The sequence below is a fragment of the Chelonia mydas genome, chromosome 13, assembly GCF_015237465.2.
Source record: "Chelonia mydas isolate rCheMyd1 chromosome 13, rCheMyd1.pri.v2, whole genome shotgun sequence".
Classification (NCBI taxonomy): Eukaryota; Metazoa; Chordata; order Testudines; family Cheloniidae; genus Chelonia; species Chelonia mydas.
The window spans coordinates 20,795,064-20,916,715 of record NC_051253.2 but is presented as its reverse complement, the minus strand read 5'-3'; the positions used below and the strand labels follow the sequence as shown (position 1 = coordinate 20,916,715).

At 46.8% G+C, this 121,652-nt stretch overlaps 3 protein-coding genes and 1 long non-coding RNA gene across 11 annotated transcripts in view; 2 read left to right on the top strand and 2 right to left on the bottom strand.

The window, feature by feature from the left end:
- Positions 1-3,907: 3,907 nt before the first annotated feature.
- ZHX3 (zinc fingers and homeoboxes 3) lies at positions 3,908-68,717 on the bottom strand. 2 transcript variants are annotated; one of them, XM_037877227.2, is made up of 5 exons: positions 68,009-68,717; positions 38,540-38,633; positions 16,152-16,237; positions 8,856-11,797; positions 3,908-6,577 (listed from the first exon to the last, which is right to left on the bottom strand). In XM_037877227.2, exons 4-5 carry the CDS (start codon positions 11,650-11,652, stop codon positions 6,567-6,569), a joined length of 2,808 nt encoding a protein of 935 aa, XP_037733155.1. In that variant the 5' UTR covers positions 11,653-11,797; positions 16,152-16,237; positions 38,540-38,633; positions 68,009-68,717; the 3' UTR covers positions 3,908-6,566. The 2 variants fall into 2 exon arrangements, with proteins under 2 accessions (XP_037733155.1, XP_043383350.1); XM_043527415.1 differs by lacking the exon at positions 68,009-68,717 and adding an exon at positions 55,813-55,894.
- On the top strand, positions 40,481-48,539 carry LOC122462771. The gene is made up of 3 exons (XR_006285524.1): positions 40,481-40,541; positions 44,602-44,740; positions 46,437-48,539. It is a non-coding gene; the product is annotated as an uncharacterized LOC122462771 (long non-coding RNA).
- An 80-nt stretch (positions 68,718-68,797) lies between the features above and the next one.
- Positions 68,798-117,406, top strand: LPIN3 (lipin 3). 7 transcript variants are annotated; one of them, XM_043527418.1, is made up of 21 exons: positions 68,798-68,941; positions 69,069-69,180; positions 99,037-99,237; positions 99,916-100,011; positions 100,854-101,125; positions 101,525-101,632; positions 102,435-102,555; positions 104,643-105,123; positions 106,165-106,264; positions 107,014-107,195; positions 107,647-107,740; positions 108,523-108,592; positions 109,341-109,433; positions 110,328-110,374; positions 110,869-110,989; positions 111,683-111,831; positions 112,007-112,093; positions 114,443-114,595; positions 115,577-115,691; positions 115,796-115,899; positions 116,698-117,406. In XM_043527418.1, the coding sequence occupies exons 3-21, from the start codon at positions 99,046-99,048 to the stop codon at positions 116,840-116,842; spliced, it is 2,730 nt and encodes a 909-aa protein (XP_043383353.1). In that variant the 5' UTR covers positions 68,798-68,941; positions 69,069-69,180; positions 99,037-99,045; the 3' UTR covers positions 116,843-117,406. The 7 variants fall into 7 exon arrangements, with proteins under 7 accessions (XP_043383353.1, XP_037733159.1, XP_037733158.1 ...); XM_043527416.1 differs by lacking the exons at positions 68,798-68,941; positions 69,069-69,180 and adding exons at positions 84,835-84,856; positions 95,725-95,830; XM_043527417.1 differs by lacking the exons at positions 68,798-68,941; positions 69,069-69,180 and adding exons at positions 84,858-84,881; positions 95,725-95,830.
- A 1,409-nt stretch (positions 117,407-118,815) lies between these two features.
- Positions 118,816-121,652, bottom strand: part of EMILIN3 (elastin microfibril interfacer 3) — a 20,694-nt gene continuing 17,857 nt past the window's right edge. The window contains exon 4 of the mRNA XM_007057185.4: positions 118,816-121,652. This exon is cut by the window's right edge and continues 2,054 nt beyond it. The gene's annotated coding sequence lies outside the window, so the exon portion shown is untranslated.

The window sequence follows — 121,652 nt, the reverse complement described above, 5'->3', positions numbered from 1 at the left end:
TACTGAAGGCCACACAGACCCTGGTGTCTCAATGAAAGCTTGTTTTTTAAAAAGAGGAGAAGGGTTAGGAGATTGTGATGTACAAAGTCTGGCAAATCAAATGCATCTTCCACAGTAGCCATGATGCACAGCGCTGGCCCATACTACCTTAATGCCCTGTGTTTCAGGACCCGTTGCTTGTGGGAACAGAGTGGTGACTGGAAGGCAGTCAGACTGAATGCTGTTAGCTGGGGTGATTCTAACTGGTACATCAGTGTGAACTAAAATCCAGACACCCTTCTCCTGCCTTCAAGGCTGTCCCTGTCCATGTGCTCTCTGGAAGCTGATTTACATTCAGCCATCAAGTCTCTGGCTTTGGTGACACAATGGGGCAGCAGATCGAAAGTCATGGCTGCTTTTATATTTAAGTGGAGTTTTTATTGATTTAAATCTGGAAGTGCGCGTGTCAGATACAGAGGACTGAGGCGACCTTGCTTAGGGATGGTCTGGCACAGCCAAATCCCCGTGGACTTCAAAGGGTTGTCTGTGCTAGAGGCTTACCTTTGAGAAGCGTGCTTCCCCCTTCAGGACCCAGCTGCCATTCCACCAGGCACGCTCTCCGTTAGACTCCGCGTGCTGAAAGCTGGGCAGTACGTCTCACCGCGCCCAAACAACTGGCTTTGAAAAGAGAGTTGTAACGAAGAGCCGCTGTGCAGGAGCTCTTGGCAAAGCACAAGGTAACATGCCTGGCCATTTAATCCCACCGTTCCAACTGATACAGACACCACCACGCTGCTCCTGTTCATATTTTATGCTCTTTATTTAGGAACAACTGAAAAGGTCTCATTTCATTTCACCAAACTGTACAAGCAAGCTCCCCTCCCCCGCCCCCCCCCCACCCCCCTCCACATATACAAAAGTAAGGGAAACTTGTGGTTCACTTCTCAGAAGTGGCATTGTGGGAGCTCTCACCCTCAGAATAAGAGCATGTAAAGTCCATCGCAGGGGCAAGCGACCCTAGCACTAGTAATAACTATAGCCCACAGTCACAGACAGCTTCTGTTTTTCTCTTTAAAACCTTCACCAAAAGTTAAAAACCACCTTCTCACACAGGTGCCATGTTAACCATCCTAATTGTGGTCTTAAAAAAAATCCAAAATAACTTCCCCCTCCCCCATACAAAGACGACGACAGCCAAGCCTGTTCGCTGTCCCTAGCCACAAGGCCACCCTTATGAAAGGTCCCATTGCAGCTCCAATTCTAGTTTGCTTTGGATAAATCCACACAGAATCCCAGGTCACTCAGCATCAGGAGGATTTTAAACAAGACACCATCTGTGATTGTGTGGTCTGATGAGAAGCAGTGTGTTCCCAAAGCCTGACGTTTAGTGCCGTGCTACCTATGTGGGGTGAAAAATTCCTGACAAAATTCCTAACAAAAATAATCAGATGGGGGCTGAGCAAAAGTGCAACTTTATCAAGCAAATTTCTACCCAGCTCTCTTCACTGGCACCAGCGAACAGCATATGGGTAATACCATCCATCTACCAGGCCAGGACAGGTTTACTTAAGGCCAGCCTTCAAATGAGTGACCAAGTGGAGTGGTACGTTCTTTGCTGAAATGAGGGACAAGTGTAAGAGATCCCTGCTGCATCTCGAAGAGTTCTGTTAATTTGTTTTCCTGTTTGTTTTCAAGCTTTTGTGGCACTAGTCTGAAATTCCTGGCAGATCCCATTGCCAGTAATGGACACAGCAGGAACTACCCTGGCAAAGAGAGCGACTGAATCCCCTTTTCATGCTGGCAGCTTCAACTGATGCTTACGTGTTTGTTTTGTAATCAGCTGAGAAATTAAAATTGATGCTAAGTTCCATTCCGGAGGTTAGGTCAATAGGGTTGCCTGTCTTAGGGACTGGTTTCAAACCTTTAAAACACAGTTTCACTGTAAAGTAGGGAGAGAGGAGTTTAACGGTGTCACTGTAACTATGAGTACTACCATGCAAAGGCACAGTATTCTCATCTCTCACATGCTGATCTGTGCCAAGCTCTGAAAAACATCTTATCATCTGAACTACCCCCAGCCTCAAAATTTCATTTTCTGTTCAGGCTCTCTGATCAATGGCTCCAGCTTTATTTGGGGAAAAGGTTTTTAAAGTTTCCAATCATCAAGAATTGCTGCTCTATGTGGAAAAACGAAACTGCTATTCAGCCTTCCAGATCCTCCTCCTGAATTTATAGGTCAAGTGCTGACATCGACAGCAAATACAAGAGAATATGGTGTCTTGTCACTGTCCCGCTCACTGCAAGTCATGCCATCACATAAGGGTCGTTAAACTAGATACCCAACCTGACTATTTAGTTTCATACCACAGCTGCCATTGTGCCCTGCCTTTGCTGATTGATTCTCATGCTGTGAACCATTTGTCTTGGCAAAGGACACACAAAGGCCGCTGTAGAAGGGACAGACCATTCTGCTTTAAATAACTGAAACATCAGGTGCAAGTTCTCTGCAGATTGCTGCATTATAGCAAGGCTAAGCAAACATGGAGAGTCATAGGGCTGTGTCCATCCCGCTGTGCCATGTTTGGAACTCAGCTTAATTTAGGGGCCTGATTTTCAGAATTCCTGAGTGCCCACAGCTCTAGCTGACGTCCAATGGGAACTGTGAATACTCAGTATCTTTGAAAATTGGGCATTAGCTGTACAGCCTTCCCTCTCCAGCTATTTTATACCAGGGGCATCACTATGGTATCCCCTAATTTTACCCTTTGTTCCCCGTTTTCCATGATTTGGCTATCCCCAGCCTTTCCAGCCTGTATTAGCCCCCCAAAAAGCAATCCGATAGGGCACATTCTCTCCTGTTCCAGTCCTTGCCGTGCTGTGCAGCAAGTGGTCAGCAGGGGAGGGAAAGCAACTATGCTCTGTACCACCACCGACTGGTGCTAAGTCTGATTCAAACGCTTCACTTGAAGAGTTACAGGGGTGTAGCTTGCGGAGTATATTTCCAATTCATGATCACATACCAAAGTTGTTAACACAATCACCTGTTAGGCTGGATACCTGCAGGTAACTCAAATGCAGGCAGCTGCAAATGCCTTCTGTACATGAACCACTAACTAACCAAGCCACCATCCCAATGACTCCCTTGTGAAACTGGAACTAGGAACTAAGTTGAGGAACCAGGTATAATTAAATTTTATACTGTTTAAAAAAAAAAAAAAATCCAGGATGCTAGCCAAAAATCAGAGCTTTGTCTAGCAAATCACTGCTCGTACTAACTAGCAAGCTAATTCTATTCCTAGAATCAGGAAAACTTACGATTCTTTTTAAAAATGAGACCTGAATGGATATTAATCTGTATAGCAGGTTACTAAGCGCTTGAGTTTCTGGTTTTAAGCTAGCCTGCCTCCTATACAGAAGTCTAATATTCATAAGAAGGAAGCAACAACATAAGACTGAAGATAAAAGGATTTTTACAGCTTGTGCAACCATCAAGTCCGAGTGAACATAGGCTCACTTTTAGCTGAGGGAGTTGGAGAAATTAGTTTTTAAAGATGTCCTCTCCTAATAAGTAAATGCTAGCTCACCCCTCCATCTACCCAATTCTCTCCTTGTATCTAGTCTAAGTGACAACTATTGTTGGTTAGAGGATGATAATACTTAATACTGTCTAGGTGCAAAATTGTGACAGCATTTCCTGCAACACCAGGTGCAGAAGTGCGGCTGATGGGACTGTCAAACCACTTCACAGTGACCAAGAGCTGGTCCGCAATTGTTTCCGTTTCAGACGCATGCACACTTCTAATGTCCTGCACTAAACCCTACGTATTTTGGTATTAGCACCTACTTCATTTCAACCTATTTAACAGAGGTGTTAGATGAACCATGGATGACAATAGCTCTCCCTTCTTTGTAACAAACCCTTTTGGGAATACCAACTAAAAATGTGTTGATAATAAACACGTGGGAGATTAAAAAAAAAGGAACCAGGTTTCTTTTGGTGGCTGGTGCTGAAGCTTTATCCCAGACCCATTTTCTCATTACCACCTTCACCATGCCTGGAGAGGTGCAATTCCAGTCACCGGAATGCCTGCCTCGAGGGAAGTCAGGCTGCAGGGAAGCATATTTGAAAATTCCTCTAGCAAAAAGGGACTAAATAGCCTGATGTCTTTACACATCCACAAACGAGCATTTAGCAGCATTAACCCTTCAAGGCTGGGTTTTCTGGGTACACCATGGCCAAAATCCCTTCAGCTGACGAGACTTTTCCTTTTGTTTTCTGGGCTACTGTGGGACTAAAATCCAGTGGCAAAAAATTTCAGCCAGTGCCTGGAAAGAAAGATTTTAGAGACCCATTCACAGGGTGATGATTGAACATTTCCTTCAGGGGCCTGGAGATGGCTCTTTCTAAGTGTACGCCAACAAAGTCACCTTGAAGGGGCAAACTGTGTTTCCAACATATTTATATAGCACTCGGTAAAGTGTACCTTTTGAATGTACATCTTATGCAGTAAAGAATCAATTGCGCATTTGAACAGTACATGTGCATAGTTAAATACTCTTGCATGTATATAGACACTAGAGAGTAAATGACTTACCTGTATTTGTTCTCTTTAGTTAACGCTGTACATACAGCCATACTCTTGGGTCACCAGATTCCAGCAGTAGCATCAAGAGTATGCCTTAGTTCTAGATGTTTCTAGATCTTCTCCCTCCCCGTCCCCTGATGATTCAGGGTACACAAGATGACAGTTGCAGGGACTATGTAAACGGAGGCTCCAGCAGCCACTGTCGACTAGACATCTCAGCTCATCAGAGCAAGAATGTAGGGGCTCAGCCATGCAAATGTTGAGATCACACCATTGAGAGGCTGGTTATTGTTGCTGGTATGCCTCTAACAAAGGTTTAGCGAGACCTGTACAGTTGCAAGGTTGTCTTCTGCATAAGGAGAAATGCTACTCTATCAGCATGGTTCTCTTAACTGACACAGACTGAACTAACAGGCGTAGGTGTCCCACTAGAGTCCTTTCATTCCCAAAAGATGCTATGACTAAAGAGAGCTACTCATCTTAATTACTGAATAGTAAGGCCTTCTAAATAAGGGCCTGAGGAAAGGGGAACGCTATTCAAGAAGATGACTTAAGGTAGAAATAAAACGCTACCTTTGGAAGAGATGCTAGAAGAGATTTAAAAATACCAGCATCTCTTTAGAAACTTACACTGGATCAAGTCACTTAGAGCTTGAAACTCACCCATTTAATAAATATCTCCTACCACTGAGAATAAGGCCTTCCACGTTACGAAAACTTACACTAAAATCAAAAATAATAAAGAAGCTGCTTTAAAGCAGTAATGGCCCAAGACATTCTAGACATATACAGATTCAAAAGGTATATGATTAAGTGAGCACTTAATATACCAGATAACTAAATATTAGTTTGCAACATATTTATATTCTCGTTCACAGAAAGACAGGACTACAGTTGGAGAACTAAGGAAGGTGACCTGGACCAATAAGGATAGGTTAATAGAATTAGCACAGTGGGACAAGACTAATTCAACTAATGTAACAAGCAAGCTTCCTGTCTATGAAACTGGTTGCCTGCCTAATAGAGTCCTACTAGACAATGATGGCTTGAAGCATTAGCAGAAAGCCAAATTTTTGTCTGTATTTGTTCTCTGAAGAACAGTTTGTTCTCTATAAACAATGAAAGGGATTCTAGGGCAGGATGGAAACATTAAGTGCTAGTTCTCAGTAATTAACGTGAGGCTTGGAGAGTAATGGGCTGTGGTACATTCCATCTCCTATCGTAAAAGAAATACAATTACTCCAGCCAGTAGGGGGACAGATTACATCCAACTCTATCTCCTGACCTTTGCTGGATCCCGACCCCCACTGGATATTGGAGGGTGTACAATAGCTTATTCCATCCCCATCCCCAGGGAAAGAAACCTACAGCCACACCACTGAATTCATCCTATTCTTGATAACGAAGACGGGCATGTTGCTTCTCACATCTTCTCCTCTCTTGCTCTGACACACATACTTTCGCTCATGATGGTATCCACCACTCCCTGATCTAGGGACCCAAGAGTCAGGGACATATGCAATACTGCCAACCGTTAGAGAACAAACACATTACAAACAGCTGAAGATAAAAATGTATTGTGCCATGATAGTCCATTTCTATACGAAAAATACATCTATACAATCAATGTCCAAAATTAATTATGCTTGTCGAGGCGCCTGTCTGCATGTCAATAGTTGGTTCCATTATCTATATATGAATATGAAATCTGAAAGTTTATCCACTGGAAAGGAAACAACAGCATCCTACATCACAAGAGTGAGAAGATCTTACTGATGCCCTACTCTGGCCAACTGGTGTGTAAGATTCTAGATTAGGCTGCAGATGACACTGTGCAAAGAGCCCGATTCTCTTGCTCTCCCTTTCTGATGTGCTGTACTGAAAGGTCTCATTACGGCAGTGCTTTTACACCACTCCCTGCTACTGAGATTCGTCTCAGGCCTATGGATTTACAATCTTCTCAAATGTAATCGCAGACCCTTCAGAGCAGGCAGTTTAAGGTCAATCTGTTTCTGAAAGACACAACATACACAAGCGTCAGAATACACATCGCATGCTTACAAAATCGTCACGTAACGCTGGGGCCTCTTCTGCTGGAAGATCTTTCTTTGAGCATCAGCTGGTTGCATCATAAAATGAAGCTACAGAACAGGATCCTGCTGTGAGGAGGAAGGAACAGGGCTGGCGTGAAGGCTAGCAATTGCATGGGGGCAGGAAGGAAGCAGTAGCTACACCCAGGCAGCTGTGGCTCTTGGCAGGATGCCACCTCCTATGGCAGAAGTTTGTTGTAGCTAAGCGAGTCCTCCTCTGGATCACCCTGTTCTAGGGATCTAACAAGATGGAGGCTGGCCCTATAGGTGCTGGAACTGGGGGTGCTGCAGCACCCCTGGCTTGAAGTGGTTTCCATTATATACAGGGTTTACAGTTTGGTCTAATGGCTCTCAGCACCTAAGTTCCCTCTAAGCTGCGCAGCCGCCTATTAAGCCCCGCTCAGGGCTGCAGCGAGGAGAGGCGCCTCTGCCCATCGGCCCAAGCATGGACCTGCCCCGGACGTGCCGTGGCCAGGGGAGAGGCGCCCCTCCCTCAGCCCAGCCCACACCCCCTGGAGCTGCCGCAACCAGAGGGAGGCACCTCTCCCCCAGCCAGAGCTGCTGGGGTGAGTCCTCTCTTCGCACCGTGGCCCCTGGGCCGTCTGCACCCCAAACCCCTCCCCAGCCCCACCCCAGAGCCAGCACCCCCCGCACCCCAACCCTTTGCCCCAATCCTGAGCCCCCTCCCGCATCCAGAAGCCTCCAGACCCACCCCAGAGCCTGCACCCCTAGCCGGAGCCCTCACCCCCTGCACCCAGCCTGAGCCCCCTCCCACACTCTGAGCCCCTCGGCCCCACCCCACCACATGAATTGTGTTATGTGCACCAACATGAAGGTGATGTGTCTTCACTGCAGGGGAAAGTCGATCTAAGCTATGCAGTTTGAGTTATGTAACAGCGTAACTCAAGTCGACGTAGCTTAGATCTACTTGCTACAGGGTCCACGCTATGCAGTGTTGATGGGAGATGCTTTCCTGTCAACTCCCCTGACTCGTCTCTATCTGGAGGAGTAGAGGAGTCGACAGGAGAGCGATCGGCAGTCGATTCAGCGGGTCTTCCCAAGACCTGCTAAATTGACCGTCGATCCTCCGGTAAGTGTAGACAAGCCCTCATCAGCCTCTCAATCAGCACAAGAGCAGGGTCCCTTTAAAAACCCAACCCTCATCTAGAAATTGTGTTTAAAAAAAATTTGGAGGTGTGAAGCCACTAAAGATTGGAACTTAATTCTTTAAAGGCCTCTAAACTTAGCACAGTTGTGTGGCAGGCAGGAGCCTGGCTTCAACTTGATCTGCTGGGCCTTAGTCCTTTAGCGAGGTTTAGCACAGAAAACTATCCAGCTGCCGAGGCTCCTCAAGGAGATGGCTGGGGCTCTGCTGGGAGAGGAAGGAGAGTGCATCCTCACCCACTCTGCCAACTCTCCCAACCCCCGGATTACCTTTTCCAAGAATCCATGTTGGGCTCAGAAGCAACCCTGTTTTCCAGGAGGAGTCCTGGATGGGGTGTTAGGGTAGCCAATGCCATCTCAGCAGAGTGCCACTGGAAACCCCGCCCCCTAGTGCTCTTCCCTCAGGGCAGTGTCCGACTTTCACACGGGCGCGTCTCGCCGTGCTCTATATACTTTGTGCTTACAGTGTTTTCCATGCACCGATCTTAAGGCAATGTACAAAGGGTGTGTGTGGAGGCAGGATGGGATGGGCCCAAGGTCACACAGCTGAGAAATAAACAGAAGCCAGGCCTCCAGCCTCCGAGTCAGTCGCCCTATGTAAAATACACCATAGCAAGCAATCCTTTCCTGGCTGGAGGAGGATGGACTAGATTCCCTGCTTGGTTTTATCCCTGCCTAACTTCTGTGATAGGGTTTTATGTCCCAGCAGTGCTGGTGTCTGAACTCTGGGCACTAAATAAAACACAAGCATGACCAGAGGGGTAGCAAGGGTTGCACCCTTTGCCCCACTGCCCCCGACTTTCTTTTATGAATCAGTTTAACCATAACTATGCCCTGGCTTTTTTCACCCCCTCCAGATCAGTGCTGCCACCAAGTAAATCCGTAACAATAAATCTTGGGCATTAAACCCCACAAATGTCAACTGCTAGTCAGTCAATGTTCAGTGTCATTCTGACTTCTCTTCTTGATGCTGGAATGAGCCTATTTACAACAGGTAAGCTATTCAAAGCAGCCAAAACATCAATCAGTTTCTTACCAAGCTGAACTGCAGGTTGCTGGCTACATGAATCAAAGGGTTCTGAATGGCCTTCCTGGCCACTGGGCTCCCAAGATTCGCTATTCTCCGACACCTCCGAACAGGCATCACATGTCCCTTTTTGGCTTCCTGCTTGTTCGCCCGTGCTCGAGTATCGATCTTCGCTTCCCGTGTCAGACACAGCCCGGGTCTCCTCGTCTGCCTTTACAGCAAACCACACCCTAATCTGCTGTGCATTCAGCTGAGTTCTCTCGCACAAGCGCTGAAGGTCATCTTCATACAGCATCTTGTGCTTTTTGTAACAGTCCTCTAGGATCTCTTTGCTGGCTGGGTTGATCGCCGCTAAACCTGGAGGGAAGATACCCCGCCGGTAGTTCTCATACCATTTCAGCTGGCCATTTTTTAAACCGTACCGGCTATCCCCAAACCAGCGAATTATCTCAGCCCGGGGCAGGCCTGTCTGAGCGACTATGGTGTCGTATTCTTGATTTGTTGGTCGCTGTGTCTTTACAAACATTTGTTTAAGCAAATGCCGCTGTTGGGCTGTTTTTTTAAAGTTCAGTTTGGTTTTTGCGGGGGTAGGTGGCCTGCTAGAACAGTTGTCCCCTTGATCATTTGCACCTACCTCTGGCAATTCATTTTTGCCATTTGACTCAGTCACTCTAAGCTTCTTCAGATTGATTTTAATAGGACTAACTTTCCGTTCCAGTGAAGTTTGATTGCCACTTGGGGTATCTAATAAACCATTTTCACCTGAGACCCTCAGTTCATCTGAGGAGTCGTCTTCTTCTCCACAATTATTTTCAGCATTCTCCTCCTCTTGCTGGACCATTTCTTCTGCTTTTTTATTTTCCTCCAATACCCTTTTTTTCCTCCTCTCTGAAAACCAGCTATCAATTTCTCTCCTGGTCATTTTTGTTTCACTCCTCAAACGGTCCACTTCTTCCTCTGGAGGAAAAGCGTTTTGTGCAAAACTGCCTTCCAAAGCCTTGAGCTGCTCTGGTGCTCTCTCTTTGTATTTCGTTGGGGTGAAGTCGGGCGTTTGATGCCAGGACTGTCGCCTTGTTTGGTGATGAGCCACAGGCATCGCAGCTGTCATGGAGGTTAAGTCAATCTCCTTTGGTGACACAGTGAAGGTAATGTCCGGCATGGAGTCAATAATTATTGTATTATCTCCTGCAAACATGGCTCTACTGCCTTTCATATTCCTGAAATGATATCTCCTATCACTAAACCACTTTCGAACCTCCCTAGTAGTAAGGCCTGTAATTTTGGTCAGACGCTCAACTTCAGCATGGCCAGGGAACTGATTCCTGCAGAAGCTGCCTTTCAGTGCAGACAGCTGCTCGTGGGACTTCTTATTTTTGTAGATGCTGGGATCCATGAAAGCTTGTGACGATATGCTCGGGCATGCAGTCAGCAGAGACTGAGCTGTGTTGACCACCTTCACAGTTGATGCGCTGCTCGAACACACATTGTTGTGTTGCGTAACGGGTTGGAGCTTGGGAATAGATGTCACTGCTAAGGTCAGAGACGAGCTGCTTCCTTTTAATCCATTTGTCATTATTGGCTGAGTAACGAGTAACCCTCCTGTTCCTTCTGGTTGCCCGACCATGTGACCAGGTAGAGTTGCCTGAATGAGATGCTGGACGTTGCTGGCATTTGCAACAAGAGGTGTATTTAAAACTGTGATAGTGGGCTGCGGTACAGACTGAATAACCGTGTTGAACATTTTTTTCCGTGCATCTTCTATCTCCTCTGGAGACCAGCTGATGCCTTGTTTCAACCTCTGAGCTGTAAACCAGATCTTAAGTTGCTCTTCTGGGTACTTGGTCACGACAGTCAAATAGCAAAGCTCAGCTTTTGTAGGGTAGGGAAACTTATGGAAAGAGTTTTTCAGGAAGCTGTTGGAGTCCATGGCTGCATTGTACGTGGGAATGCTGCTCAGGGGAATCATCACTTTAGGAAGGGATTTGGACGTGGGTAGATCCTGGTGCAGCTGCGGCTGCTGCTGCAATGACACAAGTTGTGCAACACCTGCCTGCAAAACAGGCACGTTTCCCAATATGGAGCCATTGACTATGTGAGATGATTTTGCTGAGCTGGCCGTTGACTGGCTGGCTGGCAAAGACCCGTTGGTGAATGAATGGTCTCCATCTTTCATCGCCAATTCATTGCCCGGCTGATTTGATACATTCTCCTTCAGCATGTGAATTTTTTTGGCCTCGGGCTTACCTTTCATTATCTTCATAATGGGAGTTTTGGTGATGATGATTTCAGCTTGACCATCTACCCCCTCCTCACAGAAATCTCCTGGAAGGTCTTGGTTGCTGGTGGCATCAGAGATACTTTGTTCCACTGTCGTATGATTATCCTGCTTAGCCACATTCCAGAGGAAGCTAGTTTCACCACCGTGGCACTCTGCATTGTGATGCAAAAGCCCTTTGTGGCTTTGTGCCAGAAAACTGCACTCAACACATACAAAGGAGGGGTCTTTGCTGAAGTCTACGTGCTCAGAATCCATGTGTCCAAAGAAATGATTAACATCTTGAGATCCAAAATCGCAATACTTACACAAGTAAGTATCAGCATCCATCAGACTGCGATGCCCATTAGACAATGTTGCATTATTACTGCTATTGTTAATAACAGCGTCACCAGCTGCCGGAGGTTCAGGAGGCACGTGCTGTTGAGTTCCTTCATGATCATCTTCCACAGCATCTGATTCCATCTCCTGCAGTACAATTGTTTTTATCGGTATCATGCAAGGAGTTGTGGATTTTCTTTTGCTGGCCATCGCTGCAATCAATCCAGGTAATTAATGCTTTAAAAAATAAAGCACTGTTCTTTGCAAGTGTTCTGCACTCTAGATTCCAGCAAATCCATGCTGTCCAAAGGAATATTTTTCAAGTGTTGACAAATGTTTACATTTGCCATTGAACCTGAGGAAGAGACGAGAGAAGAGTTACTAAGCTTTGCATTAGACATAACAGATACGCTTCACATTCTGATTGTAATTGTTCTGGTACTTTAATTGCTTCACAAGATAAATCATTTCAATATTTAATTGAAAAAGTTTGGAAGCTGGCGATAGTGAGTTTGATTGTTTTGCTTTTTGTCCAAATGATTGTGCAGAAGGGAGAATTAGATATGTGAGCCATACACAGTCATAATATTGAGATACTGGGCCACAGATGGGTGACTTTTGGGCTTGGACATTGGGCTGTGTCTGGCTGTTTATTGTTTACTTGCCCACACAGTGTAATTCATGTGCCAGCTTCCATTATGGCCCAAATCACCACTATTTCTTCATACAGGCTCCTCTCCTGACTCTGCCCTGTCAACCTCTAGCAAGAACAGGAGCCCATGAAAGCAGGTAATTGTAAGCAGGGAACTACACCGTGCACTAAGTCCAGAGGGGGCCTTGCACGTGGAAATTTCAGATGCAGTGCTGAGCAGAGGGGTAGGGCTACAGTCAGAGTGTTGCACTTTGGCTGTCCTTGCAGTAGTTCACAAAATCTGTACAGAATTTGTTAGTGTCTTGTGTTGCTTTTTTTCTCTGGCATGGTCTTCACAGGGTCTGTTTAGTCTTCAGCTAGAGTTGCAAGGGAAGATGGCTCACCAAGAGAGCAACTGAAGTGGACACACTTATCTCTTAGATTCCCTCTCCCACGGCACCCATGAATGCCGCACTGTTGTAGCTTTAAAGGTTCAGACACCTCTATTTAAAGGCTTTTAGGTGTTCTTGGGGGAAGTGCAAGGCCTCCACAGCACATGGCCGTTTTCCTGGGTGCAGGCGATCAAGGAGAGGAAAGAGATGTCACCACAGCATTTTTATTTTTTTTTTTAAATCTTACTGTGTGTTGTCTTTTCTTCACAAGTTATAGTAATTCTAGATCAAGATAATATTCTGCTGAAGGCTAGGGCTGGACAGGTCTTTAGGCACAATCTTGTCTCTTACCTGGTGCAGTCTGCAATATGCACACTGGATGCTCCATGCCTGAGCTCACCTGCCAAGGGCAATAAAATGGTCTACGGTAGCTGGCATCATGGATAATTTGCTAAAATGGATCCAGATGAGAAGGGGGGTAGCAAATCTGAAACAGCCCATTTCTGCTCTAACCCCTCTCCAATCTGTTACCTACAGCACTTCTCTCATCAACAACACTTAAGTCACTTATTTGAATTTCAAAAGCTTCTACATGGATTATAATATCCATTCCTTTCAAGGGAAAATATAGATTTTTGCATACAAGAATAAAATAGTATTTTCCAGATTGCACAGTCACTTGGAAGTATATGGCCATCCATAGGCGCATGCCGGTGATGCTCGAACCCCGCTTTGCCCCAGGCCCCGTCCCCACTCCCCCAAGGTTCCACCTCTGCCCCTCCCTGTCCCCGCTCCACCCCGCCGCGCTTCTTCCTGCCCATTTCTGTCCCCTCCCCCGAGGGCACCGTGTCCTCGCTCCTCCCCCCTCTCTCCCAGCCTCCTCCACGCCATGAAACAGCTGATTGTGGTGGGTGGCAGGCGCTGACCTGTGAGGCCCACTGGCAGGCAGGAGGTGCTTGGGGGGTAGGGGGTAGGGAGGAGCTGATAGGGGGACTGCTGGTAGGTGCTCAGCACCCACCATTTATTGCCCAGGGGTGCTCCAGCCCTGGAGCACCCATGGAGTCAGTGCCCGACCCATAGTACCTACTACACAGAGATTTTGTGCCAGACTTTACCAAGATTTACAGTAACACAGAGATATTTATAAAAACACTAATTAAAGTGGATCTTGAAAACTGACTTATCCTATTAGAAGATCCAGGTAAGTAATTACTGTCAGTTATAAGCAATGTGAACTGGCAGTCTACCAGCTTTCTTATCAGATTTTCTGTGCTGATGTCATGCACAGAAACATGGGGATCAGGTGAATAATTTTCTTAGTGCTTATGCAAAACCTGCTTTTACTTTTCTTTTTCTTTTTTAATTGCTTCAGATATGGATGACGAAGGATTCTAATTTAAAGTTCAGATGATGAACTAGAATTTAACTTCCGCAAGTTCATCAAAAATAAGTAATCTCCACACCTTTGGAAAAATAAGCTAACTATATAACAGAGTCTGGATGTTCAGTCCTATCCTGAGCAACACTCATGCACAATTTAAAACACTCTGATAAGAAACTTGTGGGCTGGTTTGAGATTACAAAATAGTACTGAAATACCATTAGTGAGTATTAAACTTGGCCCCAAGTTTTTTGCTCTGCAAAAGCTGGAGGAAAAGCTGGAAGTCCAAAAGACATGATGGATGCTGTGATCTTGATTTTCTGTAGTGTGAATTTTATATTATCAATACCTGTTTCAATACCACCTTTTGGGGATGCCCTTTCCCTGTGGAAAGGAGCAGCAAGTGATTTATTAGCACTAGTGAGCAGAATACTTAAGTAAACAAGAGTTTTACTATTCAGCAAAGACTTGAATCCAATCACCACCTACTCCCAATCCTAATTTCTGATGCCTCATTATTTGACACGTGAGGGGTTGGGATGACCTTTCTAAATCAAGTCAATTAGGAATGTCAACAAAAACAGCCACAAAACTATAAAAAGATAACGTGTTGAGTCACAAAAACAACTGTGAAAATGAGCCTTCTTACTGCCCAGATCTGCTCTTTGTCTATCTACTCACTTTGCTGCATGAATTTTTCATTATTTCTTATTCCTCTTTGGCTCTGCGGGGCCAATTCAGCTGTGGGAGACAGATCTGGAGTCTCTGCAAGTTTGTGCGTCTTCAGCAGAATTATTAACAGAGTTCTAGTTACAGAATCTCTATTATTGGAGATTATGCAAGAGCCAGAAAGATCCCAGGTCATGTTTGCAGAGTTGGCAGATAGATAAAAATCACCTTTTTAATTATCAGCTGAGTAAATTTGATACAGAGCGATTGAAACAAACAAAGAATTTCATTGTGCCATTTTACAGCCACCTTTCAGAGCAGGTAATCATCACTGTTTTGCTAAAACTGAATTGCTTGACCCACCTGCAGAGGAATCAATAGCGCTGCTTGATGCTGGGTACTTAATTTATAAAGTGTCTGTACGTACGTCAGCATTTTACCCAAGCAATCGTTGCTAGGATCACAGCTGAGGACACAACTAGATTTTGGGTGTCATAACAGTCATGTTTTGGTTCAGACCAATATTAATATAAGACTACAGAGTGTAAATTTAGCTTGAAATTAAGGACGATGTTATTTTACTAGACAAATATAATCAAGTGTACTGTAAGTCGATTTCCTTTCCATAGAGCAATTTACATAAAATTCAATAAAGACAAGTGCCAAGCACTACACTTAGGATGGAAAAATCAAATGCACAACTACAAAATGGGGAATAACTGCCGAGGTGGTAGTGCTGCTGAAAAGGATCTGGGGGTTCTCGTGTATCATAATTTGAATATGAGTCAACATGGGATACAGCTGCAAAAAAGCCTAATATCATTCTGGGCTGTATTAACGGGAGTGTTGTATGGAAGACATGGGATGTAATTGGAGCGCTGTGTCCCATTCTGGGTGCCACACCACACTTTAAGAAAGACGTGGATAAACTGGAGAGAGTCCAGGAGAAGGCAATACAAGGTTTAGAAAACTTTCTTTTTTTGAGGAAAAGTTTTTAAAAACTGGACATGTTTAGTCTTGAGAAAAGAAGACTGAGGGGAGGGGGGACCTGATAAGTCTTAACATATGTTTATGGGCTGTTAGAAAGAGGATGGTGATCAATCTTTCTCCAATGTCCACTGAGGATGAGCAAGAAGTAATGAGCTTAATCTGTAGCAAAGATGATCTAGGTTCGATATTAAGAAAAACTTGCTAACTCTGATTGTTAAGCTCTGGAACAGGCTTCCAAGGACGGTTGTGGACTCCCCATCACTGGAGGTTTTTAAGAACGGGTTAGACAAACACCTGTTAGGGATAGTCTCCGTTTACTTGGTCCTGACTCAGCACAAGGGGCTGGACTAGTTGACCTCTGAAGGTCCCTTCCAGCCCTACATTTCTAGAATAACCACACTAGACTTAATTCAGATTCTCAGATGCAACTGTATTGACTACATCAAAATATTAAGAGCATGGTTGTGGTTGCTGTGCCTTTTTTAGAATCTGCTAATAATCTTGTGTGCATTTCCAGTGTCATAGGTAAATGGGGTATCCTACAGATTCTATCATTAGACTAGGCAAGCTTTATTTTTCAAATGTGTTGGTTAATGTAATAATGAATCAAGCACGGTTAAAAAATCAGTACAAACACAGAACTTACCTTTCTACCACTTTGGATGTTTCAGGCTGAGTCATGCATTCAAATGGGATCTTTGTTTCCCAGATACTACCCTGCAGCAGACTGGCCTGTTGATGGAAAGTAGCAATGAAACGTTAGCTGAATGAAGGACCAGCACCAGAGTTACGAAGGTAATGGAACAATGACTTCGACTTCCGTAAAGGTTGACAATTGATGACTAATCTACTCCTACGTAATACATACGTAAGTAAGGGAGCACAAGCCACTGCTTAACCTCCCAAGTACTTAAACACTTTTCCTTTGAACAGTTTTAATTAGTTTTCCTTTAAACACAATTCTCCAGGGTGAAACTGGCCCAGAACAGTCAAATTCACACCACATCAATTATTCTTGTACCAGAGCGAATGATACAGTAGGGTAATCACTGCTTGTCTGCATAGTGTGTGTGTACCAATTCAATTACAGTAGAACCTCAGAGTTACGAACACCTCGGGAATGGGGGTTGTTCATAACTCTGAACAAAACACGGTGGTGGTTCTTTCAAAAGTTTACAGCTGAACACTGACTTTATCCAGCTTTGGAACTTTACTATGCAGAAGAAAAATGCTGCTTTCCCTTTATTTTTTTAGTAGTTTACTTTTAACACAGAACTGTGCTGTATTTGTGTTTTGCGAGGGGGTTATCTCTGCTGCTGCCTGATTCGTACTTCCAGTTCCAAATGAGGAGTGTGGTTGACCGGTCAGTTTGTGACAATGGTGAATCGTAACTCTGAGGTTCCACTGGATCTCAATTTCACGAAAGCTCATGCTCAAATAAACTGGTTAGTCTCTAAGGTGCCACAAGTACTCCTTTTCTAATTTCAAAACTGACAGTTAAAAATTGGTACGACCCCTGCAGTATAAAGGTGCTTCTATTGGGAAAGTTTGCTACCTCTGTATAAGCACTTTTATATTGGTATAACTCCATCCACACTAGGGAACTGCCAGACTTTTCACTGTACTGGTTTCTAAATGCATATAGTGAAATTTCTATCAACATTGTGCGTAGATTGCGAATAGAGGAAAATCTACTCGGCAAGTTGTTCTTGGCTTTGCTTAATTTTTGGCCAGGTGGTTTCAGCCCCACGTTTTGGCGGCAGTGGGTTACACCAGCAATGTATCATCAGCTCACGCACAGGCAGACTTCACAAGATGAGCTGTTCAGTAGCCTCGTATCGTGGCAACGAACTGATGCTCAGGTTTGGTGCAGCAGGGCAGTGTGGTAGGAAGACGGCATTTTAAAATTCTCAACCCCTAGAATCTAAACAATAGCAATTATGTAAATATCTGTATTAACTTTAACGATCACTCGAGAAAACAATACTGCTGCTCTAAGCCTCACTGCTTTCTTCCATTCTCTCTGTCACACACAAACAACCCACTACATTGTCGTCTTATTATTTTGCTCGCTTTTTGCATGTTCGTGTCCTTGTTTACAAGGAAAATGACGTCTAAAGACCAATTATAAACTGTGTTTTACAACTTCGGAGAGCTTACTTTTATACAGATTAACAAAAGAAGGTTTAAAAGGTTTCAAAATATGCACTGGTGGGTCTGAACTTTCCGCTTTTCTCGGCTCAGCTGGATTTAACTGGTTTGGTTTTAAATGTTTCAGTGAATTAATGAGTTAGGCTGTTAATGCAAAACATTCATCCCACACAATGCCAAGTTCCTCAATTAGAAGATTAATTTGTGACCTTCTGCAAACCTTGCCCAGAAACGAAAAGTTAATGCACACCATAACTAAATGTGGGAGCTATTATCTTACTGCTGGAATCCAGAAGGTGGTAAGACAACCACCGCATTCCCACCACAGACCTCCCAACAGTCCCCGGTTTCACAGGACTGTCCTGCTTCAATCCCAAAACCTCTTGTCCCAGCTGAAGGGAACATTTCCCACAATCAAGGCCACCGGTGGGGTGCAGTTTCCCTAGGGCCGCCACTTGAAAGAGCCCTCCAAACTGAGTGGCATTGTGACTTGGTGCAAGGGTTGCACTGTCACTCAGGCTTGGCCCGGCTGCCCCTCTGTCTTCATCTACAGAGAGGCAGATGGGACAAACCGGTGTGGGGTCGCGTCCTGCTTTAGCCACTTGAAATGTTGAGAGCTGTGGAGTTAAGTGACAATATGTACTTAAAAAAAAAAATAAAAAAGATATACATACAGGTATCTTCTTTTTAGAGTACTGTGATTTGGACACAGAAACTTGCTCTGAAATTTGACATAACTCAGTCTGAGCACAAATGTTCTATTAAAAAAAATAATAATAATTAATGGTTTTCCTGACGCTTTATGGGCCTGTTAGCTACTTTCTCAAGGCCAGGCTTACTCTTTCTGTCTTAAGAACAGAAGTACTTGTGGCACCTTAGAGACCAACAAATTTATTAGAGCATAAGCTTTCGAAAGCTTATGCTCTAATAAATTTGTGAGTTTCTAAGGTGCCACAAGTCCTCCTGTTCTTTTTGTGGATACAGACAAACACGGCTGCTACTCTGAAATCTTTCTGTCTTGTTCAAAACCAAACACACGACTGGTTCTTTAATAATAATAAATAATAATAATAATAATATTAGTTTATTTTTAAACTAAATATGTGCAGGTCCCTGATTCCCATAGTATTATGAATATGTTTTTAAAGGAGGAAGGCTATTTTTAAAGCAGGAAGAAGTTTACATTTAGAAGCGTTTACTGTGTTCCTTCAACAAGCTATAGTATTTTATTCATAGATCCATATTTTACTTTGAAACAATCCCCAGGTGCGTCTCCCCGATATGTACCATCAGTAATCATCACTATAAAATCACATGAATAAAGGACTGCTGGGATCAGCCAGCAAACATTCCAACCCTGGTGTGTATCCAGACCTAATAGATAGGTTACCCAGTTGTTACTAAAATGAAATGTTTTATGGAAATACTACAACTTTAAGAAGCAAGTTTATCCAGGCATACCCACATCAGTTAAACACTGGCCTTTGATCTCACAACATGCTCCAGAGGTGTGCAGATAACCTGGCATAATGGCTGTGTGTTACGGCTAACTATTTCAGTCCATCAAATAGAGACTGACCTCCTTTACTTAGGCACTCCGTGGGGCGAGAGAGGGAGCGCAAGTGCACATGTGCCACAGAGCTGGCATCCCACATGCAGAGCAGCTGAGCAGGTTCCAGGATCTGTTCTCTACAGTTAGTCATTAACATTTGTTTTGCATTTGCAACCAGCCCATGACACATCATGAAGGAGGTCACTACTCAGATTAATTATCCTCCTCGCTGCCAGTGCACTCACCATTCAGCTGAGCGGGAGCAGGGCTGGTGAAGACTATTGAATTTCCAGACAGATAAGTGATGGAAGGATAAAGTTAAGGCCTGGTCTAAACACAACAAGCTGCTCCAGTTTAACTCATCAGTTTTTAAACTCTGTGTAAAGCAGGCCTACAACAGATATGGAGAAACGTCAGAGTTAACACCCAGTGAGATGAGTGGAGGCATTTCACACCTCAGGGGTGAGTCCTGAGACTTCCTGTTGTCTGTAGCCACAGGTGTGTGTGGTGGTGGTGGGGATCTCCTTTAGCTGAACCCGCATGGTTCTGTAGGTGCAGATGAAGAGGCAGGATTTGGTGAGCCTGGGAAGTGAATATGTACCACTCTTGAATATTTTAGCACCTAGCTTCCTGCACAGCAAGGATGTTCAAACCCTGAGATGAGTGGAAATCACCTGCTCCTGCACACTGGGCTGTGAAGCCTGAGTAGCAGGTGACAGAATTCTTCCTTCCCTCCGAAGGCCCAGAGATAGAGCCAAGAATCTGGGCTTTCGGCAGTGCACGGGGGAAGGCGACTCTGAATGGGATCACACTTGGAAGGTTATCTTCACAACCACAAGCAGCAGACATCTTGCTATTTTAGAGCTGAAGGTTCTGCAGAAACTGGTAGGCAAGACCTCATGCACTGTCCAACTTAGCACAGGTCATGGACATTCTGTGTCAAGCCTTGTTTGGAATTCTGGATTATCTTTATCTAGGGCCTGTACCTGTATGCCACCTACTATTAAGAGGGAAGTAAAGGAGTGTGGGGGGAGAACTAGGTCAAGGCTGACATTGCTCTGCAACCCAGAGTCTATGCCCTGAGAACAGAGTCCTGTAACATAAAGAGGTCAGAGAACATTTAATTCAAGATCTGTTTAACCCTCTGAGGGACAGCTAATTACATGAATGTCTGATCAGCAACATTTCCTCTGACAAAGCATGCCTACTTTATTGTGCTAACATCACATCTACCCAAGACAAACCAGCAGGGCAATAACAGCTTGTTTGTATCTTCTTATCTTGCATTATAAACACACCCTAGGTTCTCCGCAGTTTCAAGCAACATCACACAAGTCAACATTTGTGCTAAGGAATAAACAAACAATTTTTCTTTATGCCCAGTGTTCAGGGTGCTTTGTAATTTAAGCCTGGCTTTGAAAATGCATGTCCACTTTACAGGCAGTGGAAAATGGTTGACTGAATCATCATATTCATTCTCTATTAGTTGGCAGAATAGAGTAGAATAGAGCTATTCTCATTTGGACAGGTTGAACAAAGCCATTCATTTACATTTTGGTCCACCTAAGCGCAACTGTATTTGGTCACGTAAAACAAGTGTTTAAGAGGAATCCTCTGTTACTGTGCAATCATTTTTGTTTACCCATTTCAAGCCGCTTTTATTATTACACCATCATCAGCTTATGAACAGCAGTGTGTGACTGTGATCAGGTCCCTCCAAAAATGTCAACAACTTGTTAGTGTCTTTGTTAGTTGTGAAGAAACTTATACTCTGCATTAACACTGCGGATTATCTTCTGTTTTTCAGAGGAGCATGCAACCAAGAGAGACTACGGGCTAGAAAGAGGTAGCTGTAACAGAATGCAATTATAGTATAAAAATAGGTCACTGGGATAATATAACCTTTAGACTACTGGCAACATGCCACTGTTTGAGCCTGTCTGCCTGCCATATTTCCATAGAATGTCAGTATTAACAAAACAAAACAAGCATCCTCCTCAAGTTTGCATGCTTCTGTTTGAACATTAATTCATTCACTCCTTTTATTTTTTTTCCCTCATTTGTATGAGCTAAGTACAGAATAAGTTAAATGCTACATACACTTCACATACCATTGGACCTCTTCAGAGAAGGTCTATTGCACATGGGCTTCATTATAGGTTAGCTCATAATTGTTCTTATCTTTGTAAGGCATGAGAAAGTCTGACAAGGCAGCAACACAGTCTATTAAAAGTGGCACCAGCACTCCAACAAGTGTCTGTTGGCAAACTCATCAGTGCCCCAGAAGTTGATGAACACACCTAGACCTGTTTGTCAAAACAAGGTTGACTCCTAAGGTGATGGAAATGGGGACTGTTCTCAATAATCCCTGTACTGGAATTGTTAAGTATCCAGAATTCAAGAATACAAAATTTGACTGTAATACCATTGGTTCCCCAACCTTTTCATTCTACAAACCACTCCACATGAGAAATATTGTCCCATGGACTCGCCTCCATGCTCAACTCCAATCCCCACACTGTTCGATTCCCAGAACAGTTCATTCTGGGGAGCACCAGGAAGGCTCCTAGAGATGACTAGTCGGCTAAGGACTACAGTCTGAGAACCACTGCCACCAGTGTGAGACACCAGATGATGTTTCTCATACAGGCTCAAGAAATACATCAGTTCATCTACTTCCAGGCCGTCACCTGTGGCAGCATTATCACTATGAATACCATTAAGTGGGCCGGTGCTATACAAAATAGTATTTGAATGCCGCAAGATGCTAAAGCTTATAAATCCACCGAAGCTCTGATTTCTGTCACTTGAACTTACAGCACATGGCTTACTTTTGTTTGTATACCATAGAGTTGTATTTTAATCTAGGATAATACAGTATAACACTGTGCTCACAGCTTGCTTAATGTACAGCCATTTCTAGCCCAGGTTGCTTAGAGCTCATAATCAGGTATCAGAGCTTAATGGCTCACAAATAATTTGGTATGTAATACAATTTCAGCTTAGCAGAGTCAGCTCTCTCTATAATGTCCTAGCAGTTTAATATTACTGCACAGTCCTATCTGTGAAAAAAGACACATTAAACCCAATGGTCCCTAACTCATTTTCACTCACGGAGCGTTGTACACCATACTCAACAGTAGAACCACCACTCACCAAGCCAAGAGGGGGGCATCTAAACACTGATTCCTTGGCGGCTGGCAAAGAGCCCAGAAAGGATTTTTTCAGCTCTCAAAGAAGCATCTTGAGATCAGATTGATCTTAGTCATTTTTTTGGATTTCTGGTACCATCACTTGGATCTTTTAAGAGGCAGAGAAATGCTGGGCAGCAGCTGCTGCAGAAGGCCGGTTGGCCAATCACAGATGTAAGCACTATATGGCCACTGAGCACATGAAGGGCATCAATTTTGCTTTTTGACTGTGCTATGCCTCTGTACAATAAGGACTCAACATGGTCAAAGCCTCCAGGCACTACTGTAATATTAATGTCGAACAATACTGGGATCAGCTTTTACACCAGCAATGACTGCATTCAAGAAACATGACAATGAAACCACGTTAGGACTGGCAGAGCCCTCCCACTGAGGCCCCAACTCTGCTTCAGACATATGTTGATCACAAGCTGCCAAGTGGCTGCATAAGGCATGGAGGAGAGGTAATTCCAAGAAAGTCATTGTGCGGAACAAAGAATTATAAGGTCCAAATTTTTAAAGGGGAAGTACCAGGTTGTTACATTTAGTACTTATGCATGCTACACAGAAACTGATGAGTTTACTTTCTGCAGTGCAGACTGTTCCCTAATACAGCTCTGTATCCCCTTCCCAAAAGTGTTTCTGGATTACTTTATTTATTTTGCACTTTTGCAATATGCCAGCACTAGCTTAGTATCCACTAGTATGTACTAATTTACTGTTACTGCAGCTGAAAAGCCAACTGCAAACATTGAAGCTATGAATTTTTCTCCCCCAGAGCCTTGCTTAAAGAACACTCTTCTGTAGCTTCAATATGGTTGATCTCTTTTGCAACTTTTTTTTTTTTTAAATATGCTAGTTTATGGCAATGTGTTTTCTGCTCACTGAACTGGGTCATTCTTTCAGTTGAACAAACTGTTCCATGTTGAGGAAGGAGTTGGCTGTATTTTAACAAAGGATTTTTCCCTTCTGACAGTGTGTTGCAAAAGACCCAAAGTCAGTTCAGAGCCAAGTTACAAAAGGTCAGACGAGGATAGTCAAGCAATGGGTGTCGTTCCTGTGTGTCATAAACCGGTAAAGGAAATGGGGGGGAGAAAAATGCATGAAATTTTGACCTGAAATAATATGTCTAACTAGTTATCAACGCAGAATGGGCTTTTAACCAGAAATACACCTGTGCGCCTAAAAGTGCACTGTTTCTATTTTAGAAGACCAGGTTTGTTAGAGTTTGAGGCAAATTAATGCCCATGTCTTCATAGTCACCCATCACCGTGTGTGTGAATAAGACCCAGACAGACGGACTTTTAAGTTCTACTGGTAAAAAGAAAAGGCAGCCCTATGCTTTTTCCTGAAGCTATTTTAAAGTGCTACTGCTTTCAGTCAGCCAAATGAGCCTTCACAAGGCAAAACTTTCTCACTAGTTGCTATTCAAACAGCACAAAGCCTGAGGCAATGGCTTTTGTCACGGGAAGCCTGTGGAAGTTGTTGTGCTGAAACTACCGCAACACCCACAACTTGTGGGGAGGTTTGTGGAGCGGCACCATTGTCCTGCAATGTATGCAGAGGCTCACCTGCCTGGCTGCTCTACCTGCCCAACTACCTCCAAATACACAGGTCAAACACAGAGGTTAACTGGAGCCTTGCATGGGCCATGAGGGTAAATTTCACCAATGATACAATGGCTTTTTTTTCAGTTGTGAATTATGAGCGGCCAAGTGGTGGAAAAGCAGCGCTCTGTGGGACGCTGGCAATGTGGGAGCTCAAAGGAAGGAACAAAGCTAATTTCCTACCTGCTTTATAATAATACAGATCTCTAGTGCCTAAACCTCAAGCACCTCTTGTACATTTTCTTCTGATTTCTAAGCCGTTGTTAAGGAAAGCTGGAAACTGATTTGCCCTCTCCTCCACTGGGCTCCTACATGGCAAGTGTCACAAATGAGATCACGGCTGGAGCAAATCGGGTGCAGTTTTCTGTCCATGTTCGTTATTATTTATTATTTGTAGGAACCCTATTCATTGACCCATTGTGCTAGGTGCTGTGTAAATAGAATAAGACCACCATCCCTGGATTTCCATTTGTTATCAATGGGATCTGCATTGGCTGCATGCCAGCAGGTAAGGTCTTAATGCTTAAGCAATTACAGGCCTGACAACAGCCCTGAGTGGTAAGGATTAGAGAGGAATCACTCACCACTGAAATGCTGCCACCTTTGGGGTAGAAAGTGGCAGGTGTTTAATAACATTCAATAATGCTACACAACAGCGGAGGACAGGAAGTGAAGAATACTGCATCCTGCTGAAACTGTGGAGGGAAATTAGGGACATAGTGCAATTCTATACCTGTAATTTGGTCCCAATACCATGAATTAACATGCCTACTCTTAAAGCAGTGCCAGGGGAGTTTTGTTGAGTGTCTTAAATGGTCAAGATCTTGGACTTGAGACTCAGATGAATGAAAACTTCAGTAGCGTAGGGCCAGGTTTTCAAGTGCTCAATTGGAACTAGATTTTCAAATAAGCTCCACTTCCATTTAAGCACCTAACTAAGGGCTGGATTTCTAAAAGTGCTTGGCATCCAGCTGTTCCCATTGCAAGGTCACAATATCTAAAGACCTCAGCACGCAAAAGGCTAAGCAATTTTCAAATCTGGCCATTTATTCAGGTGTCTAAATAGGAGCTCAGCACTTTGGGGAAATCTGGCCCCAATTGGGACTGCTGAATTTTTTGGAAACTCTTGCCTACATTGTCTAACATTAGGTTGTTGCATTGGTTCATCACGGACTCTCTGAAGAGTGCCACTCTCTGAATCACCCACACCACTTCCTTGCAACACCCATGTGGACCTTTGAGATCTCCCGTTCATGACTGAGTTGGCCAGATCCTACTTTCTGTGCTTGTCGTCCCAACAGATCTCACAAGAACATATGACGGCCTCGCAGAAGACCAATCACTAATTATTCTGACTTTATATCCTGATCAGTTGACAGTGGATTTTTTAATTGGGACAGCATTCAAGAGAAACGAGACTGTGAATGTTTTCTACCTCTTTAACAGTGAGCCTATATTTCTTTGAAAGTTGATATTAAGGACCAGATGGATCTAGATTTTCATTTGAAATTCCAACAGGTGAAACCTTGGATCCAGGAGCACTGGAGCCAAGAGGACTCAATTTCTGCTTCACTTTTCTTTTGAAAACTGTCTCATTTAAAATATATTTGTTGATCCACTGTAATTTGGACAGTGCACTGTGGATAGAACAGAGCTTGAGAATTATTGACACTGTGAACCTTGCTTGACAGAGTTCCACTCTTTCTCTGGCAGTTTAGAATGGCACTTTGAATGTATTATCCTTACACAGGAGATTCAATTATTTTTTATTAAGATCGATCTCTCTCTCTCCTAGAGATCAGCTGTGAGATAAAAGCAATCCAGTTATTTGCTGCTTGAAATGAAAAAATTTTCCTTAATATCAAGACATTTCAGTTAGTTGAAAGTAGTAGGCATCCTTCAGTCTCGAGAGACCATGGGGATGTGCCCCTGAGAGGTAAAGAATTTACTCAGTTGGTTTTATGGCAGCTGCAAACGTGGCTGAAGAGATCCACTCGAGAGAGTCAATCTCTGCCGTATCTGTCACATTTAAAGGCCATGTTTCGACCCTTTGGGCTCTGTTTTCTGTGAGCTCTTTTCTCCTCTGCTAAGCTAGACGGCTTCCTCTTGTAACTCCAGACACCTTTGTTAAGCTCGTTTCCAAAGGCTGCGGTCCTGAGTGAGATCTTCCCAGTTGTCCACATCCATTTCTTTGAGGTCTCGCTTGCACAAATCCTTGAAATGCAATTTTGGGCGTCCTTTGGGTCTTTTTCCAGATGCCAGTTCACCATAGAGAATGTCCTTTGGGATGCGCCCATCATCCATTTGGCACACATGCCCAAGCCAACGAAGGCATCTCTGTTTGAGGAGTGTTTGCATGCTGGGCATACTGACCCGCTTGAACACCTCAGTGTTGGTGACTCTGCCCCGCCAGGAGATTTGACGAAGGCAACACCTAGGAAAGCTGTTGAGCCTCTTTTCCTGATGAGACAATAAGGTCCATGTCTCGCTCCCATACAGAAGTGTGCTGATAACACATGTACAATACACACAGATCTTTGTGTGTTCTGTCAGTTTTGTTGTTCTGCCATACCCTCTTGTTCAGTCTAGATCTTGTTGTGGCGGCTTTTCTGATGCGGATGAGGAGTCAGGTCAGGCTGTGCCTGCTACCATAACGAGAGTAGATGGTACTAACCTGTGGCTCATCAAACCCACTGCCTTGTGGGTAGACCGGGACGGTGTAAGGCTAAGGGAGCAACCCCTGACAGAAAAGCCCCGCTGCCTTGTAGTTTAAAGGAACTAAGCAAATGGCACAGTCTTTCTCGTCACCCCAGGTGATTTGATAGGCCTCTTCCATGTGTAACTGCTGGGATTTCACCTCATCTAAAAACGACTTAGCAGGAAATCAGAGAGACTAAGCAAAACAACTTCTGAAAGCCAAGGAAAGCAGGACTCCTGCCCTAGTATTCTCTAACGCCTAGCTACTGTGGGTTGATATGGCCAGGAACTGTGTGTTTGTGGGGCGAGGGGAGGGTTAGCCTTTGTGGCGTCACAATCCTTCAATATTAAATATTTAGCCAGTTTCAAGTAATTTCCAAACAAAACTCTACCAAGGGTGCTTTCAGCTACTATGTACAGTCCTCGCCAGGGGGTTCTCTATGGCCTGTCTGAAGAAAACCGTACAGTGGAGGGGGTCTTCCTTACGGACTGTTATGAACACCAGTAAGTAAAGGCGAACTAGCTAAAGTAGATGTTTTACTGGCTGGTTTGCAACCTTCACAATGTGGGAGTACGGGAGACCACTCCCTATGGCTTGTTCAATATTTGAGCTCTCTGCTGAGCTGAGCTGTAAGGACAGGAGCTCATGAAGCCATTTCAATAGCTGTTTGATGGAAATATCTTTTGGTAGCTACATGGGGTGGACAAGGGAGACTTTAAAGAGCTGTGACAGCCCATTTAAAAGGGTTTTGTTTTTCCGAATAGAGGTCTCCCTGTAAACCTTACTTCAAACTATTGATGTAGTAATTAAACCTGTGGATCAGGATAATGCCTTAATATGGAGAATTTCATTTTAAGAATTCCAGGCACACTGGAAGAATTGCTTCCCAGTCACTGATTAGTGTGCACACCCGTGAACTGCCAACAATCTACTAACCTCCACTTTGTATTCAAAGCTTTATACAATAGAGTATGTTATTTTAATACCTTTCAGACACCAGTTTGGGGATCTTAGAGTGCAATGTGAAAGAATTAAAATACAAATAACACCATATTATCCAATTTTGCTATATCCCTGACTATGTTTAAGGTATTAGATGGCGTTAATATTACAATTTCCCCTTCCACTAGTGACACACATTCAAAGCTCCAAGTCAAATCTTAATATGACCTGGCAAAACCAAAAATGTAGGAAAAAGTAATAAAGGAAATTACTATCATTATGCAAGTCAAAATTCATAGAATTTCTATAAAGTTACACATTACAGACTGGATTCATCATGTTAAAATAACTCCTGAAGAGGAATTAAGTATTGCCCAATTACTGTCAGCTTTTATAGACTCTAGTTTCAGGGGGTTTTCTATATGTTTCAAAACTAATGTACAGATTGTCATCAAATTATGGAAATACCAGGATTTTTTTTTACATTTACCTGAATGCAAAGGTAAATCTATAAAACTACCTTAAAGAAAAAAAGAGTAAACACTTTATATCGATATATCTAAAAGTATATCCTAAACTAGTTTACTTCTCTCCTTTACCTCTTTACCCCTGTATGAAAAAATGACATTTACTCACCTGTAACCAGAGGGTTTTTTTTGTTGTTGTTGTTGTTGTTTTTTTTTTAAGATAACCTCTTAGCATTCCCACTCTTGGGATGCATCAATCCTGCAGGTTGGCAGGTGCCTTCATCTGACAACTAGGCCCACACAGAAACCACTTGACAAAGAAATAAGGGTTACTTACCTGTAACTGCAGTTCTCCGAGAGGTGCCTCTGTGTATTCCCACGTGTTGGCCCAAGGTGCCTGCTGAGCTGCACTGCCCCAAGGGTGGGAATGTGCAGAGGCCACTCGAACGAGAACAAAAGTTTTCTATCAACTCTCTGCTAGGCAGGTGAAATCTGCGTCAGTTACAGGTTCTACTTCCTTTGAATCTTTTGTGGAATGGGTATGCAGTAACTTACATTTTGGCTACAATGTAATTTACAAAGTCTATCCAGTAATTTCATCTTTCAGAAAGCCAGATGAATCATTCTAAGACAGAATCAAGAAATTATCTGGGTCCACAATATGCCTGGAATCCTTGTCCCTCTAGAGCAGTGGTTCCCAAACTTGGTTCGCGGCTTGTTCAGGGTAAGCCCCTGGCGGGCCACGAGATGCTTTTGTTTACCTGGAGCGTCCGCAGGTATAGCCACTCGCAGCTCCCAGTGGCCGCGGTTCGCCGTTCCTGGCCAATGGGAGCTGCGGGAAGCGGTGGCCAAGTTTGGGAACCACTTGTCCAGAGAGAAAACTAATTAGTCTGCTAATAGTTGTGGTTATCTACCCAAATCAGATGTCCTGAAAGGTCACTTGCAAAGGCATGTGGGAGGATAGAAGCAGACAATGGGTTTATCCCAATTTTGTTTTTTTACGATGCATAAAGAAGGCCTGAATGCTGGGTTTTACTGAAAGTCTGTTTCCCTGATGGTCTGTAGTGGTGGTGTTGGTCCCAGGATATAAGAGACACAAGGTAGCTGAGGTAATATCTTTTATTGGACCAACTTCAGTTGGGGGAAGAGACCGGCTTTTGAGCAGATCGTTTTGTAAGTTAGACTAGATTGACTGGAGAACTAGTAGGCCTATGACAATGTCAACAGTAGGAAGGAAGTAAACCGCAAGTGCAGGGCGGCCAACCTGTGGCTCCGGAGCACACTGCTCAACCCCCTGCTCTGCCCCAGGCCCTGTCCCCATTCCACCCCTTCCCCCAAGGCCCCTGCCCCTTCCCCCAAACCTGCCATGCCCCCGCTCCTCCCCCTCCCCCACAGAGCCTCCTGTGCATGCGAAACAGCTGATTGCGGCAGGTGGAAGGCGCTGTGGGGCTGGAGGGCGGGTGCTGATGGGGGGCTGCTGATCTATTACTATGGCTCTTTGGCAATATACATTGGTAAATTCAGGCTCAGGTTGGCCACCCCTGCTCAAGTGAGAGAGGAATGGATTTTTATCGACTGTTTAAACTTTTGATTCGTTTTGGTCTTGTTATAACCTATTTAACTAAAATCCATGGGAGAAAAACTCTATTAGGAGTCCCACATTCCATACCCTTCAATTAAGAGTTGAAAAGGAATTATTCCTCATTTATAACACTGTAAGCAAGAGGCCAACCTGGCCATGTTTCTTCTCATCTGATGTAACTAAGGTATTAGCTCATCTCTCTTCATTTTAGATTATCCCTTCAGCTCATGGCAGGCCATAAGACTATCCCTTATTTCTCCAGAATGTAGTGAGGCTACCGTTCATTTAGCCAGTCTAAATCACTCCATGTTATCAATCGTGCGTATGGTGCAGTACAGATGATTTGTTGTGTTTAGTTTAATTGACAGCTAACAGCATGATAAACTAAACTCCAGCAGGATTCTGCACAGGAGAGCATGCTGGAAAAGTGCGTATGTAGTGTCAGCATCCAGTCCACAAAATAAAGGAATTCAAAAAACTGTTGGACTTATGGAGCCTTTCTTCTCCAGGTCACCAGTTCAAATCCAACCCAGGTTAGCCAAAATCAAAAGGAGGAACCTATGGGAAGGGAGTTGGTGATCTAAGTCTGATGCCTAGTATACATTTGTCCACTACTGCATGAAACCCGTCACCGTTACAGTTGTCAGTCATAGGCTATGTCTACACTGTCCACCTTACAATGGCACAGCTGTGCCGTTGTAAGGTGTGATGTGTAGCTACTCTTTATGGTCGGGAGAGAGCTTTCCCGGCAACAAAATAAAACCACCTCCAACGAGGGGTGGTAGCTTCATCGCCAGGAGCGTGGCTCCCACCGCCAAAGCACTGTCCACACCGGAGTTTTTTGTCATTAAAACTTTTGTCATTCAGGGGGGTGTTTTTTCACACCCCCTGAGTGACAAAAGCGATCATGTAGACATAGCCTTAGAAAGAGGCCAAGGTGCTGTCGTATTAACTAGCATGACAGCACAGGGAAAGCTTACTGCTGCTGCCCATCCTGTGAATAAGGAACGCATGGCAGTCTCCATGGCTAAGAATCCACCACTTTAGCCTGCGGTAAATGAATGAGAGAGAGAGAGATGGTAACAATGTAAATAAATCAGGGTGTTACTAAGGTTTGCAAGGACAGGTTACATTCCCAATTATGCTGTCGCAACCTAACTATGCTACTATTTTATTCTAAATCTGCTTTAAGTCTGAAACCCTGAAGTATAAAATTATTTAGCTACTGGCAGATTTGCTGAGCTGCCAAAATCCACTCAGCGTCTGGGGCCAAGGGAGGAAAAATCAATCCAAGCAGTTGCTTTCTTCTAGTTTGGAGAGACAAGAAGAGAGCATGGAAGCATCTTAATGAAACAGCACCAAAGCGACAGCCTGTCAAGTGGGATAAAGCACAGGAGGGTAAGAATTCCCCTCTATACAGAAGCCTGCAATGGGGTTGCTGTAATCACCTGTAGGGAAAAGATTAAGTGGATGCCTGTCTACAATATCAGGGGGGAGAAACAGCAAGTCTGCAGGGCTCATCTCTGATCAACTCAAACACTCAAGATAGCTTCAATTCATAGTAAAGCTCTTCAGTGTAATACTCTTAAGATCAACCAGGCAAATCCTAAATCAAGCAGATCAGTCAAGTGGCCAATGTGAGGCAGGATAGCCAAGATCATCATAGAAGAGAGAGGCTTCCAGCAAGACTTCACTTAATGCATAATCTTGTAAACACCACCTTGCATTGGTAATTGGAAAGTAGCTCGGGATATTCTGCCTCCCAAATCCCTATACCCAGGGTAATACGCAGAGCCCTGAGGCAATCTGCTTCTACACTGAAAGGATTTGGGAGTCACTAGCCGCAAGCCTCTAAATTTAGAGCCTGCTGCTCTATTCTGTAACTGTCATCCCCTTCCCCACCCCCATGCTAAAGCTGGACAAATCTATCTCAGCAGCATTCTGGAAACTGCCAAGTATGATTGGTGAAGTGGTGCCAACCAAACTGAAGACACCCTGATCTTCATTTCTTTGATTATAGAAGTTTCTGCTCTAAGCAATGGTATCACAAAATCCCTGGGCAGACTAGCTGGAAAGAGATTTCATTTCCCAGCACTGAAAAAGTTTAGTTGTCCCAAGTCTGTGCCTTACTTTCAGTTGCTTTTATCATTTTAAGATACAGTAAACATCAGTTCACTTACAGCCAATGCAGACTGTGCAAAGACATGCAAAACCAGCAAAGTAAGGAGGCGTCTATGTTAGAGAAATTGTTGGCAGCTTCCCTTTTGTTTTCAAGGCAATTTCCACTAACCACTCCCACCCCACTTTCAGTCAACTTCTAGGCCCAATCTACACTACCGAGTTAGGTCAATCTAAGAAAAATAATTTTTTCTAGAAACTCTCCTTGCGTGGCATCCCCCATGTGATTTTGGATGCTCTCATTCAGAGGTGAAGTGGCCTTAGTTTACCATAGCTCAGTCTTTCTTAAAGGCCTCTTCACTTCTGAATGAGAGCAAAAGCACCATAGGAAAGCAGCAGAATAAACCCCAGAAAGAATATGCTTTGTGCAGGTAAGTGCAGGAGAGAGCATCATTTCATCTTGGCTGTACCACACATAGGTATTTCTCCTGCCATTTGCAATCTACTTAGAGGCCACTCAGGAGTCCAGCCACTAAATTTAAAACTTAAGGAGGACTCTAATAAACTGCCAAATGCTTCTCCATTTGAGTATGTGGGGCACTCAGCACATTTTGCTATGGGTGTGTGTAGTGGGTCTGGATGGTAGGAGGGTAGACAATTTACAAGTCATCTTCAAAATGATTCAAATTCCTCCACATAATTTTTCCAGTGAGAATAGAACAGAGCTACACAAAAAAACAAAAGCCTTAATGCCCCTTACATACACACTCTCTTCAACAAGTTTTGGCCCAAAGAAGCATCCTTTGCCTTCCATCTAAGGTATTTATATGGCACCTGTTACCATATCATCTGAGCGCCTCGCAATTTGAAATGTAGTTGTTATTCTTACCAGGGCAGTGCTATTATCCCTGTTTCACAGGTGGGGAACTGAGGCACAGAGAGACTAAGTGACTCAGCCAAGGTCACACGGGAAGTCTATGGCACAGCAGACAATTGAACCCAGGCCTCCCAAGTTCCCTAGAGAATGGATCTTCCTTCCGAGAGAAATATCAGAAGGAATTATATTCATTCTCAGTTTCCACATCAAAGTACTAAGTAACAAAAGAGTATCCCAAACTACACAGGCATAGACTAAATTATCAGAATTTTTCTCCTGTCCAGCCTAATGTGCCAGTAATGGTGTTTTAGTCAAAATGTTTCTTTTAAAAAAAAAATCAATTGCAATGTTATGGGTGTGACAATATGAACAACTTCTTTGGTACAGCAGACAGAAGAAATGCAAAAGCATGTGCAGGGGGGCTGGAACAATTTGTGTAATGGGGGTGCTGAGAGACATTGAACCAAATTGTAAACCCTGTACAGGATGGAAACCACTTCAAGTTCCAGCTCCTATGAGCACCTGTAAAACTTTAGATCATGGTGGGAGATGAGCAGGGTATTGTTTTGTTTTGGAGGGTTGCCTCTTCTAAGCAAGAACATGATAGAACAGTTCATAAGTTTAATCTTGGCATTATATCTTCATTTATAAATATGTACATTCAGAGAAGCACTAAAGAGAATATGACCATGTCAATAGCAGGCCAGACTTCAATAACCGTGCATCTCACTGGCCATTTGCACATACCTTTATCTTGAATGTACACATAACTATGGTATTGACAAGCACAAACTACGTGTGTAAACATACTAACAGAGTTGTGAGGGAAAAAGCTTGATAAATACATTTTATTCTTGACCTTTTAGCCCCTAAATGAAGTTTGTCTGTAAGCTGGAACTACTGAGTTATGAAGAAGCAAGCACTAAGGCTCCAAACGGTACCCTTTTCCATTCATGGAAATTAGAGATGGAAACCTCTACTAAAAGGCTGCTGACTACAAAGGGACATTACAAACTCAGGGAGGATCTTCAGGCCTCCTGCACGGTGGATGAGTTACAACAGATGACACTGGGTGTTTAAAAAAAGGTCACAACAGCTGAAGATGACCCAACCATTTCTGCGAACATCTTTAGGATACAGGTAATTTTGTAAATGATAGAAGTGCTGGGCAATAGATTTAGAAAAACCCATATAAGACATCATTGTGTATTAGCATAATATAGGATACATGGTGAAAAGTCAAAATAACCAAGTTGGGTCTTGCCAAGAAACTTCTGCAGTGTTTAAACCGCCAGTGGCCTAGCATTTTACTCATTATTTTTTTCATGTTTTGTATAAGCTATTTAATTTGTCAGCTTGCTGCTACCCACGTATCTCAAGCAGATGCTTCAAAAGGTAACTGAAATGTCTGCTTTTGGTGGTGTGCATTGCAAGGGAAATCTCACCTATGTTGCTAGTTGGGAAAACCCTAGAGTACTATGGACACACACATTGTGTGTGTAAGCTTGAGGACAGACAAAAAGAGGAAAATACTGAACACCTTGTGGTCCGTTCTGGGAAGAGCTTTGCAGTTTTAAGGAGGTGGTTCTGGCCACCTGTTCAACAGGCGATGAACTTATTCTGCATTGTTTCAATCCCATCATCTTTTTAAAGGTCACCAAGATTAATTATTATTTTTTAGAAAAAGCAAAATGTAGTCTCCAATAAGACTGTATTTTTAAAAATGGTTTTCTTTTCTAGTTGATAAGTGTGTGGCCAGTGCATTCTCAACCAAAGCAAAATGCTGGTTCTGTCCTTTATTCCTGGCAAAACACCATTCCAAAGCAGCTGCCTAACTAATAGAATACTGGTAATTTTGGTTAGCAGCCTAATAGGTATAATGGCAGTCCCTGGTCCACTTATGTGTCATGCGTCCTCACAAATGAAGTATGCTGTCACTCTTACTCATTTCCCACATTCCAGCTGAAGAGCAAATTCAGTGTTACAGGCAGAGCAGCCTTAGTCAGGGCTTTCAGTCCGAGGATCCAATTACACACTGTGAAAGTATCACATGATTTGAACGTCAGATGTCATATTTTAATTCTGACCCCACAGTTTGATAAGGATGAATATAGGTCATCCCATCACAAGAGCTAGCTCAACAACTTCCACAGATATGCCTCAAATGGGGCATGAGTAATCCGACTGAACCGGTAACCATAGGCCTACTACTACGTTGCCTGAGGACCAAGCTGTAAGATGTAGCACTAGAAAAGAAACCCCAAATCAAATGTTATCAACTCCCCCTTATTATTTCTGTTACAGTAGCACCTAGAAGACCAGGGCTTGCATTGTGCTAGGTGCTGTATAGACACGGTGTGAGAGCCAATCCTTCTCCCAAAGAACCTACACTGTAAATAGACAAGACTGATGGGAGTAGGGAAGGAGAGGAAAGAGAGGGATGAAGTGACTTGACAAGGTCACAAAGCAGAGTCAGTGGCAGAATTAGAATCCACATCTCCCGACTCCCAATCCAACAGCCCATCTATTAGACCACACTACCTCTCACTCCCTATTAATTTGCCTGTAGATTACAACATCATAATGGCTTTTAATTACTTCAGTTTCAGCTCAGGCATCACTTTGCTTGGGCACAGGCATCATCACACTGAACAATCCCATTCTGTCAATACACCCCTCTGGAATGTTTGGCTCTTTAAAATGGGCAGGTCTCACCAGCAGTGCTGGCCACATCAGTGGGTGGCCCAATATGAGAAATCAGATTAACAGCAGAGGAAGCACAATTAAAAGAAATGGAATGCATATGCCCAGCTCAGTTCCTTTCACTCTTTAATACAGGTGTTGGAAGTTGGGACTCAGCAAGACTGCCAAACTGAATTTTAACCTAAATTATTATTTTCTAGTTCGAGTTATCTCAGAGCCAAGCTATGCACTTTTAAACTCTATTCCTAGGAACAGGTGTTGAGAACTAAGGTTCGCCCAAGATGTTTTCCCATGACTTCAATAAATCCTGCAAACATTGTGGGCTTTGTGCACAGAAACTATTTAAATCTAGGGTGGGGAAGAATCAGCTCATACAAAACACAGATAAACATGTTTCGCATTTGTGATCTAAGAGAAAACTGTAAAGCAGGCTGAATGCATATTAACACCCATGCTAGCATAATCCTTTGAAAACAGAAAGGAAATTTTTATAAACTATTACTTTTTGTGAAAAATAACAGAGTTCTAAGGGCACGGATACCAATAGTTTATTTCCTTAAAGCTTCTTAATGCGATATCAGAAACCCACCATGTGGCAAAGCAGGCTTGTCATCAGGCAGTGAGGATGACATGTTCCTACAATACCTCTGAGCTGTCTTTATGAATAAATGCTTAAGTAACTAACAATGTTGTTTCAGAGTAGCAGCCGTGTTAGTCTATATTCGCAAAAAGAACAGGAGGACTTGTGGCACCTTAGAGACTAACAAATTTATTTGAGCATAAGCTTTTGTGAGCTACAGCCATGCATCCGATGAAGTGAGCTGTAGCTCACGAAAGCTTATGCTCAAATAAATTTGTTAGTCTCTACGGTGCAACAAGTAACAATGTTGTGTTCTGCAAACGTAACACAAAGAAAGCCACTTGGCTCACCTGAACTCTTTACACACAAGTCATCCAACTAGATTTTTCATTATTCAGTGGAGAATACCAGGAGATGTACACATGGTTTAAAAATGTGTCTGATAGGTCCCACCCCAAACAATTCGCCACCACAACCAGAATTAATAATGGCAGTGTTAAGCTGCAAAGGAATGTTATCCCATGACTATTGCCAGCTCTGCTGTTTATAAGGTAGGACAATTCAAAGTATGTACATGCGGGTACCAAAGTTCACTGAATTTGCAGGATTACTAGTGTAAGGTGTTTGGGGATTTGATACACACACAATGGGTCAAAAAGCTAGTAGTCTTCAGTCAGGCAAACTCTAAGAGGACTGAGTAAGGGCTGCAGGTGCATCCCAATGTATCATTCACTAAAATCATTGAATACTACAGGGCCAATTATTTATCTTTAGGGAGAGAAATTGTTAACAGTCTAGTTTTAGTACACAACAGGGAGCGTGTCAGGAAAGCAATAGGTTCAATAACAATATCAGCCCACCTGCAATGCTCCTAACAAGGAAATATCTTCCTAAAATGGCATGTGGGCTATCCATCCTGACTGGGTGGTGAAGGACAGATAGGGTGGAAACTTTCACAGAATTTCAAAATCCCCAACTGTGGTAAGAGGTGGTTATTTGTTGCATGAACGAGTTTAGGGTGAACAAGTCAGGCTGCTGGCTTACATTTGCTCATAGACGTTTAACAATAAATTTAACAGATTCTGCTTTTGTGAATCGGAGGGATTCTGCTTTGCTGCGACACAAGACTGTTCTCTAAAGCTCTGCAATACTGAGACAGAAAACAGAGTGCAATTACTGGCTCAAGCCTCTTATCTGGAGATTAGCAAAAGGGGCGCATGCATTGCTTTTCTGCAACCCCTTTGGCCAAACACAGGTAGGAGCAGTGGTGATAGATTCAAAGACTTTAAGGCCGGAAGGGACCATCATGATCATCTAGTCTGACCTCTTGCACACTGCAGGCCCCAGACCCTCATCCTCTCCTGCAATAGGCCCATAACCTCTGGCTGAATTACTGAAGTCCTCAAATCTTGATTTAAAGACTTAAAGTGAAGGTTGCCGTAGTATAAGCTCAAGGGGTATTTTCTGAGGTGGGGTTGGGCAGAGAGTGGGAGAGAGGGGAGTGATAAGTAAGTGGTTGTGTTAAAATCATCCCATGGAGGACCCTCCAACACTCCCCACATGCATATTTAGATCCCACTCTATGCCCTTGCTGGTGATGCAGAATCTGCACTCAGCTGCCTGCAGCCCCAGTGCCAAGAAGGATTCATGAACAACACAGCCGAATGACACGGATGTATCTGAAGCTGACTTTGTCCTGTCAATAGATACAAATTTAGGGGCAAAGCCTTTCCTCAGGGGTCCCTTGAGAGCATAACCAGCGTGGCTGCATAGGGGCTCTGGCCTCTGGGTGGAGTGCAGCACTGCATTCCCTTGCCGAGTACTCACGTGCAGGCCACAGGAGGTGAATGCACCGCTGCATGAAAAGGCAGGAAGGCGAGTGCAGCGCCCCCCGCCCCACCCGGGTGCCTACACCTCAATAAAAGACTGTGGCTGGCCCAGGTCAGCTGACTCAGGCTGCGGTGCTAAAAACTGCAGTGTAGATGTTCGGGCTCAGGCTGGAGCCTGGCCACTGAAACCCCATGAAGGGGAAGCCTGGCCTCCAGCCTGAGGCTGAACGCTTACACTGCTATCGTTAGCCACGCATCCCGAGCCCCAGGAGCCCGAGTCAATTGACCCAGGCTGTGAGACTCGACGCCGCAGGTCTCTTATTGCAGTGTAGACGAACCCAAATGTTTCAGTCACTGGGCTACATTAGCTTCCAAGAGAGCATCTCCCAGCAACTCTATGGCCTGGAAGTCGGACTCATTCTCCCTCTGCCTTTCAGCATCCTTCTTGCCAGGACCTCAGAATGGGTGCTCAGGCCAGTGACTGGGCTCTTTATTTGATCTTTAGTTATTAAATAAAACGGGTATTTTAGTATCTCATTCAATCACGCATTCAGAATATATAGGTACCCTCTAAAATTAACACAGAGCTACTCAGTTTTCACTATAAATGCAAGAAAAGGGATGTAGATTGAAATATGGCATGTTTCTCTGTTCAGACTAACCCTATGCATTCACACATGTTTTTTATGTTACGTGTTTATACACAGAAACTATAAAATACCAAAACTGCTGCTTACCTGTAAAATGTATTGCTTTCCAGCTCTTCCTCCTTACTTGTACGCATTGTTCAAGTGGCAGCAGTCCCTTCAGCTGCAGTCAAGATTCAGGGCTCTAAGAAACAAGAGAAAATGTCACCCCAAAATTTACTACTGTGGTTCCAAAGGGAAATATGACCTTTCTATAAATAATGATACAAATACAAACTGGCCTGGAGTTTGAGTTGATTGCACAAGTCACCACACATTCACAATGCCTTCTGCCCATATATAGACCCATAGATAGAATAAATGTGTTAGTCTCTAAGGTGCCACAAGTCCTCCTTTTCTTTTTATATAGACTATAGTAAATCCTCAGGAAAGTACCCAGTAATGTCTCCTCCAATTTCTCGTTTAATTAGAAAGGAGACCCATTTATTTAAAGTTAGCTTAATAAAATGGATTAGTTTCTGAGCACTCAGCTGGGTACCAAGATCTTCAGAACTGCATACGGCAATGAATATGCACCATATGAATATGAATATGCACCATAAAATGAAAATGCAGCAGCTACAAGAACACTAGTTATCTGTAGCTGTTCAGCTGGTTTCCCGAAGTAGCTGAGAACTATCAAGATAAACTAGCCAGGAACATGTTTAAAGTGGCGATCGCAGCAGCCTAACCAACAGGGCTGCAGCCTGCAGCTATATATAAACCTGCTGTTTTACTTTTAGCTTTGTGCTCTCTCTCCCTGCTCCATTTTCCTCAGCTGCTGTCCAGTCTCATACACTCCCTGCCATAAACAGCAAAGTCAGCCCAAGATATTTCATAATTTGTAAACGTATCCTTATGGAGGGATAAATGACCAAGTAGAGGTCTGGAACTAAATTCAGAGACAGATAAAATTATATGTAAAAACTCTCCTGGAAAAAGGTGTGCTAAAAGTCATACCAGGATAGGAAATCAGAAAACCATACTAGATTTTCCAGGAAGGAAAATTCACACTTGCTAATTGCTTCTTGCTAAAGCTTGGGGGTGGGGGAACTGTCAGTAGCCTCACTAGCTGCCTAGCGCTTAACATATCTCTTGCAACCTCCAATAGAAAGCCCCAGCAAAGCAGTCTCACTGCAATCCAAAGCACCTCTGTCTTCTGCATCAGGCAGCTGTTCCCAGCCACAAGTCCCTTGCCAAATCTCTGCTGTTTATTAGGCCGCTTCTTTCAGGTTAGGATCTGCTGAAGATAAGCAGCTCTCTGAACTACTTCGTTTTGGTCAGAGAAATGTATTCAATGAAGTATAAAAGCCATTTTTCCATCAAGACGACCAGTGCAGAAATGTGTGTAAAGTGGTGGTGGAGCGGATTTCCCTTTTATTGAATGTTAGAAGCTTCCACTAGCACCCCCACATTACCAAAACCGGACATCACACTAATACAGTTAGAGCCAAATTATCTATATAGATCTGGGAAGAGTTCAAAGAGGTGATCATTCAGGCCCTATATGTGCCAACATGGTTAGATGGTTTGTGGATTTTTAAGCATATTAATTATCCATACTATTCACAAAACAACCCGTGTACGGAATCGGACATCTCCCTTTCAATAACATGGAGTCACTTACTGGGTCTTACTCATTTGATAGCATATCAATGACATTTTTCAATTTAAATACAGAACGATGTATTGTGGAATTAAAAAAAGCTTATCATTTCTTCAAGGGTATTAAGCAGCACACAGAAACATACTCTACACTTTTCCCTTTATCAACAGCAACTTACGTTCCTGCTCTTAAAAGAAAAATGACTTCTCTGCTGTAGTTATTCTCTTTAAAGCCTGTTTGATACCACTATTCCTGTGATCGCATGACTCGGACTTGGAAGTTACTTTCACTATGTCTAAGGCCTCCTCTCCACCCACGCCAACTCACATGGTTTGGATGACTGTTTGGTAACTATAACAGCAAAGAGCAGTTTGTGATGTCATAGAAACCTTTATGAAGGCACATCAGTTTCCTGGGCTGTACTTCATGGGCCAAATTTTTTCGAAGGTATGTGTGCACATGCATTCAGTGGTTTTCAACCAGGGGTAGGCATACCCCTGGGGTTATGCAGAGATCTTCCAGGGGGTACATCAACTCATCTAGATATTTGCCTAGTTTTACAACAGGCTACATAAAAATCATTAGTGAAGTCAGTACAAACTAAAATTTCATACAGACTGACTTGTGCATACTGCTCTATATATTATATATGGAAATGTAAGTACAATATTTATATTCCAATCAATTTCTTTTATAATTATGTGGTAAAAAGAAGAAAGTAAGCAATTTTTCAGCAATAATGTGCTGAGACACTTTTGAATTTTTATGTCTGATTTTGTAAGCAAGTAATTTTTAAGAGAGGTGAAACCTGGGGGTACACAAGACAAATCAGACTCCTGAAAGGGGTACAGGAGTCTGGAAAGGTTGAGAGCCACTGCATTAGTGCATAGATCGTGACCTGTGCACACAAAAATGGACATGCATTTTGGAAGTCTATCCCTGTATTTGACAGGTCACAAGAGTAACAGAACAAGGGGCGGGGGGAAAGTTTAATGAAAAGTTTAATGCCAGGAAAAGCTTAATGAATAATAAGAGACAAATACTAGAGTGCTGATCAAGTGCTTTTTATTCTAGTAGCCTGCATAAAGATCTTGTAACAACAAGCACAGGGTTGAAAGTCTTATAGGCAGCTTATCTGTAATTCTTTCTGTGATAGTAGCAATTAAATAGATCCATAGTTTTCATAGATCCAAGCTCATCTTTACAATTATTCACTGTCCGCTTATTTCAGAGTAGCAGCCGTGTTAGTCTGTATTCGCAAAAAGAAAAGGAGTACTTGTGGCACCTTAGAGACTAACAAATTTATTTGAGCATAAGCTTTCAATCGGATGCATCCGATGAAAGCTTATGCTCAAATAAATTTGTTAGTCTCTAAGGTGCCACAAGTACTCCTTTTCTTTGTGTCCATTTATTGTACAGAATATCAATAGCAATCTCGGTCCAATTCACCTGTAGACAATAACCATATAGCCAAGATTTTAAGAAGTGACTCGTGATTTTGAATGCCTAGATTTCTGGGTGCCCAAATTAAGAAAAGGGATCACATATGCAGAGAGTCGGTGTTTAGCATTTTCTGAAAATAAGGTACCTTTTAAGGTGCCTCAATTTGGGGGCATCAAAAATTTGAAGCCCCCCAAATCACTAGTCACTTTTGTAATGGCTAGACGCGGCTATTCAAATATGGCAGTGTGAACCCTTACCCGGCATGCTTATAAACCAATACAGGCCAGTTCTTGACAGGAATACAGAACCCAAGGTCAAAAAAGGGGGGAGCTTTGCTGCTGCTGTGACAGCTAAACACCCTCTTGGAGAGTCTGGGCTAAAACTGCAGGCATGGGAGAAGTGTGTGTGAGAATGAGAATGACCAACAGTGAAACTGTCCACAAAAAGTACCGTCAAATGGACAAAGATGACTGTTAATGACTAAACTCTTTCAGAGAGAGGAATCTTAGGGGTTCCTTGTAATAATACATATTCAAAATTTTCCAGTTTACTGTGACTCTTTATATTAGTGATTTCCAGAGAAGCCCTATTACATACTAAGGATATTCCCCAAATTGCCAGCACCGCCTATCTTTGCTGCTCTTCCAACTAACCACAACCTCCTCAAGAAAGCAGCAAAGCTGAGCAGATGTTTGATACAGGAAAACTAAGTAATTACATATAGAACACTTTCACGAAAGGGGAGAGGTGAACCGATTCCTAAACATTTCATCCAAAGCTTCAGTCATCTGTCCTAACACCTGTCATCCTGCTTCCAGGCATCAGTTTCATTTCAGTATTTTCTTGGATGGCTGTCAGTAAGCCACATGTTTTCGTATTACTGCATAGGGCACACGGACTGCTCAGCACAAAGCCTACTTAAGGGAAATGTAGTTGGAGCGGATACTTTGTATGCATACTAGGGAAGGTAGCACAATAACAACTTCTCCAAGCCTCTCTCTGCAGGAGGTCAAGCAGCTAAAGAGGGAAGCGACACTTATGGAAGGAAACAATTTAACTATCTGATGACCTCCAAGAGGGGTTCTCAAAATGTGTTACTTTCTTCCAGCTGAGTAACAGCTCCAGGGCTGTGGAGAAGCTACTCCTCTGATCAAGCACTCTGGCAATAGTCCTCCTACTTCAAAAAGGTTTCAGAGTAACAGCCGTGTTAGTCTGTATTCGCAAAAACAAAAGGAGGACTTGTGGCACCTTAGAGACTAACCAATTTATTTGAGCATAAGCTTTCGTGAGAAGTGAGCTGTAGCTCATGAAAGCTTATGCTCAAATAAATTGGTTAGTCTCTAAGGTGCCACAAGTACTTTTCTTTCTACTTCAAAAAGGGAACTAGATGAATGCCTTCTATAGTACAGCTGAGGGAATCACCTAGGCTCACTCGCTGGGCTGCTCCCTCTCCGGGCTGCTCCCTCTCCTATGCTTCCTAATGTCTGTAATAATGGGGTGTGCGGGGGTGTTTAAAAGTTCTCGTCAGCCTACTCCAAGGCAGTAATTTGTGGTGGCTCCTATTAATTACCTGGAAATTATTGTCTTGAACTAAGTTCTGCTGTTTATTATGCCTCTTGAGTTGATTGACATTCACACCTTCCATGCCAACAATAACAGCAGTTCCACAATGTCAGTTCCATTTCAGTGAGACCACGGGGACAAAGGATTTCATTTATCTACACATTTCTAGCAAAGGAAAAATTTTCAGATATGGGTGCCTAAAGTTAGGCATATAAGTGGCTTGATTTTCAGAGGTGCTGAGTACCTGTAGCCCCCATTCATTTCAATGGGATCTGTTCTGAAAAATCAAGCCACTTATACCGGGGTGCCTAAATACAAATGTAGGTCCTCAACTTTAGATACCCACTCTGGAAACATTAGTCCACGCAGTTAAGTCCCTGTAATCTTGCACTTTTAAAACATAGATAGGTGCAATCTGTAGCCAGCTAGCTAAAACTCACATTTAAATATTGAGCGTTATGTTTTTAATGGTCTCAAAAGAACAGTGAGCAAGAACAATAATGTAGGCCTTTTAAAAATTTTGTATTGTTTCTCATTTTTCATTTTGGCAAGGGCGGTGATGAGTGAAAGGTGGCAAGGGACCAGCATCCTTAAACCATTTTAATCATGGTGTCAATGGTATTAGGTGCTCTAACCGTAGAAATTCCTGCTCAGGTGCACAAAGGCTGCACTGAGATAGGTATGCAGCCAAGGAGAGGTTCTCTTTCTTGAGGTACTGGCAGGAATTATGAGGATTTTCTGTCTTATTCTAAGACAAGCAGGGATCATCTGGTCTGCTCTTGCCTCTGAGGTACAGAGTGTGCAGTTGATGGCATAATGCATTTTTTGTACAAAGCTGGTTTCTTGCTGGCATTGCTCACAACTGGTTTCCTGCAAACCCAAAGAATGCGTAGGGAGCAGCGATGTGGTACATACCCCAGGCTGGAACTAACATTGCTGGTGAGAGCTCAGTTAAGGTGCCTGGAGGCTGGGCCAGGCCCAACTGTTGATGAAGCCCAGCTGAGGGAGATGCTGGGTGGTGTGAGCATAACGGGAGGAAGCCTAGATGAGATGGGACTGCTGGGAGCAAAGGGAAGAACTCTCCAGTCCCTGTTGGTTGTCAGAGAGTGGAGGAAAGGCCTAGAGAGAGGCAGGAATACGGAGAGCCTAGGAAAGGCCTGTGGGAAAGGGCCTGAAGGAAGGTCAAGGGAGGCAGCAGGTGGTAGATAGTCACCACAAGGTCCCAGGACTGGAACCCAGCAGAGAAGGAAAGCCTGGGCTCTCCTACTTGCCACTGGGAAAGAAGATGCAGAAACACCCTGATACAAGGGGGAGGAGGGCGAATGAGTTTGGAGCCAGGCCTCTAGGGAGAAAACCCTGGGAGGTGCTGCTCTGCCCAAGAGCAGAAGGATAACCCTGCAGAGCCTGGGATGGGGCAAAGAGTCTGTAGAGCAGTGAGCCATCGGGGCAAAGAGTTATGTTTATTTGAGTTGAGTTTATTGTCCTTTGTTTATCCTGGAAGAGGTTGGACTAAACATGACGTGGCTCGAGGCGTGAGCCATGAAACAAGGCTGATCAGCAGAGGGGCCAGAGCAGCAATCGGCAGGCGGTGAGAGGAAAAACTGCTATGCCAAGCCCAGCCACAAGAGGGCACATCTGGGGTGAGTCAACTCTTCTATAGAGGCACTGTTTGAATTCTGTTTGCCTACGCTTTCTAAGCTTTTTCAATAACTATGTATTTCTCAGCCACTCTGTGTAAAGGCTCATCTCTCCAGAGGCACATTTGTTTGCCAGAAACTGGGAATGAGCGACAGGGGATGGATCACTTGATGATTACCTGTTCTGTTCATTCCCTCTGGGACACCTGGCATTGGTCACTGTCAGAAGGCAGGATACTGGGCTAGATGGACCTTTGGTCTGACCCAGTATGGCCGTTCTTAAGTTCTTAAATATTGAAGTCAGAACTACACTCTAGGTGATCTAGGGAGACTATCCTGAGTTAAAATTCCAGTTCATATCTTACACAGAGCTGGGAATTCACCCTCTTTAGTAATTGTTAGGAAAGGCAGCTACTGTAGAAAGAACATCCTCAAATGCACTGGATTTCTCATTTCTAACCCAAGTCTCCATATGATTTAGTGTTCTGAACAGACTGTTCCATCAAGGCATAATGGAATAGATTCATTAAACTTCATGGACATTAAATTGCATTTTGGAACTGAGGAACATGAAATAGTTCCAGTCAGTACCCATTTCTGCAGGAATGAGACTGCAGACTTACAAAAGATTTTAGTGACTACATATACTAAATTATCTCAAGCTTCCTGTGGAGAGAAAATAGCCCTCTTGTGCGGCAGAACCCCAGAGTTTCTGTGGACACACTCTGGAAGGGACCTTTCCTCAGCTTCCACTACTGAACCAATCCAGATTCATGGAGGATGTTTTCTTTCAACCAGCTAATGGAACCAGACATATAGTTTATTTTCAAGCAACATCCTCAACCCCCAGGTACTTAGACTCACTATTTGTCCCAGAGGGGCCAAATCATGCTCATCTTACTGACTTACAGGAATACTCATCTAAGGCAAAGGGTGGTTGGTTTGTTTTTCAAACACACCCAAGTAACTTTAGAGCACATGTCCCACTGAAAGTCAATGGAACTTGTGCTCCCAAGTCTCTCAGATGCTTTGGAAAGTCTTACCCAGACAGGAATGCTCACTACAGTTCAGATCCTTCCTACTAATTTTTGCCATGGAGGGACTATACTATGCAGAAAATGTGCTCAGAGCAGCCAAGCACTTGTTGTAAGAAGGGGGAGATAAGCCTAAACTGTATCATTCCTTCCTCCCACCCATCCTATATGTATTCAGCATGTTTGGGGCTCTGGGAGTTTATAGGTGGACATGTTTAGGTGGGGATGGGGAGTGTGAAGTCGGGGGCCTCTTTCCCAGGCAAACATGCAGGAAAATATTTGCACTTAGGGGCAGCATTATCTGCATAATTCTTGATCCATGCAACCCGATCTCCTCAGGGGACGGGGCTGCATGGGAAGAGGGGAAGAACTCTGCAGTCCCTTTCTGGGAGGGTAAGGCAGCTCTAGATGGAGCAAGGCTACAAGGGAAATGGGAAGTTATTGAACAGCTAGAAACACAGTGCTTCTCACGGTGAAACATACAAGGACGGGGTGGAGGGGGGCCCATTTGCCCCATAACTGCAGTCTGCAACACAAGCAAACTAAATCCACAGCTAGTGCATCTTGGATATGTTTGTATCTGAGAAGTTCTTGGCTTGGGGAAAAAACTAATGCAAGTTCTGGGACTGACTTCGCTTTCATAATTCTCCCAATAATGAACATAGACATTCTGAAGAACAAACCAGGCAGTGTTTCCGCCAACATGATTCTGAACCTGAGAGCACATCCTGCACATACCCTGGGGGTGCAGCCATTGCTACCCATGTGCTTGGCTGACGAAAACAACTGGGAACAAATATTTATTGTGACTGCTGGGAGATAACATTTCAGAAAAGTGGGAAGAAGAAAATCAAAGAGAGCCATTCCTGAGAACTCCGCGCTCTGGCAGTTCAATACCTTCTGCGCACAAGACGGTATGCTGCAGTGAACTGGCCCCAGCTAGGTTGCAGTTAAATTTCTAATGGAGTGCTTTTCTGTCTTGTTTAGACTGCAGGCATTCTTTTAGCAAACTCTCGTGACACATAAAATAACATTAAGATCAAAAGCAAAAAATCCTAAGACAGGTTTCCCCCATTCCCTGAGAAAAGTGAGGGTGGGGGGGAGCCAACCCAATTTATTCCCCAGGCTTCAACTCAACAGGAAGAAATCAACTGACCACAAGAAAGGGTGCTGCGAGAGCACAGGCAAAACCTCGAAACTCTTGTGTCTCAAGCTCTGAGTGCACTGTAGCAGATATGACTAATAACCTAATAGATTCCCTTACAGGATCAGCTTCTTCCACAGACTAGGAAGACCATTTCCTATCTTTACTTAAGACTCCAAGCTCTTTGGGACAGGAACTCTCTTTCTGCTAGTGTATGAACAGTGCTTAGCCCAAAAGGGCCCTGATCAGTCTACAGGTGTTCCTGCAATACAGATAATCCTGTCTAACACTAAACTCTCCATGCTCATTGACTTCAGATTTGAAATTGTGCTTAGTTAAAGCTACGTGATCACATTTCTGTATGTCGTGTTTGCTAACTTAATGGTTACAAAAACCAAGCCACACTTACAATTTTCACAGCATCTTTTAAGCTAATTAAGAAGGGATGTTGTCAACTTGAAATCTGGGCAATTTCCAAATGAGTTTTATGTGATACACCAGCTGCCAAATTTTTATGGCATTAGTCACATTTATTGCTGCTGTGTGTCTTAAAAAACAACCAAAAAACAGGCAAACAACATGGGAAACTGACTAACTATCCACTGAGAACAGTGCAACTGACTATACAAAGAGCTACCAATTCCACAAAAATGAAATATAGAGCAAAATGCTTCTCTCTGTGTCTTTCAGTTATAGTAAAATTAGGTGTAACAATAGTAGGTAAAGATTTCAGATGTCAGTACAATTTTTAAGCAGACAGTGTCTTTAAATTTTGTCATTAGAGATGCTATCTGAAAACAAAGCATTTTTGATAGTGTGTGGAGGGGGAAAGGTTCTAGTTTTCAAGTTTCTGCTGTTTAAAAGCATATTGCTTCCCAAATCAAAAGCAGCTCAACTGAACAGTTAAAGAAAAGACGGACTCAAACCGGAACATAAATAAGAGCTATGTGCACCATAAGCCCCTCTCTCCCCAGTTTACATATCCTTTGTTGTTCCAACAATCCCTTTGACACTTGGAAATTCAATCACCTCTTTCTTACTTGAAGTGTAATGGATGAACTGACCTGCCTTTGATGTGGAAATTTCAGAGCAAGCCAGTTTTCTCTTAACATTAGTATTAGCTGCTGCTCCTTAACCCACCCTCCAAATTATTAGTTGTGTCCAGATCCCATCCCTTAAAGGGATGCAGTTTGGTAGCTTATATCTAAGACTTATGTTCTATAGAGAAAATAAATATTCCAGGATTAGTTTATGAGAATTTAAGCATTCCCCTGCTGCAAAACTTGAAGCATGGTCGCATGTGCTAGTGGAAGGGACCCGAAAAGCAAAACTAGTTAGAAACCAAAGGGAAACTTAGCAAACTTCATGTTAGTGACACATTAAAATATATTTGCAAAATATGTCTTCACAGGACAACATTCCTTTATAAAAGGACTTAATCTGTGAATCCTGTAATGTGATAAAAGACTTATTCAGCAGGCTTGATATTCCAGTGGCATTGCAGTGTTGCCAACTCTTGAGATTTTTATCACAGGTTTCACAATGTTTGGTGGGTTTCTTAAAGTTCCAGCTTCTGGAGTTGTGAGAGTCTCCTCTTTCATTTAAAAAAATAAGTGAGTTTCGAGTCCTCGTGATTGTGACTCATGGTTTTTGAATGCATGGGATTGCCCATGCTCTGAATCTCAATCACAGAAGTAACCATAGAACTTCTTAATAACCCATATGGTTTATACCAGGGGTAGGCAACCTATGGCATGCGTGCTGAAGGTGGCATGCGAGCTGATTTTCAGTGGCACTCGCACTGCCCGGGTCTTGGCCACCGGTCCGGGGGGCTCTGCATTTTAATTTAATTTTAAATTAAGTTTCTTAAACATTTTAAAAACCTCATCTACTTGACATACAATGATAGCTTAGTTATAGATTATGGACTTATAAAAAGAATCCTTCTAAAAACATTAAAATGTATTACTGGCATGTGAAACCTTAAATCAGAGTGAATAAATGACGACTCAGCACACCACTTCTGCAAAGTTGCCGATCCCTGGTTTATACACTTTTTTTTTTTCCTCCAGGCCGGTGCAGTTCTCCTCTAATTCAGCACAACACCTAAGCAAGTGCTTTAACTATAAGCATCTGAGCCGTTCCATTGAAATCAATAGGACTGAAAGAACACTCAACAGCTCTGCTGAATAGGGATGAGATTATTCATGTCCTGGTACAAACACGTTTAAGTGCTTTGCTGAACTGGACCTCAGTGTTCCTACTTGTAGAAAGAGGGGAGGAACTGTCCAGTAGTTAGGGCTCTCAATCCTTACTGTATCTAGCCTCCCAACACCCCTGTGAGGCAGTGCAGTGGTATGATCCCCATTGTACAGATGAGAGAACTGAGGCACAGAGCAGCTAAGTGGCTTGCCTGACATCACACAGGAAGTCTGTGGCTGAGCAGGGAAAACGTAAAATGGGGATAATCGCACTTACCGACCTCACAGGGATGCTGTGAGGATTAACACATTAATGACTGTGAGGCAGTCCAGTACCTCTGAAAGATAGAAAGGTAAGACATTACACCTGCAGAATGGACACAGAACGAATTCACAACACGAATCCTGAAGAAGAGATTGCCAGTGAGTCTGGATTTTCCAGCACTCTTCATTGAAATGTGTTGTGAGTCAAGATACTATACTTCAATCTGCATCTTTCTTATTTATATGGAATCTGTCCAGATAGGCAGGCCCAAAACGTGATCTGTTCCTTGTCCTTCACCCCAAACTTTCTCTTCCAAATCCATCTAGTTTATGTATGTGCTTTTCACCCCAAAACAACTGCTTTAATTCTGTTCTTGTTTTTCTTCCAAGCTAGAAATATGATGACACTATCAAACCACAGTGTGCATCCATGACAGAGGGGGGAAAATAGTTCAGCAATGAACCAATTTCAGTGCAAAACTCCCATGGGATGGTAATAAACTTGAGGAAACCAATTTAAATTGAAGGGAAAGAAACAACTTGCCATTATCAGCACTACTAACTCAAAGCATTCATAAACCATGAGTTGGGCCCCCAAACTCACGAGATTGGATTACGTCATGAGATTTTTAAAAATAAAGGGGGGGGAGAGTTATTTGCCTTACCCTTTTTAAGCCTTTAGGGTTCATGTTTTCAAGCTTTTCTTTTTTTCTTTTTCTTTTTTAAGAAAGTAAGTTTCTAGCCCTCATAGAGAATAGGAATCACATGGCTGTAAGAAACAGGAACTGGGGCTTTATGGACAGCATCAAGTATCGCGAGGTTTGTGATACCATGGCGAGAGTTGGCAATAGTGCAAGATCATTTTCAAACCTTTTGCATAATTTAAAACTAGTTCAATTACGGCCTCCGCCAAAGCCTGTGTCAATCGGAGTCTTTCCACTGACATCCATGGCTTTTGGATCAAACCCTTCATTTCTATTAAATGTCTGGCTAAACCCCTAAAACAGTGGGAGGGGGATGTTACAAAACACCAAGAGAATCTATTAAGAGTGTAAATACGCTGCTGTGTACCCCCGTGGCCACCTTCGATTCTAAATCTGCTTCATTGAGTCCCCACAAACAAATATCAGTATTCTCTCTGGTCTTATGGCTAGTTCATACCTGATCTAGGCACCTAAGGAATCAGTAAGCTATAATTAGAGGCTTGCTGCAAAAGATTTTTGAGGTGCATGCCCACAAAAGTACAAAAAGTAAAGGAGAGTTTTGTGCAAGGTACTTGTAGTACACACAGTGACAGCAGCTTGCTTTATGGGCTTTTTTGTTTGTTTTTTTTATAAAAGCCACTTTGTTTACTCACCTCAATTGACCTTTCTTGTTTGCGCTCTCTCTCTGTCTCTCATTCGAAAGTATTTTGAGCTTCTGAGTTACCTGGTTTTTTTGTTTGTTTTAAGGAGGCGTTTAAAATCATTTAAAAAAACAAAACCAAACCCTAAGCTTTATTCAGTTTATAGGAAGATTAACAACTAAATCTTTTTTTTTCCTTTACTGGAATTCTTTTTCAGTGCAGGATGTGCACATTCCTTTGTTACTGAAGGGCTGTTGACATTATTATTTATTTTTAGAAAATCAAAGTATTTGCAGGGGAGGGGAGAGAGGAGACTCAAACAATGCCAGGGCTTCTTTGAGTCAATTACTAACATAACTAAAAGCATGAAAAGAAAATAGCGGAGTGACCTGCTCCCAAGTCTGTCTATATATATATATTTTTAAATCATTTGGATGAATATATTGGCTTGGAAGTCTAAATTTTTAAAATAAGATACCGCAAAGCATAAAGACAGGCCTGACTTTTTTGACAAAGGTTAACAATATTAGCAATTCACACTGCTCTAAATCTTTGGGAGGCAGTATGGCCTAGAGGGTAGAGCACTGGACTGGGACTCTGGAGAGTTGGTTTCTATTCCCAGCTCTGCCACAGGCCTGCTGGATGACGTTGGGCAAGCCACTGCACTTTTGTGCCTCAGTTTTCCATCCATACAATGAGGATAATAACTGACACTTTGGTAAAGTGCTTTGACATCAACAGATGAAAACCTCTGTGTAAGAACTAGGTTATTGCGATTATAACAATTTTATATTGTGACACAATTCCCATTTGCATCACCCTAAATGTGTACATAACTTTAGTCATGTGAGTAGTTTCATTGCCTTCAATGGGACCACTCATCTGCCTAAACTTACACACATCCTTAAACATTTTCAGGATCAGGGCCTAAATACATGACCCACCTCCCTCCTCCTACTCCTCCCCAAATTAAAAACATTCCTTGGGGCCTCATAACTGTTGTGACATATCATAACTTAGCAAACCTTAAGTTTAATATTTGAAACTGAATCAAGTGTCCCAAAACCAGAACCACAACTGAGCATTCAGTATTAGCATCTAAGCTGCCATTTATGTTTTGCTAATTATTTCTATATTTGGAAGAAAACTCAGAGTCAGATCACTACTCTACATGTTTAGGCAGCGAGCGGAACTGCTTCCAAGAGGTGAGAGAATTCTAGTTCTCTGCAAGCATTTCATTTGGACTTATGAACCTGAGCATTCAAGCAAGCAGCAGACAGGAGTCCACAGTCAGCCAGGTTTTGAATTGCTGTATTTGGGGCACATCACCATTCACAGAATCATAGAATCACAGAATATCAGGGTTGGAAGGGACCTCAGGAGGTCATCTAGTCCAACCCCCTGCTCAAAGCAGGACCAATCCCCAACTAAATCATCCCAGCCAGGACTTTGTCAAGCCTGACCTTAAAAACTTCTAAGGAAGTTTACATTATTGATACCACAAACTGGAGAGATGATTCATATCATCTGCAGCCTGTAAGGGTCAGATTTTCAAGAGTGGCTGAAAACTCTCACTGATATCAACAGGAGTCAGCCACCCTTGGAATGCCTCTCTAAAAATACTGATGTGGGTTTTTTTGTTAATCACTACAAGTCTGTCAAGTATCTAAAGCTAAATGCTATCTTATGCTTCAGGCTTTCAAATAACAGGGAGACAGTGTTAAATAACCACTAACACATTCCCGTGAACTTCATAAATTTGCATACTGTACTTAAAGGACCATTAATTTAAGTGTACCTTGGTTATATTTACACCCAATTATCTTGATAGCGGCCATACCAGGAAATCATCATGCATCCGATGAAGTGAGCTGTAGCTCACGAAAGCTTATGCTCAGATAAAGTTGTTAGTCTCTAAGGTGCCACAAGTCCTCCTTTTCTTCATACCAGGAAAGGAAGTACAGGAGAAAATAGACACTGAAGCTAAAAAGGGTTTTGATACAAGAGTATTATGTTTTGTAAAGTCAGTCAGAGGTCCTTTACACACAGCTCCACAAGCACCGCTTCTCCTAGGAGGTGTTCCATTTAACTTACTTCATCTGACAGTTGGGCTGCTAAGAATGTAGCTGATGGCTGCAAAGTTTTGATAGCCATTAACAAAAATATTTTAAGTCTAAATTCCAGTTTAAAACCATTTCTTTCCCGGAAATACTGATATGCTAAACATCCCATTTTCCACCATCCTACCTCACTAAATTTCTAAAGCCAGCTTCAAAGAAAGCTTGAACACAGATCATTAAAAAAAACCACACAAAAAAACCCAACCCCCTTATTACCAGGACCAGATTGTTTTTAAACAATGTGTCACTTTATTCTATTTGTTTACTTTTTCCATTTCAATCAGCTCAACAGTTTTGTTTTTGTTTCTAGCAAGTAAATATATAAAAATAAGTGCAGCAGCATTTTAAAAAAAATTTTTTTTTTTTTGGAGGGGTCCGCAACACTGCAGGGGAACATTTTAACTAAAAGCAATCTCCACGTCTGTCCCAACACCACCTCTTCCCTGAAGGAAGGGAAAAAAGGCACTGACATTTTAAAATGCCACATGACCTTTTTATATTTTCTTCCAAGTTTTGGAACTCTAGCCCACTGACAAATTGAAAAGCAGCAGAAACTCATGTGCAAAGCTGCATTTCTCAGTGGTAAGAGGAGGAAGAACAATAAATAAACACCTTGCATGTCCTTTCAAAAATATCTTTATAGTTTATACCTCTAGTGTGTGGCACATCCTCTTGCCTCTTATACTAGTTTTGTCCTTTTCCATTTGGCAAAGACTTATTTCTCTCTTAAAGGCAAACCTCCTCCCCTATGGAAATAAGTAATCATTTTCAAAACAAGAGATTCAACTATTGTAAAGTCTCAGCTACTGAACTAGGTTCACGGATTTTCTTGGGGAGCGTGTGCAGGCAACTGATGAAAGCAAGTACAGCCTGCCCTGTTTCTGTAAGCCCTTAGCAGCTCTGGTCTTGTGAGTTAGAAGGGAATTAAACTGAATTGAGTTTGCAGTTTCAGTGCCCTGCCCCAGGAAGGGCGATGACTGGGAGCAGAGGGACAAGACAACACACAATGCCATCACCAGCAGTAACCAGAGTTTATTTTGCTCAAGACCTTGTCAGCTAAGGATTTGTTAAGAGTAATGCAGGAGGCATCCCACAGAAAGTGGGAGGAACATAAAAGGCAAAAACGATATTGACATATAAGCCTCAATACTGCACAAACAATTAATAGTTACACGGTGCTTTGCCTTGCCAAAGCATGTGTCTAGACACCAGCCTTGCTGACAACAGATTTCTAAGGCCTTGTCTACACTGGCCGCTTTACAGCACTGCAACTTTTGTCTCTCAGGGGGGTGAAAAAACACCCCCCTGAGCGCTGAAAGTTTCAGCGCTGTAACATAGTAGTATAGACAGTGCTACAGCACTGGTAGGTACTCCCCTGGTGGAGGTGGGGGTTTTTTATAGCTCCCAGAGCTGGTGCCGCGACGACACAGCCACGTTAAAGCACTGCCGCGACAGCTAGTGAAGACGTGCCCTAAGCATACAGTAGATTTTCATGCTTGCTCTGCAGCATCAATTTACCATGTGGTAGACCCCACAAAACTAAGGGCCAATTCTTACCCACTTCCTCCACCAGTTTTAAACGGACATCCAACTTCAAAAAGCCTCAAATTCCAAGGACAATCAGACAGGAAAGTTTTCACCGTTCCCTTTTAGCTTGTGTTCTCTAGAAAGAATTGTTAACAAGTGGAGGAGTAAATCTGAAGTAAACCCAGTGACAGAGTTTTAGGATCTTCCCCAGCGGAAGTTATCTAACCAGTTTGCACCTGCAGACCTCTCATTCATTATAGCACAGTCAATGCATCTAAGTTTAGGTCACTCCTTACCATTAGGGTACAAAAATGTTCTGAACAAAGGAGCTAGGTAAACTAATAGCCTTACCCCTGTGCAAAACCAAGTCTTACCTGAGACCCCACCATAATAATCAGGTTCTCTTAGCTCATTCATTAAGCAGAAGTTTAGTCTCAAAATGCATAACACATAAGCACACCTTGTCTCAATTGTTGGCCCCCACTGAGCAGAGAGAACAGCAAGCTCCTTGAGTGTCAGTTCCCATCCATTCCACAGAAAATGTGTGTGGAATACAAGAACAAAACTACTAGGGCAAGTTATGAATCACAAATGGGGTCTAGATGGGCATTAGCATGTGTGAAGCATTGACACAGGGGAGGAGGGATAGCTCAGTGGTTTGAGCATTGGCCTGCTAAACCCAGGGTTGTGAGCTCAACCCTTGAGGGGGGCCATTTAGGGATATGGGGCAAAAATTGGTTGGATGATTTAATTGGGGATTGGTCCTGCTTTGAGCAGGAGGTTAGACTAGATGATCTCCTGAGGTCCCTTCCAACCCTGATATTCTATGACGCTAAAGCCTGGTACAGTTCAACAAAAAGGCAGAGGTCTCTGCCTCAAGGACCATACAGTCTAATAAATCAAGATACACAGAGGACCCCAGAACATGTTTTTAAATAAATCAAGGTGGAGTTCGCACTATAACTTCCAGGGGCTTACAACTAGCTCTGTGTGCTAAGACTAGTTACTCCTAACTAACTCTATCAAGCGTCTTACAACTACAATACCCACCTGCTGAAGTGAAGAAACAGATTGACAGAGCCAGAAGAGTTCCCAGAAGTCACTTACTACAGGACAGGCCCAACAAAGAAAGCAACAGAACGCCACTAGCCATCACCTTCAGCCCCCAACTAAAACCTCTCCAGCGCATCATCAAGGATCTACAACCTATCCTGAAGGACAATCCCTCACTCTCACAGATCTTGGGAGACAGGCCAGTCCTTGCTTACAGACAGCCCCTCAACCTGAAGCAAATACTCACCAGCAACCACACAACAAAAACACTCACCCAGGAACCTATCCTTGAAACACAACCTGCTGCCAACTCTGTCCACATATCTACTCAGGGGACACCATCATAGGACCCAATCACATCAGCCACACTATCAGAGGCTCGTTTACCTGCACATCCACTAATGTGATATATGCCATCATGTGCCAGCAATGCCCCTCTGCCATGTACGTTGGCCAAACCAGACAGTCTCTACGTAAAAGAATAAATGGACACAAATCAGACGTCAAGAATTATAACATTCAAAAACCAGTCAGAGAACACTTCAATCTCCCTGGTCACGCGATTACACACCTAAAAGTGACAATACTACAACAAAAAAACTTCAAAAACAGACTCCAGTGAGAAACTGCTGAATTGGAATTAATTTGCAAACTGGACACCATTAAATTAGGCTTGAATAAAGACTGGGAGTGGATGTGTCATTACACAAAGTAAAACTATTTCCCCTTGCTTATTTTTTCCTCCTACTGTTACTCACTCCTTCTTGTCAACTGTTGGAAATGGGCCATCCTGATTATCACTACAAAAGCTTTTTTCTCCTGCTGATAATAGCTCACCTTAACTGATCACTCTCGTATTTTCCACTGAATGCATCCAATGAAGTGAGCTGTAGCTCACGAAAGCTTATGCTCAAATAAATTTGTTAGTCTCTAAGGTGCCACAAGTACTCCTTTTCTTTTCTCGTTATAGTGGGTATGGCAACACCCATTTTTTCATGTTCTCTGTGTGTGTGTATCTCTCTCTTCTTACTGTATTTTCCACTGCATGCATCCGATGAAGTGGGTTTTAGCCCATGAAAGCTTATGCTCAAATAAATTTGTTAGTATCTAAGATGCCACAAGTACTCCTCATTCTTTTAATTCTACATATAGAATCATAGAATATCAGGGTTGGAAGGGACCTCAGGAGGTCATCTAGTCCAACCCCCTGCTCAAAGCAGGACCAATCCCCAATTTTTGCCCCAGATCCCAAATGGCCGCCTCAAGGACTGAACTCACAACCCTGGGTTTAGCAGGCCAATGCTCAAACCACTGAGCTATCCCTCCCCCCTAAGTGATTAGTTCTACTGACTTCAATGGGATGACTCACATACATAAAGTGATGCACACATTTACATCTTTGCAGGATTGGGGCTTAGAATACCCACCTTGCATATACATAACTTACTTCCCTACCAGTGAAAGGCAGCCGCTATTCAACAGCGTATCCCACAGCAGTCTTAACTGGGGAGGTAAAGAATACCTCTTCCCTCTGCAGTGCCCATGGATGTTTTTGTCGGGCAAAATACAATTGCAAAAATTGGAACCTGTTGAAGATATCCTGGGGATAACAGCCTTACTTTAAAAAGTGATGTGGAACCAATTAGCTTCAAGTAGTCATGGCCCTGAGTTTACATTGCAGCCAAATGATAGCAGTTCCAGGAGCAGTACAGTGAGTCCTCACACTGTGCTGGGACATCTGAGTCAGTACTGATTCAGAAGGAAGAACGCCACTGAATCCCAAATACTTCCCTCTGCATGTAGGTTTTCCTAAGAATTCTCCCACACGAATAGTAGCCAGGCCTGCCCTCTGCTTAGATGGCAGCTCAAGGTGGCATAGATGCACACAGGGTAATTTTGTTTTTCATAGTAGCTGTGAATACGAAATGAGTCAGTGTTACTATAAAAACTGTAGGTTGATTCATTCTGATTTCTACACAGGAACAGCATGTGTGAGGTTTACACAAAGCAGGGCAAACACTTCTAAACATAGTACCTGTTTCATATCGGTGACAGATCAGAAAAATAGAATGGTGAAGTGTCCGTAAAGAATTTTAGCTCACAATGAAACAAAGAAAAGCATTAAAGCAAAGACCCCCCCCCCCAAATTTGTGGCAGTTACCACATTACACTGAATTTCCTCTTTCCTGCTTTTCGAGAATCATTACAATGCTAAATACCCTTAGCACTGAGTGCAGCCTGTTATTTAAAGCCTCTGTTACATTTCCATGGAACATGGGGGAGGGAGAGCATTGTAACAAGGGGATTTTGGTCTTGATGAATTATTCACGTCCATTTTCTTACACTGATTCCAGCTCAGATGACTGTTCCTTCTGTATCAATGTGATTGAGGTTGTTTTAAATAGTTCTACCTCAGATTAACAAGCAGCCCAAACTAGCATTCTCCTACTTGGAAATAATTTTAAAAAGGGGGAAATTTCAAAAGGCGATCCTAGATTTACGTCTTGATAAAAACAGTATAACTACATACTGCACGTGCTTCAGGGGGACATGATTTCACACGAATACTCGTGCAATTAGAAATGTACTTAAAATCAAATTAACACTCATGTGAAGAAGGAACAAACTCACCTTTCCAATGGGCATGGAAACTCTGTTCCAAGAGGCTTTATTGACACACATCTCAATTGTTAACATCTCCAAAATCATTAAAGGTATCAAGTACACGTACTCAAAAGGCTAGGTGAGGTGGTAGAAAGATATTGATGGGAACCAGCTATACTAGTTTAAAGAACAGGAGTACTTGTGGCACCTTAGAGACTAACAAATTTATAAGAGCATAAGCTTTCATGGGCTACAGCCCACTTCATCGGATGCATAGAATGGAACATATAGTCAGAAGATATATATATATATATATATATATATACACACACACATACAGAGAAGGTGGAAGTTGCCATACAAACTGTAAGAGGCTAATTGATTAAGATGAGCTATTATCAGCAGGAGAAAAAAACTTTTGCAGTGATAATCAAGATGGCCCATTTAGACAGTTGACAAGAAGGTGTGAGGGTACTTAACATGGGGAAATAGATTCAATATGTGTAATAACCCAGCCACTCTGCACTGATGGCAAGTAAATGTCTGCTTAAATGATACTCCTGACAAGGCACAAATGGCCCATTTGCTATTAACAACGGATAGTCCCTGAGCCAGCAATTGGCTCAGCATGGGAGGTCCTTGGTATTGACACAATGGGGCTCTGCATCGGTACAAGGTGCCAGCAGGGGATTTGGTAACTTACTCTTCTGACACTGGACCAAGACACCTCAGCTCATTAAATACAACTACATGAAAAAGTGTCCAAGATGTATTGTTTATAACTAGTTTTATACTCAAAATATGCTGCAAAAACAATTAGTGGAGCACTATGGAAGATCCCTACCAATACCCACATGCTGAATGGAGTTTGAGAAGGAAATCTAGACACTAGACCAAGTAACAAAAACCTAAACCTTAAATGCTGTTTGTCCAGTTTGAACATCCTTGTTTGTCAAAATTTAAACTGACAAGAGGTTCAAAGCCCTCTTCACAGAAACTTAGATGCTGACTGATTCTTACAAAAAAAATCAAGAGAGCAGAATTAACTTCATAGGGCCATTTGTTTAAATTTTGCTTTCACACACACGCACAGTCAATTTATTTGGGTGTTAACCAGGCACTTCACTTTTTTTAAAATAAAAATGTCTCTCAGAGACTACTACGAATTGGCCTCCTGCTCCCGCTGCAGTACATCATACTGCATGTAAAGAGGCAACATGAAAAGAAAGCACCTGATGCACGTGCGCGCACATACACACATACACACACACAAAAGTGCTTTGTTAGTTTGCAGCAGCATTTGGAGTACGTGTAGGACGCTGTTCAAAACAATCAGATTGTAATCAGGAAAATGGCTTATATCCCAATTGCAACTTTGACCCACTGAAGTTCATTCAGAACGCTGCTGCAAAGACCATGTTCCTATCCTGTCACCTTGACCACACCATGCCACTCTTTGCATCCCTCCACTAGCAAACCTATGTTGTCCACTTATTCACTTTTCAAACAAGCAAAGCATACTTTCGCCCAGGCCACCCTTCACACTTCGGAGGAGCTCCCCATAAACATCCATATGTTTATCCTGCTTTAAACTTTCCTTTGATGTGATGCCTACAAAAAACTTGACAAAGGTTTGGCTATTGGTGTGGAGACCAAGGCCCACCATGCTGATTAATATTGTCTCACTGTTTCCTTGCAAATCCCCATTCCCTCCGACCACTGTCCGTATCCATCCGTTGTCTAATTTAATACTTGGATGGTAAGCATTTGGGGCAGGGATAGTCTTTTTGCTCTGTGTTTATACAGCAGGTAGTACAACAGGGTCCAGGCCCATGACAGTTGCTCCTAGGTGCTACTGTCATATAAATAAAATAACAGAAATTGAACTGACCTCCTATAACACTTGGATTACACAGAAAAGATTTGATTTGTGTAGGGTTTTGGCTGGATAAGGGCGAAACATCAAATCAGTTGCAATGTGCAGCCCTAAAGACTTCTGGTTAGAGGGTTTTTGGAGAGGGCTGAGGGTAGGCTTCCCCAAACTGTGAAGGGGTGGACAGGAGTCTCTGTAAGTGCCTGGCTGGCTGAGTTCCCGTTGCAATGGTGTCCCTAGCTTCTGTTTGCCAGAAGCTGGGAATGGGGGACAGGGAACGGATCACTTGATAATAACCTGTTCTGTTCATTCCCTCTGGGGCACCTGGCATTGGCCACTGTCGGAAGACGGGATACTGGGCTAGACAGACCTTTGGTCTCACCCAGTAATGCTGCTAGGATTTTATTTACTGTGTTGTGAACTCTGTGAGGGCACCCACAGCCTTGGATAGGTGTTTTTATTATCTTCATCTAAATGAATAAAAGTAGGGAGTATATGAAAAATAAAATGGGGGGATAACTGGGAACACAAGACAGGCTGTCTATAACTAAGGTTTCTAGTTTGCAGTGTGTAATTGTGTAAGTCAATGATTTGGTTTTAGTAACATTAGCTTAGCTCTTAGTGTGCTTAGATAGTGCTCTTCTGAGAACTACTGAAAAAAATTGGGACCTGTCCAATAGCCAATGCCTCTGGAGCTCAATCCTCCAAAGCACTGAACACCCTCACTTCCCAGAGACTACAGTCAATCAAGGGCATTCAGCATCTAAGAGAGCTCAGCACCACAAGAGATTGGAACATGTGATGGGGTATACAGACCCCACACTGACCAAGAAGGGGTTAATGAGAGCCTGTGGCCCCAATCAGCCCCACCCCATTGCACCTGTGCAAGGTATCAAGCCTGGAGGGAGGAGCTAAAAAAGGAAATGCCCAGCTCACTCTGGTGGCTGAGTAGGACAGAGAACAGACCTCTTGAGCTAGCCTTATGAAGGAAGGAAGGCAGGGCTAGGGCTAGGGCCTAATCAAAGACTGCTGAAAGGAAGTGCCTAATTGGAGCCTCCCAGATATCAGACCTTCCCTAGGGCAGGTAGGTCTTATGCAGGACCTTTTGTTCCTCATAACTAGTTGGGCTCCCCTTTGTTCTGAGACCTGCAGAAATGTCTGCCTGCGAAGAGCCTGGTAGACAGGTTTGCTGTGCAAGCCCTGGTAGGAAGCAGAGCAGTGCAGCAGAGGGCCTGAATGAACAGACCTTACAGGGTCCCTGGTGGGAACCCAGAGTAGAATACAGGTTTGGGTTCCCCTAGTGGCCCACCTAAGGTAGTGGTGTGAAGACACTACAGCAGGAGTCGGCAACCTTTCAGAAGTGGTGTGCTGAGTCTTCATTTATTTGCTCTAATTTAAGGCTTCGTGTGCCAGTATTACATTAATGTTTTTAGAAAGTCTTTCTCTATAAGTCTATAATATATAGCTATTGTTGTATGTAAAGTAAATAAGGTTTTTAAAAATGTTTAAGAAGCTTCATTTAAAATTAAATTAAAATACAAAGTTTCCCCCAGACTGCTGGCTGGGACCCAGGCAGAGAGAGTGCCACTGAAAATCGGCACACATGCCATAGGTTGCCTACCCCTGCACTAGAGCCACTGGCTGGAAGGCCCATAAAGGCCAAAGTTGGGCTGAGGATCTGGTGCAATGATGCCAAGCTATTGTTTTTGCTAAAAGGGGTAGGACTAAAAGTGACCTGGCTGGAGGTCCAGGTGACTGGAAGCCACAGAGTACTGCAGGGCCAAAGTGGCTGTCTAAAGTGGGTACCAAAGGAGGAGGAGAGCTGCCACACCCAACCATGAGGGAATGCACCTGTGGAGAGTATGCTTTGCTGCAGACCCGTAGTGAGCACAGGAGCTTTTTAGGGCCCAGTAGCCCTTTTGCAGGTATTGCATGCATGCATATGTACACATACACAGATTAGAGACCAACATTTTGCAAATCCAGCAAAAAAAAACCCACCTAACTTATGAGGGGGAAAAATCCCACCTATATTCTGTGAATTAACAAGTGATATCATAATTATGCATTAAAAAATTATATTTAGAGCTAGTCCCTTTCAAACTGTGTGTATGGTGCCACTCAACCCTAAAAACACTGATAACGCTTCACAGCTGGAGCAATGAAGATGACCAATTACCTCCTGGGGGGGGGGGGGGGGGGAGAATCTGTCAACAGCCTTAAAAATTATTTTAAAACCTCTGAATTATGGGGCTGCAGTTCCATCAAAATGGTTCACGAAAACCTTACACGATTCTGGACCAAGTTACAGACTCGCATTTCAGTTGCTTCTTTGTACTATATAAACAAATGCAAAAATACTATGTTCAGGAAACTTTAATGTTATCCAATTAGAATAAAAAGCCTGCAATGAGAGTTGAGGTTCCTATAGCATTAGCAATTCACTTACATTGCACATGCTGTATATTTGATATAAAAATTATTAGCGTTATATAGTATGCATACCAGCAAACAGTATTAAACAATATGCTTGACAAGGAAAACAGTAGAAGAAAATGCTACGTAGTCAGTTTCCCATTCAAGCATTAGCACAATGTTGGGATTGCAAACACAGAGGATTGTTTTATTCAAAGCACTTTCTACTGGAGAGGATTTTAAAAGTTTCCTGGAAGTATTTCTATTGGTCTTAAAGTGTTACAGAGCAGAATATGTATGTGGCTGTCTATAACGTGACTCTGGGTGTCCCTCTAACAGTCTGAAATCAGCTGTGAGTAGACTGAGCCCTTGTATCTAATGGAGCAAGTCAATCAGGGACTGACCTGAGTATTCCTCAACCAGAAAGAAAAGGGCTAAGAGAGATGGGGGATGTACTTACTTCCCAGTCAGAGCCGCCTCCTTTAAGTGACTTCTGCCCTCTAGTCTCAGTGAATTTTCTAATGCTCATTACTTAAATCAAAACTATCGTCCCTCAGACACTGCTCTATATTAAGGACTATTTATATGCCAAGTTCCACCAGTTAAACTTCAGCCATCTCAGATGTAGCCCTGTCCAAAAATATATGATTAGAACTTCTTAAAATTCTCCTCTCCCCCCCCCCCCCCCCCACTCTCCACTCAAAGGTAGCTGGAAGGCTTTTCCCCAAATTTTCCCCAAAACATTCATCTTTGCAGAGAGCTCAAACATGGAAAAATTTTATCCCCACAGATGAAACTTTTGGGAAGTTATGAGTGCAACTACGTGGATGAAGCAATAATGGAAACATTTGCAACCTTAACACTATCGAGTGCTTTCAAGCAAATGCTAAAATACATAAGAGGCCTGTATATAGCTTGTGGGATATTGTTTAACAACAATAAGGCAAGTAAGAGACATTGGGAAAGCATAATACGTACATCAAAAGGTACTTTGAGGAATGTAAACAGTTTCTAAAATTACACTTAAGAATTTTGGTGGAACATAGGGAGGAGGGCAGCAAGTCAAGTGACCAGGAATACATTTAAGGAGGGAGATCAACAGATAATATGCAGCTCAAAGCCGAGAGGAGAGCAAAGAAGCCAAGGTTTTGTGTGTGTGTGTGTATATATATATAATATATGCTAGATGAAAACAAACCAAAACTATAATTACTCCTTGAGGAACTGGTGACAAACAAGCCACTGTAGCTTTACTCTCATTTTGTCATCACTAGCCCCTCTCAAGTCACTGCCTTATGTATAATCAAGCTACATCACATGATGATCAGATGATGATGATGATCAAATAAAGGTGAGAGATGTCTTTTGTTTTTTTGGTTAAATGAAAAAACAGGTTATTTTGGGGAAAATGCTAACATACCCACCCAGACCACCCCTCAGCCTGGCAAAAGAAGAATATACTGCAGGCCTTACACCTGGCCAAAGGAAAGCTCTGTCAGACCAGCAGGGGAAGCTGAACGGCCCCCAGGGACGGCCCAGCCATCAGCCCTTACAACTACTGCTAGCCCAAGCAGCCCATGATGGCACACTGTGGGAGCAAGAGAAGGAAGATAATATTACAGACATATTAAGGTCCTGCTCCTGCACCCTTATTCTCATGAATAGTCCCTTGGTGATATTTCACATGCAGAAGGGTTGCAAAATCCGATCCTAAAGATGGGGGTGGTGGGGAAAGGGGTTAAGGGAAAAATACACAGAGGTGGAAAACAAAGGCTAAGTGAAATGCTGGAGGAAATTGAGTTTCCAAAAAAAACAAAACCACCCACCATAAAAACCATAAGTTTGTGTGTATGATTTTGAACAGCTGAAAAATTAGAATGACAGTAAGAAACATCATTCCATCTCCTGCCTGCTGCTTGCATAAGTTCCACAGACTCTGCATAGCTGTTTGTTTCCATATCCACCAGGCTGCATCTAAACTTTAAAGCAAGAATCTACGGTCCCAGTTGTATTGGAATGGGAAATAATAGCCTGATGCCCAGAGAAAGGGGACGACATCCCTAGCTCTCATTGAATATAGCAGGAGTTACAGGGTGTTCATGACCTCTCAGGATCTGGCCTCCAGTTTGCAAATGATGTAACCTGTGCAGCTGAGGCTAAGAACTGGAGAGGTACATGCTGATTTATTTTTGCCACAGAGTAAACAGTGCTGAAACAAGAATGCAATAGCAACACCCACTTTGCTCCTACCCACAGAGGGGATCAGGATCCCAAGGCAGCATGGGTGTCAATATATCCGTATAATGATAAAGTGGCACAACATGCATTTAGAACAGACTGAAAGTCTCTGTCTTCCCCTCCTGAGCTACACATCAAATGTTGCACAATAGATCCATGTCACAGATCCAACCTAGTTAATATAGTTATCATTAAATTGCAGTTCTCTTCTATGGTAAATACAGTGTTATCTTTAATTCCTTTGCTTCTGTCAGTGGTGGCTCTGAATTTTTCCTCCTCCATGTCTTTTTAAAAACAAATTAATTGTGACTAAGATGTTCCAGCTAGTGAGGTAAACTTTTGGCTCCTTTATATCCATGGAGAATAGCCCATCAAAGTTTCTTAGGACACTATGATCTTTGGTTTGGGATTGTGTGGAAATAGGAGGTGGTCAGGGAGAAAGTTTACTTGGTGTTGTAACAACCCTGAACTACGGCAATAATCCTGCAGTGGCAGAAATGGGAGAGAAAGAGGAGCTAAAACACAGACATCTTTTTTCCAGCTGGGATTAGAAATGGAAAACCTCACTGTAAAGAGCTTGTTGAAAAACTTCAAGCAAACTACACAACAGCCCCTCCCATGCTCAGAACTGCAGTGTGTGTTTTAAAAGGCCAGCGTAAATCTGTGCAGTCACTTCTCAGAAATGTTAACCAGCCAAAGAAAAGTGATGCAAGACCCCAGCCCTCCACACTTTCCGTCCAGGCTCCACACCTGATTTACTCAAATGCATTGGATGCCCAGTATCCTCTACAGCCAGCTGCCTGGTGGGAGGAGGCTTGAAGCCCCCAGCAACTCACTAGACACACACTACAAATGTGACTAACTCAGAGGACCCAATTACGAGTTGGCTCCAGTTGGTAGCACAGACAGGACTTTAACCTAATAATCCCGGGGATTAGATTGGCTAGGAAACAACATTCCAAGAAAGAAATGGTCCTGTGGTTAGGGCTCAGCAGGGAAGATCTGGGTTCTTCTAATCCTGTCTCTGCCACAGATTTCTTGTGTGACCATGGGCAAGTTACTTTGGGCCAGATTTCTAAAGGTATATAGATATCTAAAGATGGATTTGTAGGGGAGTTGTAGGCTTCTGAAAATCTCACTAGAAGACTGCTTGTATCTTTAGACACCAAAATACCTCTGAAAATCTGCCTCAGCACCTCCGTTTTCCTACCTGAAAAAGGAGGATAACATCTCTCTCTCACAAAGAGGTGTTCCAAGGCTAATTGCGTGGGATCACAGCAGCATCAAAGAGTCTACACCTCAATAACCCCATCCACGCTACAAACTGTATGCCATGACCAGATCAGGGATAGCTATAATTTGCTCCCTAGCCCTGGTTCTATTTGTAGGTCCTGAAGCAATCTAGAAGTAGACACAAATGGACACTGGGGAAAAAACACAACCTCAAAACAACTCAGCTGCCCAGAGTGCTGGGAAGGGCTAAGGTAGAAGTACCATGGATGTATTTTGTTAATAGACTGGCATTTTCATTTAGTCAATCATCTGATTAAAGCCAGCACCAGTTTACAAAACTGATGTTCTGGACTGATGCTAGGCTGAGACAGGCAGGGGTGAAGGAAGAACACTGCATGGATACACCACAGCCCACTACACCCCTATGCCAGCCCTGTTCCCAACCTTACCAGTATCATGCTGCACGCTGCTCTTCCCCAACACACACACATGCCAGCCCCTACCCCCACCCCCTTCTTGGGCCTCAGCCATGCAAATCGCCTGCCAATGTCAAGCAAATACACACTTGTTTGTAAACATCCAAAGCCTCTTTTATTCCTCTCCACCCCCGCACTTTCACCATCCCCTTCCGGGAGCTAGACCACAGCAGGGGGGAGCAGCACGGAGGTGCCCGGGCAGCCCCCAGGAGATCATCTGGGCACGCTTCCCTTCCCCCAAGTGCCTGGGGCTCTCCACGGAGGATGGGAACTCCTACTGAAAGGAGAGTGAAAGAAAAGGGAGGGAGCGAGCAAAGGCAGGAAAGCTAAGACGGTTGGTGGCAAAGAGGGGAGTAGCCAGGGGACGGTCAGCTGGGGAAAAGATTGGGCGGGGGGGTGAGCAAAAAGCAGGCGCAGAAGGGACGGGGCAGTCCCCAGGCCAGGTGATGGGGGGGGGCAGGTGAGAGATGAGATGGGGGCAGGAGCTGGGGTAGGGGTGTGACGAAGGCAATAGCCAGGGATGGGGGCAGGAGGAGCCGTGAGGAGGGTAGGGGAAGGGGGGGGGCAGGAGCCGGGCGGTGGAGGGGCCAGGGGATGGGGTGAATCGGAGGGCAGGAGCCGGGAAGGAGGGTGGGTCGGGTGGCGGTGGGGCAGGAGCCGGGCGGTGGATCAGGGGGCAGGGTGGGAGGGTGGATCAGGGGGCAGGGTGGGAGGGTGGATCGGGGGGCAGGAGCCGGGAAGGAGGGCAGAGGGGTGGGGTGGATCGGGGGGCAGGAGCCGGGAAGGAGGGCAGAGGGGTGGATCGGGGGGCAGGAGCCGGGAAGGAGGGCAGAGGGGTGGGGTGGATCGGGGGGCAGGAGCCGGGAAGGAGGGCAGAGGGGTGGATCGGGGGGCAGGAGCCGGGAAGGAGGGCAGAGGGGTGGGGTGGATCGGGGGGCAGGAGCCGGGAAGGAGGGCAGAGGGGTGGGGTGGATCGGGGGGCAGGAGCCGGGAAGGAGGGCAGAGGGGTGGGGTGGATCGGGGGGCAGGAGCCGGGAAGGAGGGCAGAGGGGTGGGGTGGATCGGGGGGCAGGAGCCGGGAAGGAGGGCAGAGGGGTGGGGTGGATCGGGGGGCAGGAGCCGGGAAGGAGGGCAGAAGGGTGGGGTGGATCGGGGGGCAGGAGCCGGGAAGGAGGGCAGAAGGGTGGGGTGGATCGGGGGGCAGGAGCCGGGAAGGAGGGCAGAGGGGTGGGGTGGATCGGGGGGCAGGAGCCGGGAAGGAGGGCAGAGAGGTGGGGTGGATCGGGGCGCAGGAGCCGGGAAGGACGGCAGAGGGGTGGGGTGGATCGGGGGGCAGGAGCCGGGAAGGAGGGCAGAGGGGTGGGGTGGATCGGGGGCGCAGGAGCCGGGAAGGAGGGCAGAGGGGTGGGGTGGATCGGGGGCGCAGGAGCCGGGAAGGAGGGCAGAGGGGTGGGGTGGATCGGGGGGCAGGAGCCGGGAAGGAGGGCAGAGAGGTGGGGTGGATCGGGGGCGCAGGAGCCGGGAAGGACGGCAGAGGGGTGGGGTGGATCGGGGGGCAGGAGCCGGGAAGGAGGGCAGAGGGGTGGGGTGGATCGGGGGCGCAGGAGCCGGGAAGGAGGGCAGAGGGGTGGGGTGGATCGGGGGGCAGGAGCCGGGAAGGTGGGCAGGATGGATGGGGGGCAGGAGCAGGGGACCCCCGGTGGCCCCGCCCCAGTGCAGACGGGCCGAGCCGCTCGGGACTCACCTCCGGCGGCTCCCCTGCCCGGCTGGCTCGGTGCGAGTGGCAGCAGCGGGCAGCGCTCCCGGCGGCGGAGGCCCGGGCTGTGCCCGCGGGGCGGGCGGGGGCGGACGGGACACCCAGCGGAGCTGCCGGGCGGACGCTCCAGCACCAGTCTAAGCGGGGGAGGAGGATAGGGGGCGGGCCCAGCAACATCAATATGCACGGAGGACGGGGGGTTTACTCGGGCGGGCGGAGAAGCGCGGGGCGGGCGGGCGCAACACACACGAGGATCAGCAAGAATGAGTAACATTCGGCGGTGAAGGGTGACGTAATCGAATCGGAGTCGGTCCTGCCTCGAGCGCATGCGCCGTGTGCAGCTCCTGTGGCGTCGGGGCAGGGTCCCTACATCTCTGGGGGGTTTTTTACGTGCCCCCCCCTTCTTCCCCCGCTCCCTGCCCTTCTCCTTCCCCATTTTCTTCTCCCCTCCACTGCCCCCTTCCCTCTCCCCCACTCCTCCCAGCGCAGCGCCCCACAGGGCGTGGGGTGAGCCCTGCTCCCTGCAGCGCCCCACAGGCACTGCCCCTGCACCCGCCGCTGTGAGGGCCGGCGGCGACGAGCGGCGCCCAGGGAGAGCCGAGGGCCACTTCTTGCTCCGCCTCCTCGTGCCCTGCTGGGGCTGGAGTGGGGCCCTGGACTTCATTGGGGCGTCTTGTGTAAGGTGAAGGACTTGGCCCTAGCGCCGGCACAGCTCCAAAAAGTACAGCAGGGCCCAACCCCCACATAAAGGCCCCGACCGCGCAGAGAGAACGGGGACCCGTGGGCGTCCCCAGGGTGGGGGCGGTATAAGAACCTGCCTGAAGAACAGGGTCCTCCTGGTGCTGCCGAGCGTTGCAGCTGGGCAAGGCAGCAGGACGCTGCACAGGTGTCATGGTATCCGTGGGCATAACCCTGTGCAGGGTGGGGCAGTGGGCTCTACCTGCCCATTCTATGGTCTGCTTTGTAAGATTAAAATCATCTCACGGACCCTCCTTCCCCCCATCCACCCAACTGTGTGGTTGTCAAATTATGTTCTGCAAATCACCAGAATGAACTCTACAGCCTGCTGGTTACCTATGGACTTGAACTTAAGACCCACTCAGCTAATGGCCTGATCCTGCAAACACCCACATGAGAGGTCCCGCTATCGGACTATAAGAGTGAGTAAAATTTCTTACATGCATAATTGTGTGCATGATCAGGGCCTCTTGGGATCCCTTCCATCCTGAAATGCGACTAACTCACTGGAACAATATAACATGCTTTTAACTACTGAATATATCTTTTATTTGGCACCCTACCATAAGCCCTACCCCACTTCAGACCAAAATAACATACCTTGCTTCATGTATGTGAGTGTGTCTCAAACAAAAATGATACCAATGGACTTTCTGCACCTACGCTGTTCCATTTCAGGGTGGCTTTCCAGCAGGATCTGTTTAGCATTCACCTGACTATACAGGTGGAGAGTTTATTTCTATAGCACCCTAACGTGCAAGGGGTTAACAGAAATATAAAAGTGCAAGTCCCTGTCCTGAAAAGCAGAGCATCTTAAGCCCTGATCCGGCTTCCCTTGAAATCAATAGCATTGACCTCGGTGAAGCAGGGTCAGGCCCCAACCAAGACAATTTACAGACACAGGGGAATGGGGAAAGGGTTACAATACTTGCTCAAAATTATATTTGATTCCACATCTAATTCCCACTTTTTATTGGTTCCTAGCTCCACATCAAACTGTTTTTTAATCCTAGCTTCTTGTTCTGGAGTGGGGGAAAATGTTAACCCCTGCTTCTTTCCTATTTTATTGTATTTTATTTTTAAATATACATTTGTTAACAGCTCAGTCACTGGGAGGTTCAAACACAGATCACTTTCAGGAGAGAATCCTGAATCTGTAAAAACTCCAAGATGAGGACTATATTAGCTCTTCATTGTCTGTACAATGCTGTGTGCACCCTACTGCTTTTGAAATAATTGTAGAACCTGAGCCTGCATTCGGATCTGTGTGGGTGACCCCTTGATCTCATGCTAAGTCCAACGGGAGTTGACGGGTCTCTACAAAAACAGGTGTCTGCCTGTGCAGACCCCACTGCAGGATTCAAGCTTTAGGATGAATCCCAGCCCCATTGAAGGCAGTGGCAAAATTCTCATTGATTTTAGTGGGACTAGGGTGTCATCCTAGCACAGTGGGTCCTGGCCCAGACCTGGGGCCTAGATGCCACAACGGTACCTCTGGGTAACTTTACTTATGAGAGTAGCCTCATTGGCTTGAGTGGGACTGACTACCCATATGAGTAAAGTTATGCACGAGTGTAACTTTGCAGGATCAGGCCTCTAGCAAGCTGCTCTGTGTGCAACAAGGAAGCTCAGTGCAGTCCAAGGGGCTCTGTTGTATTAATTTAGATGGAATAAATGGGCCCAAGGAGTTAAAGGCCCTGGACCCTGGAACTGTTCAACATTAGAGGCTCAGGGTTTGCTATACAGTAGACCTCAGCCTGCTTTACGACCATGGCAAACACACCATTCAAAATCCTTTTAGCCCTTTATTAAAGATACAAGGGGGGGAAAGGCAAACCAGTGAAAGCATCTGAAATGTAACATATTTTAAAAGGTTTTTATTTTAACAACATCTCTTTAGCTGCAGGGCGGTTTTAGAAGGAAAACTCCCTTTGCTTACCATCATTAATATCATCTAAGAGACTCTTAATTGTTCTTTTTGGGGAGATAAGAAGTTACTTGAGATGGGCTGGAGACGTCTAGGGTGCTGTTGTTTCTAAAGTCCAAGCCCATTTCCTAGAAGACAAAATGAGACAAACACACAAGAGGAAAGAACAGAACAGCAAAATAGAAAATGCAGCTTCTGTCTTAGGGATTGAGTCTCACTTTCAGCCTTACTGCTGGAAAACAGAGGCACATTAGCCTGCTTCTCACTCCTAGAAGGGAGCCCCTGGATAAAGGGCTTGGGTGCAGGGGACTGCTCCCATGGGGCAATTTGTGGGTTGTGTCCTAAGACTGTAAGGTCTTTGGAGCTGGGAGCTGTCATTAGAAGTGCTTGTAAAGCACCTACCATACATTTAGTATAAATAACAATAATAATTAATACTGAGCATACTTTAAAATGTAAATTAAAAATTATAAAACTACGGCACACACTTTTTTATAAAGCTTTGTTTGTTTTAAATTATAATAAAACATCCCTGGAACTAGATGCCAGTTTAGTACTAAGGATAAGGGATTCTATAGCTGAATACAGAGCAAATGGGACACCTGTTTTTCTTTTCACAAACCTAATGGGTCAGATTCTGTTCTCAGTTACGCTGGTGTACATATGGCATAACTGTATAAATCTGTGGAGTTCCTACGATGTACACCGCTGTAGCCAAGAGTAGAACTTGATTTTTGCAATGGAGTGTCCTTAGGCAAATGAGAAAAATATTATGAACACACTATCCTTTCAGCCACTTTGGTCTGTTTGGAACATCCAATCAGCGTTGTTGCCAACTCTCCTGATTTTATGGTGCATCTTGGTGGTGTGGGTTGTTTTTTTATTTTAGTTTGGTTTGGGAGTGTTTTTATTTGTTTTTAACCCCTGGCTCCCAGAGTCAAGTGAATAAAGATTTTATTTAAAAGAAAGTACATTTCTAGTTCTTGTGTTTGTGAAGAATAGCATGAACCGTACCATTGACAAGCCAGAAGGCAACCCCCCCCAATTTATTATTTTTTAAAACAATAATGATTTTGGGGGGCCTGGCTCATGATTTTTCAACAATTGGAGTTGGCAATACTGGATCCTATTTTATTTGCATATCTCTTAAATACGTATTTCCTTGGCAGATGCTTCTCCCCCTCTCACTATTCCAGTCTGACTTGACCTTTCCCAGGAATAGAAAATAAATAATAGTAATAAACTCCCCCACTGTGCTAACTCAAGTGGTTTTGCTGATCCAAAGTATGTGACTGAAGGTCATGGCATGACAAGCCTTTAGAAATTACAACCACCTTTGAACAAACTACCTGTGCTCTGGTTGGTTTCACTTTCGCTGCATGGGAATTTTAACAACTCTGAGCACATTCATTCTTTCTCCGCTCCTATTATGTGCTGAGTCACCTCTTTCAAAAGCCTCTGGAACTCTTTGTTGATCCACTGAAGGAAATCAGAGCCCCTGCGAAGCCAGCTGAGGAGAGACAGGAAACACAGTGCTTTGCCAGGCTTCCCCTGCTGCCTCTCTCTGTGGTTTTAAATGCCTGCTTATCTCTTCTAGGAGGGAGCCCCTTGATAAAGTGCTTGGGAAATCCCTTTCACATCCAAACCTTCCTACCCTGGCTGGGGATTCCCTGTGACTGGCCACAGAGAGGGGGAGGGTGTCACTTACATGGAGCCCATTGCTGCTGTGTTTTCTTTCCCCTCACTTCAGACAGCAGCAATGCGGAAGCAGCAGCCACAGCGGTGAGGCTAGTCCAGCCCTCTGGCTCACTCACCCAGCAGCCTTTCCTGAACTGGCCTGGTAGATAGAGGTCAGCTCTGACCTCTATTACGCATCAGATTATCAGTTTAGCTAGAGGTGGGCCAAAGAAGGGAAAGCCCCCAGCCCTTCTAAACTATCTGTCCCTGGCTCTGTTTTCCACCCTGTGTTTTCCTGCTATGGAGTAGATTTTCTACAGTTTGTGTTTTTGTTTGCTAAAGTAACATCTTTACTGGCTTCAGAGTAACAGCTGTGTTAGTCTGTATTCGCAAAAAGAAAAGAAGTACTTGTGGCATCTTGGAGACTAACCAATTTATTTGAGCATAAGCTTTCGTGAGCTACAGCTCACTTCATCGGATGCATACTGTGAAAAATATAGAAGATGTTTTTATACACACAGACCATGAAAAAAGTGGGTGTTTATCACTACAAAAGGTTTTCTCTCCCCCCACCCCACTCTCCTGTTGGTAATAGCTTATATAAATTGGTTAGTCTCTAAGGTGCCACAAGTACTCCTTTTCTCTTAACTGGCTATGAGACCTTTGTGTGGACGCCGCTTCTAGGACTTTTACAAATCAATCGCTGTGTCCAGACCAACTCATACATTAAAACTTGCTTGTTAAAGGTACGATCCTGCCCCACTGTTGTCTATGGGAGGTTTGGACATTTTATATGGATAAAGAAAATATCCACAGTTCCAGGATTGAAAGCAACAACAACACAAAAGTTTGGAAGGGATCTAAGCCCCTAAGGCAACCTCTAGCAGAAGGGGCTTCTCCTATGGACAGGCTACTACATATTTGCCACTTTGCCGTTTCTTGCACCTTTCTCTAAGGCATCTGGTACTGACCACTGACAGAAAAGACACTCTGCTAAACTGACAACTGGACTGCTCATTCCTGGCCACTCTTACATTGCTGCTTTCCCCCCCAGCAAAGAACCACAACAGAGTTAAATTAAAAGGACTCCCGGAGAGCAGGCAGCCTGCGTACTCTTTGTGTAGTGAGCAGAGTGGCACTGAAATATACCAGAATCCAGCAGGCAGAACACTTCAGGGATCAGAATTCTTTGTAGACATTTCAGTAGCTTGCCCATTTACAAAAATAAATCAGCAGAGCCAGGATAGTGCATGCCCACAAGCCACACCATGCCACCACTAGGATGTGTGACTGTAGGTCTACCTGCCTTGCCAGTGTCACTTCAAAGGCAGTCAGGAGATTGCAATGGATTGCCAGGATAGTTGGTGAATCAGTGCAAGCCTGTTATGCAACTTTGGCCTAATTCTTCACTGTCAGCATTGAGACCTGGCACCGTGGAGGGCAAATGTTACTACCGCTGGTGTCAGCGAGCAAAGAATTTCATTTGGATTGTTTTACACCCCCTTTGGACAAGGGTAAATGATGATACAAGGTGCTAAGCAGTGGACAGTCAGGCCCCTTCACTTCTCAGGGTTCCTTTCTCTCAGTTTCAGCTTTGTCTCCTCTCCTAACCCTCCCTCCACGCCCATCTGAAACAGCCTTCCATTCCCAACCCAGCCCCTAACACACACACCCTTTTTCAGAGCCCTCTTTAAAACTCACTCCTTTCACAAGCCTTTATAGGCACCGACTCAAGCCTTCATTTTCATCTGAGCTTGAATGTAAGCTCCTCCTGGCAGGGGCCACGTTGCCAAAATGACAGGTGCACTCACAGTGCTCTGTATTGTTCATTAGACTGAATCCGTCTGTGTGTTTTGCACCAAGAAAGATTCAGCTGAACCCCCTAGATCAGATTTTCTTTCTTGCCTCTCTGTTCCAAGCCAGCTCAGCACATCCCGCGCAGGCCATTTGGCTCTAGACAAAACATGTTGCTCTGGGTTTGTTTTTAATGAGTTTGGAGGAGCAGTGGGGGTGGGGTATTTTCCAGTGTTACGGAACAGTGGGAACAGCTCACCAGGAGAAAGAACTTTTGTCTGGAAAGAAAAAAAACCCGCAATCTCCTTGTGCTCATTTAGCAATTATTTGGGTTCTGAATGTGCAGCTCAGCCCTCAGTTTGCTGGGGTTGGCCAAGTGGGACCATGGGCTCCTTAAGAAAGCATCTTGCCGTCAAAACAAACCCCCTGCCCCTGCAGAATCTACAGACTTTGTTTAGTGCTGCATCTGTTTCTAGCGTGCTAGCCTTTCAGTGCCTTCCCACAGTTCCCCCGGACCATCTTTTCTTGCCTGTTCCCTGCTTCTGGACCAGAAGTCCCTACCAGTTCATACAGGCTGGTTCAGCGTGAGCCCCACGCTGTCACGCTGCTTTCAGTACCAACAGAGGCTCCTCATCCTGTGCAGTGACAGAACTTCAAAGGGGAAATGTCACAAGTGGGTGTGTTGGGGAGCTCAAAGCCGGGGTCGAACAGTCGGGACAATCCCAGGGAAACAGGAGAGGATCATTTAAGGGGAAGCAGAGAGGAGGCGAGGCTGAGACCACCCTCCACATCTGAAACATGCAAGGGGTTCATCATAAGGTCTCTCCTGACCTCTTAATGCAGCAGCTGTTGTGGAAGGGGCGGGGGAAACAGAACTTCTTTTAAACAGATTGGTTGCATCATTCTCCCTCTCTTGGGTTTGGGAGGCAGAAATGGAGGGAGGTCCCTGTCCTCTCTCCCAGACTTGAGCAGCTCATCTCTGCTCTTCAGGCTCATCAGTGAGAGGCAGTATCCTGATAAGGGACTGAATCCCGCTTAGGTGCCAAACTCAATTCAGCCTTCACTCTGGAGCTGCGACCAGCATCTCGACAACAATACTGGTAATTAGTTATTAAATAATTTTTCACTTTCTCTTTGCATTAACCTCATCACTACTTTGTAGCATGCAGCATAAGTGACTAAGTGAACATAAGTAAGCAAGTGACTACAGCAGGAGACTGGCAGCCAGGAGTCCTGGGTTCTGTTCCTGACTCTGCCACCAACTAGCCATGGGACCTTAGTCAAGTCACTTCACCTCTCTATGCCCCAGAGACAGCTGGCACAGAGGTGCCTCTTCTGGAAAATGAGGGTATCAGGACTTCTCTACCTTGCAGGGGTGTTGAGAGGCTTAATTCATTCGTATTTATTAAGTGCTTTGGGATTGCTAGATGGGAGGTGCTATAGCAGTGGTTTCTATGTCACAGGCGACCTGCACACTGGCCGGTCTGTGCTGAATGCTCTATAAAGTAGTGGGGTAGAGCGGCTGTCAGTTGATGGTGAGGACTTTTCGTTTTCAGCTTCCCCACAGTCAAGCAGACTGAGCTTCCCTGGCTACTCCAGCATGTAGTAAATGCTACAGTGTCCAAGCAGCCAGTGAACTCGGCAGGGCACAGGCCCTGGTGCTCAGGCCAGGGGAGGTTTGCCAGGACACAACACAGGGCTGCAAATAGTAATTGGTTCTCTTCTACTGTTACTGCTTTAGATACAACCTGGCGGAGAGCACATCGACCTACTGCCTCGCTCTGCCACTCTTTACCCGCCACACAGTGTGCCAGGCTGCCACCCTGCCACGCACAGCACAGTGCACTGCCTCATTTGATCATATTCATGCTGCACTGTGCCTCCCTGCCGCTCCCCACAGCATAGCACGCCACGATCTCACCATTCAGCCCCCCTTCTGCCACCCTGATTATATCACTGTTCCTTGCTCAGCTGTTACTCAGAGCACAGCTTGCCTACCCAAGGCACAATGTATCCTTTCATTCTGCTGCTCCACCCACCTCAGCACGCCCACCCAGTGCAGGCCAGGGCCCGGCATGCTCTTCTGCTTTGCCACTGTGCAGCGTTCTCCTTGGGGAAAAAAACCAGAGAGACCCTTACGGCCAGGGACGTCCTGGAAACTAAACAGCACTTACACCCAGCTGAGTCTTGAAACACAACTGAAAATTTGCCTCTTCCTACATGCATAGGTGCCAACTCCGTAGGTACTCCCCTTCCCTCCGCTAGTGCCTCCCACATGCTGGTGGGTCCCGCCGATCAGCGCCTCCCTCTCCTTCCCAGTACCTCCCACCCGCAGCGGATCAGCTGTTTCACGACGTGCAGGAGGCTCTTGGGGCAAGGGGGAGGAGCAACGGGGCAGCACGTGAGGGGGAGGTGGCGGAATGGGGCAGGGGCGGGAAGAGGCGAGGTGGGTGTGGGGACTTGGGGGAAGGGGTGGAGTGGGGGCGGGGCCTGTGGCAGAGCCAGGGGTCAAGCACGACCTGGCACATTGGAACGTTGGTGTCTGTGCCTACATGGAAATTGTTGTTAATCGAGTCTAAGGCCCGTAGTAACAACTGTGATCATCTGATCTGACCTCTTCTAAAACTGTGGCCCTGGAACTTTCCCAAAGTAATCCCTGTTTGAACTAGAGCAGATCTTTTAGAAAAACATCCAGTCTTGATTTTAAAATTGCTGGTGATAGAGAATCCACCACGACCCTTGGTTACTCCTGGGGGAATTCTGCGCCACTGCTCTTGCGCAGAATTTACATTCCCTGCAGATTTCTTCGCTTCTCCGCAGAAAAATGACTTTCTGATGGGGAAGCAAAGGGAAGCCACAATAACGGTTATGCGACCCTCCCCAAAGGTATGTTTCAGGCACCCAGGGCAGCTGGCAGAGAGGTAAATCACTGTGGGGCAGGACGCAGGACTGGAGAAGACACAGCTGGTGGCTCCTATCCTGCACCTGGCTCAGGTGCTAGTCCTGGCTGGGCAGTGGGGGATGGGACTTCATTTTCCCCTGTACAGCATCCAGGGCCATGTCAGACCCACCCCCAGATTTCTCCCCCGGCTGTAGGAAGCTCTGCAAATTCCCCCCCTCCCCCCCCTTCCTGCACCCATCACACCTCAGCTGCAGGAAGAGTGATCACTTTACAAGGAGCTCCTCCCCCATCCACTCTACCCCTGTGCATCCAGACCCCCTCATACCCAGACACTCCAACCAAGCCTCAGCCCCCCCAAAGACCCAGAAACACCCCCCTCCCAATAGGCCCCATTCCACCTGCATCTGGACCACCCCAACAAGCCTCCTGCACCTGGATCCCCACCCTATTGACACCCAACGAGCTGCACATGGGCCCCCACACCCAGACCCCCCCTCCTGCTGAGCCCCAGCCACTATCACCTGGACTCCCCTGCAGAGTCCCATTACCATTGCACCCAGAACCCCCCTCCAACAAGCCCCTGTGCATCCAGATTCCCCCCACACCTGCATCCCCCACTGAGCCGCCCTCACCCAGAACCCTCTCAACCCACATCTGGATCCCCCCACACTAAGCCGCTCCACACTTGGATCCTGCTGTGTTGAGCCTGCCTGCCCACACCTGGTGCACGCAGCACGGAGGGGCAGGGCCCTGGGGTGTTTGTGGGGCAGGCCCGGTCCGTGCTCTATGTCGTGGTTGGATGCAGCCTCACCGCTGAGTCCCTGTCCCGGTGGGGAGCTGCACAGTGATCTTCCACCTCTGGGCAGCCAGTGACCTGTGCTCCCCAATGCCATGCTGGGGTCTCCACATTTATTTGACAAATAAAATTTGCAGAATTTTAAAATGTGTGCAGAATTTTTAATTTTTTGGCACAGAATGCCCTCAGGAGTACTTGGTAAATTGTTCCAAGGGTTAAAAAAAATATGGCTATTTAATGGTTGAATCAGGAGAGAATGCAACATGCAGGATCTCTGCTCAGCACCTAAACAGCGGAGCAGATTCTTCACATTCGCTGAGCAGGGGTGACACCATCTCTCTTCACTAAATCATTAAATAACTGCAGAAAGGAAGGAGACACTTGTTGATTCTTTAAAAGCCTCCTATCAATCCCTGCCTGGGCTTTTCTACAGAGTGTGCATAGGTCTCTGCTGTATGCACCAGGGGATCCTTTGCTCCTCAGGAGAGGGAATGTGGTCTAGCAGCTCAAGCAGGATGCAAGCAAGGAGGCAGTGTGGTCTAGTGGCTTGAGCAGTTGGCTTGGACATGTTACTTGGCTGCTCCAAGCTTTGGTTTGCCCATTTGTAAATTGGTTATAATGGCATCTATCTCTGTATCTCTAACACACCTGTTACCCTCATGTCCAGGGTGCTAACTCCCTCCCAAGGGTTGCTTCTGGGCTTTAATGCACTGGCAGGCACATGAATGAAACATGCTCTAGAAAGGCAAAGCAACAGCAGTGCTGGAGTTGCTTCCTTCTGTGGGACTCACGCATGCCAGGTGCTGAGCACCCCTTGCTCCCATGGCCAGCAGTAGGAATTGAGGGGGCCTAGACCCTTTACTGTGTCAGATCCATGATTTGGCCTTTGTTGCAAGCGGCACGTTCCTTCTGTCAAATATAGAAGTGCAGGGATGCAGGACGACAGCCAGGAGTCACTAACACTTTCCCCAATGATTCACCCACGAGACCGGCAATATCAGCATGGAAACGGAAGGATATGGACCAGTCTTTCTGAGAGGCGAAGGGGCGCTATGTCTGCCAGTCCAGGGTGGGGGGCTGCATGCTATAGCTCGCCCAGTGGCCGAGTGCATTAAGGTCATTCAAATAAATGATTTGCAATCAGGTTTCATTGCAGACGGCAGGCCAGACCCTGCTTCTCTTACTCTGAAGCGTAGCCCCCTGGATTTCAACAGGAGTCTGCTCGCTGCGTCAGGCTAGCAGCACACAGGTTAGGTGTCTTGTGAACTCTTGAGCAAACCCAGCCCTAGTTTTCGTAGAGCTGGACGTGGGTACCGTTTTCCCTTAAACTACTATGGTATGTCATGAAACTAGGGGAGTTTGACTGGCTTTCCTCTTAAGTTTCTTTTGGGTGTCTCGGATGCTGAGCGTTAGGGGGGCTGCAGGCTCGCATAGGCCAAATCAAAGGATGTGTGCACAGACAGACCCCTGTGAACTGAAACGGCCGAGTGTTTTGAACGGTTCTCAAACACATCCTGCAATTTACCACAGGCCAGGCTCAGAGCAGAACCGTTGTGGTCTGAGGCCAGCAAGTCTGCGCATCTCCGTGGCTGTCCCCCTCTTTTGCTCACCCAAGCAGCAGGAGTTCTGCGTTGAGCTGCTGTCCGCTGGAAGCTGCTTTTACCAGCTCTCGCAGGGGAGTTAGTGAGTGGTGTTTAAATAGCTAGGGAGGCATGTCATGCTGTCCAAAATACACTAGAATGCACTGGCTAAGGTGTATGCATGCGCCTGCCCCTAAAAGATAAAAACCCAGTAATAGTTACTGATAACTAACAGCTTCTCCTTTAGTTCAAGGGGTGTGTTTCGTTCAAACCTGTGTTTGGAGCGGGTGGGTTATGGGTTCTGTCCCTAACCGCACATGGCTGGGGTGTAGCTGATTGCCATGACCTCTGTATCTCTCCATCCAACCATGCTCTGTAGAGAGTGGTCTTTTGGCTGCTTTGTTCAGAAAAAGCCACCTGTGGACTCAGGTCTCTGGGAGTAAAATATTCCCTTGTGCAGTTCATTCAGATCCCTTCTTTCTGCACTGGAGTGACTGTCATCTTAGCTACCTGTAGTGAGTGGTTCTGGGAGAGCGGCAAAATATCCGGCTCTGGATCTGGAACCGATGCATGGCAGCAAATTCAGTTGGTAGGCTGGCAAGAGACTGTGCAATAATGAACAATCAGCCTTTTCTTTTAAAACTGTGCCCCACGTTTTCAAACACTCATTCAAATCCTGCTCAGCAAAAAGCAGCCCCCACGTTCCCTGAGAGGAGGGGGGTGGGGAAGGTCAGGTGAGCTGAGACAAGCTTTGTTTTCCTACTGGCATGCTAATGGGCTTGCTGCCGTCTGATGTTTATTGCGTTGCTGGACAGGGTGTGTGTGTTCGTGGACAATAAAAGCCTGTCTAGGTGAGTTAGCCAAGTAAATCAGCTGCCTGGGCGTGCTGTTGTCGCACCCTTGCCATTATATGGAGAACTACGTCCCTTGGATTCCACCTTAAACTGTACAGAAATAGCTGCACTTTTCTATTGGAAACCCTGCTTATTACATCCGTCTCTTCAATACATGGCTTTGGAGGGGGTAAACCACAGACTGGGGGAGAGATTCTTTAAGGTGGCCCAGTGAGGCAACTAGGAGCTCAAGTCATCTACCAGGACTCCCTTGTGCTAGGTGACGAACAAACACAGGGGACTGCCTGTCTGTATACATGGGCCTCATGATCATTGTAGCCAAGCCCCTCCCTATCATTCACAATGCCAAGATTTTATTTAGCACTGTTCATCAGTAGACCTCAAAGCGCTTTACAAGGGAGGTCAGTAGCATTATCCCCCTTGCACAGATGGGTTCACTGAGGCTCAGGGCGGTGCGGTGACTGGCCCAAAGGTCTCCTGAGTCCCAGCCCAGTGCTGTGTCTAGTGTACATCACACAGCACAACAGATGAAAGGGGAAATTGCTGACCACACTAACCCCCTCCCATTACAAAAGGGGCCAGGGATCTTTAATGTCCATGTGGAGGAGACAGGAGCTCTGTTTATAAGGACTCATGTGAGAGGCTCACACCAAATAAACTGCATGCAATGGACGTGATCTGCCCCAGAAAGGTGCCTGAACTGGGAGGCAGCATGCCGGCCTGTGAGCCTCCCCAGACCTCGCCTGTGATTTCAGCTCGGAATGTCTCTGTGCTCATCAGCCCCGTGGGCTATCTGCTACCTCAGCCTGTGGCAGCTCCGACGGGTGCAGGCAGTTTGGCCCCTGTTATTAATCCTGGTAACTATACAAACACCACCCTGGCTATTTTGCAAGACAGTTGCCTCATGTGCAAAGTGCAATATCCTGCCTATGTGTTTGGTTTCCTTGTTTCTCCCTCATCTTGACTCTTGCTTCCTCCTCCCCTGTCTCTGATCTGTGCCCTCCTCCAGGCTATCCCTAATGCTGCTTCTCCAGCCATCTCCCACCCTGCTCAGCTCCCATCTCCCTTCACGGCCTTTCGGGCTCTTCCTCCATCAGGATCTAGCTACCAGACTCCCCTTCAGTGCGTGCTCTGCCCCACCGGAACTCAGCTTCATGCCTTTTCTGTGGTGCCCCCTATACCTGGAACATCCTCCCCCCACCCCAAGCCAAATCCCTCCCTTCCCCCATCAAATCCCTCCTTAAAAACAGGGCAGGGCCAGTGGAAAGGGCACCCAACTGGGAACCAGCAGACCTGGCTTCTGACCCCATCTTTGCTAGCACTCCCTATGTGACTTTGGGCAAATCACTTAACCGACCCATGCCTCAGTTTCTTCGTCTGTCACATGAGGATCACGATACTTAAAGCAGGTTGAGATCCATAAATGCTAAGTCCTGTTAAACTGCCTTCTTTTGCTTAGCCTTCCACTGCTGCTGCTCATGTCTGGAGCTGTCTGTTACCACCTGTGCTGCATAGCCCTAAGGTATTTAGGCACCTGGCTCCCATTGCTTTCAGTGGGAGCTAGGCACCTAGATACCTTTTAAGAATCTGCATCTATCTGCTTATGTCTCTCTCATTTAGGGCCCCGCACTGCTCCCATTGAAAACAAGAAGGGCTTTGCCATTAACGTACAGGAAGTAGGATCATCAGACCCTTACTTTGTACACTCTTTTGCACAGGGACCGGGTCTCTGTCAGAGCACTGCAGATGTTAATGGTGCCTTAGTGATATGCTATTAATCATTAGAATTCTTTACTGGGGGCTCTATAAAAGGCTCAAGCTGCCGTTAATAGAAAACTTCGGTCGCTGTATAAACAGGGGTGTTGGAACAATTTCTATAGTGGGGGTGCTGAGAGCTGTTTAAACTGTAGACCCTGTATATAATGGAAATCACTTCAAGCCAGGGTGTGCAGCAGCACCCCTAGTTCCAGCACCGATGTATATACATACAGTCATGAGATGGGAAGATGTTAATTAGGATAGGGCCAGAGTCTTCTCTGTGATGTGCTTGTGCATCTCCTGGGGACTTTGGTGGAAGATGCACGTATCTGCTGTGCGCAGAATTTGAGTCCGAATTATGCGGCGTATCTGAAGATGATGAACGGACAGAGACAGAAAGAGATGAAAGGTTTCAGAGTAGCAGCTGTGTTAGTCTGTATCCGCAAAAGGAACAGGAGTACTTGTGGCACCTTAGAGACTAACACATTTATTTGAGCATAAGTTTTCGTGAGCTACAGCTCACTTCATCAGATGCATGCCTCCGATGAAGTGAGCTGCAGCTCACGAAAGCTTATGATCAAATAAATTTGTTAGTCTCTAAGGTGCCACAAGTACTCCTGTTTTTTAAAGAGATGAAAGATTGCCACCTTGCGGTGAAACCCGGGTTATAGCCCCAGTGTGTCAGAACTCGGGCAGGGCTGGACAAATCTTGCTGGGTTTCTGTCACATAGCTTTTTTTGACAAGTCGCTTAGCGGGTTTTAGTTCATGTGGTTTCTCCCCCCATGAATTGCACTTTGTTTGGGTTGATTCAAATGCAGCGGCGCTCAGATACCATGCTGATGGGTACAGTATATGAACCCAGAAACAAACAGACTGTTAAATTCAACTCTAATCTTAGGAGTTTCGTTCAGGACTCCTTGTGACTCGGCATGGGCTGAGGGATGTGCTGGCTGCCGCTTCCCGCAGCCCCCATTGGCCTGGAGCGGCAATCGGCCGAACCTGCGGACGTTGCAGGTAAACAAACCAGCCCAGCCCGCCAGCGGCTTTCCCTGACAGGCCATGTGCCAAAGGTAGCCGATCCCTGGCATAGATCATAAAATCCTAATACCTAGCTCTTATATAGCACCTTTCATCGGGTGATGTCCAAGCGTTTTACAAAAGAGGTCAGATTCCTAACCCCTTTTACAGATGGGGATACTGAGGCACAAAGAGATGCAATGATTTGCCCATGGTCACCCAGCAGGCCAGTGTCCAAATGGAATAGAAGCCAGGTCTCCCAAGTCCCAGTCCAGTGCTCTATCCACTAGGAAATACTGCCTTCCTTTATACAGATAGGGATTTGGGTGGATAGTTCAAGTGGTTTTGACTGCCTATGTCACCATCTGTCCCAGGTTTCACTATTTTCCTTGGGAAATTTGAGACTCTCCAGACAGAGCAACAAAGCGTCTTTGGATTTTGACAGAGGGTTTGCTGGGTCTGAAGTGTCCCAGGGGCACTCCCATTCCAAAGAAGAGTAGCCTGCCTCTAACTTCCTCAGGTCACTGAGCCAAATGCCTGGTGGGCCAGCACTTTGGGAGTTGAGTGAGAACTGTACACATATTAATACAGTGCAGCCATGGTCATTTAAGCTCATTGTCTATGTAATGCATTGTCAAGTTTGGATGCCACACTTTAAGAAGCTTCCAGCAGCAGAGATAACACTGCCTCAACTTGAGCCCATGGTCAGTTTCCAAAGAACAGAAGTGAAAGGCTAATACAATGTCCCACGACACCACATGCTGCAGTGCTTAGGCACCCTGGTTTTATTTAAGTTATGGTCTGCCATTAAGGACTGAATAAAAATGAAGCGAACTGATTTGGCCCTGGAGACTGGCCAAAACCAGAGCCATCATCCAAATTTGCAGGGAAAAAGGAACCTATATCCAAACAACACCTGCAAAACCAAAAACCCTTCAACGAAGCTTTACAAACCAAAAGCACCCATTGGATTACCCATCTCTGCAGTCCTTCCCCTCAGTTCGAAGGACTATCTTAGTATTTAGCAGTAACAGCAGACTAGCTCAGCCCTGCAGAGGCTCCCAGCACTTGAATGTGGGAGATTTCAAACCACTATGAGGGAGGGATTAAGGGATAGAGCTTCCAGAAAACTCAGCGCTCACAGGGCTGGGTTTTTCAAACAGGTGAGCTCCCAGCACCTTCCATTGTGACCCCAATGGCCAGGATTCTCCACAGAGCTCAGCACCCCACCCTCTAGAAAATCTGCCCACTAATGGAGGTGCCTAAATGGGAGCTGGCTTTTTTGGAAAGTCTAGCCCTAAGCATATTATTGAAGGGACATCGCAAAATCCTTCTTTGGGTGAGGCACTGCACCTGCCTGCAAATTAATGAAACAGGAAGAAGTCTTCCTACAAACGACAGGTTTCAGAGTAACAGCCGTGTTAGTCTGTATTCGCAAAAAGAAAAGGAGTACTTGTGGCACCTTAGAGACTAACCAATTTATTTGAGCATGTGAGCTTATGCTCAAATAAATTGGTTAGTCTCTAAGGTGCCACAAGTACTCCTTTTCTTTTTCCTACAAACGAGTGACATCTAGCAGGTCTGACAAGTATCTGGAGCTGCCAGAGTATGAGAGAGGAGGAAAATGGGCAGGGCTGAAGGGACCCACAGCTGCAGCCATTCATGTTTGCTGTCAGCTGCCTGGTTCAATGAGGTCCTGTCTCTAGAGCTCCTAAAGCTCTGATAGGCTTAAGATGAGGCAGATCAGTGATGACCTGACACTGTTTAGGGTGCAGGCTCCGCCCTGGATCAGGTAAGAGGGAAGCAGGAAGCTTCAGGTAAGGCAGTAGAGCTAAGAGAGAAGCAGAAAGAAAATGCCCATGTGTAGGCAGCAGCTAGCTAGCATTTTAAGAGCGTGTCTGTTTCAAAGTCTAGGAGCAGCCAACTGAAGCTAAGCAGCTGTCAAGGTACGGGGGGGGGCTAAACAAGTGATCAAACAAAGCTGTATGTTTGGGTAATGCTGCCCTGCTCATCTTGGCAGGATGTAAAAAGAGAAGACTTATAATGTGTGAATATCTTGGGCCAGTGTAACTGATGAGAAAGAAGGAACCTTGCTGTGGAAGGTGCATACAGAATAGCTTGGGGGAGAAGCAACTTTCATAATGCAGTGGCACTTGTACAAAGCATTAATCCCGTGTCATCAGTTTCCCTGGTAGCCAAGGGAAATGATATTGTTTGTCTTTTTTTCCCCTACTCCCCTCTTCTAGTTCCCTCTGTGTCAGGCAGTTATAGGAGCTAAAGGTGTGCTAAACTGGGGGCATTCTAGCAAAGTACAGGTAGCAGTTGGCTTATCCTGGGAGATCCTTCTAGCTATAAAGCTGGGCTCTTCAATTGCTGTGGCAGAAGTGCTGAGTGACCTGTCTTGTGGCCTTTGGAAAGGGGAAACTTAGTTGTAACCCACATCCTGGTTGCTAAGGCGTTGTCAAGCTGTTCCCTTTAGTTTTTAAGGGTGGGGTTATAAGTTAGCCAGGTTTTAGGCCCCCAGATTCTGACTCCTCCCCCTCACGTATCTATTTATCTACTGAGTTTGGCTTGGCATTATTTGGGTGGACCTGACCATGATATATTTTTATTTATTTATTTACACACACCCCTTTCCAAAAGCAATTGATTCCTGCCCACTGTGATGGGACTTCCATGCTCAGGGCTGGCCTGAGGATTTTGAGAGGCTAGAGAGAGGAGGACTTTTTATTACTCCCAACAGACTTGCTGAATTCAGTATGAAGCCTGTGGAGAAGATGGGGGGGGGGGGGGCGCTAAGGTTGAAAAACACTCATTTCCTACTGCCTCTGAATGTGGGGCTCACAGAGGTCTCTAAGCAGTGTGTGGCATTGCCTGCTGTATGAAGAGATCATCCTGGACACTAGGTGTGAACTTTACCACTCTGATGGGCAGCACCAAACCACTGGTTCTCGGTGATCAAATATGGGGGGTTGAAATATGACTCCTGAGTCAGTGGTGGTCAGAACCATCGTGCTGCGGGGAGAGGCTCCAGTGGTGAATTCCCATTTGGGGCTGTCTCTCTGGGGGTGTGCTGAGATGGTGGGATGAGCTGGGGTAGGAGTGCCTGGCTTAGGGTCAGTGGAAGTAGGGGGCAGATGCTTTCTGCTTTAACTTGGGGTTATTTTTCTGTTTGTAATTGGACTTTCCCCCTCCCACGCACGCCTTTTATTTGTCAACTCAGCTTGTTTGAAAACCCCAGTTAAGCCCTTCACTGCTGAATTACTGTGGGTTGCAACTACAGCTCCTGGATAGGGGGACCAGATAGCAACTATGGAAAAAAACAGCACAGGGGTGGGGGGTAATAGGTGCCTATATAAGAGCGAGTCCCCAAAAATGGGACTGTCCCTATAAAAACAGGACATCTGGTCACCCACTCTTGAGACTAAAGCGGTTAATGATATTGGCCTCAAAGTGCTTTCTGCCCCTAGCTAATGCCTATAGACAGAGTGGATGCTGTAGGAAATGGCTTGTTTTTTGCAGATCCTATTACAGACAGGTAATCCACTGGATGCTAGCTAGAATCCCTCCTTGCCTCTATACACCCTCCCTGAGGGATCGATTGGATTCAGCTATTGCCTCTGGTGCTGATTCCTAAATTTGCTTCTCTAGCTCCAATCTCCTTCTGGAGCAGAGTTGGCTGCGGGAAGGGGCAAGGAAGAGGTGTGGTTTGAAAGGGAGGTAACTAGTCTATGCCACCCATTCTCTTCCCTTCCCCCATCTGCAGAGGTTAAGAGTCTGCTATAGCTGCCAATTAGTAAACATAGCTCTTTAGCTCAAGCTGTAGAGGCTACTGAGTTGGCTGGAGAGGTCCAAAGTTCAGTCCCCGATGATAGCCATTGGCCGTTGTTTTTAGACCTGCTGAGACAAATTCTGCCCCTTGTTATGCTCCTGCATCTCAAGTGGCTTCACTTCCTTCCAAATCTTCTCACTGCTAATGCTGTGTCCTCTGCCACTAAAGTCTGCAGCCTCTGACCTCCTGACTTGTCCCCTCCATGCAGCCAGGCCCCATTAGATTGCACTTGTTCAAAATGAAATTGTATTACAGTAGCAGGTAGGGGCCCTGACTGGGATTGGAACCTCATTATGCCAGGTGCTGCACACATCCATAGTGTGAGACAGTCCCTGCCCAGAAGAGTGCCCAGTCTAAACAGACGAGAGAGAATCAGCGTGAGAGGGGAACCAGAAAGATGAAGTGACTTGTCAGAAGTCACACAGCAGCTCATGGGCAGAACAGGGAATAGAACCCAAGTCTCCTGAAACATTTCACCCCGCTCACTCCGGCCACGGGCTGAGAACCACTGGTCTGTCAGCGCACAGCCATGGCCCATGTGACATTCTCAGGGTAGTGACTAGGGTGGGGCAGGAAAGGCACCTGCCCCAGGCACAGAGCCACCGGGGGGGGAGAGTGCAAAAATGGGGCCGTGCAGGATCAGGCCCAGCATCAGCACCTTTCCCCTGGCAGGATTGGGCCTGGCAGCATCAGCAGGAGGCCAGGGTGCTCAGTGTGGTCCCCCACCCCTCAGGATCATGGGACCAGTGACCCTGGTTGGAGCAGGCTCCCCGGTACTAGGACTGCAGTGGCAGGTGGGCTGCACTGCTGAGCTATGTGCAGCCGAGGTAGGAGACCAGCGGGCATGGGCATGGGGAGGGGGTGCAGCTGGTGCTTGGGGAACAGACTCTAGGTGTGGGGGCAGGGGCGAGTCTCTGGATGGGGTCTAGATACTGGTGCATGGTCCCTGGATGGGGGAGTTGAGGGCTGGGTGCATGCGGGGGCAGTCCTGGGCTAGGGGGACACCCTGCACCAGGCAGGGCTCCCCATCTTTGCAGGCAGGATTTGCAGACACACTTCCACACTACTGCTGGCAGCGCAGCTGGGCTGAGCGTCTGGAGAGTACAATATGCCATGCCAGCCTTTTTGTAAGTTAATTCATTTTAACAGTTAATGTTTTGATGTATTTTGTTAATTTAAAATGCTCTTGGTAGATATTTGCTAGTGTTGAAATGAAAGGTACTAGATGGATTTGAATTGTATTGCTGTCATATAACAAATACTAAACCTTTTTTTTTTTTGTAGACGTACTGTGTGTGTGTGTGTGTGTGTGGTACAAAAACTGAGAGCCTCATATGCGGCCCACAATGGTAAATAGGTTGAGAACCTCTATTTCAGACAAACAGCTTATTCACCAGAAAACTCAGATTGGCTCTAACAAAACTACTGTATTCAAATTAGATTTGGCTAAATAAATAAAACCTCTTGAAACAACTTATTTTGAGACTTTCAACACACAATGTTTCAAAATTTAGCTAGATTTGGTTTTAAAAACTGTTTTAAAAATAAAAAAAAAATTCTGAGTTAAATGAAATGTTTTTTTGGTCCCAAAACAATTTTTTTAAAGTGGTGTTTTTTGGCCAGTGAACTAAAAAATAGCTCCGCTCTGGAGTCTCAGCCCAGTGCACCATCCATTAGCCCACATAGCAGATCTGGTAGCTACTTTTGAGTATTTCCAAAACTCATTCTTCCCATAGTTCAAGATTCCACTCCAAGCTCCTGTTATATCCTGCTTTGAATGCTGCAATCACCTCCATCATGTCTGTTCACTGAATCCCATACCTCTCCTCACCTTCATGCAGCTCCCAGATGCTGTCCTCACCTAACTCTCTTGCCTAGGCTCTGCCCACGCTTCTGTTTTTAATCAGTCCATGTCTGTCTGTGTGCTGTGAAAAAGAGAACTGCTGAGTAAGCTGTAAGTTTTGCTGTCTTCTCTCCTGACCCTTCCCCCATCTCCACCCCTTCCATGCACACCTTACTTAGCCCCAGCTTTTTACACTATGCTTATGCCTGAGACAACTTCACAAGGGGCATATTTAGAACATGTTGGTGGCATACCTAAAGCATGGCTTCCATGTCAAGAGATAACATGAATGCTGCCTCGAAAGAGAGGCTGACCTAGAGGAAACGTTGTGTAGAGCAATAGAGGAAGAAACTGAATCTGTCAACATGACGCTTGGAAGCACGAACAGATTAGCACAAGACCAAAATAAATGGTGAAAACTGGTGGTGCCCTGTGTACCTGAGTGGGCAGGATTATAAGAAGAAAAAAGTATGTAGGTACTTCAGTTCCTTCAAAAGCCAACGGACGATCCGCATAGTTAGGGTCCTACCAAATTCACGGTCCATTTTGGTCAATTTCACAGTCATAGGAATTTTAAAATAGTAAATTTCATGATTTCAGCTATGTAAATCTGAAATTTCTGTTGTAATTGTAAGGGTCCTGACCCAAAAAGGAGTTTGTGTGTTTGGGGGGGGGGCGCATTGCAAGGTTATTGTAGGAAGTGTTGCAGTACTGCTTCCTTCCGCTGGAGAGCAGCAGCTGCTGGCCAGGAGCCCAGCTCTGAAAGCAGAGCAGCAGTACAGAAGTAAGGGTGGCATGGTATGGTATTGCCACCCTTACTTCTGCACTGCTACTGTTGGGGCGCTGCCTTCAGAGCAGGGCGCCTGGCCAACAGCTGCCGCTCTTGAGCCACCAGCTCTGAAGGCAGCACAGAAGTAAGGCTGGCAATACCATGACCCCCTCTAAAATAACCTTGCGACCCATGCTCCCAAAACTCTTTTGGGTCAGGACTCCCAATTTGAGAAATGCTGGTTTCCCCTGTGAAAGCTGTTTAGTCTAGGGTAAAAGCACAAAAGACCAGATTTCACGGTCCGTGATGCGTCTTTCATGGCCGTAAATTTGGTAGAGCCCTACGCATAGTTGTCAGCGTGTTCCACCTAATGTAAACTAGAGCTGTGCTGTGCGGCTTTTGTTTTGTTTTGTTTTTGTTCTTCTCTGCAGATTCTCCCCTTCCCCCCCCACCCCCCCTTAACAGAGGGAAAGAACATGGGTTTGGAAATGCTCTAACTTTGCCTCAGGGAAATTGTAGTTTGGGTCAAGCTCCCATTATCCTTTCTAGGCCAAGCTTCCTGGTTGAACTACATCTCCCATGATGCAACATAGTCAACCCTCTTGGGAAATGTAGTCTGGCTGAGAACCCTGGCCCGTGGAGGGGAATGGGCATGTGAGGCAACCAAACTACAACTGCTCCTAGGCACCTTGGCTGCAAGTTTTCAGTGGAAAGCAGACACTTATGGGAATACTCAGGTTAGTTGAGAACCCAACTGATGAAAAGCTTTCAGCCAGTCCTAATGAAGAGCTTATGCCTCTCTGATTGTATTGAACTATACTGCGTCCAGTTCATGCCCTTGGCCCGACAGCCATCTAGAGCATGGACTCTGGACAAGACTTGCTGGGAGCCCAATTTGAGACCCCTTAATAGAGCCTGATTTTCAGAGGGTAGGCGCTCTTTCTGAACACTGGGTCTTTAAAGCCATTTCAAGCTGGGCAGCCAGATCAATAGATGCTTTGGAAAATCCTGACTCTCTTAGTGCTTGTATACTATCTGAGTGCCTTGCCATCTTTAATGTGTCTGTTCTGGCAACGCCCCACGGTAAATGGGCAACCACATGGTGAAGAGAAATTGTGAGGCTGTTAGGTGTAGGTGCAGAAGACAAACACCCACCTGAGTATGGACTGGTGGGATTGTACTCCCGCAGCTTCTCCTGCCACCGAGGCTATGCTGTTTTTTAGCAAGCTGGCTTGAGTATGCCTACGGGTGCTGCAGTCGCACCTCCTGATTGCTAGGTAGCCTTACCCTTTGTGTCTAGAACAGGAAATTCCCCGTGGGCTGAAAATCACCATCTGGATCCTGACACACCAATAAATATCAAAATGCAGCTCCCCTCAAAAGCCAGCAGCAGAAGGTGCCGCCCCCTCTCTCTGTACCTTTCATAATCTCACAAAGCCAGGTGGGGAGGGAAGGTCTCCCCCTTGACTTCCAAGAGCTCTGCCCCGGGCTGCTGCTTGGGCTGGATACTGCGTATGGATGGGTTGGGGCACCAGATGTTGATATGTGCTGGTGCTGGGCCTGGTGACTGCTTGCAAGCACTTCCTGCCTCCTGCAGGAGTGCTAAGGAAGTAGCTGGGGTAGTTCAGGGTGGCCCCTCTGGAGGGGGCAGAGGTTCGTATTGCTTCTCTCTACAGCTTGGGGGAGCAGGATGAGCCCCTTAGGGCACAAGCTGGGGAGCAAAGGGGGATGACTGACTGCCTTCCTTATCACAAAAGGACAGACCTGTCTGAACGACCCAGGCTCCGTTTGGGGAGGGGTCCTGAATCTTCCCCTGGCTCTCCCGCCCCCCCAGGCTGACCAATCAGGTAGGAATTGGGTCCTGGGATTCACGAAGCAGCCCCCTGTTACCAAGGCTCGCTGGGCCCTGAAGGCTGAAGTACACTGTCTTGTTATAAATGACCCATGTGTGCTGTGTGGATGTGGTAGCACCCTGTGGGGTTCTGGCAGAGCCAGAGATCTCGTGCCCAGCCCCATGCCTGCTTTTGAGCGCTAGCTGCTTCCTTGGAAAGGAGGGGGTGACAATCCCCCTCCAGAGTGAAATTCCCTGTGTCCTCAGCCCCATAGCAAACACTCTGGAAGCCTGGAGGAACATGAATATGGTGGTTGGACTGTGTGATGTTTCCCCCTAGTGGCGGAGCACAGATGACCAGACCCCTAATGGCTAAGGATTAGTTTGCCTGACTGGGAGGGGAGCTGGGTTTTGGCCTGCAGCGTGGGGGTCTCGTCCTGCCTCTCCAAGGCTGCGTGAGACTGAGCCAGTGATTGAGGAGCTGTGGTGAGCTGGCATCTGGCCCTCTAGGGTAAGGCAGAGATAGGGAGTGGTAGCCGAAGGCACGCAGTACAAGCTTTCTGGAATGAAGGCGTTGAAAGGTCCTGTAAGCATCCTTGCCATAGTGCCTTGTTAATCATAGGCAGGAGCCTGCTTGGATGAGTTTCTGCTCAGCAGCGCCCTTAAACTTGTGTCCTCTGGAGCTCAGATTAAGTTCCTTCACCACTGCACCGCTCCGTGCCTGCCAGATACTCCGTGGGTGGAAAGTGGGTTAAACTGAAGGCTCATTTCTTCCTCTGCTACCCCCTTCCCATGACCAAGTAAACATAAAACCCTTTCAGTGTCTTGCAGTCTGAGCCCAGGGTGTGCTCAGGCCGACATCCAGTGCACTCCTGGCAGCACTCACCCATGGGGAAAAATCCAGCTCTGTGCCCCTTGTATGTGCTGTCCTGGGAACCAAGGAGTCTGGCTGGGTGTGAAGCAGAGGACAAAGAGGGAAGGTCAGGTGTCTCCTGCCCACTGGCTGGGGCACTGGCTGCACTGCTGTCAATGAAACAGCATTGGAGAAAGCTGGGCTCAGCAGACTGGTGCATGTGGGGGGATGGCTCATGACCCTCTCCCAGCACAGCAGAGCTGACAGGCACTGAAGCTTCTGGACCCAGCCAGGTCTTTTGCTCTGGGATGCACAGCAGCAAAACAAACTGGTAGGATTTTGTTACCCCTTTGGGGTGGGGAGTGCAGGAGGAACATGGGGCTGGGATTGTGGGGTTTGATGTGGATGTCCCTGCTGGACCAATTCGAGGGATGTCTGGCAGCTGGAGCAATATGACTCTGTGTGCAGCATACCAGGAAGGTCGCATCTGTTTTGGGGAAGAGGCAGCATCTGATGGTGTTCAGCTGTCCCCTTCCATCTGGGTAAGGAATCCTTCTCTTTCCCCACAGTGTTTGCTCTCAAGGTCTCTGCTGGGAGTCCCACCATCCACTGAGGCTGTGTTGCATTGGCTGGCTTGCTGGGTGAATGGGAGGTGGCTTTAAATCCCTCATCTGCAGGATTTGTGAGCTCCTCCTAGCTCTACCTCCTGGGGTGCCCCTGGGATGAGGGTCACACGCAGAGATGGGATCTGGGGCCTGTATGGCAGCAGGAGGAAACAAGCTGAAATCTTGACCTCTCCTCTGGAGTCTGGTTTCATGCTGCTTCGGGCAGCCATTGGGGGCTGATACAGAGTAACTGGAAGTCCATTCTCTCTTGGAGCTAATCAGGCTGTGAGTATTATGGCCTCGGCACACTGGCTGTCCTTCCTAGTTCAGAGAGTAAGTGGGATTTGAACCTGGGAAGCTTGTGTAGCAGAGGAGCACTTGCCGCTAAGCTACCAAACTGGCTTTCTGGCTCATGTCCAGAACAACTGTTACCATCCTGCCCGGGCCAGCAGACTAAGATTGTATGCCTGTGTCTTCGAGAGGTAGGGTGGCCTAGTAGCTAGAGCAGAAGGCTAGTAGCCAGGGCTCCTGGGTTCCATTCTGGGGTCTGCCACTTGCTCAGCTTAACAAGGCAATGCTTAATCTCTCCCTGCCTCAGTACTTGTTTTCACCCAGCACTGCCAGCTGGGCTCAGCCATCTCATACCAACCTGCTTTCCTCTAACGATTACAGGGGCTTGGTGAATAAGCCTGGAAACCTTTTCCCACCCCTCTCGGTCTCAATCTGTTAGTTTCCCAACAGCTGAGGATGGGGGCGGGGGGAAGGGAGGTCACTAAGAACACAAGGTCTTAGTTCTAGGAACTGTATCTGTCAGGAGAGATTCCTGTCCCCATCTTATTGTTACCAGAAGAGGTTAATAGAGATGTTGTGGCCTCCACTGCTAGCCCTCTTAATGCAGTTCATGAATGGTGGCCATAGCCTTGGTCTCTGGTCCATGGCTGCATCTACACAGAGAACTGAGCTGGTGAGACAACACGGGTGCTGGTATCAGCCCTGCAGTGTGTCACCACTCGTCAGGCAGCTTTGCTGTCACATGGCTATTCAGTCTCATTGCCCCAGGGTACCTATCCCATAGGCCCTGTTGCAGCTTCCTGAAGTGGTGGCTCCTGGGAGACTTTGTAAAGCCTTCTGGAAGTCCAGGGAAGCTGTGGAAGAAATCAAACTCCTGTAACTCCCTGGGTACTGACTGTCCCCCTGCCCCCCTCTCAAAATGGAGGCCAGGCTGAATAGCCAGCTCTCATGCCTTGCTTAGCAAGAGGTTTCTTCTGGGATTCCATGTGCTAGCCAGGAGGAGATTGGCTGCCAGTTACACATGAGTTTCCTGCCAACTGCTCTGAGGGGCTGCATACAATGTGCCACAGAATCTTGGCATGCCAGTGCATCCCACTTGTATCATCGCGAAGTTCCAGCACTTGATACAAAACTGCAGTGTGTACCATGCAAATTGCAAGGCTCTGTGACATCCTCAGCATCTTGGCAGCCTGCTGTGTGTGGCAGAGGGAGGATTAACCTCCTTTTGGGAATGATCAGATGGAGCATGTGAACTAGAGACATGAAGATTATGGGCCATGCAGGGTTTCCTTGCTAATGAAAACCAAAAGCTGTGTGATTGGGGTGCATGAGTGCCTAATGCAAGTGGCCTTCCAAAGCTGTCTGAATCCTCCGCCAACCTGCAACTAAATAGCCCTTAACTGTTCATACTTACAGCACAGTCTAGTCCACTTAATCGGAATGACTGCTTCTCTGGGATCTACCCCCAGGAGCCAAATGATGGTGAATGGCAACGGCTGTTGCTTAACTGGGAAAGTATTAACAATTTCCACTCTAGTGGAGATTCATCTACACCTGTATGTAGTGGCTGTGAAATGGTTCCAAATCAGAAGTGGTTGGGATTTGGCCTTTAATGAGTGTAAAGTGCAGAGACTTCTGTTGTTCAGTATAGTGCTACTCTGGATGTCTTCCGCCTCTCTTCCATGGCCTCTTCTAATTTGGACAGCTACGTGCATGGTGCAGAAGGCCATCTGCCAGGGTGTCCCAGTAAGAAGATCACGCAGTACAAAGTGACTGCTGGTGACTTCATTATGGGATTAAAGCCCTCTGGGATGGCAAATGCCAATCCATGTAAAAGTGAAATGGCTCATACCGATTAGCATTCAATTGCAAATTAACACCTGCCATCTGCTTTTGAAGAGTGCAGTGATAGGGTGATAACTGTAACCCGTTAATGTTAATGATAATGACCAAGAATTCTGCAGGGAAACGTGGTGATGCCGGTTTGCATGGTGGCAGACCCTCCAGGAGTAGAGAGAATGCATGTGAGCTCAGAGTTGCCAATTGTCACTATTTTATTCCCAGTCTTGTGATATCTGTTGCCTTCTTCAAAACCCTCGCTCCTGGAGATATGTGAGAATCTCAAATTTTTTTTTTTTAATAAAGTGTCTAGCCCTCACAGTTGCAGGGAAAGCTTGAAAATGTAACCCTTTAAAGGCTCAAACCAGAAGGTAAACAAGAACCCCTTTTAATTCATGATCTTGGGGTGTAGCTCATGAGTTTTGAATATTTTGTGTTTGGCAGTATGTTGCTTTTCCCCTGCCAAGGTTTCTCCATCTTCCCAAAGAGACACCGCACATACTGTGTTCATAAGGGGTATGGTTCACCTTCCACTGAAGTTAACGGGAGTCTCTCCGTTGACTTCAAAGGCAATCCAATGAAGCCTAAATACAGCATGTGCAGATAGGAGTGGAAAGCCAGGTTACAAAGCAACAGCCATGTCAGTCAACCCAGGAATGTTGCTTCCCAACAAGCTGAAGGCCACATCCCATGGGGTGGGCTCTCTAGTCACCCAGGTTGATATTACGTAGCTAAAAAGAGGGCAAAAATCTCTCCTCGGATCTGCACAGTGGTTCTCTCTTCTGCTGTCATTACAGGCCTGGGTCTCCCAAAAGAAAAGCATAGGATCAGAGCTGAGATCTGCCATGCAGAAGTGAGGAGAATTCTGACCCAAGTAAAGAATTTCAGCAGAATAGCTGACCTGTAAGTTAAGCGGTGGCAGCAAACTCTGTCAATGCTGAGTGGTGGTCCCATGAGACATCCTAATAATTCAAGGAAAGCTTTAACTCTAGTTGGCCTAGTTCTTTTGTGCTGATCACATTAGTGTCAAGGAGCCATGGCTTGGCTTCTGCTAGATCGTATCTCTGTTTTATCACAGAGTAGCACTTCCTTCGCCTTGGGCGTTCATCTATACATCCTGTTCCCCTCTACGGCGTGTGCGCATGCCGCTGGTAAGGACTCTGGCCTACAAGGAGAGCTCCTGCAGCAGGGAATGGTCTGAAGACCTAGGTGGCAGGGAGGAGACTAGCTTATTCTCTGATGTTAAAGGGTGTGGACAGGGGTTTCTTTTTGACTGATCACAAAGTAGAATGGCACATTTTTTTCCCCTTTGGAAACACCACTCTGGTCTGTAAGCAGTATGGGTGAGTATGGTAGCATGTGGGAACACAGGACTGGGAAGCCGGAGGTCTGGACTCTGATTCTGGCTTTGTCATGGACTCACTGCATGGTCTTGACCAAGCCACCTTAACCTCTCTGCCTCCCCTTTCCCATTAAATATTATTCCCATTGTATTACTTAACCCGTGGGGGTGGGGGGCTGCACAAATGGCTGTGAAGTGAAAGATGATTTCCCTACAGGAGGCACCTGTATGTGCCCTGGGGGTATGAATGGCTGGTTCATTTTGATGGAATCCATGGGCCCAGAGAGTCCAAGGGGTCATCTGTCACTGCACAACATTAAACAGTTAAACATGGTTTGAGGTTTTGAGGGATGAACTGCCTGCTCAGGTGCATGGCAAATGCACCATCAGAAAATCTTCCTTTCTTCCTGTGTCTTTTTAAGAAAAGATTTAAGAAGGAAAAACAGTTAAAGCGTTTGTAACGTAATAGGCCTTTATTTGAACAATATCCCTCATTGCTAAGGCTATGTTTTAGTCTCAGATATTTTTAGTAAAAGTCATGGACAGGTCATAGTAAACAAAAATTCACGGCCCGTGACGTGTTCATGACTTGTACTAGATACCCCTGCCTAAATCTTGGGTGCTCTTGGGCAGGCAGCAGCCCGGAGGGATCCGCACGCTGCCCCTGCTCCAAGCACCTGCTCTGCAGCTCCCATTGACTGGGAGCCATGGCCAATGGGAGCTGTGGATGCAGTGCCTGCAGGCAGAGCTAGGATGCAGAGCTCCCTGGCTGTGCTTCTGCCTTGGAACATGTTGCTGCTTCTGGGGACCCCCCCCCCCCTTCCCCCCCAAGGTAAGCACCACCCAGAGCCCTCACCACCTCCCACACTCCAACCCCCTTCCTGAGCCCCCTCCCACACCCGAACTCCTGCTGCTGTGGGGGAGGGGTGCGGTGGGCCCGGGGCTGCTCAGGCAGCCCCCAGACCAGGCACTGCAGAAGTCATGGAGGTCCTGGAAAGTCACCAAATTCGTGACCTCCATGCCAGACTTGCAGCCTTACTCATTGCCTTTCCTTTCAGCTGTAGGGCCTTAAAGGGAAAACCCCCACTGTTTGCTGGTCTTTCAAAGATGGCAATAACTATCCTGGGGTGAGGGAGAAACAGCAGCTGCTGTTTCCTTGAAAACAAAACAGGACACAAACACATGAAGGGAGAGAAAAGAACAGCAGAAATAGGAAATACAGCTTCTGATTCTAGTGCTGACTCTCACTTGCAACCTTGCCGCTGAAGAAATGAGGGCATGGCACATGGTCCAATCAGCCTCTCTAAGAGCTGGCAAACTTGTACCAGCGTGGGGCTGTTTAGAGCAGTGGTTTTCCACCTGTGATCCGTGGACCCCTGGGGATCTGCAAACTATGCCTAAGATTTCCATTTGAAATGTTTTTAGGGGTCCACAAATGAGAAAAAATTGAAAACCACTGGTTTAGAGCATAGCTTTTAGCTGCCTCTGGTCATGTGCTCACAGCAATGTTGCAAAAAGGGCAGTCTTGGCCAATCAAGCCAGACTCCTTAATGTAAGGCAAAAAGAGGGGAAAGGAAAGAAATAAGGTGGGAAAGAGAGGACACATTTTGCCGGGGGAGGCAGCAGGGACCCAAGGCTCACATTCCAGGTGTTAAGGATTTAGCCAAAACTGGTGTCATTGGTTCCCTCTCTGTGGCATGGTCTGGTCAGGACAGTGAAGGCCCAACAGTGTTCTGGGGGATCCCAGCTTCCAGAAAGCAGCAGCCATGTTGAATCTCACCCCTTTCTCCCACCTCTGTGTTATGATCTTCTCTTCTCTCCCCCCCGAATTCTCTCTCTAGAACCTTTAAAAATGGGTTTGGGGCAGCATAGCCCACCCCCTGCACTGTTTGGTTTTGTTTTGGTCTATCAATTAGACCTAATTTCTAAAACAGAAATTCTGGGCCATTAGTTTATTTCCATTTTCCTTTTGTTTACCAGTTGTAATTTTAACCCCCTCCATAGACCTCTCTTCAGACTAATCCAGTCTTGTGGCTCTAATGCAGGGTTGGGCAAACTTTTTGGCCTGAGGGCCACATCTTGGTATGGAAATTGTATGGGGGGGCCATAAATGATCACAAGATTGGGGTGTGGGAGAGGGTAAGGGCTCTGGGGTGGGGCCAGAAATGAGGAGTTCAGGGTGTGGGAGGGGGCTCCAGACTAGGGCGGGGGGGGGGGGGGTGCTCTGGGCTGGGACCAAGGGGCTTGGAGGGCAGGAGGGGATCAGGGTGCAGGCTCTGGGTGGTGCTTACCTCAAGCAGCTCCCGGAAGCAGCGACATGTTCCTCCTCTTGCTCCTATGCAGAGGCGTGGCCAGGCAGCTCTGCATGCTGCCCTGTCCACAGGCGCTGCCTCTGCAGCTCACATTGGCTGCAGTTCCTAGCCAGTGGGAGTTGCAGAGCTGGCGCTTGGGATGGGGGCAACATACAGAGTCCCCTGGCTGCTCCTATGCGTAAGAGCCAGAGAGGGGAACATGCAGCTGCTTCCGGGAGCCGCGCGGAGTGGGGCAAGCCCCAGACCCTGCTCCCCAGCAGGAGCTCAAGGGCCAGATTAAAACGGCTGAAGGGCCAGATGTGGCCCCCAGAGCATAGTTTGCCCACCTCTGCTCCAATGCTTGGTGACTTCTTATATTTAAAAAATGGGCTTTTGTTGACTCTTCTACCTTGGACAACTTGGTGTCCAGGTCCCTCACAGCCCCCTGAGTCTCTCCCCGCTTCCCTTGGTTGCAGTCTCAGACCATGAACTATGTGGGGCAGCTGGCTGAGACTGTGCTGATCACTGTGAAGGAGCTGTACAAGGGCCTGAACCCAGCCACCCTGACGGGATGCATTGACATCATTGTGGTGAGGCAGCCGGACGGCTCTTTCCGGTGCTCACCTTTCCATGTGCGCTTTGGGAAGCTGGGAGTCCTGCGCTCCAGGGAGAAAGTGGTAAGTGATGCCCTCCAGATGGGGTGTGTGCCGTTCATGCTAGGGAGCACTGGTGTCTACTTGCTTAGGTCCCCTCCTTTCTCCTCCATTCTAGTTCTTCCTGAAACTAAGTTCACGGAGGCTGGCTTGAAGGTGGAGACAGAGAGCCCTGCCATTTGCCTGGGTTGTCTCACAGCCCTGGTGCATTGTGGAATGGTTCGCTTTCCCCCCTCTCTGAAGCTAGACCATCCTCAGCAGGCAGCTTGGGGGAGAGAGTGTCCCTCACTTACATGTGAGAGGACCTCTGTCCCTCATTTACCAAGTGGTAGGTGGAAGTGAAACAGGCCTGCAGTCAGGGAGGAGCCTTGATGGGGACAGGTAGCCCCATAAGATGGGACACTCTCTCTCCAGTTGCTGGGGGGACGGGACTCGCTCACCGGAGACTCCTTTGCCAAGCAGAATTCCATCCTCCTCCAAAAAAACTAGTGTCTGCAGCCCTCCTAGTTTTCAGAGGGTTTGGCATGTGGCTGTGGTGGCATGGAAGGAGGTCCCCAGGGAAAATGTGGTTTGGATGGAACTCCCCTCTTGTCTTGTGTGTGACTTTTTTTATTGCCCGGGAACTGCTGGGTGAGGTAGATTTCTATGGATTCCAAGCCCTGTTTTCCCCCTCTTTCCCCCACCCCGCCCCCCGCTTGTCAGGTTGACATAGAAATCAACGGGGAGCCAGTGGACCTGCACATGAAGCTGGGAGACAATGGAGAGGCCTTCTTTGTCCAGGAGTCAGAGGAGAATGAGGTAAGCCACGTTCAATAGCTGGGAAGAGGTGAATGTACCCCTCTGAGTGCCCTGAAATGGCTCCTGGACCTCTTGTCAGCTAGCTCTTTTTTTTTTTTTCCTGTGTCTTCCTGACTTTGTGCCTACTGCGAGAGGGATGGGGAGTGGAAGAGGGAAGGACGAGTAGGCTCAGATTGCTGTTCTCCATTGGGATTGTGCCATTTGCCCTCACTGGCTGTTGGAGTGTGTGTGTATAGTACTCTTGCGTGCGCGCGCGCTCTCTCTCTCTCTCCAGGTGTAATGCATGGAAAGGTCCCTCTGTCAAGGAGCTTATGATGCAATGTAGAGGAGGTCAGAACTGGAGCGTCTCCAGGACCCTGATGAACAGCACAGTGATTAGCCAGCCCCCTTTTTGAGGCTTTATCAGTGGTCAGAGCAGAGAGGTGGTCTTGAATCTTGGTGCCTCTGCTGTGCCTGACAATGCGTGGGCTCTTGTGAGGGGGTGTCTGTCCTGCTCCAGCAACCCCCTTGTGCTGACTTTTGGCTGCTGCTAGATTAGACCGACTGACCTAGAGGTGAAAAGGCTGCATATCCAGTTCCTAGTCCCCTCTGCACCGTTAACTTTTTAAGTCTTGATCCCACCTTCTCATTGCATTTAGCCAAGTTGACTTTGAAAGGAACTTTCCAACAGTCTCTACGGGCCAAGGCTAACAAAGGTGTCCTCGTGTGTATTCCGCACGTACCAGACCTGAAGGGCTCATCACAAAATTGTCATGTCCTTGAATGAAATGTATTGTTCAGATTGTCTTCACAGGGCTGGGGTCAAAGGCTAACAATTGTGCCTCTTCCCACCTGTGTTATAGGAGATGATCCCCTCCTGTCTGTGCACCTCCCCTATCCCTCTAGAAGAGAGCCCAGATCTCATGGCCGAACCATCCAAGGCATCCACTGTGTCTCAGCTCAGCCTGCTTGGAGAGCCAGAAGCATCGGGCTCTGACACAACATCTCTTCGTAAGAAAAGGCGGCGCAGGAAGAAGCCGAAGCCGAAGGAGGCGGCGGACTCTACTTCGGAAGAGCAGGAAGGGACTGACAGTGAAAGGACTCTCGAGGAAAAGCACAAGCTGCTGACTGCCTGGTAAGCCCTGCCAGGAGGCTGGGTGGGACTCCTTGGGGGGTAGTGTGGTCTGGTGGACTGAGGCGAGGAAACCAGAGTCCATCACTGACTCTTGGGTGGTACTCAGCAACTCACTTGCCACCTAATCGCTGTTTCTCTATGTGAAGTGGTGGCGATTCCACTGCCTGCCTCCCAACGGGATGGGGGGTGGTTTGTTAGTAGCTAATGTTACTGCAACACCTTGGGGAAGTGAAGCCTGTAGAAATGCTAAGCCTGTATTCCTTTAGCTTCTGGATACTGATAGTCTTGGGTTAACGTCCTGGCTAGTTCCTTTCTCTGCATGAGGGGGAGGGGGTCACTTTGTAATAGCTCCCAATACTGGTATTTCCATCTTCCACTCTACTTTATTTCTTTCTTCAGTGATTCAGTTTATTTCTCCTTCACTGACCTCCCAAGTGAGGAAGCTGGGACTGTGCAATCCAAAGAGATCTACCATTATTCTGATGGGGAGCTGGCTCCGTCTCAGAGGTAATAGTCATTTGAAGGTTCCATGAGACAGTGGGATGTATTGGAGGATGGGGTGACTAGAAAGCCGGCTGAAGCAAGGGAACGGCACTTGAAACATTAAGCTTCCCTGGCCCAGTAAGGGGTGAGAGGAATGTAGAAGAGCTAGAAGCCCTGAATGGGCCCAGATCCTGTAGGCAGAGCTGAGAAGCAGCAAGGACAAATCTGCATGGGTGGTGGTGGTGGAAACTGGGGCCTGAAGGAGTCTCAGGGCTAGTCCAAACAGTGAACCGGGGTGTGTAAATTCTAGTATGCACTAGTGTGTCCCACACTAAAAGTTCCCAAGTGTGCATTGATGTGGTAATGTTTAAAACAGGCCTACATCAGTGCACGCTTGGGAACTTCTAGTGTGTGCCAGCAGAGTCCATGCAAGCTATTTGGTGCATGACATACTGGTGTGAACTAGAATTTACACCTCTCTGGTGCACACTAATGCACCATGTTGACAAGCCTTCAGAAGCAGTGTAGGCCACCGGCTCGGACCCTGGACTGGGACTTGAGAGACCTTGGTTCTATTCGCAGCTCCACTACTGACCTGCTGTGTGACTTCTGGCAAATCACTTCCAATTGCTTTGCCACTTTCCTCTCCCATCACTTGTCAGTCTTGGCTAGTTAGAATGTAAGCTCTCTGTGGCAGGGACTAGCTCTGTGTTTGTTCAAGTGGGGCCTTGAAGCCCCTGGTGCTACTGTAATACAAATAATTAATGTAAATGGGTGCTGTGCACGTGGAAAGGGTTCTGCTTGACTTCCTGGTTCTTCTCTGTAGCCTCACTCCAAGCTGTCCGTCTTCCCCCAAAAGTGACTCTGAATTGGAGCTCAAACCCTCTGAGCCATCTCTTCTTGGAGCTGAACCCCACATGCAATGGACTTGGGGGAGGCTCCCTCAGGTAGGTAAGGGACAGGGAATGGAGTAAGCAATCTCTAAACAAATTTGCTTTTCGGAAAGACTGGGGAAAATTGGCTTTCTGACCACGTGTCGGTGGGCAGCTGGTGCATGGTCTAGTGAGAGAACATGGCTGTCTCAGGATTCAGGCGGCAGCTTAATTCTTTCAACTCAGGGAAATAGGATCTGTGCCGCAATTGTCTGAAGACATCTGTGCATTCTGCATGGGCTATTCTGGAGCAACGGTCAAGGGGTAGGATGTCTCTGTCTCAAGAGAAGGGCCGGGGGGAGAGGGGGATTTCTTATCTCTAGTATGTCTGACTCACTTGGTCTTGGTCTAAAGCAGGGGTTGCCAACCCGTGGTTCCGGAGCCACATGTGGCTCTTCAGAGATTAATATGTGGCTCTTTGCATAGGCGCCAACTTCGGGGCTGGAGCTACAGGCGTCAACTTTCCAGTGTGCTGGGGGGTGCTCACTGCTCAACCCCTGGCTCTGCCCCAGGCCCCAGCCCTACTCCACCCCTTCCCCCGCCCCTTCCCCTGAGTCTGCCGCACCCTTGCTCCTCCTCCGAGCCTCCTGCACACCACAAAACAGCTGATCGTGGGGGGCAGGAGGCATGGGAATGGAGGGTTAGGTGCTGATTGGCGGTGCTGCTGTCAGGGCTGGGGGGGAGACTGACGGGGCGGGGGGGCTGCTGATATGTTACTGTGGCTCTTTGGCCATGCACATTGGCAAATTCTGGCTCCTCCTCAGGCTCAGGTTGGCCACCCCTGGTCTAATGCTTAGTCCCAGCCTTGCTTTTAATATAAATTAAAGTGTAACCCACTGACTGAGAGTCAGAACTGAGTCTATGTAAGTGCCTACATTCTACAGGATATTGTCCCTGTAGCTTGAACGCTAGATCGGATCCTACAGAATAGCACTAGTCCAGTGCTTCCTTCTCTTGGCTACCCACTGTGGCTGCATCTGCCAGTTCGGGTTTTGTTGGTCGAACCCTCGCTAGCCAGAAGAGAACAGCCCAATGAGGCCGGAGGGTATTTACACTTGGGCCAATCAATTGTACATGCATCAAGCCCATGAGGAGGGAGGGATGTTCATGGGCAACCTTAATTCTGGCATTTTTTGAGTGCTTAACTTTGCAGCCTTGAACATTCTCATGTATTTTCTGTGTAATGTGTGCACAAGGGCTTGTTCTTGATAACCAGTGGAACTGAGGTCTTTCTCTGTCTTTCTCTCCCCCCCCGCCCCCCCCGTATATGTGAAACGGAGCCATCTGCAGAAGCCTTCTCCATAAGGGCTACTCTATACACACTCCTTGTCCACTACCTAGCTCTGTCTGAAACCAGTATGGTTTAAAGTAGCCCTGCCCACCCCATTGGGTGGTGCAATTATACTGGGATAAAGGTGCTTGGACTAATATAGCTTATTTCAGTAAATATGATACAGCAACTTTCCATAGTGCCAGAGTCCTGGGGGAGCAGATGCTTTGGGGTTAGAAGGTACTTGGTGAGCTCCCATCACTGGTGTAAGTTCCACAGAGCATCCAGTGGCTCTCAACCAGAGGTCCAGGCCCCCCCCAGGGGGCCACGAGCAGGTTTCAGGGGGTCCCCCAAGCAGGGCCAACATTAGACTCACTGGGGCCTTTGGCAGAAAGCTGAAGCCCTACCACATGGGGCTGAAGCCCAGGGCCCTGATCCCACCACCCGGGGCTGAAGCTGAAGCTTGAGCAATGTAGCTTCACGGAGGGGAGGGCCTTGTGGCATGAGGCCCTAGGCAGTTGCCCTACTTGCTGCCCCCTAATGCTGGCCCTGGCTTTTATATGCAGAAAACCAGTTATTGTGCCACAGGTGGGCCATGGAGTCTATAGCGTGTGGGAGGGGGCTCAGAAAGAAAAAGGTAGAGAACCCCTGTGCTAGCTATTGACTCTTCTTCATGCACTCCATGCGGAAACCATTCCAGCTGAGGCCTAGAAATACACATGGGAGGGGAAGGATGCCATTTGGAGGAGAATTTTTGCCTTTCCTTTTAAAGGGTTGACCCTTTTTGTTTTTACCCCTCCCTCACCAACCCTCTTTCCTCCCACCTCTTAAGGTGAGTAAATTGGAGCGAGTCGAACCAGTCAAGTCCACTATGACCATCACCACGACAGCAACCACCCCAGTGAGCCAGGCGACCCACTTCCAAGCCATCACGGCAGGTTTGGAAGGAGACTTGAGAACAGCAGACTCCTGGGATACGTCCTGTTCCTCCACCACACCTGTAATTAGGCCGACGCCCGTCTTCCAAAATGGGAATGGCCCCCCTGTGCTGAAAGACCAGCTCTCGGCAGAGTCCGCAGCTGCGGTGGGGAGTATGCCAGACACTGCCCTGCCCCGAGTAGGAGAGCAGGGAGCACAGAAACAGTCAGTGGGAGAGGCTGTGGAAGGAGAAGAGAACGTGGTGAAGAACCAGCAAGTCCTAGAGCTGGATCCCTCTTGTGCGCAGGCAGCCCCAGCCCCAAGACGGGCTGATTCGGAGAGCACGGAACCCAGTGATAGCCCAGGAACCAAACCAGAGAGCCCAAGGAGGCAGGGTGAGCAGCAGGTTGGATGGTGCAGAATGCAGACTGCTATAGTTCTGGTTATGGGGTTAGGCCGCCTGGCTTAGAGCTGTGCATGTGATATCCGTATCTTCCATCCGGGCCAGCCCCAGATGTCTCTTCTGAGCATGCAGATGCAGGAGGCCCTTGTGCTTTGGGAGTGGGGTGTTCGTTCTGCAGCTCCCCTGCCCAATGGTGCCCCAAGCTCCCTGTGATACTCCCGGGAAGGTGAGTGTGCTCTCTGGCTCCCCTGGTAGCAAGCACTCTAATTCAGCTCCTCTTCACCAGCTTTGCAAGCTCCAGAGCAACATGCACCTCCAACTTCCCTCTTTCAGTTGGCAACCCCCCTTCTGCATCCCAAATACCAGTCCCCTCCCTTATCCCTCAAATATGCCATGTCTGTTGCCTAAGTCGTCCTGGCCTATGCACCTCACTTTGTGCAAGTCAGCAGGTCTCTGGCTTGCCCTGTCTTTTCTTCCCTTTTTGTGGCTGACACTAGCTATACAGAATTCTTGCTCAGCTGTGTGCCTCGCTGTTCGTCCTTTGACATATTCAAGGATATTGGGTTTCTAGCATTTAAGTGACACTGAGCCACAGCTTGCTTCTTCTGTGGGATGAATCCAGAGCTACATCAACTGAGATTTAATGGAGCTACTTGGCTTTCCCCCAGCATAGCAAGGCAAAAATCAAATACGTTGGCATAGGTACAGCAGCTTGGTTTATTGCAAACCCCTCAGAGTAACCCTAACAACCAGGGAGAGTTGTTTGACTTATTTCCTTGCTACTGAACTTGAAGGGTGAAAATAGATGCATCAGTTTCCCTTTTTGCCTTATAGTTGGCTTCACATCTAGGTTCTCCTGTACTAGCATTATTCTGTGTCCTGCAGTCTTTGCAACACCATGTTGGTCTAGCTGAAGTGTCTGTTTCAATGGGGAATTTTAAAGTCTTTAGGGGGAAACAGTCTTGGTGCTTCTCTAAGAGACTGATGGATTGGGGAAAATGCAGGTCTCACTGTATGTCTGTCTGTGTTTGAGGCTCCACCAAGAGAAGCCCTCACCTGGGTCCCAGCGACATTTACTTGGAGGACCTCACCAATCTGGACGAGGAGCAGGTGGCCCTTTATTTCCCCAAAAGGTATGGCCTTTGGCTGGCTGGTTTCAGAGCAGGGTCTGGCCACCTTCTTTGGCCCAAGAGGGATTTTGATTCCTTGCAGCCAGAAAAGCTTGTTCTATTAACTGACTTGGAGGGAGTGAACACTGAAACAATGTGTTGGAGGTAACTGATCCAGATAAACTTACCGCGGTCCTAGATACACTGAGCACAGTTCTGTGCTGCAATATAGATGGGACTGGAGAGCGTTTTTAATGGTCTTTCTAAGTATAATTGATCTCAAGGCAGCCTAGCTTCTGCTTTATGCCAGAACTGCACTCGTACTACAACATGCATACAGTGTATGCTGTTCACTAACCCAACCCCTCTTTTTCTGGGGTTTGCCTTAATTTTTAAGGATCTCTTATTTTAAGACTGGTCTGTACTTGCAGACTTACACCTTAGGCCCAAGTTTCTTCCTGAGAGGGCTGCTTGGGACTTCTCCCAGCAGGAGATCCTGCTCACTTGTGTTCAGCTGTGGAGACCACCCCCAGTCCCCTAGCCTGGCTGCCAGGGAGAGTCAGCAGAACAGCTCTGCATGGAGTTCCTTCCAACCACAGCAGGCCATTGAACTCCTGTTGCCTGTTCATATGAATGAAACCTGGTCTCACAGCTTTGGTTCAGAAATGCACTTCTGGAGGGGAGGAGTGAAACCTGGTCTCACTTGGGTGGCCAGGGTATACCTGACTTGGTGACTCACGCAGCATTGTCACTGTTTCTTCTGTTGTTGACAGTGATATGGAACCGGGTTCAAAGCCCTCGACTGATCCCAGCAGCCCCGGCCATACCCAGCTGCTGGCTGGTCCTACAGCCGATGGAGGCACCGATAACTTATCTGACCCCGCTCATGACCTGATGCATCCCATCGCGCTGTCCCTTTGTGGGGGTCTCGGGGACAGCAGACAGATCTTGCACCGTAGGTCCAAGGGGAGGGATGAACCTGCTGTTAATTTTCAGAGCACACCACTGGGGGTGTTGCCCTTCTCCATGGGCAGAGCTTATTGTGCTGGAACAGCAGCTGGCTCTGCTACAACCAACCCTGCTCCTATTCCCATCCTCCCCTCCTTAGGAGGAACAGTATGTGGCTGTCTAAGAGGAGGTACAGTACAGATAGGGAGCAGATCAGCTGCTGGGCCATGGAAGAGGGGAGAGTCTGCAGGACCCCTTCAAGTGAATAAGGAGAGGTGGTGCACAACACAGATGTCTGACTTCTTCCAATGAGGAGGTCTAGGCCTCCTATCTTAAAAGCAATTAAAAAGCTGCTTATGTCCCCCTCTGGTTCACATAACCTTAATATTCTAGTGAGGGACTGCTCAAGTGCTGGCTTGCTGGTATTTCATCTCTCCCCATTCTCTTGTTTCTGCTAGACAAGTTTGTGGAGCACATCATTTCTTACCAGGAGTTTGCTGAGAACCCAGAAATCCTCGATGACCCAAACCTTGTGATACAGATCCACAAGAAGTGAGTAGTCTGCTCTTCTGGCTTGGCTTCTCCTAGCGCTGGTGACTTTTTTTTAATATATATTCCCCTTGTGCCAAAGAAACCTCTCTGCAAGCATCCACAACTGATGTCCATGGCTGCTATTTATATTGTAGTACGGTCTAGGCTGGGATATGTGGTGCTTGCTGCCTGCTCTGTGGGACATAGACACAAAACCATGGCCTAGCAGTTGAGAGGTTCAAAATGGTGGGGAAACCCTCAGCAGCCAGCATGATCTGAAAATGGCTCTTTGCTGTCCTTGCACCAAATATATACTTGTTCCCTTTTCAGGATATGCTCTGTACTTTGCTTCTGCTTCTGTCCTCCCAACTTGGAAATGGCTCGTGGCTTCCCCTTCACAACTAAGTGCTCTGTTGGCATCTTGCAATTCAGCCAGGATGCCCTGGTCACGAGCCACACAGCACATGCTATAGCTGGCATGGCTTCATCTTTTTATCCCTGTTTCATTCCTTCCCCGAGGCAGCTGCCACATCTCCCTACTCTTCTTCTTTTTTTTTTTTTTTTTTTTTCTGCTTGCCTTTACTGACTGACCTGTTACCAAAGTCCAGTTCTGGTGCATGTGCTTAAAGGGTAGCCAGGTCTCTCCTTCAGCCTCCTCACAGAACCCAGAATGCCCATAGTGCTGCTACTTCACTTGCTGTGTTTTTCCCTTCCCAGGCAGCCTCCCCATGTCTCGCCACCACCTTCCCGAGGCTTTAGCCCTTCACGTACAATTGCCTTCCTCTACTTCTTGTGTTTTTCAGGTACTATAACTGGGCAGTGGCTGCTCCCATGATCCTCTCCTTGCAGGCATTCCAGAAGAACGTTCCCAAGGTAAATGGCAGAAACACTACGTTCCTCTGACCCTGCGGAGTCCCTTCCCCTTAGGGGAATTGTATACCTGTGCTAATAGTATTTATCACCCAAGGGTCCCAGGCGGCCTGCCAAGCCTCACAACCTCACTGTGTAGGGAGCAGCTGTAAATGCCCATATACTATACAGATGGGGGTTGGGGAAGGACTGAGGCACAGAGAGGCTAAATAAGTGTGGGGCAAAGTCAGGGGTGGGAGCCAAGAGCCCTGACTCCCAGTCCCCTCCTTCCCTGTCCGCAAAAGTGCATCAACCATCCCTTCCTCACTCAAACACACAAAGCGTAGAAGTGTCCATGCCTACGTGCCACTCTGAGTGCCCAAACATGACAGTCGAGAAATGGAGCTTACCCTTGCCCCCTCGACAAGAGGCCAGTTTGGTGATGTCCACCTGGGGACAGGGCTGAGCTGGACACCCCTGACCTCTGGAAGAATTCAGTCTGCTCTGGGCTTTTGTCAGTTGGCCTCAGCTTCCCACAGAGATGGGTTGTGGTGATGAGGATGGGTTGGGGAGGAAGCTGAACTGAGGTAGATGGTGTGAATTTTCCCCTCTGCCCATGTTCAGCGCTTAGGCAGTGGCCTGGCTGTTGCCATCCTGAGGTAACTGAGCAACTATGTCCTGTGAATGTTCTCTAGTCTAGGGCTCTCTTGGGCTCAGACAGGACTTGCTGTGCAGCAGGAGTTGTCCCTCTCAAACTCTCCCATCTTCACAGAGCACCATTGACCGGCTGGTGAAGGAGAAAATGCCCAAGAAGAGCGGCAGGTGGTGGTTTTCCTGGCGGAGGAGAGACTTGACTGCTGAGGAGGTACATGTGCAGTGGCTGTGACTGAGCAGAGACTGAGTAACTTCTTCCTCCCTCTGCGTTCTCCTGCCCCAGCCAAACCAAACTACAACAAGGCCTTGTACTAAGCTGAGGTGGAGACTGGAGGCAGGAACATCTGAAAACAGGGGTCACGTGTCCTTGGCCACTGCGTGGTATCCTCAGAATCCCAATGATACTGGCAGTTAGTGGCTGTAGCGCATCTGGTGAAGATATTCTACACTGAGGGGAGCGATCTCTCCTGTCTGCGTAATAAATCCACCTCCATGAGAGGCAGTAGCTATGTTGGCAGGAAAAGCTCTCACCAGCACATAGGTTGGAGTCACTTACGTCGCTCAAAGGGGTGACTTATTCACACCCCTACGTGACACCAAAGTAAGTGGTGCTATAGACCTGGCCCTAGTGCCCGAGCTGTTAGTGTGGCACAAACTGCTGTAAGAGCATGAACCCTGGAGCTGGGTGGCGCACCTAGAATTACTCCCACAAATTTGCAGTTAACAAAACTAAAAGGAAACGTGCATGGGGGGGGCAGAAAAGGGGCTCTGCAATAGCAGGTGAAGACCACAAGGTATTGGACTGAAATCAAGGTACACACTGGCTCCTTAGGGTAGGAAAGGTAGCCCTCATGGGGGCGTGGGTCTTCATTCTTCCCTTCCCCATCTTGTGTGCCAGAGCTGGGGTTGGGTAAGACTTTTTTCCCCCCCCACCCCACTAGGTGCTGGTGGGTTTTGTTGTGAGCCTCTTTCTTTCCCCTCATGGTGAAGAGCTATCTGTACCGCTCTGAAAACCAGCCAAGCAGGTAGCCTTTACTCCTGGCCTTTGAGCTCCCAACAGGAATCTGTCTAAAGAAGCTAATGGTAGAAATGCCTGTGTCCACAGCATGAACCCAGCGCAGGAGAACTGGAGCAGGGCTCTACCCCACAGCGGTAAGCAGTCCTCTCATGCTAGTTATCGGTCTATGGTGGATACTGGACTGGCTCTCTAGTCGGCCCTGTAGTCTCAGCCTATGTTCTCCCTCCTTTTTATTAAGTGAATTGCTCTTCCTGATGGCTACCCCTGTGTGTGGGAGTGGTGGGGTCCCCTTCATAGCCTCGAGAGGGAAGAGGGCTGGGTAATGTTGGGGCATTCAGCTCGCCAGTATATCCTGACCCCATACACCTGAAGCTCTGGAGACTCCAGGCCCTATGACAACCCCAGTCAAAGGCCCCGCCTCCCCCCACTTCACGATGCCGGCCCATCTACCTGAGCAAGGCTGATCCTTCTAGAGCCCAGTCATACTTCTCTCCACAGCCTGGTCTCTCTCTCTCCAGTACATGGGATTGGGTTTTTCTGTGTGCTAGTAGCTGTGGCTCAAGCCGGGGCTCCTGTTGCTGCTGCAGTGGAACAGCCTCGTTTCTGTCCTCTTTCCACGTGGGTGTAGGAGGAAGATGGATCCTTCATCTAGTGACGAATCCATATCCCCAGAGTCGAGACCTGATGCCACTGTGCAGAAATTTCTTCCCACCTACAAGAAATCCCTGAGGCTCTCTTCAGATCAGATTGTATGTGTGTGTTCCCCGCTACCAAGGCTGAAGGGGAGGAGATGGCCCTTCAGATAGGAGCATGCTAAAGGGATGATCTACAGCGGGGCCCAGATATTAATGCTCCTAAAGGGCTTTAAACATCTTGGTCTAGGCTTAAGATCACCTCAGATCTTGCTAGCTTGAGCAGGGTCAGGTATGGCCACTAGTTGGGTGGGAGCCCTTCAAGGAAAATGTAAGTGGAATCCGTTGGTGGGCCCCTTCCCTCTGGGTCAGCACAGAATCAATGCTCCCTTAGGGTGGTTGGGGGCTCTGGGCTGCAGAAGTATCTCTTGGCTGAGATGTGAAAAAGAGGGTCCTGATCACTGGTGGGTAGAAAGATCCCACAAGGGTGTCTTGACCAAAATCCAACCCTAGTAGTTAGTCTTCATGCCTGAAATTCCCCTGTGGCTTCAACTGGATACAGTTCCCTTCCTGCAAAACCTGCTGTGTATACCGCAGCTTAATGTGTGCTGTTAAACAGCTACTACAGTCTGCCCCCTCAACAGCTGCCTTTCAGAGAGGTTTGACGGGGGTGTAAAATCGCACAGAACTTCTCCTCCAACTGAATTGTGTTGGGTGGAATACGTGTTCACACAGGTAGTATCGTGTAGGGTCCTCTGTGGGGCGAGGCGCTGCGGGAATATTAATGCATTTTCTCCCCTCTCGCTGTAGAAGAGACTGAACCTGCAGGATGGCCCCAATGAGGTGGTGTTCAGTGTGACCACTCAGTACCAAGGCACGTGTCGCTGTGAGGCCACCATCTACCTGTGGAATTGGGACGACAAGGTGGTGATCTCCGATATCGATGGGACCATCACCAAGTAAGGGGCCCTCCTCTGTGTTGTCTGCAGGGAGAGCACGTGTCATTAAATGCCTTGTGTACATGGCCTGTCCCAGAGGTACCTTAAGCCTACCAATGCCTGGAGGTCTGTTGTCAAACCAGCTGGGAATCACTTAACTTTAAGGGTGTATTTTAACCCTTTCTTCTCCTTCTAGGTCTGACGCTTTGGGTCACATTTTGCCACAGCTGGGAAAAGACTGGACCCACCAGGGCATTGCCAAACTCTACCATAAAATCCACCTGTAGGTATTGAATAAGTTAAAGCTTTAGTCAGGTACCTGGTAGGGGCCTTTCCCAGATGGCCTGAGATGTGGGACTCCAGGATCAGGGTCCTCTTATGGGGAAGAGGCCCATCCTGCATTTAGCTTCTCTCTTTCTATGTGGTTCTGTTAAACCTTTTGTCTTCCCCCAGTGCTGCTGGGGGGCGACAAGGAAATGACCAAAGAGGGTCATGGCTCTACCAGTGTGTTTGAACATGGTCAGCTGAGCTGTCTGGGTGACTGATATGCCAAGCAGCGATGCTGATCCTTTCTGGGAAGGAGAAGCTGCTTTCTGTTTTTCCAAAACATGCCTTCCAGGGGACTCCATCTCCTGTTTTGGAATTCCTTAGTCAGACCATAAATAAGCCTCGCTCGCTTGGGTAGATATCCAAGGAGTTCTCTAGAAATCGTAGGAATTGGCAAGCCAATTCAGAGCAATGGCCCCTTGGCTCAATATCCTGTCTCTGACAGTGGCCAAACCCAGCTGGTCCTGGGGAAGAAACCTTGTAGGAGGCAGTCAAGGGATGACCAGCCAACAGAAAAGCTTCCTCTTATAATAGCTACAAGACAATACAACTGTTCATGGAGGTCTGCAAAGCTACAGTATGCTCTACAACCCGCTTAGTATGGACCTTACCTCATGGAGCTGAGAGGCTAACTGGGCCAAATGCAGGCCTACGACAGAGGCCTTGCTGAGGAAGATGGGGGAAGGCTTCCTGGAAGAAGAGATTTTGAAGGAGGATTTGGTAGATGGTTGGGAGGCTCAGAAAACATGCTGTGACTTGAGCTGCCTCCTAAGGGGCATTGTGAAAGGACAGCTAGGTAAATGTAGGGGACTGGCTAGTGGATTAGGGATGCGTGTGATGCTGCCTAGAAGGCCACAGTCATCAAATGACTTCAGTGATTTCCACATGTAAAGGGGAGCAATTGGCTCTAAGGCCTCCCTCACCTGTGTTCACCTGAACTGGTCAGTAGCAGGTCTCTTGAGTTGGGACCTGCAAAGGCAACTGTGTTTAAAATGACCTGGAAAATGTTTGTTTGGCTTTAACTAAGCTAAATCTGGTTTAAGATTGTCTTGTGCATCCTCTCAAACACCACAGAGCTCCTGTCACGTTCCATCCCAGTGGTGCCCCTTTGGGGGTGGTTTTCCAATTGGCCAGAGTATTCTGATGCTGGTATTTCCTTGTGATCTCTGAGCCACCACTGTGGGGTGCTGTGTACCTGTTGTTGGGTGTACTTGAAGCTGCAATGAGCCTGGCTGACTTGAATATTTCCTCTATTGGTGAGCAAGGCACAAAGAGGAAACAGTCTCCCTCTCCATGTCTGGAAGGGGTGAGCCCCACTTCACTTGCACACAAGGAGCTGCTGGGATAGGTGAATAACTGAGCCATAGAGGCGGGGAGTTTGCACCCTGCCACTCTTGTCTTTATACCCGGTCTGCTGAATAAGAGAAATCAACAGACGTGTGAATCTCCTGGTTGGCCTCCCCTGCCTGCAGCTCCCCTCTTGAATCGGCTGCACTCATGTGCTAAGCTGGGGGGAAACTCCTGGAAGTCGACTAAAACTCCCCTGCACTAAGTTAATATTTACATAACTCCAAAGCAATAACTAGGTATCCTTGTGCAGCCGGCTGAGTGGGCTCTTCAAGAGCATGTGCCAAGCTCTGGTTGATGTGCTGGGAGTGGCGGGAAGCTCACTGAATACTGTTAAGTCTGGTTAGAGCAGTAGGTAGCCACTGGGCACCCTGGTGTGCTCCTGTTTTCCCACTGCTGAGTGTTACATCTGGCTTTGCCTTCCCATGCTCTAGCTAGCAGAGGTGCCAAAGGATGATGGGAGGCTGTTCTCCGTGCCTGGGTGGTGCCGGGAAATCACCTGGAAGCCTTCTGGGTTGGCGTGCAGCGCCTGTGTTGGTGAGAGGCTGAGGGCTCTGGGGTGAGTCCATGTCGAGCCACCTCCTGCAGATCTGCCAAAGCACCTCCAGGATTGGAGCTGGCAGAGAGGAGAACCTGCTGCCTGTGTGGCTGCTCTTGGGATGAGCCCACTAATCTCTTCCTATGGAGCCTGGACCCAAGTGCCCTGTGTTGAGCGGACAGAGCACCCGAGCCCATGGAGAGCAGCATTGCCAGATGTAATCAGTGGTCCCTTGTGCATGGGGTGGTGGTGATGGCTGTGCATGCCTGTTGTGGGGTGCAGGGAGCAGGAATTGGGGTTGTTCAGTCTCCAAACCCCAGCATGTAGGTCCCACTTCCTTGTGGCAGTGGCAAGGGACATAATGAAGCTGCAGCTTGCTCAGAGACAAGCCTCTGCCTAGTCCTACCTTCTCTGTTCTAGGAATGGCTACAAGTTCCTCTACTGCTCATCCAGGGCCATTGGCATGGCACACATCACCAAAGGATACCTGAAATGGGTCAAAGACCAGGGCTGTGCCCTCCCCAAGGGGCCCATCCTGCTGGCCCCAAGCAGCCTCTTCTCAGCCTTTCACAGGTAGCTCTTCCCTGCCATGTTCTGTTGCCCCCTGGGACAGCTACACTTAGGTTGGCACCCATGTGTCTTTATTTTGGTGGCTCCTCCTTGGCCTTCATTCTGTGGAAAGGCTGGCTCCCCCAGGAGCTGAGGGGGCATCAGCAGCCCCTCAGTGATGGGAGCAGCGTGAGAGCTTAGGTAGAAGCCCTCATGGGCAGGTGCCAGGAACCATGCAAGCCTCTCTGCTGCATGACGAAGGTCTCAAAGTCTTTGAAACTCCCAGCGAAACATCTCCCTGGGGGTGTTCAGCCTGTCTCTCTGCTTTAATATCCTCTGCACACACATGCTCTCCCTGCCACCCTGTGTAATAGGACTTGGGTGCTGTAATCCACCCATCTCCGTCGCACCTGAGCCCAAACGCGCGTTTCTCTGCAAGTGTGACCCTATCCCTGCACAAACGGGCTTTACCCTCATCAGAGGAGCCTGTTGCCTGGGGTTGGGTCTCTTAGCCACTCCTCTCAGGATGCTGGTAATGGCTTTAATACCAAGCAACTCATTAAAGTCTGCAGCATGGTCCTGGCTTTAGAAAGCATCTGGCTCCTCTAGTCTTGCCCCCAGTGGCGTTTGGCACTGTGCTGCTAAGCAGAACTGTGCCTTGTTCTGGGACTTCCCCTTCCCCTGTAATAGGAAGGGTGCGGTGCCCACCTTGCCTCTCCAGCTGTACTTTCTTTGGTTGGCTGATGGCAGTCTCCCCCAGGGGAGGGGGGATGGTGAGTGGGGGTTGGGCTCCTTCATGTCTCTATCACCTGTGTAGTCACAGCCTTCCAGATAAGGTATGGGGAGCAGCCCAGACTTCCCTGGTAGGATAGGCCAACTGCTGCCCCTTGACTCTTTGCCTGGGGGATCCTGGAACAAGGGAGTGCAATGAAGTCCTGGCTGTCCTAGGTCCTGGACCAGCCTGGCTCTGACTCCTGACCTGACCTCCCACCCCTCATGTTGCAGGGAGGTGATAGAGAAGAAGCCAGAGATATTCAAAATCGCCTGCTTGACAGACATCCGGAACTTGTTCGGCTCCATGGGGCAGCCCTTCCATGCCGCCTTTGGGAACAGGGTCCATGTGAGTTCCATCCTCCGTGCTGGGAGGAAGGGGGGGCAATCCTGGGGGTGGGGGGGGCAGTGCTTCCTTGGCTCTAACTGGTCTGGTTGGTCTTTCTTGGGCAGGATGTCGATGCTTACAAGCAAGTGGGGTTGTCAGCATCTCATATATTCACGGTGAACCCAAAGGGGGAACTGATCCGGGAGCTCACCAAGAGCCAGAAATCCACGTAAGCCTATTTGCCTACTGTACTGTCTCTATACCATGGGCTGCCCCTACCACCACCTTCCCCTCCCTCCTTGGCAATCTGGGCTGCTCCTGACCCTCTCTTCCACCCTCTGCCCCCCCCCCCCCCCCCCCCCCCCGCTCTGCCTAGCCTAGCCTGGACTGTGGGGACGCTACTGCGGTCTGGCTCCTACATGGCACATATGAAGAAGCTCATACCGATAACATTCTGTGGCAGGTTGCAGGGGCCCTACCTGATCCCTGATGAATGAGGAGTTAATGCCAGCTCTGTGTTCCTCTCCTCTTGCACAAGGGAAGGGTTAGAGGAGTAGCCGCTTGAGGCCAGCGAGGGGAGAAATGCCTCGGAGAAGGTTGGCTCCACAGTTGGCATCCTAGGAGTGGGTTGAACCCCAGTCTCTTCTTTGCCTGTGTCTAAAAACATGGCTTCTTTCCTTCCTTCCTGTACATGGCTTTCCCTAGGGCAAAGGCCCTTCTGACTTCAACTGCCTCCTGTAGAGTTAGTCCACAAGATTTCCTATCGCCACTGGTGCTGTTGTGGTAGCAATGTTGGTGGGGTGGGTGGGCGGGCCACACTGCCTGCCAGTGAGCAAGAACCTGTGCAGCATACGTGGCATGAGAAGCTAGTGCACTCCATGTCTGAATGGGCCTAGTCGCAATGCATTGTTGGCCGTGGAGTAGAGTGTGTGCCTTGAACGCGTTTTGGTGGCTCATGTGCCTGGATGAGGGCTGAGAAGGAGAAACGTGGTCTCGTAATCCTGTATGTTTATCCTTTTCCTCGTAGGTACGAACGGCTGACTGAGCTGGTGGAGCTAATCTTCCCCCCGCTAGGCCAGGGTGCTAATGTTGCTTTGCTGTGGCCAGAGTACAGTCAGTTCTCCTACTGGAGGGCTCCACTGCCGCTCATTGACATAGAAGATCTTGCCTGACGCACCGGAGAATGGAGACCTGGTGAGGATGGACAACCTGCCAGGCCTCGACGCAGCAGCCGCTGCCGCCTCCTGCCTATTCTGCTGCTGCTAGGGAGTTTCCTTTAATAAACCCTGGACACCTTCTGGACTGTGAACCCCTCTCCAAGGGGCAGTGGTGGGGTTAATCCAGGTTTTGACTTAAAGCTTGTTTGTTCAGTAGAAATTGGATGTGTTTTTCCTATATACCAGATACGTGTTTGAGGTTCTTATAGGTTTGAAATGGCTTGTTGGTTTTAGGGATGGTGGGTGGATCCCCTTGGGGTTGATCTACTGGTGGGTCTTCACTGTGGCTGCTGCTATTTACAATTTTACTGATGGCCCCAGACTGTCTTAATGGCTACCTACAATGTAGCTTTTTTTGAGGGGAGGGTCCCCCATCCTAATCTACTCAACCAGTGAGAGTTCAGAGCTTGGATCAGCTGAGATGCAGTTTAATTGCTCAATAATGTTGTGTTAGGAGGCTGAAGACTGTCAGGATTAAAGTAGTTGGTCACTAATAGCATTAATACATAGTGCCTTAAAGCCCTGCGTGTCTGTCTCATTCTATAGCTTCTGCTACTGGCTCGTTTTGTGTATCACTCCTGAGCACAGGTGCCACTGAATTAGTGTTAAAATTTTTAGCTCACCAGGAAGTACGAGTTTACCTAGGGCTTCAGCCAGGAAGCTGAAAACTGGTACAGAGGTCTCTTCCTGGTTCTCTGACAGGGCCCAGCTATGTCGCCTTTGTAAGACCTTCGAAAATCCCCCATCAACATCTTTAGATGCTTCAGTATCTCTTGAAAAACTGGCCCTTGGCCTCTGAGGCAGTTTGTCCTCAATGTACAGCTGTGGAATGATGCTGGCCGTCCCTCCCAAAGGGGTTGAGGTTCCATTTAAAGTGCTGCTGATTTTATTCAATGAAATGAGCTATGGGCTCGTTCAACAGGTATGTTGTTCTTGGCCCTTGCGATGTCACTAATAGGAGAAAGGGTCTTCAGGGATTTGCATCCACAGCCTGCTGGATTTGATGAGGCCACTTACTGGTGCTCCCACTCCTCCTCTATGATCTTGTGCTTCTGTGGGAGGATCTCAAAGTGCTTTTCACAATGGAGCCTTCCCAGCACGACTCCTGTTTAACCGAGAGGGAAATTGAGGCAGAAGATGTGACTTGCTTAAGGCCAGCTCATGAGTTGTTGGCAGAGGTGAGAGTAGAACCCAGGAGTTCTGACCTGTGGCCATACTGCAGCCTACTTCAGAAATGTCCTGACCTCACATGTAGGTTGTGGGAAGATGGAAGCTCTCTAACCGCAGCCAAAAAGGTGCATTGGGCACTGTCAGGCTTTCTTCACCCTCTTTCCAACTGTGGCTCACCTGGGGGATGGCTCTCTTACTCGTAGAAAGCAAGCGTGGCTTGTTCTAGGTGCCCTTGTCTAGTCCACGTGGAAGGCGCTTGAACTCCAAATGGGTTTCAAATCCCCCATTGGCTCTTATCCCTATAACTCTGGGGCAGGAAGCTTATGCTGCTTTGCAGCTTTCCACTGTAGGTGCCAGGTGAGACCATGTATTTAATGCCCTGCCTTTGCCCTACTGCAGAACTCACTCCTAGCGCAGCTAGCAGCTGGGCACAAAGTAGGTGCCCTCGTGTCCGTTTAGACCTTACTGCAGACAAAGCTTATTTAAAAAAACGAGCAAGCCAGGCTCTTGTGAGCCTTGTGGTCCCTAGAGAACAGTCACAGCATCAGAACTCAGGTCTTAAAGCCAGAATTTTCACAGGGCTCAGTGCCTACCCTTGCATCCAGACTTTCCGGAAAGCTCAGGCCTGGAGTGCTCAGCACTCTGCAAAATATTCATAATTTAGTGTCACAAGGGAGACCTGGCTGAAGTTACTTTAAAAGTCAGTCCTTTATGAGCTTCCCTCTCCCCACGCCCACTTCCAAGCTGAAAGCTGCTCTCGTATACACCTAATTATGAAATAAATAGAAACAGGAGAATACCAAATACTGCAGGCTCCTGTGAGCAAAAACATCTTTCTAAAGCACATTCTACATGTAACGATTGCTACAGCAATTCTACTAGCATGGACTGAACAAGGCTGCAAATCCTCCCTCCCTCCACACAGCTTCCACCCCTCAAACAACTTGTTCTGGAAAATAACTCATGTCTCAATCCTGGCTGCCTTGCTTGGTGAGCCAAGCCCTGTGCTTGCACTTCTCTGTTAATTCTAAGGGAGTCGTTTGATACCAGAAACCTCAGCAAGAAGTTTTATTTTTTGTTCTTAGTACAAACTGTCTTTCAGCTTTAACATCTGAACAAATGTACAAAGTTTTTAAAAAAACAATTCAAAATGGACTTTAATAGGATTTCACAACTGCTCCAGAATCCCCATGCCTCCAAAGGGAGCAAAGATGCAGATACAATCAGATTCCTCCTGCAAAAGCAACAAATGCCCATTTAAACACCATGTTACTTAGTTTTAAACTCGAGTCCAAGCATAGACCTCTTCAAGTGATTGGCCGGAAAGGAGTTCAAATATAGCACCATTTCTGAGAGATCAACATGCCTCCCCACCACTTCTCCCTCTGCCCCATCTGAAACTATTCCCCCTCCCCAGTTGTGTTAGCTTTAACATCCTACTTTCCTTCTGACCTCCAGGGAGCTGCTCCCCTCAGCCACTTGCTATTTGAAAATGCAGACTATCACGCCGGCTATAGATAAGCTTGATAGTAGGAGATTTATCTTCCTCTTAATTGGTCATGTGGGCCCCACACTACAGGGTCTCCTGCAAAGCTAAGGTGCTCAGGCTTCAGCTTCACCTCAGGTCGGGGGTATCAGGGTTCAGCCTCATGGTGAGCCTTTGGCTTTCTGACTGGGGCTCCAGCAAGTCAAACACTGGCTCTGCTTAGCAGACCCCCTGAAACCTGCTCATGGCCCCCCAGGGGGCCCCAGACCCCTCCTTGAGAACCACTGCTGTAGAGGGCTATCTGTGCTGCTCCATGCTTCCAGTGTGTAAGTTACTTGTCTGGGTTGAGACAGCTAAAGGGGAAATGCTCTTCCCTCCCAGGCCGGGGGTCGCATTAAAGCTGTATCACATGAGAAAGAACAGCTGGAAACATCCTATGTGGCAAGCTGCTACCATGTGCTTAATGGGGAAATGGAGCAAAGGGGGCAAATTCTTCAGAGCCCAGTTTCAGCCTGTGCCTGACACTCTGGTGCAATGGGTTACAGGGAAGAAATGTGGTAATAGGAGGAGACACAGGATGAGAATGAGTGGAAGAGAGCGATGGTGAGGAAAGTCAGGGCCTAGGGCTGCGGTGGCAGCTGGTGCAGAGAGGAACTGAAGCAGGCCTAGTGTGAGATTAAATTAGAGCTGTGAAATGGCCCAGACGTGGGAGCAGAGGTCCCTGTCACCTCCTGGTTCCACTGTGAGGTGAATCCCCATTCCTAGCTCACCAGACCCACTCAGGGATCTGACACTTCACTGAGTCCCTTTGTGCCTCATCCAGCCCAGATGGAAAACTGGGTGAAATGTGGAGATCTCCCAAATGATACTGCTGAGTTGAGCTTCCCTTGATTAATACACCCAACCCCCAGAAGGGTTCTGCTTTCAAAGGCACTGTGAGAGACATCCCCTTACCTTACCTCCTGCCTGCTCTTGGTAAAGGAAGTCCCTCCCTAGGGAAGTCACATAGACAAGAAGGCTTTCAGCGGCCCTGTGGTATGTGAAGTGGATGTGATTCCAGTTGCCCACTCCTGTCTGCGTGACCATGGGATAGTGAGCATGCACACCCATTGCCCTGTGCAGTCTGGGAATACACAAATCCTATTTCTCCAAATCTACACCTGGAGCATCTTGGGCAGTAAAGCCATTTATGGGACAAGAGCACCTGCACATATCTACTGCCGCATTATTGCTTAACTCACTCCCCAGGGTTGGGGGGGCATCATGGCTTAATACCCTGGCTTTTCATCTTTGGAGACCTAGGTTCCAATGTGACTTAGGCAACGAGCAAAGGGTTGTGTCCAATTTGCAGTCCTTGGTCTGCAAACACACAGGACCCCCAGCACCCATTGTTCTTATTAAATTCAGGCCCAGTACAGTCCTAAAATGCTCTCCCACAAAATGCCACGCTTAAAATAGTTGAATCTCTAACAGGGCACACTGTATGCTCCATAGCACAACTGGTAAGATGGAGGAAGCTGAACAAAGGCATTGCACTCTGGAGTAGGCGGGGAGGAAGAGGCTTATGTATAGACATATGTTGTCTTAATGCATATCCCCCTATGATACTTGTCAAAACGGCTGGGTGGGGAATGCGTTTAATTTTAAATTGGCTTAGGCGTTAGTTGTGAGACAGAAACCTGGGTTCAGCTGAATAGAATGGAAGCCGTTGTATCAAAAAGGGGAATAAAATTCCCCAAGGTACAGAGGGAATTTTCCCTGTTAAAATCCAAATGTCCCCTGTGGGTGTTGCAAAGGCAGGTCCCTGACTATCTCTTTGCCCCAGTGGGTAAGATGCATGTGATCCTTTAGGAACAGAGTTTGTCCATCCTGCCTCACAAATACAGAGTTTTATTCTTTCAGAAGCAATCAATCCTCCAAAATGATTCTGCCTTGAGCTTGGTCCTGAATTGTCATTCCTGGGTCATAGCTACATAACAACCACCCAGCTATGACCAGGCATCTCGCTACATTGTTAGGACAGCTGCTAAGTGACCAGAAGGAAGTCAAGTCCAGTCCAGTTCAGTAATGGCAAAGGGTCGACTTGGGCTGTAGGATTTCACTTTTCTC

Bases quoted from the DNA above. Each gene is read 5' to 3' on its own strand.
- LPIN3 (XM_043527418.1), top strand. From the start codon at position 99,046: ATGAACTATGTGGGGCAGCTGGCTGAGACTGTGCTGATCACTGTGAAG. The intron at 112,094-114,442 runs GTAGGTATTGAA...TCTCTGTTCTAG, and splicing joins CTCTACCATAAAATCCACCT to GAATGGCTACAAGTTCCTCT. The intron at 115,692-115,795 runs GTGAGTTCCATC...TTTCTTGGGCAG, and splicing joins CCTTTGGGAACAGGGTCCAT to GATGTCGATGCTTACAAGCA.
- ZHX3 (XM_037877227.2), bottom strand. From the start codon at position 11,652: ATGGCCAGCAAAAGAAAATCCACAACTCCTTGCATGATACCGATAAAA.